At 32.7% G+C, this 144179-nt stretch overlaps 6 protein-coding genes across 14 annotated transcripts; 4 read left to right on the plus strand and 2 right to left on the minus strand.

Annotated features, from left to right (window-relative positions):
• The first annotated feature begins 12309 nt into the window (after positions 1 to 12309).
• On the plus strand, positions 12310 to 66142 carry LOC129906663 (bcl-2-related ovarian killer protein homolog A-like). 9 transcript variants are annotated; one of them, XM_055982522.1, is made up of 6 exons: positions 12310 to 12686; positions 20439 to 20579; positions 57967 to 58224; positions 65269 to 65415; positions 65483 to 65791; positions 65875 to 66142. In XM_055982522.1, the coding sequence occupies exons 1-6, from the start codon at positions 12648 to 12650 to the stop codon at positions 66037 to 66039; spliced, it is 1059 nt and encodes a 352-aa protein (XP_055838497.1). In that variant the 5' UTR covers positions 12310 to 12647; the 3' UTR covers positions 66040 to 66142. The 9 variants fall into 9 exon arrangements, with proteins under 9 accessions (XP_055838497.1, XP_055838498.1, XP_055838502.1 ...); XM_055982527.1 differs by lacking the exons at positions 12310 to 12686; positions 20439 to 20579 and adding exons at positions 45308 to 45679; positions 52145 to 52256; XM_055982529.1 differs by lacking the exons at positions 12310 to 12686; positions 20439 to 20579 and adding exons at positions 45308 to 45588; positions 52145 to 52256.
• Positions 66143 to 69030: 2888 nt separating this feature from the next.
• On the plus strand, positions 69031 to 69955 carry LOC129909733 (bcl-2-related ovarian killer protein homolog A-like; the record flags this gene model as incomplete). The annotated part of the gene is made up of 3 exons (XM_055986807.1): positions 69031 to 69228; positions 69296 to 69604; positions 69688 to 69955. Coding segments are annotated over 3 exons (672 nt in total), but the record flags the coding sequence as incomplete, so codon positions are not given.
• A 5920-nt stretch (positions 69956 to 75875) lies between these two features.
• LOC129906662 (uncharacterized) lies at positions 75876 to 84501 on the minus strand. Its single transcript, XM_055982521.1, has 3 exons — positions 84246 to 84501; positions 77604 to 77705; positions 75876 to 77540 (listed from the first exon to the last, which is right to left on the minus strand). Exons 2-3 carry the CDS (start codon positions 77629 to 77631, stop codon positions 76093 to 76095), a joined length of 1476 nt encoding a protein of 491 aa, XP_055838496.1. The 5' UTR covers positions 77632 to 77705; positions 84246 to 84501; the 3' UTR covers positions 75876 to 76092.
• A 27620-nt stretch (positions 84502 to 112121) lies between these two features.
• LOC129909743 (uncharacterized) lies at positions 112122 to 113342 on the plus strand. The gene has a single exon (XM_055986817.1). It carries the CDS (start codon positions 112122 to 112124, stop codon positions 113340 to 113342), a length of 1221 nt encoding a protein of 406 aa, XP_055842792.1.
• A 5074-nt stretch (positions 113343 to 118416) lies between these two features.
• On the minus strand, positions 118417 to 119208 carry LOC129909752 (uncharacterized). Its single transcript, XM_055986827.1, has one exon. It carries the CDS (start codon positions 119206 to 119208, stop codon positions 118417 to 118419), a length of 792 nt encoding a protein of 263 aa, XP_055842802.1.
• Positions 119209 to 138786: 19578 nt separating this feature from the next.
• On the plus strand, positions 138787 to 140337 carry LOC129906664 (rRNA 2'-O-methyltransferase fibrillarin). The gene is made up of 3 exons (XM_055982531.1): positions 138787 to 138969; positions 139092 to 139432; positions 139677 to 140337. The coding sequence occupies exons 1-3, from the start codon at positions 138957 to 138959 to the stop codon at positions 140262 to 140264; spliced, it is 942 nt and encodes a 313-aa protein (XP_055838506.1). The 5' UTR covers positions 138787 to 138956; the 3' UTR covers positions 140265 to 140337.
• Positions 140338 to 144179: the final 3842 nt, after the last annotated feature.

The following is a 144179-nucleotide window of genomic DNA, read 5'->3' on the forward strand; positions in this document are numbered from 1 at the left end:
TGAGCCGCCGTGGGACCCGTTTTGTAGTCGAGGTCGGACTCCGGCGGAGTGGATTCGTTTGCTTGAAGGGAATGAACTTGATTTTTTTACCCTTCAAGCAAAGGAGTCCGAACTCGGTCCGAATCGGCTCCGAAGTGAGTCCGAGCTGGACCTCGCATTTGGCTCCACGGCGGCTCAAATTAGTATGGAAATTATAATCACCGCTGAGCCGTTTGCATACTGATTGGTGTGGTGAAAATCTCCTTTCCGAGAAAACGGAGCTGAACTCGTGCCCGAGTCGGAGCAGAGAAAGGTACCAGAAAAGGAATCGAAAAAAGGAATGACGTTTGGCACCTGAAGCCATTTGCAACAACAGCTGTGTTCCTTTGGCCTTAAGTATCTACTGCTAAGTACTTCTGGTTGTATTCAACTCCATTTCTTCTATAGAAAAAATGTCTTTGAATGGATTCAGAAGTACTAAAAAGTACTTTGCTGAGCCCAAAGGAACACAGCCAACAAAAAGAACACATTTTATTTTCACAAACAAAAACATATATATTAATAATTTTCTGTTGATATCTCCCAACTAACATTTTTGATTCCGAGTTTCGAGCCCAAAGGGCTATTCCCCTTCAAGCAAACAGGTCCGACCTCGGTGCGAATCCGCTCCGCCTCAGGCGGAGCTGGGTCCGACTTTGGCTCAGAAACGGGTCCGAAGGCGGCTCAAATTAGTATGGAAATTATAATCACCGCGAAGTCGATTGCATATGTATTGGTGAGGTGAAAACCTCCATTCCGAGAAAACGGAGCCGAAGTCGGAATGAATGACGTCCGGCATTGGAGGAATGGTAAAAAAATGGCGCTTGACATTTGGAAGCATTTGCAAACAAAACAAAACACGAATTATTTTCTTTTTCTTAAATTTTTTTATTGTTTTTTTTTTTTAACACAAAATTTTATTTTATTGTAGGTATTCGTTGATACAGCTGCTGGAGAATTTGCATCATTGAAGAATAGCTGTTGTGCGTTGTGGGAAGTTTAGGTTACGGTGAAAATTCTCAGCTAGCGTCTCATTATTGAACTCCTTGAAAAACAACAAAATGATAAATTATTAATTATAAAATCGCAGAAGCACGTTAAGCAATTCATACTTTTATTTGAAATAAAATTTTCCATATTAATAAAACAATGTATTTAGTTTAACGACGCACGACCCGACCACCGACGAGATACTGCAACAAACGACAAATAATAACAAAATGACGCATTATACCTTGTCTTGATGTCTTTGTCTTTCCTACGTTCGTTTTCCTTTTCTCACTTTTTCACCACGATTCTCCTTCGACTTTGTGTTCATACACAAAAAGTTGCAAGTGTGTGAGTGCAACCCCGGTTTTCTCGGTCGGAGGGTGGACTGTCTTTTCTGAACTCCGTTTTCTTGCTTGAAGGGTCGCAACTATAAAGCTTGTATACTACCCACGGTAAAAAATGATCAGTAAACGCTGATATTTATACTCCTAAGAAATTTCTTAGGAGTATCTTATAGTGGGATTATAGGTGCGATGAAAAATTCTCTGTAAGCATTGTATAAAGCTTCGCTGGACTTCTGTTTAGTGTCACACTTTAATGATGTTGGGAATTGCTTATAGTGTCACAATATAATAATGTTAGTTGGAAAGTGTTTGATTTTTATTCACACTTAAAAATTCTCAAGTGCGTTATTGTTATTATTTTTTGTGTTAAATAGTTTAAAATAAAATATAAAAACAGTTAAAATTGGTGTAAAGTTTAAAGTATTTCTCTTTTATACTATAAGTATGCCTAGCTCCACAGATAAACTTGGTTTATAAAAATAAGTTAATACTAGAATTAAAATTAATATAAATGCAACACAATTTAATTTCTTTTTGTTTCTCCTCCTTTTATTTCCCCTCCTTTTATATCCTCCCTCACTTTTTATTTCTCCTCCACCACTTTCGTTTGTTGATGAGAAACTTTACAGTAGTCTTATAGTGTACTTCTTCAAACACTTATAGGATCGAATACCACTTTCGGCTACTGATGAGAAACTTTACAGGAGTATTTCATTGTACTTCTCATAAGTTTAATAGTTGTGAAAAAAGGGGGCCTTTTTGATGATAAACAGGGTTATATGAGTCTTTTAGGTGTGAAATTAGTCATGACGAGAAGCTTCTCATCATCATTATAATATCGAAATTGTTAGTTGGGCTAGGTACTGGCCAGCGGCTGGAGTGGTGTTTGATCTTCCATAAAATTCGACAAATTATTGAATAATTATGCAGCTGTTGAATTTTGGTGGTGGTTTAATGCCGGAGAAGATTACCTACGAAAAAATAAAATGATTAATTATTAATAAGAAAATTGCTAAACTATATTTTAAGCAATGCATACCTTTATTTTTGGTTGAAATATTCCAATTTGTTAACACTATTTATCATTAGGAGTTTTTTATTACTTGATACATATAGATCATTAATCAACACGTATTACCACAAATACATGAGATCTTGCTTTTCGAAATAATTTCTCGATTGAACTGCCAAAATTATTAACAAGCCAAAAGGATGCGAGAAAGTAAGATATGAGATGTTACTTCTGAAAGTAGTAACTTATTTTTGTATCACTTAGGGCCAGTTGTACAAACGTGGTTCGTTCATCCTCGGATGAACATTTGAACTCGGTTCAACTCATTTCAGTGTTGTACAATCGAGGTTCAGGTCTTAAACCCACTGCTGAACCACGATCAGATGTTACCCACCGATATTGGTGGGTTAGCAGTGGTTCAGTCATGGACCAGACAATTTTTAGTGGAAAAAAATGTTGCTTTCTCACTTTAATCTGAACTTTTTGACAGTTCAGCTAATAGGTGGTGGAAATTAATGTGCTTTTTCCAAATTATTGGGGTGTTTTTTTAAATTTGTTTTAAATGTGTTTGTGATAATAAATACTTTTACTTTTTTTATTGATTGACTTTATTATTTTTGTTATAAATGAATGCAATTTTCCACAAAAAAAAATAAAAACAAAACAAAAAATCAAATAAAACAACCACCCTAGAATCCTCCTGATCAGTCTACTTCCCAACTAGCACAACAGCTTCTGTAAATTGAAATCTCGTAGGTTCTACTTTGTAAACAGCTTGTATTGAGCTTGCTTCAGAATTTAACTGCTTATAGAAGTTCGGACTTGTTTAACAACTTCTAATAAGTTGTTTAAATACTGTTAAAGAAACTTAAACGAAGAAAGCTTGTTTTTCTTATAAGCCTGTTTAATGAGTTTATAGAAGCTTTACAGAAATTACCAAGTTTTGTATTTAATTTTTGGTTTTGATATTAAATAATCTAGCTGCGGCACTTTTTGGTTTTGACATTGAATAATTTAGCTCGGACATTTTTTGCTATTTGAACTGATTAAGTTTTTGATTTCATTAATGAATATACAAGGATGGCCGAGTGGGTAGAGTGGTGGACTACCACCAAGCAGATACGAAGTTCGATTCCTGGGTGTGGTAAAAAATTATATACTTTTAAAATTATTATTAATAGATTTACTAAGAACTAATGGAATGTTTTATATAATATCAGATCAAAAGATAAAATTCATGATTTAAAACCAGTTAAAAAAGAATTCTTTTTTTGTTATTGTAGTTGTTATTTTTTTTTTTTAATTTCGATAAGACATGCATTAAAGAGCTATACAAGCTCTTCCGGAGCTATCTGTCAAATCTCAAAGCTTCGGTAGAGCTTCGGTAAAGCTTCGTTTAAGATCCTTATAGTGCGTCAAACTTGTATAACGTTCTCCTTTTTCAATTCCCAACAACCTTACTAAAGTTTAAAAGAAACTGAAATGTAGCTTTTGTAATACCTTAACCGAAGCTCAAAAGTTAGTTGGGTTTCCACTTAATTAATTAATGGTCCAGCTGCCATTATGAGTGGCAAAAACTAGCTTCACCAAAAATGCTTTACTTTTTTGTATTTTATTCCTAATCAAGAATCACAATTAACTTGTATAACGGTCTCCTTTTTCAATTCAAAGTTTAAAAGAAACTGAAATGTAGCTTTTGTAATACCTTAACCGAAGCTAAAATGTTAGTTGAGTTTCCACTTACCTAATTAATTAATGGTCCAGCTGCCATTAGGAGTGGCAAAAACTAGCTTCACCATAAATGGTTTACTTTTTTGTATTTTATTCCTAATCAAGAATCATAATTAATAAATGGATTTTTAGTGAAATCAAAAAGACAATTTATTTACACCAACGTGTGCTTTATAAAATAAGAAAAACTGATAGTGACATATATGTCACTAATATTAGGTATATATATACTAAAATTTTTATGGCAACTCTGCTCTCAAGCGTATAAGTTGTTGTTAATTTGTGCTCTACCTTTGAAACTTTTTTTACTTAATATTTCCTAATTGTTATAAATTCAAGTGTTAATAATAGCCGTTTTTTATTATCACTTGATCCATATAGATCATTAATTAAAATGTATTACAACAACTACATGAGATCTTGCAAGATCACAATTCGTGATCCTGATGAAAAGCAAGATCACGATTCGTGATCCTGATGAAAAGCAAGATCTCATGTAGTTGTTGTAATACATTTTAATTAATGATCTATATGGATCAAGTGATAATAAAAAACGGCTAATATATAAATTAAAGCTGTTAGCTTTCTTTTTCATTAACATTTTTGGAAAGTGCTTTTGATTTTGTGCAATTAATTAGTGTTTTATTTTCACGAAATAATTGGATTATTCTTCTAGTTAATTGATTTGTTTGACATTCTATAACAATAACTCAGTCTCTCATTTTATTATTATTTTGAGTGAATTAAGTAAAATTCTGCATCGCATTTTATTGCATACTTTTAGGTGCACAACATACAAACCCATTAAAAAAATTGAAGTATACTGAAAGGCAAAGGACAATGGTAATTTTGGCCCTGAGACCAATAACGATGAGTCATATGTCATTGAAAAGGTATTTTTGCGTACATCAATTGTTTGTATGACGACAAACTTCAATCCGCTGTGTGAAAAAAGTTATAGACATAAATGTAGAGCTGGGTAAGAATAGGCAATATTCGGAGAAACGGCCGTAGACTTACTAAGCTCACGAGGTTAGGGGTTCAAATTGGTGTCAAATGAATGATAAGTTGATAAAGAAAATGAAAAAAATAGGGTTACCGCTTTTAAAATTGGAACTTCTTTGTGGCAACCCTATTTGAAAAGAAAAAATGGCATATAACATATCTTTGTAATATGATCAAATAAGAAAATTTTTGAAATGTCACACAAAAGCCTAAATAGTGAAAAAAATCATTAAAATAATATTCAGAATGTAGGCCTACAAATTGGCAACCCTATTTAAATTAAAAACAAAACAAAAAAAAAAAAAAAAACAAATTGAAAAATCTTTTTTGACCAAAAGAGTACCTACATACAAACTTTTGTTGACATTCCCTTCTTTTTTGAGATTGTCGGTTGCCACATCAAAAATACGGGAAAGTATTCGGCAACCCTACGCAAATGCTAAGAAGGAGTAAAAATACTTGCGTAAAATGTGTGATATTATATATTGTAACGATGAATTACTGAACTACTTTTAAGATAAAAGTCTGAACACACTACCTACTACTGCAAAGGTAGAAATGTGAACGGACCTTTAGTAATTAAGAAAATATTCCACTGAACACATCTCAAAATATCCCACTGAACACATCTAAAAATATCCCACTGAACACATCTAAAAATATCCCACTAGACTAGAAGTATGAAGTGCCCCTTCCTGGAAAGGAAGTTTCGAGAGGCAGGGACGAGAGCCTTCGAGGACGTTCTCGAGTCTCGAGATTCCGGTATAAAAGGGCAACGTAGACACCGACCGGAGACAGTTTAATCTTGAAAGTGAAAGAGTACAGTACAAAGTGAAATAAAGTGTTGCGAATTGTTAGTAGTAAATAAAGTGATTTAAAAGTGTGTTTGTTTGAGCGAATAATAAAAGTAAATTGAGTTGAAATAAAAAGTGTTCTTATTTGAACGGAAATATAAGTGGAAATTAAATAAGTTTTATTGTGAACCCGGAATAAAACATAACAATATTATCTTTTGGCCTTTACCTCTATCTAATACCATACATTTTTGTTGAAAAATATTTTTCTGTGTTTTTGCGTAGGGCTGTCAAGTACTTGCCCGTATTTTCGAGGTGGCACCCGACATTTTAGGATAGAAGAGGATGTCAACAGAAGTTTGAATTCTTTTGGTCAAAAAAGATTTTTTTATGTATTTTTTTGTTTGTTTTTAATTTAAATAGGGTTGCCAATATGTAGGCCTACATTCCGAATATTATTTTAATGATTTTTTTTCACTATTTAGGCTTCTGTGTGACATTTCAAAAATTTTCTTATTTGATCATATTACAAAGATATATTATATGCCATTTTTTCTTTTCTAATAGGGTTGCCACCTAGAAGTTCCAATTTTAAAAGCGGTAACCCTATTTTTTCATTTTCTCTATCAACTTATCTTTCATTTGACACCAATTAGAACCCCTAACCTCGTGAGCTTAGTAAGTCTACGGCCGTTTTTTTGAATAATGTCTATTCTTACCCAGCTCTACATTTATGTCTATAACTTTTTTCACACAGCGAATTGAAGTTTGTCGCCATACAAACAATTGATGTACGCAAAAATACCTTTTCAATGACATATGACTCATCGTTATTGGTCTCAGGGCCAGCTCCCATACATAAATTACCATTGTCCTTTATTAATTTCAATCAGTGTTGACACTTTGCGTTTTAAATAATTTTTCCACCATGGCTTGTTTAGTGTGTTTAAAAGATTTACTACCTAATGAAAAAACAATTTTGTGCAGAGGTATTTGTAAATCCACTATTCATGTAAGTTGTGGTAAAATTGACTCGAAAGCATTTGAAAAAATTAAAAATGTATCTAATTTTCACTTCTTTTGTGATAAATGTAAAATAGTATTAAACTAACTGAAATTCAAAATTCCTTAATTGATTTAAAAGCATTGGTTGCTGGTTTAATTAAAGAACCCCCCATGACGCGAAGCAACAAAAGAAAAGCTGAACAGTCATCAGAAGCAATAAATAAAAAGCTTCACCTTGCGGAAAAGGCGGCGATTAAAGAAATTTCCCAAAACTCACCTATCACCCATCAACCAACTTCAATGGAAACTGATGCAAACCAAAAAACCATTGATGATAAAAGTAAAACTTCTCCGGAATCTATGGATATGGAAGTAGAAAATGCTTCCCAATCGACTCGTTTAAACGAAATTCTTAATCCTAGTCCTTCTAACCAAACTCTGCAACTTAAAGCTATACCTCCACCTAAAGTGTTATTTTTAACTCGCTTAGAATCTTCAACTATACTGTTGGTGATGTCTTGTCTTACATTCAAAAAACCTCAGGTCATGAACATAGTAGGAATTAACATATTTAAATATGAATTTGAAAGTGTTAGAGAGATCTCCTCCTTTAAATTAACTGTACCAAACTATCTGTTCAACATTTTAATAAACCCGAAGTTTTGGCCTGAATATGTTTTTGTGCGCGAGTTTGAACATCGCCCCCGAAAACCCCTAAGACTTGCGCAACTAAATCATGTTGTGGTCAATAATTCAGTTCATCCAAAAAACGATTAAATTACAATAATACTTTAAATTTATTTTACCATAACACTAGTGGAATGAAATCGAAACTTAATGATTTATATAAAAAATCTTTTTGTACTGACTATGATGTAATTGTTTTATCTGAAACTTGGCTAAATGATTCTGTTTTTGATAGTGAAATACTGTGCTGTGACTTTAATGTTTATCGTTGTGATAGAAATGCATGTTATAGTGGCTCGTCTATTGGAGGTGGAGTCCTAATTGCCATTCGTTCCTCATTTCATTCTAATTGTATTAGCATTGAAAACATTAATTCTATCGAATTTATATGTGTTGAAGCAATAATTATGAAACGCCAATTTAAATTCACATGTTCCCCTTTCCCAAAAATCTGTTTATAAACTACACGCTGATGCTATAGTTCGTGCGAATGCGAGATTTCCTACAGCCAATTGTTTTATTCTTGGGGATTTTAATTTATCAAATGTTAATTGGATGTCCAATCCAGAAGGCGGATCCTTCATCACCTCTTTTTCCTCTGGATTTAAGAGAAGTTGCTTCGGAAACTGAGAGTTACTTTTCTGATGAATGTGCCAGTATTGGGTGTTACCAGATAAATAATGTCGCCAACTCGAAAGGTAAAATCTTGGACTTGATCTTTGCAGATGTACCCGAACTTGTTTCAATTTCTGCAGCCGATAATTTTTTGTTTGAAAATTCTGTTCATCATTCTACTGTTGACATAAAATTCTCTATTGATGAGCCATCAAAACCCAATTTTTGTGTTGAAAGAGTTCCTGATTTTAAAAGAATTGATTGCATCCAATTTAAAACCCTTGTAGAAAATCATAACTGGACAAATCTTTGTGAAGAAACTGATGTTGAACGCTGTTGTGCTGTATTTTATTCAGTTTTAAAAAACTTTTTGCCTTTATGTGTTCCATTTAAAAATTGTCAGTCGGAGACTATGAGTCCAAAATGGTTTACTAGTGAAATTAAAAAACTGAGAAATACTAAAACCAAACTTTATAGAAAATATTTACAATCGAAATCAGCCTTAGACTATTAAAAGTACTCTTCAGTAAGGAGAAAACTTCATGCTAAAACAAGATCGAGCTACCAAGATTACATTAATAACGTGAAAAATTAATTATTAGTTGACCCCAAAAAATGTTGGCAATTTGTCAACGTTAAAATAAAGGCAAACCATTTTCCAGCTGTGATGACTTACAAAGACTGTTCTTCTAATGATCCTGCAACTATATGTAATATGTTTTCAAACTTCTTCCAAAGCGTTTATAAGAAACCTAAAAACTGTGATAATACCTGTGATAATAACTACAATACCTGTGATAATACCTACAATAACAACTGTGATAAAAACTGTGATATAAAAGAAATTTATTTAAAGTCCATATCAACCTTTTCTCAACTCGACGTTGCTAAACCAATAATTAACGAAATCGAACTAATAAACCATGTCTCTGAACTAAAAGATTCATTATCTGTCGGTCCAGATGAAATACCACCTTTTATTGTAAAACGTTTCATATCTGTTTTAGCTCGTCCACTGTGTTATCAGTTTAACTTATCGATTCGCACGGTTATTTTTCCAAGCCTCTGGAAGTCTTCAACTATTTTTCCTCTATTTAAGAGCGGAAACAAATGTAATATCTCAAACTACAGAGGGATTGCCAAGCTGTCATGTATACAAGTTATTTGAAAAGATTATCTTAACTACTATTGAGAAAAAATACAAAAATGTTATCTCGCCACATCAACACGGTTTCATGAAGGGTAAATGCTCAGATGTCATCGTGAAGAATCAAAATGGATATCAAACTGATGTTGCATATTTGGATTTTTCGAAAGCGTTTGATCGTGCCAACCATGATTTACTTTTGAAAAAACTACAGATCATTGGACTTCCTTCTTGGTTTTTAGTTTGGCTGGAGTCGTACCTATGTTCAAGAACACAAAATGTTAATTTTAAAAAACACAAAATGTTAATTAAAAAAAATAAAACATCAAAAAAGATAATTGTACATTCCGGTGTTCCCCAAGGAAGCCATATTGGACCATTTCTTTTTGTATTGTTTATAAACGACTTACATAACACTGTAAAATTTTCGCATCTTCTTTTGTTCGCCGATGATGCTAAGCTTCGACTATCGCACAAAAATAACAATGAATGTGAACTGTTACAGAGAGATTTAATTAATGTTTCCAATTGGTGTAGTGTCAATGATATGGAACTAAATGTATCTAAATGTAAGTGCATGACTTTTACTCGTAAACGGTTACCCTTCTTAAATGTTTATATGTTGTGTAATCAACCACTTGAAAGAGTTGATAGCGTCTGTGATCTTGGCGTTGTAATGGACCAAAAACTAGACTTTAATAAACATATTGATCACATCATAAATAAAGCGAAATGCAGGTTAGGGTTTGTGTGCCGTTTTTCAAAAGAATTTCGAGACCCATACATCTTAAAGACCTTGTACTGTTCTCTTGTGCGGTCAAGTATAGAATACTGCAGCTGTGTTTGGAGCCCATGTTACCAATCTAATATTAACCGACTAGAGTCCGTACAAAAACAATTCTTACTTTATGCCCTTCGACATCTACCATGGAATAACAACACAAATCTACCACCTTATAATCAACGCCTAGCCTTAATTAATTTGCCATCACTAGCTGACAGAAGAACTATTACAAAAATTTTGTTTGTTTATTTATTGGAACGATCGACTCACAGTATCTTTTGTCACAACTGAACATAAATATTTATCCAAGATCATTAAGATCAATTGATTTCCTAAATCAAAGATTTAACAGAACAAATTATGGAATTCATGAACCTTTGTTTGCTGCTTGTACAGCTTTTAATAATTATTTTGTAATTAATTTTAATATTTCAAAGAATTGTGTAAAACAAGAACTATATAAAATTTTGCAACATCAAAGCTAATAAATTTGTAAATTTGTAGCTAAAGCCTGGTACGCTGTTCGCGCTAAATTTTAGCTGAGATAAAATTCCCATACAAGTTATCGATAATTTGTATCTTGTATGGAATCCATTTTAGCTCAGATAAAATTTTTCTATAATTTGTATGGGAGCTAAAATTTAGCGCGAGCAGCGTTCCAGGCTTAAATAAATAAATAAATAAATATATAAACCTGAATTGCGGTTCAGCTTACTCTCACCTGATCCACAACAACTGTACAACACACTCAAAGTTGAACCTGGTACAAGAGTTAACTGGAGTTCAGCTGATCTGTGGGTTAACCCTTAATTTGTACAACTAGTTTTCACAGTAATTTATTTTTGTATCACTTTAGGGCCAGTTGTACAAATATTTAATCCGTGGTTCAGCAACTTTTATCTTCTGAATTCGGTGGTAAAATTGATTTTTAGCACTGGTTCTAGGTCCATATAGGTTGAAATAGCTAAATTCATCCTTGAACCAAAGCTGATCCACTGCTAATCCGCCGAAATCAGCGAGTTAAATTCCTGATCCGAGGCTGAATCACGTTTGTACAACTGGCCCTTAAAATTTTAAAATAAAAAAAAGGATATTAAAGAAAAAAAAAAGAAAAAGTTACATGCCCTAACTGTGACTTGAACTCGGTACCCTCCACTCGCTGACCGACTGCTCTACCTTCGGAGTTCGGACTACCGAGCCTTGGAGTATTTTATTGTAAAACTATGTGTATTACCCCGTTTGTATGGCGATTTGAATCCGAATTGAATCAGGATTTAGGTCTATACATATATACCTGGATCGAATTGAATCCGGATTTTTCGATCCGATCCGACTCGGGGAGCTGAATCGAATCGAAAATATGCATATATACCTAACGAATTGAATGCTCGAGATATAATTTATGGTGGAAATCGTGTGTGATTGTCTTCTTATTTGCAAATTCACTGTATGTATGTATTATGATATCTTGTTTTACTTGCACGTTGTTTTTGGTTAGATTTTTCTATTTTACTGTAAATATATTTAAAAGAAAAATTGTGTTTTCGATTCTATTTCAATTCGATTCCTCGATCTGGTATAATCATATATATACCTGGATCGAAATTTCAATTCAGATTCAATACGATCTTTAAATCGGTCATACAAACGGGGTAAGAGAAACGTATGGAATTTTTGTTTCAAAATTTTTTCTATGCGAGAAGTTCTCGACTAAGTTACAGAACTTAGGCACATATTCGGAATTTCGCTCATCTGTCAGTACCAAAAGAACAAAAGAAAATAGAAAAAAATATCTCCTTAACTGGGTGAAGATCAAAACAAACCAAATTTTTTCAAGGACGCGCGCAATTTTAAAGAACTGTTGTTTGTAAAAAAAAACTCATACAAATCGATTTCAAGGGTGTTTTTTTGGTAGTAACGTTCTACTAATAACTTAATTTAGTGTCTAAAAATCGAAAAAATTACGGAATTTAAAATATATTTCTATGCTGTATTTTTTGCTTTTTTGTTTTGTTGGTTTGTTTTTGCTGGTTTGTTTTGATTTTCGCCGAGTTTAAAACGTCAAAATTGTAACTGTAAATAGAAAGAGAAGACAAGGACAAATGTTCGAACTTCCCTATACCCTAAGATCGGTACGTGAACGCACCCATTTCTTGTCTTATTTTTTATCTGACAAATGCTTGTGTCCTGTGTAAACGCAGCTCTTTGTTCCCGTTGCAGTATGCAGTTGCATCATGCATGTTGCATTTGAAAGTTGCATGTCTAGTTCTCGATCTCGTTTTCTTTTCGGTGATCAGAGTGTGTTGTGTACATTTCGCGTTTGCTTTTTTTTCAGGTCTTAAGGTTTTGTTTTTAATATTCAACATATTTAAGGGTACATAAACAATAATAAGATTAAATGTTGAGCTGTGCATGATCTTAAAAAAAAAAAACAACGAATGTCGCCATTAAAGATCAGACCGATCTGAACAATAGAAATAAGTTCGAGGAATGGAAATCAATAATCCAAAACAGCATGAATTATTACCAATACAAAATGGAGATAATCAACCAAGTAATTATAAATTAAGATATAATAGTAAATAAATAGGTTAAAAAAAACATGCATTCATAAATATACAAATTCTAAGACAATATATTAAAACATTGATTATAATGCGGTACAAACAAAAATATAAAAAATTCGTTTCGTTAACAAAACTGCTAATGGTCTTATAAGGAAATGAAGGGATGGAAAAATGTTATTTAATGGGTGGATATAACGTAACTGACATTCAACAGCAAAATACGATTACAAAATTCTAAATGATTAGAATTGTTTTTGAATTTTTAATAACATCAAATGTTCTCCACGGCTTTGCCTACAGAAGTACAGATACGCAATTGTCACTGAAATTGTCTGAATTTCTATGATGCAGAGTTGAATTTCCTCTCTTAATGCACGGGTGGCTGTGGGCATGTTGACATAACCTAACCTCTTATGTTATATAACCTCATTGAAACAAATCTAATAGTAGCTGCGTCCTTTGGGAACATTTATCTACTGCTAAGTACTTAAAACTACTTTGAATTACTTTTGCTGTATTGAAAAAGTAGTTCAAAGCAGGTTTAAGTACTTAGCAGTAGATAAATATTTCCAAAGGAACGCGGCTAGTGTTAAATCTTAAATCACACGATCTAGGGGGCAAATTCTTACACGACCTGGAAATGTCGCATGCAGTTTTTAAACTGTTTGCCCCGTCAAAATCATCCAATTTCGGCAAAAATAACTGTCGCGATATCGAGACCGAAATTCATAATTAAAAATTTCAGCAAACGAGTTCGTATTTGTATGCAAAACCCTGGAGGCCATTTATTGCCCTATGTGTTATTCCATAAATCTTATCTTTATTGACTTATCTCAGAGATATCTACATCGGATATCCGCATCTTCTCCGATAGCCGAGCCAACCTCAAGTCGTTTGCTTCTGTTTCCACAAACTCCGTAACTGCCTTTGACAGTCGATCATCTTTCATGAAGTTGTCGGATCGGGGCAAGCTGGGTATTTGCTCAAGGCGGCAAATATTAGGGGCGGCTAAATCAGGGGCAAGAAGTACATTTAAATAACTATTTAACAAGCTGTTCAAGTCCTAAAGATTAAAAAGTGGAGTGCCTTAAGATTTATACTTCGGAATCCAGGGAAAGTCAATTAATCTATAAAACGAGTATTGGACTGCATTATTAAAAGGTCAAAGAAGAAAGTTAAAAAAAAAATTTCACCGCTCTTGATTTCAACAATTTTTAAGAATCGTTTACTGAAAAATTTGTCAGTCCGTATGAAATCGTTCAATCGGAATTGCTGCCTCATTTTAGATTCTGCTCAAACTTTGTCAGGATGTACTGTAAGGAAGCAAATCCATGATGATTTAATTTTAAGTTGTTTGGTTTCCCCGCTACCCGCATTCGAACTTTTGGAAAACTCCATTTTTATGTTAGGATAGTTTTGATTCTAAACACTTTTCTATTAAGAGGCATTTTTAGAAAAGAAATTTTCCGTTTTATAAAGAACGAATTTTATATAAATCATAAAAAACGCTACATACCAACACCTCTATTACGGTTGGCGTTTGGTATCCGAGAATTTCTGGTATACCTCAGGTATACTGATATACATTTGGCCTTTTTTATTTTGATTATTTTTCGGGCGATTATTCAGCTCGAAAAAATGTAATTTGCTCAAAAGAAACAGTTTCCTCTTCTCAATATTTACATATTTTTTTAGTAGCTGCTTGGCCAAGCTATCTGGATACCTCTTCGTTCGAAAAGATATTCCAGATACGGGTATCCCAGATAGCTTATTGCCTACCCGATAGGTGTTTGAACGTGCCCAATTACAAAAAAAGATTTCATCTGCTTTTTGCCAGGAAAAATCTGGGAGTCTTACACAAAAACCTCGAAAGCAAATAAAAATGAAATGGAAATGAATCGCGATTCAATTCTTTTACATCTGCACTCGCGGCTTATGGCTACCTAAAAGTTTAACCCTTTTAGACCCAGCGTTACTCTCATGTAACATATGTGCCCATCATTATGAAAGTGAAAGTCACTTTTTGCATTGTTTAAAGAAAAACTTAAATAATAATTTTCTTATAACGATTTAATTATATTTCTTTTATGAAATTACTAGAGGAGCAATAAAGAAGTTTATTTACTGCAATTTCGGTTTTAAATAAACTTTACCCCTTAAATAATAATTATTTTTAGGCTAGATTTGATGGCCCTAGGGCCATTTGCTGAAACGAGTCTTAAATATTTATGTGAAACATAAACCGTTAAGTTATAAGCGGTTTGCACGAACTTCAAATTGTGTCATAAATTCTTCTAAGTTTAACATAACTAAGGGGGAAGAAATAGTAGAACTTAAGGATTTTATGATCAACTTAAAGTATTTAATTGACCAAAAAAAAAAGAACGCGGCTTAAAAAATTAATGTATGTAGTAGAAAAGAAAATAAATTGTCAATTTAATATAAATTTACTCAAATTTATTAGCATTAACCATCTTCATATGGTAAAATTTACAACACAAATTTTTAAAACACTGTTCACTTTTTGTTTTTTATATATCTCATATTATTTTTTGACAAACAAAAATATTTGCAAAACAAATTCTGTCAAATGAATAATTTTTTTTATTAAATTATACACGCTTTTATTGCCACTTTCACTATTAACACTTTTTTCTGCAATAAAAATTGCCAAAATAATAAATTTGTTGAATTATTCCCGGTTAATTTCTCAAAACCAATTCAAATACACTGACGTTTGTGTCGTTTGACATTTTAATTTGAAGCTCTCAGCGATTTCTCGCATGAAAGTGCATCGTTGCTAGGTTTAAGATAAATATTTTTTAGAAACTTAGAATAAACTAAGTAAAACATTCGACCTACATATGTATGTTCGACCTATGTTCCACCAAGATTAGAATTTATGACTAGTATGAGCAAATGGGCCTAAGGGCACATATATTTAAAAATTCGTAAAGAATATTCAATTAAATAATTTTTTTAGGTTTCAATGGCTTAATTGAAAGATAATAATGCCTAGTTACTGGATTAGTACAAAAAGTTATTCAAATATCATACTTTTATTTTTTTTTATCGAAAAAGTGACAGAAATTCACATTTTTGTTTTTGTAAAATAATCCAAAAAGTTTTTTGTTTTTTGGTTTAGAAGAAGTAGCATACATTCTATAAAAAATTATTTTCCCAGTTGTCCGTCTTTTTTTTGGCCGTCATAGGCAGTGCATGTTACTTACATGTAACAGAGAGTAACTCATTAGTTTTGCCTTTTTTTATTTTGAAAAATAAATTTTTGCCATTCATATTTCTTAGTTGTGATGTTTTTGACACCATAATACTGAAAAAACATTTTTTAATATTAGGTCTGTTTAATGAATCTGATCCGCACAGAAAAGATTCGTAAAGTACAAGTTTTTGTGTTTTATGAAAAAAGTCTCGCCCCAACTTGTTCTACAATCTGTCATTTTATGTTTCATGAAGTTCTTCGGCACAGAAAAGTTCAAGTTTTTTTGCTCCTACTTTTGGGGTAGAGCAAGTGTGTAAAAAAAAGTGTCAATTGTCATTTGTTTGTTTGATTGTGAGAAAAATTAGAGAAAATAAGATTTTAAAAAGTGATTTTTTAAAGAATTTTTGCTTAGTTTGTTAAACAGTTGGGTTGACAGATTTGTTATAAAACTAGGTGTTAAGAAAAAGGCAATTCCATTACCGCGGTTGCAACCATGGTATAAAAAGAGAAGGTATGATTATTAGAAAAAACTCAGTATCGAGAATTGTCAAAACTTAAAAATGGCTACTTAAGGTTTTGACAGCTGCTCATTGAAATTGTTGTTGTAAACAAATTTGTCTTGGAAATTGTTGTTGCTTTTGACTGTGCCAAATGCCAAACGTAAAAACCTTATTACCCCATTTTGTAAGATGGCGGCTCTAATGATCATACCTTGTCTTTTTATACCATGGCACAGTGGGTCCCGCCATAGGTCAAAAATAAAAAAAGTAAATGTCAATTTTTTAAAATCCAATGATTCAAAAACGTTCTACAATCTCCCATCGAACCAAAACCAAAAAAAATTGACGGTTACCCTTTTTTTAATTTCTTAAAAGCCATTCAAAGTCGGTATATAAAAAAAGGTACAGTTTTTTAATCGCTGCAGTTATAAGGTGTGAACTTGCGATAGTGATAGCGGGTGTTAAAAATTGTGAACAGTATTAAATTGTTATGGATATTAAACGGGAAGGTTAATATTTTCTAAAAACATAAATTATATTGCTAAATAACAATAAAGGCTTGGCCACACCGGAGGGTACGCGGTAGAGGTACAGGTAACGGTACGGGTATTTGTATGGAAAAAATTCCAAACTGACACATCAACGTTCGGGTGTGGAATTTTTTTAATACAAATATCGTTGCCGCTACCCGTACCGCTACCGCGTACCCTCCGGTGTGGCCAAGCCTTAAGGCTAATTGTAATGGGGCTCGTTAGCGAAGCAATTTTAACCATTTTTATTTAGCTCAATTTTCATTAAATTAGAGATGTAGTTGGTTTGCCTTCGAGTGCCCTCTACAATTTAAGTTCTCAAATGAAGAATACCGTCCTACCTTTCGAAATAATAGCGCCGTTTTTTCCCCTTTTTTCCCCTTTTCGAGTAATACGAGTTTAAATGACGATACACGGAGAAAAAAAAAATTACAACGTAAAACTAAAAAAATTCATTTTTGGCACTATTATTTTTATAAAAGACTGAACTAGAGGGTAAGGGTAAAGTGCTGGACTGACAGGCAGGTCCATTTCCGGCATTAACCATTTTTTTTATATTTTCAAAAAAAAAATTTTTTTTAGGTACTTTTTTTTATTTTTCTTGAAAATAACCAAAATTTAAAAAAAACTGACTTGATGCATTTTTTTGCAATAATAAATCATATAAAATGATAATACAGGTGTTTCATTAAAAAAAAAAATGGTCATTATATTTTTGACCGCACTTTGTATGGGAGGTGACCCACTGTGCATGGGTTGCAACGTTTATACTCATTCGGAGTTTATTTACAAAGAGTTCGCACCTACTCTTTTTATTATAGACTTTCCCAGCGCAAAACAATATTTTTTTTTGGAAAATTAAAACGAACAAGTTTGTAATTAAGAATTTGATGCCGTAGATCGTCTATAGCGGAATGACCCAAAAATTTCTTGAAAACTCTCGTCTAAATCGGGCAGAGTTCTAATAAACGTATCATTCCGCAGTTAAGAAATATGTGGTCGAATGAGGCTGCAAGTATCTGAAATAAATTTTCGTTCTAACAAATTATTGAAAACTTACGTGGTGTTTAATATCTGTATTTTTTGTAATCTTTATCAAAACAATAACAACTGTTCAGAAAAAAAACAGAGCTTAGTTCTCCTGTCTTGAAATTAGCCTGGCACAAAAAGCACTGAGATAAGTGCACCAAGCTGTAAGGATTGAAATTTGTTTGGGCAGACTGCGGATAACACTTCCCCTCCCTGGGGAGAAAATCTCAAGTTATAAAAATTTTCCCTTTACTAACTACCAGTTCTACCCTTATACCAGTTTCAATGATCAAAAGTGTTCTATAATTTTTGATAATAATTCAGATAATGTTTGGATACCACACTTCTGGCGAGGAAATCTTAGATTTTCAAATTTTTCTCCTGTACTAAGTTTCAAGATTCTACGGTTATCAGTGCTGTATACTGCCCATAATCTCGTAAAGGCCCTTACTACAAAATTTTCGATTTTGATTTTTTTGCATATTTGGAGTTAGGGCATTGTTTCTGTTTTATTCTAATTTTTTTTTTTAGCCTAGCCACAGGTCTTCAAATAAGTCAGAAAATTCAAAATGTACTTTTGATTTTTTTCATTTTTATATGCAAATTGCGATACCTATAAGATTAAGTGTTTCCCTCTATAACTCAGAAAGTCAGAAGTAAGAAAAATGTAGTTAGGGCCTTTACGAAATTATGGGCAGTATAGTATTTGATAATAATTCAGTAGAAATGGCCGAATACCACGCCCTTGCCCTGGGGAAAAAATCTTAAATGTTTTCCCTGTACTAACTAGCAGCTCTACCTTTCTATCTAGTTTCAAGATTTCGCAATAATCAGAAGTGCTTTGTTGTATTTGATGACAATACAGAGAAAATGGGCCGATGCCACTCCCCCGAATGGAAAATCAATTTTAGAATTTTTACTTTGTATGTTCTACAAGACCACAGATCACTTGCATTTTTAAGGATACAATAATAAAAAAATTGTTACTCAAAAGTAAAAAAACTGAGAAAAAAACCAGCTTTGCGAAAGTCTTCAAATTTTGCAATATTGAAAAAAAAAATGGATGTAATAAAAAATAAAATTTTTTAACTAGGTTTTTAGATTTTTACCAAAACTCTTAAAATGTTCATAAATAATGTTTCTTTGATAAAAAAAAAACTGACTACATGTATATGCCAATTCCCGATTTTAAAACATCTGTCGGTTTTTGATGCTTCTAATATTCCCTTACCTATTTTTGGATGTTAAGCATACGCGAATAAAAAGCTGGTCCACTGTGCGGCTACTAGAAGAAATCGAATTTCAATCAATTTATTGAGCCTCCATTAAATTTTGGAATTGATCGTTTTAGTTAACAGCGTTGTTAAACTATTGACGCCTTTAAGTATACATCATTAACAATTTATTTAAATCACTGCTTTAGTTAAAGTCTTTACTTTTAATGGAAACTTAAAATTTAAAACTCCATTAAAAATATCCTAGGGATTTTTTATTTTTCTGAAAAATAAAACTGTCAAAAGCTACGATTTTGTCAAATCAAATATATTTAAATTTGAAGATTTGAAGGATAAACAATATAATAACATAAAAACTATGGCCCGTAAGTATTTTTCAGCCAAATCGCCAGGCGAAAACCCAAACCCACAGACGATGTTACGATATGCCAGTGGAAACCAAAGACTGAAAATATTGCAATTTTTTTAGATGAATAGGATTACGCAGCATCTTAGCCCTGATATTCTCTAGTAGATCTAGTATATGTGCTCTTCTACGCTCTGCGAAATGGATAAGAAATGCATTCATTTCTTTGAATTTTATGTCTATTAAAATTCTTAAATGAAGTGTTGTCTCTACCCATAGATATATGCATAACTTTTTTATGGAATAAATATGTACGTACATATTCCTATGTATGTACCTACAAAAAAATTCTCGTCTGGACTCTTATTTATAATTGTGTTGTTGTTTTAATAGTTCTATATCTCATTTGAAATTTTTCAAATAAAATACTAGTTAAACAATAAAGAAATGACATTTGACACTAATGAAGAATGAATAAATAGAAATTCTGTTTAAACCATCCTCTTAAAAGGTCGATTTTGGCTTTTTATCTAAGAGGACTTTTAAATATAATGCTCAATTAGTTAATGATATCAATCTTTAAAAAATTGCTTAAAAGAGACTGAATAAATGAATTTTGTTTTTAAATTTAAAATTCCCTTTTTAAATGACGCTTTTTAATTTAAGAGTCAATAAATTGGGCCTTAGTTTGGAGTTAAAACAACTTTTATTTTTGTTATTTGAAAAACAATTTTTAACATTGTATCAAAATGTTTGTTTTATGAATGCTGTAAAAACTTAAATATTCAAAGAAACTTTTACTATAAAAGCAGTCGTGCATTTTTTTTTTATTTTTGTACTGTGATTAAGTACATATTATACTATGTTTTTCTTTAACAGGGAAAGTGTTTATGTGGCCAATACATAAGAGCAAGATTACGACGAGCGGGCGTCCTGAACAGGAAAGCAACACAACGATTGCGATCTATACTTGAACCATCATCAACAGTGGTCTATGAAGTGTTTCCAGCATTAAATTGTGTAAGAAAATTTTAGTCTCATATTTGGATAAAAAATTAACGAGCGCGGGTCAATAAGTCCCTGAAAATTCACATAAATTATCTTTTCAAATCCAAAAATGAGGTTGTCATAGACGATGTTTCAAATAAGTACACTAAAATTTTCAGATAGATCAGTCAAATAGTTTTATCGGTACAGCGATTCAACTAAAACGGATTAAAAAATTTCTCAAAATTAAAAAATCAGAATTTCGTGTGTTGATTCAACATTATTTTTTGCACCATCACAAATGATGCCGAACGCCCGTTTAATATCAGCACACCAGAAATGGTGGATAAAATCTATGGGCTTATCGCATGGATCCTCAATTTCGATTTTACATAAGTATTAGGATGTAAAAAAGCTATCCGCAAAGTGGCTGCCGCGTTTGCTCATGATTGAAGAAAAACGAAGTCGCACAAGTGCGCAGTGCCAATCGCAAAATTACACGAATTGAGATATGAATTGCCCCTCACCCTGCGTACTTTTCTGATTAAGTCCCCTGCGATTACCTCTTATTTCCAAATATGAAAAAATTGCTTTACACAAAGAGATTTGGGTCCAATAATGACGTCATCCAAGAAACAAGTGAAAATTTTGAGAGCTTCGATCAAATACATTTTTTGGAAGGAATAAAAATAGTGGAAACACGCTGGTTAAATACATAGAGCTGAAAGAAGAGTATGTTGAGAAATTAAAAGTTTTTTTCCGAATTTACCGTTTATTTTTCAGGGACTTATTGACCCAATCTCGTATTCTGTTGAGATTTTTGGTTGTTTAGAATATAATTTTCACACTTTTATATCCATGTTAACTAGGAGGTTGAATATTGCCTGTACACCAACGCTCTCAAAGCAATCATTCGTAACTCAAAAACTAACGCCGGTAGCATATTTAAAAAATAGGTATGGCTGTTAATGAAACGCATAATTCTATTTTGGAGTGCACAAGCATATTCGACAAGAATAGGATTCGAATCCATGTGTGCAGCGCGCATAGTTAGGTTTGTATGGCTTGGCAGTTGTTAATGTCACAATTTACAAGTCAGTTTTCAGGCGTTATCAATGAAAAAAGTATTCATGATCAAGAAAATACTGTGTCACTTTATTTTATCCTCATAAAACTCTTAAAAAATAAAGAAAAAAAGGTTCATGTTTCATAAATAAATTTACCAACGTCAAGCCATGTTATTATTAAGTGGTTTCTTCGAAAAAAAAAAATATTTTTTTTTTTTCTCAAAAACGACAAAACGTTTTTGCGTCCAGTTTTCTGTTTTTATTTCAAAATAAATAAGAGCATTGAGTTTAGAAATCTAAATTGTCACTTAATTATGTACAAGTACATACAAATTTTAATAAAAATTATCTAATTTTTGTTCCTTCATTTTCCAAAAAATTTCATTATTTTACGTTCTGACATTATTAGGGTTTTTCGGATTATCCGCGTTATATATATGTAAATATAAAGTGAGTTCACTACTGTACTCACCCCGAACGTTTCGCTTCAAATTACAATGAGCGTGGTCACCGGGAAACTGCCAGCGAGATGTTATTAGCGATTTTGGCTACGCAAGTTGTAGCGGGGCGTAGGAGGTTCCGTGTTTTGTTGCAGGCTTGCAAGTTGGGAGCAAACCGTACTCACTGTATCCTTGTTGGTGTGAAGCGGCAATTGTATGGAACCACCATCCAGCAAATTTGAGATCCGTCGTTTCCACACTTTTTCAACGTGCTCAAAGAATTTGTGACAGCGATCATCGCAGCACAGAACTTTTGTTGTTGGACGAAGTCCTAGAAGCGAATGGCTATAGTAAAAAGCAAAGATCGTGGAAGCCATCTTCTTCACAGGAAAAGAAAGAGTGCCAACTCGACAAAAAAGCTTTCCTGCCTTATGTAAATGGTGTAACCGACAGAGTGGGAAAAATCTTAAAGAGATATGGTGTAAAATCCATATTTTTACCACCCAAAAAGGTGATAAGCTACCTAAAATCACCAAAAGATCAATTTCCCCTCGAAACACCCGGAGTATATGCAGTACCTTGCAGTACCATGCAGTTGCGGTTCTTCATATGTAGGACAAACTCAGAGGAGTATTGCTACACGCCTGAAAGAGCACATTAGCGCTGTTAGCAAAAAAAAAAGGGAAAAGTCTGCCATATGTGAGCATATACTCGATCATCCAGATGAACACCACTGGATCCATTTCGATCAAGCTAAGGTTCTAGCAAAAGAGCCTCACTATATACAGCGCCTGGTTCGTGAAGCGATTGAAATAAAACGACATCAAAATTTCAATCGGGACGACAGTTTTAAGCTTTCTCGTACGTGGGACCCCTTAATAAACTCGTCACGTTCCATACAATTGCCGCTTCACACCAACAAGGATACAGTGAGTACGGTTTGCTCCCAACTTGCAAGCTTTATATTTACATATATATAACGCGGATAATCCGAAAAACCCTAATAATGTCATGTCTTAACAACCGCGAAAACCTTTAAACTCATATCTTACGTTCTTATTTAAAAAAAGTTATACATTATCAAAACGATATTTTTACAGCATTTTTACAGAGAAATATACGTACACCCACCGCCACCGCAAAAAGTTTGGAACACATTAAAACAAAAAAATTGATGAAAATCGATTTATCTAATTTATTTCTTAATTAAGTTATTGATTGTATCTATAAGAGTATATAGGAAAACAATCTGAACTACTTTAATTAAATATTTAATTCGATCAGAAAATAAAGAAAATTTCCATTTTACAACTTGGTTCCAAATTTGTACGCCTTTAATGTCAATAAAAAATAACACAATTATATTTAAAACGAGTATTATGTGTTTTTTTATCAAAGGAAATTTCTTGAAAAATACTGGGGGGTCATTCCGTATCTCGATTATCGTCAGACGTTAACGTTTGGACGATAGAGTTGCTTCACGTAAAATAGAAAACGTCTATCGTTTGAACGATCACGTTTTCGCTATAAATTTTTTGCTTCACGGAAGACGAAAATCGTCTAAACGTACACGCCAAAACGTTCACGTTTGAACGATAGCTAAATAGCTCACGTTTTCCATACGTTTATACCCTTTTTTTATTTTTTCAAGGTTTTGATCAAAGGCAATATTAGATTCGAGTTTGTTTACTATAGGCTATTGATTATGTCGAAAAAAACAGGGTAATAAGGAACTAAGACGTTCACGGGTTTTTATTGCAGGAATCGTTCAATGGGTTATAAGAGAAGATAAAACCGCGGAGTGCTATTAAATGAGAGGGTGGAAACTGAAGATAGGGGTGCAAAAGCCCCTTTTTTGGTTTTTTCAATATACCTCGTAAACCAAGCAAAATTTTGATATATTGCACATAAAACTTTTTGTAGAGAATTAAATTTCCTATTGGAATAATGTTTTTTAAAAATTGAAAAAAAAAATTTCCATACCAAAATAGTCGAAACAGTCATAAAAAATATATCAAAAAAATCAATTTTTTGAGTTTTTTTGCTTGTTTACTTGTACATTTTTTTGGGTTGAGATAGACATAAACGTTGCTCCAAACAAAAAAAGAAGATTAAATTTCCTTCAAAATGCTGTACTCACTATATTTTTTCATTGAAAATTAACCGAAGTATGGCTATTTTAATCTATCTTTTTTTCGCATTTTTAGTTTTACTCAAGTAATATTAAGTTTATAGTTCTAGCTTTTGAAAAAAGTATCAATCAAAACTGTAAGTGTTGCCGTTGTTTTTTAATAATTTTTTTTTTATTTTAAGTTTTTTTTTTAGAAAATTGCCCCTCCCGCCAAAACGGGGGGACATTGACCCCCCCTCCCATAGTAAACAATAATTGTATTTAACCCCTCTACAAAATCTTATTATCAGTTCTTGGTGCTTAAGTTATCGTACTTTCCCCTCAAATGTTTCTATTTTACTTGAGTAAAACTAAAAATGCGAAAAAAAGATAGATTAAAATAGCCATACTTCGGTTAATTTTCAATGAAAAAATATAGTGAGTACAGCATTTTGAAGGAAATTTAATCTTCTTTTTTTGTTTGGAGCAACGTTTATGTCTATCTCAACCCAAAAAAATGTACAAGTAAACAAGCAAAAAAACTCAAAAAATTGATTTTTTTGATATATTTTTTATGACTGTTTCGACTATTTTGGTATGGAAATTTTTTTTTTTTCAATTTTTAAAAAACATTATTCCAATAGGAAATTTAATTCTCTACAAAAAGTTTTATGTGCAATATATCAAAATTTTGCTTGGTTTACGAGGTATATTGAAAAAACCAAAAAAAGGGCTTTTGCACCCCTATCTTCAGTTTCCACCCTCTCATTTAATAGCACTCCGCGGTTTTATCTTCTCTTATAACCCATTGAACAATTCCTGCAATAAAAACCCGTGAACGTCTTAGTTCCTTTCTAAACTACATAATCAATAGCCTACTATTAAATACAAAAATATCAAATGATAGTTATTTTTTGGGGTTACTAAAAAAAAATTAAATGACAAGTTTGTCCTAACAAACGTAATGTATGTATGAATTATTTTAACATGTGCATATAAAAATATAAAATAGTTGTTTTTGCAAGAAAAATGCAAGTAAGAAACAAACAAAAATTAAAGCAAATATTTATTTTACATTTTTCTTCAATTCATACTACAACTCACCAAAAAAAAATGACAGGACACAAAAAAAAAAAAAAAAACAAAACAACAATGCAACTTCTTCCTCTTATTCTTAATGACAGACAGAGTCAGTATGACATTTAAAGCAGTTTGAGAATTTCTGAAACCAGACTTTCTGCTTATGATATTACCTTCTTTTCTTACACCATGACGACGCAATAATTCAAGAAAATTGTGTCAAGATGGATTGGAGCAAAATTGACGAAGTTTGATGCTTTTTCCCAAAACTCATGTTTTAAAGTCGTTGTCCCAAATAATTTTTAATAATTTTTATTACAGAAAAAAACCGCGCTTTTTCCTTAAAAGTGTTACAAAATAGTGAAAAATTTAAATTAAAAAAAAACCTGTCACCTTTACTCTGGAAAAGCAGTTTTTTAAGGAATGAATTTTGATTTTTCGGTTTCATATGATCCTCCTACCAACAAGTTATGTGAAATAATTGCTGCCGTCGCTGTATTTTGTTTTTAATATTTCTTCAAGAACATTTAGCATACAATTTCTCGAGTGTCATTATTTTAATGTAGCATGGGTTTTAATAAATAGATTTTAACGTTGTTGTCACAAAAAATTCATGAAAACATGCTCTCGTTGGAAATGTAATTAATGATATTACATTATTTGTATTGCGTTCATAAGTTTAATAGAATGCACCTTTCTAAAATAATTTTATACCAATATATTTTGGAGAAATAATTCTTCGTCATCAACAAACATCGCGCTGCCAGATAACAGCATACAGCATGGTCATACAGTTCACAGTTTGTTTTTACCTTGCCAGTGCTGAAGAATAAGGTCTTCAAGTTTCCCCTTGGAACAAGTCTTCCAATTTATGAAGTTTAGTTGAACCGCCTAGCTTTTTACTAGCTCACACACCGAATGAACAACAAAAGCGTAGAAAGCCAATCCCAAGTCCCAATACCATGGGTTCAAGTAAACTTGATAATTGAAAAACCTGTTCAAGGTTAGAATACAATTTGGTGGTAACACACACAGGTTGTTGTTTATTCAATACCATTACAAGATTTTTTACATTATAAGATTTTTTCATTGCAGATGGGGGAAGAGCTCGAGCGAATGCATCCAAGAGTGTACACAAATGTATCAAGACAACTATCCCGAACACCATTTGGGGAGCTTGAAGACAGTGATACTGCACCTATGCTCTTAAATTTAGTAGCCAAAGAACTATTTCGTACCAGCATTACTTGGGGTAAAATAATTTCAATATTTGCGGTCTGTGGTGGATTTGCTATTGATTGTGTTCGACAAGGGCATTATGACTATCTCCAGTGTTTGGTCAACGGCATGTCAGAAATCATTGAGGACGATATATCTTTTTGGCTATCTGATAATGGTGGATGGCTTGGGCTTCAACAACACATTAGACCCGATGTTGGACACTTTTCCTTCCTTGGCTGGCTGACTGTTTTTGTTGCAGTTTCCACTGCTCTTTATTTAATTTCAAATATATTAAAAAATATCGGTTACCATTTGTACTCATTGTTATACTAAAAAATTATCTGTATTTTATAATGTTTTTTTTTTTACGTTTTTGATAAAGAAATCAATAAAGGCATAAAATAAATATTTGTTTCAATTTTTGATTTCCATCATTCAGTACTGTATTCAATAATTTTGTTCCTAAAGTTAAAACAAGCTATAATATAGATTTATAGATTGGATTTAAAGTTTTAGTACCTGGGTGACCGAGCTTTACTCGGTATATTTAAATTTTATAACTTTAAGGCCCTATTTACTCACACTCAATAAATTTAAGGTCGCCATTTAATAATGGAAATTTTAAAATTTGTATGCAATTTGACAGATTACTAATTTTTAATGGGGACTTTAATTGTAATGCAGAGTAAAAAAAATTGCACCTAAGTGAAAAAAGTATAAAGATCCAATGCAAATAGGTATATTTAGACTAAATTTGAGTTTGTAATTTTATAATGTCGTTTTCCAAAATTCAAAAAGTGTCATTCCTAGCCATTTAATCACTTCCAAAAGGAGTGATTTCAAAATCCAAAATTCAAAAAGGAGTGAATTCTTCACTCCCAAAAAACGACATAAGTATGATTACTGTTTCCAGATTCCAATGTTTGACAAGTTTTTTTCGCGGCATTCAAAGTTAACGTGGGTTACAAAAAGCGACATTTTAAATTTACTATTCAATTTTTTTTACGTTTTGAATACAAAATAATTCTCTGTTAATTTTCCTAAGTCTGAAAACATCAACGCTGACAATCCGATTAGTAAAACTCAAGATATTAGCCACCATCATTAACAATTGATTTACGAAGAAGAACAAATAAAGGAATAAATCCCTTTGGAATTTGTTATGATTATTATTATTATTTTTTTTAATCGTTTACCTATCTGAAGAAACAATTTTCAATTTTAAACTTTCATATTCGCGGTTTATACACATTATAATTAAGTATTTTTCGGACTTACCGCGGCAATTAAACTTTTAATCATATAAAATATGACACGGCTCGACCGACGTTTCGATAAGGTTGCACTTATCGTGGTCACGAGATGACTGATGGTTTGTGGGTGGATGTTGTTGTTGTTTGTTTTTTTTTTTTTTTTTTTTTAAGCTTTTTTATTTTCTTTTCTTGCACGCAGATTGTACCGGTTGGTATTTTGTGTTGATGTTGTTGGTGCTTGCAGTTCAGATGATGGTTCTTGTTGGGACTGCATTAATTGTTGTTGTTGTGAGTAAGCTTCTGTGCAAGCAAAGCTAATCACATCAGATGGTACATTGTTTTGATTTTTGCTTTTCTGTTGTTGTTTTTTCTTTTTTAGTTCGTTGATAAGTGGATCCCATGCTCCGGATAAATTAAAACTTTGGTCTCTGTTGAAATTGTTGCACTTTTTAATTTAAATTGCCTCACGAACCAATCTAGGCACATAAAACCTTTCCGTTGAAATGGATTTTGCTTGATCAAATCTTATGAAGTGATCAGTATTGTACGCTAATGTCGTTTTCTTTCACTCTATTAAGGAGTACTCTAAATTTTTACTCCTTTTTCTGGAGTGAAAGAACATAATGAGAGTAATTTTGTTTTATGTAATTGTGTGTGTGACAAGGCAAAAATGGATAATTTTCTTGAAAAAAATAGTGATAATCGGCCTAGGGAAAAATTTGTAAAAACTAAAAAAAAATTCGCAGTAGTTAATATTTTTTCTACTTCCAAGGGGGCTATTACTTCATGCAAATGCTTTATGGTATATTTTGGTTTCGAATATTAGGGTTTTTCATGAAACTCCTCCCATACTCGCCCATACAAAACTATCTGAAAAGTAAAGTATTTTTTAGAAGACGCCAATTTGACAGCTATTTTCTTTAGTTTTATTTTGTTCTTGTTTTCGTATGTATCTTTATTAAAAAAAAAAAAAGCACCAAAATATACAAAGAAACAACTCCAGTGGGGTCTTGCGCAACGAAAACATTTGAATAAATTAAAAAAGTTACTATACACGCAAATAATACACAACCGACGAAGCAGACTCTGCGACCGACGAAATCAAATAAAGCAAAACAGCAAAAAAAAAAAAAAAGATCAAAGAGAAACGTCAAAAAGAGTCACAAATTTTTTTACCGGAGACTCACGATAGAAATTCTTCCTTCCCTTTTTTTGGAATTTTCTTTCTCCCTTGCTCTTATATGCGTCTCGCGCTTTGCGTCTTCGTGTAGAAGCGAACTTAGTTTTACTTTTGGTATATTTTTCATTATGCTTCTGATCGGTTTTTTTCAGCCTAATTGACACACACCCTTAGTTTGATTTTATAATTGTAAAATAAAAATATCCCATCAACGCAGAAATAAAATGGGATTTTTTTTGTTATATGGCACAGGATTTTTTTTTTATTGATGAAGAACACTGGCTGAAATTTTTTTTTTTATTCGGTTTTCAATTTCATTTTGGAAAAAGTGAAGAATTAACGAAAAAATGGAAGAAATATATATGGCGGAATATAATAAAATAGAAAATATATTCATAATGGTTGTTTCTGTTAATAACAAAAGAGTTTGAAAGAAAAATTTTTCGCATTTTTCATTTTTCAAACAAAATTTTAAAATGTCAAACTTCAAATTCATAAGTGTGTGTGCAAATCGGTGTAAATCTGACTAAAAATGTGGAGTAAATCCGGGGTACTCCGTAGTACTAAAATTACTCCGGAGTAATTTTTTTTTTACACTTTTGTGGCGTCAAAGAACACAAAACCTTCAAAAGTGCAAAAATAAGTACTAAAAGGGTACTCTCATTGGAGTGAAAGAAAACGACATAAATGTTCACAAATGGCAGATTTTGTTACTTCATTCTTCTGAATTGCTTTTATATGTTCATTTAAGCGTGTGGATATGGAACGTTTGGTCTCTCCAATATATTCCGAGCCGCAGCTACAAGGAACAGAGTATACTCCTGGGTTTTGTAGGGGTATTTTATCTTTTGGTGACCTTAAGATTTGTCGTATTTTCGCTGGTGGTTTGAAAATCGACTTTATCCCATAATTAGACAAGATCCTTCCAATCCCTTCAGATACGCCTTTTCTATATGGAAGAAAGGCCCGTTTTACATTTTCGTTTTGGATATCTTGAGTGGGTTTTGTTTTTGGTTTCCACGAGCGTTGCTTAAAACTGTAACCATTTTTAATTAAAGCTGCATCTACCCTTTCTAACTCATCTTGGAGATGGTTTTGGTCACAAATAGCATGTGCCCTGTTAATAAGAGCAGAAACAACAGAATTGAAGTTGGCTGGATGATGATGAGATACTGCAGTATGAAAACAAATCAATCGCTTTTTTATACGCGCCTTGCAATGTATGTAACTCAAAAACTAATAAAGCTATCGAATCGAAATATTTAGTGGAAACTACTCGTCAACTCGTTGGTCACTGCATGAACTTAACAGTTTAATATAATTTTTACAATAAATATTGTTTTTAACAAATTGTTTGTAAAAATTGTGTTTTTTCGTTTTTTGTTCTCTAATTGATATTTTTGTTTTTTTTTTTTTTTTTGTTGCTAAATTTAGGTTCATATAAAGCGTGTAGGCTTAAAGTAAATTTTATTTAATTCTTATCTTTTATTTTTTGACACAACGTTTCAGGGATGGTTATCCCCTTCATCAGGCCTTTAAATAAAAATTTTTAACTAATAAATAAAATATTTATAAATAACAAACTTGGAAAACTTACAAAATATAAACAATATTTGATGAAAACAAAATAATTTATGATTTTTACAAAATAAGCAAAATATTTAAAATGAAAACAAACTCAAAAAAATATTTATTTTAAATCCTGAAAATTTCATCGAAATATTTAAAATAGTTACCTAAAAAACTTATTTATGCGAAAAGTAGGCGTGGTGGTGGACTTCAAAAATAAATTTTTAATTCGTACCCATTTTTGACTAAAGCAAAAAAACACATTTTTTAGAGATTTTACCTGGTGCTGGTTTTCCTAAATATCATAAAATCTATCAGTTTTCTGGCAAACTTGTGGACAACATTTTTGTTCATTATTGATTTCTTCATAAGAATAAATTTATAAAACACTATGTTTTTAAAACACATTTATCGAAGAAAATCGGCCCAAAGTTAATATCTGAGCAACTACAAAAGATTTTAACATTTTTTAAAACATATCACAGAATAGCATTTCTTCTAAAAATCAAGACATTAATGAAGTTTTTATCATAAGTATTAACGGAGTTATTAACATTAACATGAGTAAATAGCCCAGGGAAATTAGTAAATTAAATCGCATTTTTCGCGGGACAAAATTTTTTTCATGGAATGTGTTGGGGTGTATGTCCTCATCATAAAAGTCAATTTGTTGGGATGATTGGAGGTTGGGAACAGCCGCCATCTTGGAAAAGAGATTGGTATCGTTTTTATTGAATAGCTCCATTGTTATTCGTTTTAACAAAAAATGACAAAGGTAAGTCTTATTAACAATAAAATTATCTAAAAAATGATATACAAAACAATTCCGTGAGTTGATTAAATAAAATTTTATAGTTGGTCAAAGTGCGGGTTTGTATCGCAACGTTGGGACAAAATGACATTTTTTCATATATCTGGCGAACTTTTGATTTTTGTGGGTAATTCTTCAAGAATGAATTATAGTACTTCTAATTATCTATAAAATGAGCCCACAATTGTTATTGCAACCATCATATTGTAGAAGTAAATTAACTTCGAAATTCTCTATGTACTAGTCAAAAGTGAGAAAAAAGCCAGTTTTTTGCTATTAGGCCGAGCAAATTTTGGGAGTAGAGGTATTACCAAAATATAAGTACGCAGTTTTGCAGCCCCACGCGTCTTAATATCGAATTCAAAGGTCCGACAACTCTGATTCTGTGCTTTATACGGTTTTCGGGGGGTTTAATAACGTAAGTTTTCCAGTTAGTGTGAATGAGCTAAATTTACACTATTTCAAATTATTAATATAAAAACTGGTGCTCTGTCATTTTTCCTAAATCTGGACACCTCAATATTGGCGATGCGATTAATAGAACTCAAGATTTAAGCCGTTTAATCGATAATGTTTTAGAGGATTTTGTGTTTAAATTTTTGTTTGTTTGTTTGAATTGAAAACCCCAATATGGTAACTAAAAAAGCTTGTATCTTGAGTTCTATTAATCGCATCGCCAAGATTGAGGTGTCCAGATTTAGGAAAAATGACAGAGCACCAGTTTTTATATTAACCCTTAACCACCTACCCTCTATATGGGCTACTGACTGTGCTTATATATTGAGCTCTGTTACAGTAGGAGCCTAAAATTTCGCATTCTTCGTATTCATTCTTATAAACTAGCATATCAAAGAATTAAATAAAAATAAAAAATGTAATATAAAAAAACAAAACAACAAAATTACAAGGCACCAAAATTCACAATTTTTCCGTTGCGGTCTTTGAGACCGCAGGTAGGTGGTTAAGGGTTAATAATTTGAAATAGTGTAAATTTAGCTCATTCACACTAACTGGAAAACTTACGTCATTAAACCCCCCGAAAACCGTATAAAGCACAGAATGAGAGTTGTCAGACCTTTGAATTCGATATTAAGACGCGTAGGGCTGCAAAACTGCGTACTTATATTTTGGTAATACCTCTACTCCCAAAATTTGCTCGGCCTAATAGCAAAAAACTGGCTTTTTTCTCACTTTTGACTAGTACATAGAGAATTTCGAAGTTAATTTACTTCTACAATATGATGGTTGCAATAACAATTGTGGGCTCATTTTATAGATAATTAGAAGTACTATAATTCATTCTTGAAGAATTACCCACAAAAATCAAAAGTTCGCCAGATATATGAAAAAATGTCATTTTGCCCCAACCTTGCGACACAAACCCGCACTTTAACCAACCATAAAATTTTATTTAATCAACTCACGGAATTGTTTTGTATATCATTTTTTAGATAATTTTATTGTTAATAAGTCTTACCTTTGTCATTTTTTGTTAAAACGAATAACAATGGAGCTATTCAATAAAAACGATACCAATCTCTTTTCCAAGATGGTGGCTGTTCCCAACCTCCAATCATCCCAACAAATTGACTTTTATGATGAGGACATACACCCCAACACATTCCAAGAACAAAATTTTGTCCCGCGAAAAATGCGATTCCATGCCCATATTTTGACTAATTTCCCTGAGCTAAAAGGCATGCCAAAGTAAGCGTTTTCTTAAATCATCGCTAAAGGGTATCAACTTTGCAGATAGAGAGTTACTGTAGAACAATTTTTTTCTTAGAATATACCCAAGAATCATCCCTAAAAGTCTTCTTATCTCATCCCGGGACACCCTGTATACATATGTATGTATATAAACAATTTTAGCTCGTTTAAAGTTATAAGATATATTTACAAATACAACTTACCAAAAAACTAACACTGAACATAAGAAAATATAAATTATATATTGATTAAATACTTAAAACTAAAATTTATCTGCTAGCCTAGTACCTAAATACTTGCAAGCAAGTCGTGAATTCATACAAATTTGTATTTTGAGTTCACTCGTGAATGTTTCTGTGAACGTACATAGGTGGAAAAAATGTGGAGGGTTTTGCTTCACGAACGATGAAGAAGTTCACACGTGCAAAATTTACGGGAATCCCTTTCACACAGAGGAATTAATTAAAATTTGGAATTTTAATTAATTTAAAAGAACAAAGGAATAATGAATAAATTAATTAACTTATGAATTAATGAATGAATGATTTAAAACTATCGAATGAATGAATATTTTACAACTTTCGATAGTTTTATAGTTTTTATTCGATAGTTCCCATCACTACGTTTTAGAAAAACCTTTGCACCACCTACCTCAAGGCAGCCATTTGCATCCAATTTATAATTTTGGTCGTTGTTTTAGTACGATCTATTTGTTTTGTGTTTGTTTCTTACTTCGAATTTAAAAAATTGTATTTTTTTAAAATTCTATTTTGGATGGACATTGAATCAAACTAAGGAGTAAAGTTATTTTGAAAAACTAAAACTTTGTTTTTTTATAGAAAAAATTAATCCGAACTTTGCTATTTTCCTTGATCAGACTTCTGCATACATCAATATGATTCATCAAAATAAATGGTAATAAGAAGCTCAACTCAAATATTTCAAGAAAAAAATATTAATCAATATATCAAACAAAAAAAATTTAAAAAAGGGTTGGTTTCTTATTTTTAATTTTACGGAAATACATAGGTAGTAATTTAGTTATTTTTTTTTTCTAAAGTAAAATTTTACTCTTCATTTTACTTTTTTTTTTCAAAAGTTCTCACAAACTAATATTTTTTCTCGAAAAAAATCAAAGTACTAATATTTCGATAACACTGTGCAAGTTTTTTGAAAAAAAATTTTGAGACAGGCGCGCGATTAACTGTTTCGCCCTATTTCGGACCCGAGAAATCCATTGGCATCATTAGTTTTTCGATTTATCGGTACGACTTCGAACAAAATTTTTTTTGAAAGTTTTTTTCAATTATTTTGAGATTTTTCCACTGTTTTTAGTCATTTTTCAATCAAAAACAATGTTTATATTGCTAATAATTCTGCTCAAACGTTATTTGCTACATTCTTAACAATTTTGAACAATTTATTTGAAAGTTTATTGATTTTTTTTGAAATTAAAAAAAAAAAAATCGGAATTTTTTACATTGTTATCGTTTTTTCGCTGTTTTCGTTCTCTTTTGCACAAATACATAGCATGTTTTCCATTAAAAATTAATTTAACTGTTAATTTAGTGTTGGTTAAACTTTGACATACTATCGATAGCATCGATAACAAAAAAATATCGAGTATATCGATACTTCACAAAACTATCGATAGTTTCAATACTTCCAATTTATTTTACCACAAGGCTATCGATATTATCGATAGCTTTGAAATTAATTAAACACAATTTGAACTACAAGCTAAGTTTTCGTTTGACATTGGATGTAAACAACGAATTAGCATAGTGTTTGGTAGATATCGATAGTTTCCATTGTCGATTGTATCGATAATTTTAAGAAAAAACTATCGATAATATCGCTAGCCTTGTGGTATAATAATTTGGAAGTATTGAAACTATCGATAGTTTTGTAAAGTATCGATATACTCGATATTTTTTTGTTATCGATGCTATCGATAGTATGTCAAAGTTTAACCAAATTAAGTTAAATTAATTTTTAATGGAAAACATGCTATTTATTTTAGCAAAAGAGAACAAAAACAGTGAAAAAACGATAACAATATAAAAAAATTGGTTTTTTTTTTAATTTTTTCAAAAATAATCACTAAACTTTCAAATAAATTGTTCAAAACTGCTTACAATGTCTTTCTACTGGTAGCAAATAACGTTTGAGCAGAATTATTAGCAATATAAACAATGTTTTTGATTGAAAAATGACTAAAAACAGTGGAAAATTCTCAAAATAATTGAAAAAACTTTCAAAAAAAATTTTGTTCGAAGTCGTACCGATAAATCAAAAAACTAATGATGCCAATGGATTTCTCGGGTCCGAAATATGGCGAAACAGTTATTCGCGCGAATTTTGTTTTTGATCCTCCGGGATCAATTTTAAAAAAAAATAATGAATCAAAATAAAACACAATTTTATTTTTAATATTTTATTCACAAGCTTCAGATCCCTTACCACTGGTGGGGGGAAATCATCCGCTATATTAGAATGTTCGAACTATAATCTCTTCGTGACTTGTTATGCAAGCCCCTTTTATACTTTATTTAACTGTGCAGCAATGCTACATGAATACATTGCCACAGTAAAGATACATAATATAATGTTTTGTTTAGAATTTGAATCATTGACAATTTCTTAGAGTGATTCATTTTTATGATTGAGAAATGCGATCGTTAAAAATCTTTGTTTATATTAATTTATGATTGAGAAATGCGATCGTTAAAAAATCTTTGTTTATATTAATTTAATGGAGATACTTATTCTTATAATTTATTGTACTCAAGCAAATATGCTTGGTATGTTTTTATTATTGTTTATATTGGGAAGTAATTCTATAACTCCTCCCCCCTTTGACTTTTGTTTCTCCTGAAACAATTTTTTATATAAAATTATAAGTATAGCAAAAATTATGAGAATTACAAATCCATTTACACCAAAATGAATATGTGATTGATCTGAAACTTTTTCTACTATTTTTTTAATATTTTCAATTCTTGTCAAATTATAATCTTCAGTTTTTAAATCAAATTCAGTAAAATTGAACGTATCTTCCATATATATATTTATTGGTTGCTTTACAATTGGATTTTTGTTTACATATTCTGTGTCACCCATTTTAATATTACAGTTTTCAAAATTAATTAACACATTTCTTTTTATTTGAATTATTTTTCTTTCATCGCAATAGTTTTTAATTTTAAGATCGCTATTTTTAACAATTAATGAACCTTTTTTAAGTTCCTTTACAATATTTATTTTTTTATTTTTTCTTTTCAAACAATTGTTTTTATTAATACAATTAACATAAGGTTTTAAATGTTTTAATTCTGTATTTTCACAATATTTATAAAAGGTTTCATTTATTTTAACAATGGTTTCATCTTCTATATTTAATTCCATATTTTCCTCATTGGGTATGGAAGTTATAAAATATTTATCAAAATTATAAATCTTATCAGGTATTTGGATTACGAATATTAAAAGATCGTTATCGTATTCGCTTATTGATAATTTAATATTTTTAAGTTTGAATAAATCAATATCATAATAATCTATTTCTTTTGCCGTTAATATGCTTTCCGTCATTATTTGCAATCTACTTGCCAGTATAATATTTTGTATTTTCTCTATAATTGCCTTTAACTTATCAACTGTTCTTATATATTCTAGAATTATAATTCTTTTTTCCAATATTTTAAACTCTTTTACAAAACCAGAATTATTTTTTATTTTTGTATCAATCAATTTTTTAACTATTTCTATTTCTTGTTGGAGTTGGTTATTAATATCTACCTGTTTATTTGTGTTCATTATTAGTTTAAGATGATCTGAAGTTAATGTTTTCAATCTGTTTTCTATTTCTATTTTATCCTCGTCATCCATAGTCCCGAATAAAAAGTTTAGGACTCTTCCTCCTATGTTTATAAGACTTCTTGTCTTTCGTGTATGGGGTTTATGACCTTTAATGCTTTTTAATTCTTCTTGAATTAAATCTAGTTCATTGTCTATATATATTGTCTTAACAATGTCTTCTGGTGACTTCACTATAAAATTCTTTTGTTCCAACCATTGTTTAGTTGTTTTGATCAATAACACATTTATTTCCGTTAAATTTATTATATGTAAAACTGAATTATATTTGTTGACGATATTCACTTCGTCATATTTAACTATCGCGTAACCGTTATTGTTTGTTATTTCTTCGGCAATTAATGATTTAGTGCTTACTATATTAAAGATAGCCACGAAAATTATTAAACTTTTCATCATGTTATATTACGTCCTCTTCTTTCTGGATCTGTGCTTTAACTAAAACTCTTCTCTGGGTTTTTCTATTCGTTTGGCTCGCTTTGATTAAATTGTCTTGATTTATTTGCTTACTCTTTCTTTCCTTTTGGATATTCTTCGTGTGTTGATCTTCAAGTTTATTGTATTTGTATCTTGGTGCTGTTTTATGACGATCTGTTCTAGAATTTTTAACAAATCCTTCCGTTCTATTTTCACTATATTCCTCTCTATTGGTATTTAATTTATCGATTATTTTTTCTTTGTTTTTGATCATTAGATCATAAAGTTTATTTTTATCTACATTGCCTTTTTGTATTTCATATGGTTTTTGCTTTGTAGTTGAATGTATCGAAGTGTTATAAAAGAGATTAGCTTTGTGAACAGCTACTCGAATTTCATGTATACTAGGGTTAATTTTTCCATTAAGGAGTGCTCTAATTTTTTCTGCTAATGTTCTATGAAAGACTTCAATGTCTGAATTCCCTGTATGACTGTTCGGTTTAGTAAAATGTACTTCTATGTCAAGGTCTTCTAATAATTTTATAATTCTTGGAAAATTAAATTCATTATCCATTACGAATCTTTTTGGTTTACCATTTGTAGCTAAATATTGCAGAATTGTTTCTTCTAGAGTTTCATGAGAAACATTTGGAACGTATGTAGCTGTAGTTAGCTTACTAAATTTGTCAATGGAAGTTAAGTATTTTGTTTTGTTAATACAATAAATGTCTAAATGAACTATCTGATTAATGTCTTTTGGAGTTTCTGTTAAATGAAATTTTTCTTTAATTGGTCGTCTATCATATTTAGATTGTTTACAAATATTGCAACTGTTGATTACGTCATTTATTAATTCTTTTAATTTCTTAAAATAGATTTTTGTTCTAAGTCCTCTATAGTTCTCTTCAATTCCTGAATGACCTGTTTCTTTTTCATGATACAATTTTATTTGTTTAATAACTTCCTCTTCTGTTTCTATGTCTTTAGCAAAGTATACACATTTATAAAATTTAATTCTTGTTCCAAATAACTCTATTAATTTTTGTTGAAGTATGTTATATTCGTTGTCTGTTAATTCAGTATAAATTCCTGTATTAATTTTTTCTATTAATGGTATGATAAGATCATTAAAATTATCTTTATTTATTTCATTTATTCCTATATGTATTCTTTTAAAGTTTGAATTTTTCTTAAGTCCGTTTCCTGCTTGTAGTATTATTTGTTGTTTAAATATGTTCACTGCACTATCTTTAATTGGGAAGTGATCATTTAGATCTTCATTCTGCGAATGTATTGTAGCTTTAACTGATTCTTGTTCTAACATGTTTATTTCTTCTTCATTTTTAATTTCTCTACTCAAGAAATCTGCTACAGTGTTGCTTGTACCCTTTAAATATTCGATTTGCATGTCATATTCTCCTAACTGAAGTATCCATCTTTGTAATCTGGGTGAAATATCTCTACCTAAATTCTTTGTTTGTAGCCATTTTAATGGTTGGTGATCTGTTTTAAGATCAAATCGTCTACCATATAAATACGGTCGTAAATATTTTACTGACCAAACTATGGCGAGTAATTCCTTTTCTGTTGTACTGTAATTTCTTTCATGTTCATTGAGAGTTCTACTTATAAATGTTATTGGATGCCCTTTCTGTGTTAGCACTGCTCCAATGGCATAATTGGATGCATCTGTTGTTAATAAAAATTTTTCATTAAAATCTGGATATGCAAGTACCGGTTCTGTTTGAAGTGCATTTTTTAATTCTTGATGTGCTTTAATATAATTTATATCATTTTTATCAATTTTCTTATCTTTCTTTAAAAACTTGGTAATGGGTTGTGCAATTTTTGCATAATCTTTGATAAATTTCCTGTAGTACCCTGTTATTCCTAGAAAGGATTTAATTTCTTTAGTTGTACTAGGAAGTTGTATTTTTTCTATGGCTTCTATTTTATCTATATTTGGTTTCACACCTTTGTCTGTAATTGTATGCCCTAAAAACTTTGTTTCTCTTTTAAGAAAATTACATTTATCTATCTGCACTTTAAGGTTATATTTTTTTAGACGTTGAAAAACTAATCGAAGGTTAACTAAATGTTCCTGTAATGAAGTACTAAAAATTAATATATCATCAAGATATACCACACAAATTTTATTTATTAAACCTTCCAAAACCTCATTCATCATTCTTTGAAAAGTGGCTGGTGCATTTTTCAGACCAAATGGCATTCTTAACCATTCGTAATGTCCATATGGAGTTGAAAAAGCTGTTTTTTCAGAATCAGCAGGATTCATTTTTGTTTGATGAAAACCTTTAGCAAGGTCAAGGGTTGAAAAATACTGAGCTCTTCCTAATTTATCTAATATCTCGTCGATATTAGGTATAGGATGCTTAAATTCGATGGTTTTTTCATTTAATTTTCTGTAATCAACTACCATTCGCCATTTTTGTTCACCTGAATTATCTATTTTCTTTGGGACTACCCAAATAGGTGCATTATAAGGGGAAACACTTTTTTTTATTATACCTTGTTGTAATAAATCTCGAACTTGGCGTTCAATTTCTTTTTCGTGAATTTTAGGGTATCTATATATTTTGCTGAATATAGGATTATCATGTTCTGTCCTAATGCTATGCATAGTTTGTGTTGTTGAAGTAAGTTTATCACCTTCTTTATAAAAAACGTATTTATTTTCATCAATAAATTTTCTTAATTCTTTTTTTTCTTCAAAATTCAAGTTCTCATCTATTAATTGACTCATTTGCGTTGAGTTGCAATACTCTAGAGTGTGAATTTCTTCATATTCATATATACGTTTATTTTCTTTCTTTTCACTATCATAATTCTCAAAATACGTTTTCCTGTTATTTATATCAATATATCCTTCTTTTAAGTATAATGTCGCTCCAATAGGTTTTAATAAATTTTGACCTATAATTCCTACAAATTTATTATTTTGTATTTTCATCAACTTCCATGCCATAGTAGATTCATTTTCATTGAATTCTACTGGTACTTCAGTTATGATCTCAAATTTTATTGTATTTTCGTGATTAAGTGTTTTAATTTTGCTTGGAACTTTCATTAAAGTTCTAGGAATTTCTAATAGTTGTGACTCATCAAGTATACTTATTGTTGAGCCAGTATCTATTAGAATATTAAATTTTTTATTATTTATTGTGACTTTTATTATGGGAAGTGATTCTTTTTCCCGGCTAAGGTAAAATTTACCTCTTCATGTTTTATTTCAGTATTATTTACATCCATAGGTTCTGGTCTTGGATTCCGATTGTTATAATTATTATAGTTATTATTCCTATATTGTCCTGAAGGGAATGACCTTTGATTGTTTTTATTAAAGTCATTATAATTTCTAAATTGTCCTGAATTCTGATGTTTTTGATAACTATTTCTAAAATTATTTTGGAATGGTGGTCTAGCAATATAATTATTCGGTCTCTGATTATAATTCATTCCTCTGCTATTATTGTGGTAATTGTTATTATTTTGTTTAAAATTGTTCGAATTTCCCTGTTTATATTCTTTATTTAAATTTCTATGACGCATTAGCAAAGTATAAGCCTCTCTTATATTTTTTATATTTTGTGCAATAATGACAGATGCTTGATTGGCATTTAAATTATTTAAAAATTTATTCATAACAATACTCTCATTATTTTCTGGGTTATAAATAGTACTCTGTTCTAACTTACTTTTTTTATTAAGTTTTAAAAGGATTCCTTCAGTCTGGTCAAATAGTTGTTGAAGATCACTCGTGTTGATTGTATGAAGATCTTGTAGAATTTGTTCATATGTCTCCCTAACTCCGAAATCCTGGATTAATGCATCTTTTATTGTTGGCCATGTTGGCATTAAAATTCTTCGTAAGGTGTTGATCGCTGCTCCTTGTATTTTATTTCTTATTATAAGTGTCGCTATTGGTTGATTTTCCACACTTACATAACTGTACACAAAATCTATGTATTCGATGAAGGCTATGACATCCTCATCTGGACGTCCCGAGAATGTTGGAATTTTTTCCAATCGTACTAGTGGTATATTTTGGTCTGCTGCTGGATTTGCCATTTTTGTAAAATTATTTTTTTTTTTTTTTTTTAAATTTTGTTTCTAAAAGAGTTTCTGTTTTTTTTTTTCTCTTTTTTTTTTTTGTTAATTTTAATTTAACACTGTGAGTTCACTTCTTTTTTTTTTTTTTTATTTTGTTTGTTAATTTCAGTTTAACATTTATTATTTTTTTTTTTTCACTGCTTTTATTTTTCTTAAGCACTGTCTTTTTCGTAGACACTTTAATTTTCTAATCTCTCTACGAGAATTCGTGTATTTTTTATTTAACACTTTAGAAAAAAATTATTAATTGCTTCGGCAATTGTTTTATTAAATAACTTTTAATTGTTCGTTAAAACACTTCGGTGTTATTAGCTTTCACAATAAAAGTATTTTTTTTTGTTCGAATCACTGGATCTCATATGTCACTATTAAATTCGTTAATAGATCTCATTGAAATCCTACCGACTGCGCCAATTTTGTTTTTGATCCTCCGGGATCAATTTTAAAAAAAAATAATGAATCAAAATAAAACACAATTTTATTTTTAATATTTTATTCACAAGCTTCAGATCCCTTACCACTGGTGGGGGGAAATCATCCGCTATATTAGAATGTTCGAACTATAATCTCTTCGTGACTTGTTATGCAAGCCCCTTTTATACTTTATTTAACTGTGCAGCAATGCTACATGAATACATTGCCACAGTAAAGATACATAATATAATGTTTTGTTTAGAATTTGAATCATTGACAATTTCTTAGAGTGATTCATTTTTATGATTGAGAAATGCGATCGTTAAAAATCTTTGTTTATATTAATTTATGATTGAGAAATGCGATCGTTAAAAAATCTTTGTTTATATTAATTTAATGGAGATACTTATTCTTATAATTTATTGTACTCAAGCAAATATGCTTGGTATGTTTTTATTATTGTTTATATTGGGAAGTAATTCTATAACTCGCGCCTGTCAAGAATTTCGACTTGCAGAGTGTAATTATATTGATAACTGCACATGTTACACCTGTTCAAAAATTGCAAGAATAAGAAAATTAGCATTAGTTTCGAATAATTTTTTTCTATAAAAAAACAAATTTTTTTTTCAAATTAACGATAAAAAAATTAAACATTAATTATAATCGACTTACACGTAAATTGATTCCGAACGCTTCGGTGGCGCTCATCATCAGCACTAACTCAATTGACAAAAACAATTATTAGTTTTGGTAAATCCAGAGCGAAGAAGAAACAGTTAGATTTTTTGTAAGTAAAAACTCACAACAGAGAACAAAAGTGATTGAATGTCGCTCCCCCATCCACATTCAAATTTTTTTTTTCTTTTTCGATGAAATAATTTTCATAGGCATTCAGCCTATTAAAGTTGTTTACATTTTGTATTAATGTTATGATGTGCTCTTTCTCATCAGAATCATGACCTTCCGCAATTACATGATCGGCAAAAGCCGATTGTTTTAGTTTTTTCTTTTTGATGCAATTGCAATGTTCTTTAAATCGTACATTCAAGTTTCTTTTTGTTTGTCCAATGTAACGTCGTTTGCAAACTCCACATTCAATAGCGTAAATTCCCGATTTTTGTTCTTGGTCAACTTTATCTTTTGTAGAAAAATGATTTAAATGATTTTTAAATTTGTTCATTATTTCTGGGACATAATTAAAATCTTCTCTTTTCATTTCATTCGTGAAATCCAAACAATTTTGCTTAAACAAAGTTGATTTTTCATTTTGGTTCACTTTCATTGAATGCTTTTTTATAATGGAATCCACAAGAGACTTGGAATAACCATTTAAACTAGCTACATCAAGTATGAACTCATATTCTTTTTTAAAATTTACTATAGATAGTGGAAGATTGACAATACGATGTGCCATGGAATGAAACGATGCGTGTTTATGTTGAATAGGGCAATAAGAATCACTAGTTATTATTCTTTTTGTACTAGTTGGCTTATGGTATATTGCCACATCAATTTTGTCCAACTTTCTTGTCAGTTCCAAGTCTAAAAAGGCCAGTTTTTGATCCACTTCTTTTCCACTTGTGAATTTTATTGATTCGCATTGATTACACTGGTCAACAAAATTTAACTTTTTTTTCCACAAAAACCAAAAGATACTTTTCTAGTAGTTTTTGGGGTGCTGAATCCGAATCTGAAGTCAGAAAAATTTTATTGGCCTCCGTTTTTGAAATATTACCGTTATAAAATGCTAAAAAACGTCATTTTGGCTGTTTTCGAGGTTCTGTTTTTATGTGGGGTAACTCATTATAAACAAATTGGTAACGGTTATCATAAGAACAAATATTCTTCTTTCAAAAACTTTTAAAATTTTCCTGATATCTTTTTTATTGCTCGAGATATCTTAAGTTTCATTGAATAAGCCAAGGAGAAACTAAACTTAATCTAAAGTTTAAGTCACTGTTCACAGAATTTTTGCCACAAGACCCAAAATATACTTTTCTGAAGGTTTTCGAGTTGCTGAACTCAAATCCGCAATCGGAAAAATTACCGTTATAAAAAACCTTTTTTTGCATTTTATAACGGTAATATTTCAAGAACGACGGCTAATAGAATTTTTCTGATTGTGGATTCGAGTTCAGCAGACCAAAAACCTTCAGAAAAGTATATTTTGATTCTTTGTGGCAAAAAAAGTTTAATTTGGTTGGCTAGTCCTGACTAATAAATTTGCTTCTATAAAGCTTTACAGGTGGTAATGTAGCTCCTGTAAAGCTTTATAGAAGGGATAATGTTTGTTGGGGTGTTGTTTATGATTCAAAGACCGCTACTTTAATTTTAAATATCGCGGGCAATAAAAGAGATATCGGAAAGATTTAAACATTTTTCGAATAAGAATAAAACTAGCTCTTATAGGCACCGTTACAAATTTGTTCATAATGAATTACTCCACATAAAAACATAACCTCGAAAACAGCCAAAATTACGCTTTTTGACATTTTCTAACGGTAATATTTCAAAAACGAAGGCCAATCAAATTTTTCTGATTTCAGATTCGGATTCAGCATCCCAAAAGCTATTTTGATTCTTGTGACAAAAACCTTGTTGACCAGTGTTATTTAAAAGGTTTAAAAAATTATCACTTTCTGACTCTTAAAATTGTAAAAATGTCATCCACATACCGATAAAAAACTTCTGGTAAACTACCTCCAGCTTTCAATTTCATTTCAAGCTTTGCCATATAAATTTCAGCAATGAAAGGGCTTAGTGGGTTACCAATACTTGTACCTTTTGTTGACTTAAAATATTCACTGCGAAACTGGAAAAAAACTATGGTTCATACACATGTTGGCAGCTTTTGTATATATTATATACATTGAATGGGCTTTTATAGTCACTTGGAGTTGTCATATAAACTTGGTTTCAATTTTATTAGATTCAGCATACAAACAAGCTTGTTTTTATTTTTAAATGACCTCACGGGAACAATTAGTTTAAAAGATACAACCGAAAACTGCATTATTAATAAGTAAGGGTATTGCTGCCAACAATTTTCACCACTAAAAATTCTGCTTATAAATATGTCCGGGTTAAAACCTAAATACCCTAGTGTACAGGTATGTTTGTCGTATAAACTAGTGTAATCAAGGTATATACAATAGTATTTAATTTGTATCACCTACAACCTAATAAAAATGAAGTTTACAGGGCAACCAACAACAATTTAAATAGGGTGTATGTGCAACGCATTTTTACTCATTTGGTGCACACACCTCAGCTTCGGCTGAGCTATTAAAATTTTTGTCGGTGTCGAATTTATTCCCATTTCCACATAGGCATTTGAAAATAGTTCTCCTAAATATTTTTGCTATCGCTTATTAAATATATATTATAAACTTAACATAATGTATTATATTGATTATGCATATAACAATAGAGAAAGTTTCTCTGTGAGCCTACTACTCATCATTGTCAAGCAGTTCATTACAACCAGCTGGTTCTGCTATGACTATCAAGCCACCAAGCAAGCCTTTTGCTAACGGCTAACTTACTTACGTTTGTACATATCTAGTCTAGATAAACAACTGCAAAACATTTCACATTTCAGTGTAGTGCCAACAATCAAGCAATTAAGCTAAAACATTGTGAAGTATTTATATCTTAATTATTTTTTTTACTCTTAATGTTAAAGAATTCAAGGAAACAAGGGGATCCTTTAATTAAATTAATTCAAACATTAAATTATTTGATAACATAATAATAGGTGGGTTGTTTTTCGTAAAACGGAGTCAAATGCTTTTGTTATAAAAGAGTGCAGTTACAACCTATGTATGTAGATACGTGATCTTAATAAAGTAGGTACTGATAATTATATTTCTTTATGCAAAACATGTGCGATGTGGCGTCATAACTCATAGGTTTAAAACACCGCGCGAATAGATTTAATTCGAGGGTGATATTTATAATGGGTTTTTCCGATTTTCCTACGTGAACTTAAGCTTGTTAAATTATTTTTGACTGAGTTTTTATTTGATGTTAATATAGATAACTATATTATTGATTTAATCGAATGGAAGGTAATAGAAAATGTTCAGTCTGTATCGCACCAAAAGATAATAGTCAATCGATTCAGTATCGGAAAGAATTATAAGAAAGAATTATACAAAAAGCCTCTATTCAATAATCCTAATGCAAATATGGCCCTTAAATCATGATTCAACAATTCCATTCTAGTATTCATGATTTAAGCTGATCTGATTCAAAAACTTTAAGTCATCAAAACGTTTTTACAGTGATAGCACAAGAATACAAATTTTGATGGTAAGGAACCTTATCGTTTTTGTTTTAAAATGTTTGGTGATCTGATATTAAACCGAGTCTTAGGAGGACAGAGTTCAAAATTCATCACTCAAGTTCAGATTTTTTTCAATTCCATTAACTTGAGAAATATCTTAGGCATTGTCCGAATTGCATTAAAATGTTGGTTTAATCATGCCTTTAGGTAAATTTTGACACTAGCGTGCTTAATAAAATAGGTTAAAAATTACACAGCTCCAGATCAGGTTGACAGAAGTAGTTAAATTTTGACGTTTATGAAGAAAGAGAGAGATTGCATTTGAAATTAATTTTATTTTTCCTGGTTATTGCAGTCCCTGTTATAATAAGCGTATATTTATTTATTTCTCAACTGCAGACTATTGTCTAAGTTGTTTTTTTTTTTTAAATATGTTTACAATAATTTTACAAATATTTTATAATATAACAAAAATAAGATGAAATTAAAAATTAATTTTAAAAACAACTACGAACAGGGGTCGAACTACGGCATACGTTCGTTAAAGTATTGACTATTGCTCTCTCTATTTAATCAGAAGAAAATGATAGAAACATAAAGCGTCAATACGTTAACGTACGTATGCCGTGGTTCGACCCCAGGTAAAAGCAGAAAAAAAAAAACAAAAAAAAAAAAAATAATAATGAGATAACAGTTTTTTCTTAAGAATATTTTTGGATAAATAAAAATCAATTATTTTATAATATTTGTTGAAGTCCGAACACATGACATTTTGGGCTTCGTTTAAGCTATAATTAACTCGGTTGGAAGGTAGTTAAAAAAAAAGCAGGGTAGCATGTTAATCTCGGGCGAGTGTTGATATTTAATTTCGATTTTCATATGAGAGAAGATGTTGATTTGGATCCCATGGAAGATAATGAAGAACGAACAGCAAAAATTGTTTTTGGACACTTTCTATTTTATTTATGGAGGATTCATAACAGGGACATCATACACAGCTGCAGTATTCCAAAAACAAGGGCACAGTATAAGGTTTTTGTAATATAGAGATCATTAAATTCTTGGAAAACCTCATAATTAATCCCATATAGCTTCTTGTCTTACTAGTAATTGTATCAATTTGAAGGTTGAAATAAAATAAGTAGATACTAATTATGCTCTTCTTCTTGAATAAGTCATCAGTTTAGATTTCTTTTCAGTATATTTATAGTCCAGTAATTTTAGGATTTATCTGCGGAAAAATTCCTAGTGGGCTGAATTTTGGTATACACCTTTACGGCGTTGTAATGAAGATGTGAAAAATTGACATTGATATCGTGCCGGATAAAAAAAAATATCGCGCGACCTATTGCTTGGAGGTCATCAATGGTCATTATTAAAACTGTTTGCGTGAAATTATTTACAAGATATGTCTGTATGTAACACTTTTCTGTAAAATCAACCGTTTGGTTGATTTCCCTTTTTCTGCAATAAGCGCCTTCGTTCCTCAGGACACACTTTTTAAATACGATTAAACTGTAGTTTTGAGCTTTTTATGAAGTAAAATTCAGCAGCTAATTGTGGGCTTATTTAAGGGCCATTCCGCTACAGACGATCTTCGTCATAACTTCTAAACTTCAACAAGTAATAATTGTTACTTTAATTAATAACAAGTAAAATAACTGTTTTTAATAAAAAACAAGCAAAAATGAGGCCAAAGGAGACTGGGCACTTTTGTATGGGACGTGGCCCATTTTTGTAACACATTGAGATATACATCAAACGAAAGGTCTCGATGAGTGTGTTATTTTTGTATATGGGCAAAAGTCTGTGGCGCAGGGACATAAGTCCCCGGGACACAAGTCCCGAATTTTTTTTCGGGACTAATGTCCCGCTTTACTGGGTCACAAGTCCCGAATCCAATTCGGGAATTATGTCCCACCCTACTGAGACAGAAGTCCTGAATTTTTTAGTCGAAAATGGGACATAAGTCCCGAATAAAGTGAAAACTATTTTATATACATAAATTTTTACTATAAATGTTCATATAGGTACTAATTAATCCATAACATTATTTTTTGGTGCCATGAAATACGCCCAAGTGAAATAAGGAAGTATTTCGCGAATTGGCATAATTTTAATTTTCAAAAGAGAAATAAAGCCATTTTTCAACATTTGGCTTTCTCTTTCGCGTCAATTTAAAAAAAATAAAAAAAAGGTGCCTCGTTTCGGTTTATTAAAGCGAAATAATACCATTATGATTTTTAAATCATTCTTACTTATCAAAGAATAAGTTTTATATAAAATTTGTCTTACTCCAGTTTGCTCCAAGGAAACAAAATATAACTCAAACTTCAAAGAGAATATTTTGCCAGTTTAATGTTTGTTCCAAAGATATGCTTGTGTTCTAACTCGATAAACGCGAAGCGGAAAAAAATTTCTCAGATTTGAATCTCTTTAATTTGCACAACCCAAACGCGGAGCGAATTTTTATTTGCACACCTCAAAATGGATTCTCCCGTGGGCAAAATTTTTTCCGCTCCGCGTTTGGGTTGTGCAAATTAAATAGATTCGAATCTGAGAAATTTTTTTTCCGCTTCACCCTGGTAAGTACTCATATCGGTTATCACAAATATCAATTTGCAAGCTGTGCTTTTGTTTTCCAACAGCTTGTAACCGTACCTTACATCGGAGTTGGTACTACGAAAAAAAATCGTGAGAACAATATCGGTTCTATTATTTCGTCAGCTGTAGTCTTTAATAGTCTCTATAGATATATTTATACAAAAAAAAAAACGAGGGAAAATTTTTTTCGGGACTAATGTCTCAGTAAGGTGGGACATAATTCCCGAATTGGATTTGGGACTTGTGACCCAGTAAAGTGAGACATTAGTCCCGAAAAAAATATTCGGGACTTATGTCCCGGGGACTTATGTCCCTGCGCCAAAGTCTGTATCTTGTGCAGGAAAAGTGCAGTGATGCATTTTATGTTCACAAATGTATGTAATAAAATTCATAAAAGTGTACATTTTGACTTTATGCTCGATTAACTTGATTCAAAAACATTATAATAATGGTGTTGGAAGCCCAATTTGGTTATTACATCACCAGTTTTCAACCATGACGCAATGCATTTTTCGGTTATTAGAACACTTTTGTATGGGACGTGGCCAATTGGTGTAACACATTGATACATACATCAGATGAAGATCTCAATGAGCGTATTATTTCTTTGTATCGACAAAAGACTCTATCTCGTGCATAGAGGAAGGAATACCTAGAGAGCCGACTCGTACCCCCCTTACCTAAAACACCCGCAAATTTAATTTCAGATAATCTCTCTTATTTTTCTCATTTTTTCGTATCTGTGAATACGTGTGAAAGGTACAATTCGTTTAATACCTTCCTTTCACCAGTAGATGTCCTCACAAATTTTGAATTTAAACATGATTTTGGTTGGACATGAACTTGAATAGCTCAAATAGCTCACTCCAGACACATAAATATGTACAGAAATAAAAAAAAAGGTTCGTGTTTTGAATTTATTATATTATTTTTTTTATGAATTTATTTCCTACTGAGCACTTAAATTGTTTTTAAGTGTTTTGAGCTCAACTCCACAGTTGAATGTGTTGGTGCCATTTAAAATGCACGGGAAAACTACCACATATAAGCACTGTGGAGTTTTTCCTCTCATTGCAGCTTGTAGGGTGGAAGAGAAAAACCAACCGAAGTCGCGTCTCTAGGTATTCCTTCCTCTATGATCTCGTGCAGGGAAAGTGCAGTAGTGCACTTTATGCTCAAAAATAAATGTAACAAATTAATACATACAACAAATGAGTACTGATTAGCGCATTATTTCTTTGAATGGACACAAAATTCTAGTAGTACACTCATCGAGACCTTTCATTTGATGTATGTCTCAATGTGTTACACCAATGGGCCAAAATGGCCAGTCTCCTTTAACAGAAACATTTTTTATTTTTTTGCGCTTGAGAAGTCTTTAATGCCAAAGAGTCGGTATGAACTCCTAGTATCATGGCTGGTAATACAGGCTCAAAATGTCCATTACCGACAGCTTGAGGTTAAACTGACTTGTTAGGCATATGGTCACACATGTTAGGTAGTTGTTTGTATAATGAATAAAACATTTTGTTGGTGTTATGTGTTATCCTTACCGTTGCTTATTTTCGGTAGCCATTGTAAACGTGTTGCACCCGCGATGTTGCACCCGCAATAGCTTCGAATTCAAATTCCTCTTTGTATTTTTTTCATTGTATTCTTTTTCTTATTTATTTTGTATGTTTTAAGATTATTGATTTAACGTCATTCGATATAATGTAATGTCGTTTTCGATTGGTTTCACTCAAGGATTCACTCAAGGATTCACTCATTCTGAAATCCAATAAAACAGTTTGAATCGCTCCCACTCAATCCTGAAATTTTATATCTGTATTGGTGTATAGTCAAATAAAATTATTTGTTTTTCTACTAGGAAATTTGGTTTGACATTTAATTATTTCAATATTAGTGATTTTAAGTGAATTCTGTTTTGAAATCAAGAAGAGAATTTTTATTCTGAAAAGCGTTCTGTCTGTCATATTTGTGCGAATAAAACACTTTCAGAAGGTTTCTGAATGATTCTGGACTCTTCCGGAGAGCCAATCGAAAACGACATAAGAAAGTCAAAAGTGTTTGAAAATTACTCAAGGATTCACTCATTTTGAAATCCAATAAAACAGTTTGAATCGCTTCCACTCAATTCTGAAATTTTGTATCGGTGTTAGTGAATAATCAAATAAAAATTATTTATTTTTGCCCGAGAAAATTTTGTTTGACATTCAGTCCCTATGTATGTATTAATGATTTTGAGTCGATTCTGATTTGAAATCGAGAAGAGAATTTTACTTCTGAGAATCGTTTTAGCTGTCATATTTTCGGACGCTTCCGGACGGCGAATCGAAAACGACATAAGAGACTTTTATGTTTTTATTCTTAGATCTAAAATTGTAGGTCCGATTTTGTTGCACCAGTGATCGCACTTTGAAACGTTCTTAGTGAGGATTAACTTATTTAATTTAAATTTTATGGCTAAATCAAAAATAGACAGGTTTAAATAAACCCTTTCAAGTTATAGTTTGTATTTATTTGTATTATTTGTATTTGAATAATATTTACATGATACTGTAATGTTTTATTCCGGGTTCACAATAAAACTTATTTAATTTCCACTTATATTTCCACTTATATTTCCGTTCAAATAAGAACACTTTTTATTTCAACTCAATTTACTTTTATTATTTGCTCAAACAAACACACTTTTAAATCACTTTATTTACTACTAACAATTCGCAACACTTTATTTCACTTTGTACTGTACTCTTTCACTTTCAAGATTAAACTGTATCCGGTCGGTGTCTACGTTGCCCTTTTTACCGGAATCTCGAGACTCGAGAACGTCCCACAGTGGAACGTCTAGTACAAAATTACGGACATTGGGTGAAATTTTTTTTTTCATTCTTGTACATATTTTTTGTTTGTTAATCATAGAAAATTGTCCCTTCTTTCATAATCCACAAGTTATTTTAATCAAAATGTTTTGGTTTCCAAGATACAGAGTCTCAAGTGGGGACTATTTCACAAGAAAAAAAAAGATGTTTTTCTTAGAAATTTTCATACTCTTATATCTGGCTCATTTTTTAAGATATCTTCTTGAAATAAATTTTGTTGATAAGATACTGATATCTAAAATATATATTTAAGAAAAAATCTTAAAATTTTATTTCATAATAATTCTAAAACACGTTTTTCTATAACCCTTTTTGAAAATTTCTCTTCAACTTTGAAAAGGCTTTTAAAAAAATGCTCACATATGCCCACTCTCTTAGTAGTCTAGAATGAAAGCTTAATAGTTCGTGTATAATATTTTAAAAAATTTGGATCCGACCGAATCCGACCCCGTTTTTTAGAGCACCATCTTTATAAATTTAACCCTTTAGGTAGTATTTTTTTATTTATTTTTTTTTATTTTTTCCTATCTGTAAAGGGGAGGGTTGGTGTTATTTGGCTAGCTTAGAGTGACATGGGGTAGTTAAAACCAAGAATGTAACTACTGAATACATAACGTAAGGCAGATTGACCAAAAAAATAAAGAAAGAGTGAGTAAAAACAATTAATTTTTAAGGTTTTTTTAAGAGTAAAGCACTGTCAGAGTGATCAACGAATGAACGAACTGTAATTTTTTATGCTTATGTATTTTCTAACAAAATCTGGATAATAAAGTAGCAATCTAACTAAAATTTAAATTAAAAAAAAAAAAATATATATATATATTTCAATTTCTAAAGCCCAGTATCCTGCTGAAGCGAAACGGAAATTTGTATAAAAAAACAGCACAACGAAAAATTTTGTTATGCTTTTCGTTTCACAGCACACGAGATTGACAAACGATATTATTAGGTACCTGTACTTAAATACTTGGAAAGTTTTCAATAATGTTTTTTCAGGTAAAATAATTCCTTGGTCCAAAAGAATTTTGCACTTTGTGAATTTTAATTTCTTCAAAATTATTTTCAAGTTTTAATTTATTGACATTATTTAATTTTGACTTTCGTTGCTGACTTTGGAGGCTTTTCGCTTCAGCAGCGTACTAGGTTAGCTTAAAATAATGTTATGGCTTCGAAATAAAATTTGTCTTACAAAACAATTTGTTCTCGGAATTGTTTCTTATTTAAGAAAATAAAATGTGTTTTTTTTTTTTTTTTTTGGTTTTTTGAAAAATTTAAACTCCAGTTTTTTGTTAAGAAATTTGTTCTAAAAATATGTACAATTTCATTTGTTCGTTCATTTGATCATTCGTTTTAGCTACTTGTCTTTCATATTTAGCTGTACATAGCTTAATGATTTTTTGATAAATAATTTTAGTGTATAAGTAGGTATGTATATCGTATTTTGTTTGCTTTTTTGTTGTTTTTTTTTAATGAATCCATCATTATCTTTTAAATTAATTTCATTATTAAGTTGACAATATCTATATTTTATCATATTTTTTATGTTTATGTTGGTATTTTCATAATAATACCAATTCATTTTTAAATAACACATATTTACATAAGATAATCCTTTTTAAGCTATTTTTTATTCATAATAATTTTTTTGCAAATAATCGGTATTTTAAAAGACTGTTAACAAAATATGTAAACGCTTTTTTTTACTTAATAAATAAGACAATAACGTAAAATATTAATTTTATGTGTAGTAAAATAAGGATTTAGTAGTTTTTGTATGTTAACAGCTATTTTAAGTAAAAAAAAATTAAAGAACTAAACATTTTTTGTGATTTTTTATTGGATTCAATTCTGCGATTTTCAAGAAGCAATATAGCGAAAACCGTTTTAGGATCCGTTCATTAGATCAGAAGTTACAGTCCCATGACCACTTTTTCATAGTTTCGATCCACTGTGCGCCGCCGCACTATTTCATTTTGTATGAAAAAAATTCTATTCTCGTACTTATACAAATGTTTAAGTCTTCAATGTTATTTTGCCTTAAGTAACAAATTGCCAGTTCATGCAAACATGACTTGGTGGTCGAGTGGTTAAAGCGTTGGACATCTAATTGAAAGTGCTCGGGTTCGAATCTCCTTCTCGTCGGTAGTTTTTTTTTTTATTTTTAAAAATTCCAAAATTATGTATCATGGTGCGGCGAATTTTTCATACAAAATGAAATAGAGCTGCAGTCGTGGTGCGGCGGTCGTGCACTGAATTTTTCATTCAAAATGAAATAGTGCGGACGTGCTGCAGTCGTGGTGCGGCGGTGGGTGCGGCGAAAATTCCTGCAAACGGCGGTGGTGCTGCGGCGCTCATGATTTGTTTTCTTTAAAAATTAAATTTCTGTTTTTACTCGGGGAGCTTGTAGAAATGCGCCGTGAAAATAATCGTTTCTACAAAAGATCACAAATTTCTGTGAACGATGTCGATTCAAATACAAATTAGCATGCATATATGGACGAGGAGAAAAAAATTATCCAAATCAAGAAGTACGAATTCAAAGAGCAACATATGCGACGATTTGACCCAGATCTGCTTGGTCGTTTGGCATGTTATAAAGTGACCCCGTGACCCCCACCTTGTATACGCCGTTGTCCATTTCTGTAATAAATTGAAGTCGACAATATATGAACAATTCATTTCAATCTGCCATTCTTGATAGTTATTTCGTGTAGTTTATTTCAATTTATAAATGTGTGTTTGATTTAAGTACAATATCGAAATATTCAGCACTTTATTGAAATTATGTCAGGTCCATGCTAGATTTCAAAGATAAAGTTTTGATGAACTGGGTTTCCTTTTAATGAAAACATAAAAACAAAATTTGTTTTTATATTTAATATGTGGATATATATTGCAAGGTGTGCAACAACAATTATTATTTACCTACATGCTACATCATATCTGTGTCTGCAGGTGGCTGCAGCGGCAGCTACAGGTAAAAATAAAAATGTAGGTATTAAATAACACTGGTCAACAAGGTTTTTGCCACAAGAACCAAAATATACTTTTCTATAGGTTTTTGTGCTGAACTCGAATCTGAAGTTAGAAAATTTTTATTGGCCTCCGTTTTTGAAATATTACCGTTAGAAAATGACAAAAAACTTCATTTTGGCTGTTTTCGAGGTTATGTTTTAATGTGGGGTAATTCATTATAAATAAATTTGTAACGGTTTCATAAGAACTGGTTTTATTCTGTAAAAAAAATGTTTAAATCTTTCCGACATCTCTTTTACTGCCCGAGTTATTTAAAATTTAAGTAGCGGTCTTTGACTCAGAAACAGCATTGGCCAACCAAATTAAACTTTTTTTACCACAAGAACCAAAATATACTTTTCTAGAGGTTTTTGTGTTCCTCAACTCGAATACGCAATCATCTGTTATAAAATGCAAACAAATCTTATAACGGTTATATTTCAAGAACGGAGGCTAATAAAATTTTTCTGATTGCGGATTTGAGTTTAGCAACCTAAAAACCCCTATACTCTGTCGAACAAAAATTGTCAGTACAGGCCTTGTGGGACCAAACGATTTCACAAAAGTACACACTTAAAAATATGCCAATGAAATACATAAGAAAACAACAGACTTGCCATGGCATTGTTGTTGTAATTTCTTTATTAAGCGACGTACATCCTCCTATACCTATGACATACATATCTGAAATACGATCGGTGGCAGAGCTAGAGCTGTGTCAATCGCGATTGATTCGTTCTTTTTGAATCGTTAACCAAAAAGATTGATTGATTGCAATTACCAGATTATTAGAGATACAATCATTTTTGAATCTCGTTCAAAGGCAAGAAAAATAAAAATCAGAGTGAACGAAAGGGAACGTAATGTTTCAACAAAAATAAACAAAGAAATACAAAAATTATTTTATTTGAAACCAAAAAGAAAAACATCCAAAATGATTGAAAAAATGAACGATTGAAAAGAACGAATCATTGAACTGAGTTTTTAGTTAATTTAAATTCAAACCTCTAAATCGATTTAAAGACTTGCAAAACTTCATAAGACTCATGTCCCACTTTGAAATAAAAAAATAAAATAAAAAAATGAGTTTATTTGAAACCAAAAAGAAGACAATGCAAAATGATTGAAAAAAATGAAAGATTGAAAAGAACGAATCATTGAACTGAGTTTTAAGTTAATTTAAGTTCTACATCTAAATCGATTTAAAGGCTTGCAAAACTTCATAAGAGTCATGTCCTACTTTGAAATAGATAAATAAAAGAAAAAATAATAATTTATTTGAAACCAAAAGAAAAGACACCCAAAGGATTGAAAAAATGAACGATTGAAAAGAACGAATCATTGAACTGAACGACATATGAACGATTGAATCTTTTAAAATGAACGATTGACAAAGCTCTATGACAAACTGAAACTCAATCAACATCAACAAGGGTGTGTATGAAAAATATTCACAGTACATAAGTGTTACCATTGGTAAACTTCCTTCAGAAAACACTCGCTTTTTCTATTGTTTTTGTAAAAGAGCTTTCAGGATTAATGCTTTTTTTAAGCTTTTAATACGAAAAAAAAGACATAAGTGTGGTTGTTTTTCGTTTGTTTGGAAAACAATTAATGCTAACATTTAAACATCCGCCGCAATGGACTTTCAGGGAAAATCATTTGGCAGGCGTGTCGCGTCGGGATGTTTCTTCAATAAGTAAATTGCAAAAAGTTACTTTATAACATCTTGAAGGTGTGAAAAAAGATAAATCTATTTTTCTTTCTTTTAAAAATTTGTTATTGCGCAATTCTACCAACAAAGGGGTAACGCTGGAACTATTTCGATCAAACTTGAAACATTTGTATGCTAAGTGCGGAATCGCTGTGTGAGCTTTTTGTTGTGATAGACTTATGCGTTAAACATGATGCAGAATGAGATGTAAACGTCCTATCTTATCTGTACAGTAAACAATTTTTGAAAGAAAAATATCTGTTTTTATAATCACCGTTACAAATTTGCTTATAATGAATTACCCCAATTAAAAACAGAACCTCGAAAACAGCCAAAATGACGTTTTATAACGGTAATATTTCAAAAACGTAGGCCAATCAAATTTTTTCTGACTTCAGATTCGAGTTCACCACATCAAAAACCTCTAAAAAAACAAACTATATCTTGGTTCTTGTGGCAAAAAAACGTTCAATTTTGTTGACCAGTGTAATCTATAAAATAATTTAAAGGTAACGTAGAGAGAAATAATTTAAACTATAAAATCATATAACATCATATAACATTTTAATTTAATCCGAAGACAAATATACGGATTAGAAATAGTAACACTTTTGTCAAATATAATGATTGAATGACAACAGTTTGCCTCTGCTGACTACTATATTAAAAATTAAAGCAGTCATCTATTCCACCAGATCCATTGCAAAGTGACATTGCTGGCATTTTAAACAATGGGGCGTATTCATAGTCGTTTTTAGACCCCAATTTATCTTAGAATATGCGGTTTATCCAATGTTATTTGAAAAGGATAAATTCCAGTCTTTCTTATTAGAAGTAGCTTAGAAGTGTCTATGACAATGAATATGGCCCAATGGGCATTTTATTTTGGGTTTCCATTACAAATTATTTACAAATTGTAAACTTAAGTTCTCAACGAATAATTTAATTTTTTGGGCTTATTGCAGAATTAACTGTCTCCGAGAAAAAAACATTTTACTATTTTATGAAACTTTTTTTCTGAGCTGTAGAAGAAACTGGGCTATAATTATTTATGTGTACCTACTCATTTATTTAAATATTTACTTTATTATTTTTTATATTTGATATTGTCACATAATAATGTAACATAAAGCGTGACAACCATCCATTCAATAGATACCTACCTATCCACTTTTCGTGCAATTAAAATTATGAAACTCAATCGCTCTACTCAGCAATATCTCTCTCTGCGAAGATAAAGTTGGGTCGAGTGATATCGTAAATTAAGAACGTATGTCTGTATTCTGTTCATTTAGTTAGTACGTAAGATTGTTCCAGTTATTAAGTTAATCGACGCTTATTATTTGAATTGTTAACAACATTATTTCGTTTATTTGTTTCCTGTTAAAAGACGTTAAAAAAAAAAAATAATTTACTTAACTTAAATAAAGAATGTGGTTTTATTTAAATGGACTTAATAAACCAACATTATGTATACCTAAACATGTGTTTTTGAAATATGTGTGCAAAATTTCATTAAATTCTGTTACCTACCTACACAGTTCCTATTGTACGGATTTTTCTTCCAAATAGAATATGTTAATGAGTTAATATTTCAATAATCTAATGCAATCATTATTTTCATATCAGGTAAATATAAACGCATTTTCAATGTCCATCCATGAGCTTAATGGACCCATCCAAAGAGAAAGATTGGCACTAATACAAAAACAAAGTCGTAGAAAGTTCAGCTTTCCTGCAACATTACATTCAGCATCTTTGCTAGAAATAAGCCCTACAAGCACTCGAAGACGTTTGAGTAACGTAAGCGATGTCGTTACCCGTAAACTTTCATATACGATAGGATGGAAAGCTGCCCAAATCTCATCTCAAGAAATTATAACACAGGTAGGTAAATAATTACACAGCCACACAAAAAAATATAAAAGTTCTGGTCTGGGGTTGCGACCTGGATGTGCGAATATGTTATTCATATAGTTTTTGGATCGCTGAATCCAGATTCGAAGACAATTTTGCCCTATCACGTCAGGTTTCTGAGATATCCTCAAAAAAATGTCAAAACCAAAAAAACAAAATTTCTTATCTGGAGTTGCGACTAGATTTTTCATATAGTTTTTGGGTTGCTTAAACCGAATCCGAAGTCTATTTTGCCGTATCAAAAAAATGTCTAAACTCAAAAAAAAAGTTCTTATCTGACATTTTTTGAGGATATCTCAAAAACCTGACGTGATATGGCATGAGTATGAGTATTTTATCTACTTCTTCTTCAAACCTCTCCGCTGAAAACGCCGTGTATAACGTTCTTAATATCGATAGCATGAGCGCCTCATTTGGTATAGGTACAATCCATTCCCAATATTTTTTATTCTTCAAATTTTCTCATCACATCTTTTAATTCTTCTAAACTATTCTCAGTCTCGTCTTCCGCTCTTGTTGAACTCTCTGTTCCCATTATTATTCTTTACTAAACTGTTTCTAAGGCCGTGTGCCAATTGCGTTAAAATGTTGGTTAAATTTTCTACCACGATTAAATTTTGACGTTTGGTTAAAAAAGTGATCAAATTTATTTTTTTGCTGTCCGAATTGGGTTAAAATGTGTTTCTTGGCACTACTTTGATTAAAATTCCCTCAAGATAAAACAAAATTATTCTTATATTCAATTGATTATTTTTTTTTTACAAAACCCAGCTGAAAATATATAAAGTTAAATATTCTAGAATCAAAATGTAAGAAATTTTTATGGCGTTTTCGATTGGCTCTCCGGGAGCGTCCGGAATCATTCAGAAGCCTTCCGAAAACTGACAGACAGAACGCTTCTCAGAAGAGAAATTCTCTTCTCGATTTAAATGTCGTTTTCGATTGGAATCACTCAAGGATTCACTCATTCTGAAATCCAATAAAACAGTTTGAATTACTTCCACTCAATTCTATTTTTTTTTTTGTGTTTGTGTTTGTTTTTCTGTGAAATTTAAAATGTCAAATATGGCATAAGACTTGAAAAATAATTAATATGTGAAGAAAATAGTACCTAATATTCAACAAATTAATCGGGAATTCGTTTTGCAAAATATTTTAAAAGCTTAATTTATTAGTTTAAAAATAAATAAACAAATTAATTTCAGAAAACGAAAAAAATTTGAATGAAAAATAATAATAAACAATGATTGAGTGTATCTTTGACATGTGAGTATTCATGTATTAGTGCTTCTTGATTTGATTCTGATTTGAAATCAAGAAGAGAATTTCTCTTCTGAGAAGCGTTCTGGCTGTCATTTTCATGCCAATAAAACGGTTTCAGAAGTCTTCTGAATGATTCCGGACGCTTCCGGAGAGCCAATCGAAAACGACAAAAATCAGAAGCACTAATACATGAACACTAAAATGTCAACAAAAAAATACTCAATCATTCTTTTTTTGTTGTCATTCAAAAATTCAAATTAAATTAAAATTAATAAAAAGATTAAAATGGGTACCTTAATGCAGTGGAATGATCTTTTTTAAACATTTTCTTCTTCCTTCGTCTTCAGATTTATAATTTTTATATTTTTTTCGTTTGAAAAAAAAAAATAATATCAATATTTGACATTTGAAATTTCACAAACACAAAATAAAGAAACAGAATTGAGTGGAAGCGACTTGACCTGTTCCATTCGATTTCAGAATGAGTGAATTCTTGAGTGAAACCAATCGAATACGACATTAATTTCACATACTTTATTTTATTTTTATCGATAAATTCCCACTTCATTACGATCAAAAACAAATTTTTTAATTCAGTCTTCGAACACTTATTCATAGTTCACCAGCTGCTAACAAAATAGAAATATAAAAAATAAAAATCAAACTACCAATTCGTACATTTTCAATTTCTCAAGATGAAATAATTTGAGGAAGTACTTTGTATTTGTATTAATACTTTTACATTTCTTAAAATATCAACGCATTATAACAAAAATAATTACAAATCTATCTTGAGCTTTCTATCTTGAGAAACGTCAAATTTTAACCACTAGTGTCAAATTTTACCTTGCTCCGCAGCTGGGTAAATTTTAATTCATTTTATTCACCACGCTAGTGTAAAATTTAACCGAACGTCACATTTTAACCAAAATTTTAACGCAATTCCATTTTCCACATCTTAGTAATAATGTACACTAGAAAGATACATCAATGACAAGAAAATACAAACACGAAGAACGAGAATTCCAATGCACTTGACAAGTTTTCTTTTAATTAACGATTTTTAAGGTTATTTGAAAAATTTTCAAGTAAAATTTAATTGATACAAATTTAAAACCAAACTTGGTACACTTTAACCTCTCAGTACTTTTTGTACCAGCATATTTTCAACATAGAAGAACTTGGCTCCTTTTTTAAACAGTTATGTTTTGGTTGTGATTTCACTACTTTTTGCAAATTATTGCTGTAAAATTTAAAATCTGTAGACATTATTTGGTTATTCTAGAAAATTTCAAGCTTTCGATATTTCCTAATTCTGTTAATTTTGGTTGTATGAGGTCCCACTCTTTTACATATTTCGAATATCTAAGGGTGGGGACCACGCCGCGCCGTCTGATTAGAGAGAATGTATTTTTAATAAAGTTACCTATTTTTTGTATAAGATTCTACCAAGCTATATAAGATTTTATCAAAAGTGCTCTAAAATATTTGAAGAAAATTCCGTGGAAATGGGCGGTTACCATGCCCCCTGGCTAAAATTTTTAAATATAATAAATTTATTAAATCTAAAATTTTGTCATTTGTATAAACTACCAGCTCTAACATTCTACTAATTTTCAAGTTTCTAGGATAGTCAAAAGATATTTGGTGAAAATTCAACGAAAATATGGGCGATTACCACAAATAGGATGTGTGTTAACTGTTAGATTTTAGCAGGACTGTACGTATACAGTGCTGTTCACATGGTTAGACGCACCGATTTTTGTTTATATAAATTTCATTTTTTTTGTGTTTGTGCAAGAATAACCAAAAAAATTGTATTTATTAGAATGGTTATTTATGTAGTTCTACATAGAAAAAACAAAACTAAATGGTGGGTGAGTGGAAGTTAACGGTTCTTTTTACTCCTTCTTGTCTCTGATGTAAGAAAAAGCGCAGTTTTTTTTGGTTCACATGATTAGGCGCACACCTTAATTTAGTAAGTTTGGCGAGATCTATTGCGCTGATTTGATTCAATTTGGAAGATTAAGCATCAAGAAGTTATTTTTTAGTGGTTTTTATTCAAAATCTGTTAAAAAAAGTTCTGAGTGCGAAAGAACAAGGGAAAAATAACGCATTGGACTAGAAAGGTTTTTCCATAAGCACCATTGCCAAAAGAATAGGATAAAGTGACCATTTCGAGAGGAATTATTTTAAAAATTGTGCCTCCTATGAAAAACACTTCAAGGGAGGAACAATAGAAGCTTTAAAATCTCAGGAAAAAAGAAAATTTATGAAAAAAGTGTCGAAAACAGCTCTATCCCCGAGCAAAATTAAAGAAAAACCTGAGATAACGTCAAGAACATCAACTTTTCGGTGAACTTTTTGAATGCTGAACATCCTAGATTAAAATAAAACTTAAAAATAGTTTTTAAAAAACACAATTTGAAAGAAACAGCTGATGGAGATTGCACGTCTTCACATAACGTGGGAAACAAGTTTTTGAAGCTTTTTAAATTGGCGAAATGTGTTTTTTTCTAATGAAAAAGAGTTTAATTTGAATTGTTCTCATGGATGGATCTCACGATTGTCACAAGGAGGAAAAGTTTTTGACACTTCACCATTCAAGAAAAGCAGGAGTAATGGTTTTAGAGCCATTTAATATTACATTCGATTTGGTTTTCGTTTCAAACCGCTCTTTTTTTCAAACAGCGTTTTTAAAGACTATTTTTAAGTTTTATTTTAATCTAGGATGTTCAGCATTCAAAAAAGTTCACCGAAAAGTTGATGTTCTTGCCGTGATCCCAGCTTTTTCTTTAATTTTGCTCGGGTATAGAGCTGTTTCCGACGCTTTTTTTTCATAAATTTTCATTTTTCCTGAGGTGTTAAAGCTTCTATTGTTCCTCCCTTGAAGTGTTTTTCATAGGAGGCACTGTTTTCAAAATAATTTCTCTCGAAATGATCACTTTATCCTATTCTTTTGGCAATAGTGCTTATGAAAAAACCTTTCTAGTCCAACGCGTTATTTTTCCCTTATTCTTTCGCACTCAGAACTTTTTTTTAACAGATTTTGAATAAAAACCACTAAAAAATAACTTCTTGATGCTTAATCTTCCAAATTGAATCAAATCAGCGCAATAGATCTCGCCAAACTAACTAATTTAAGGTGTGCGCCTAATCATGTGAACCAAAAAAAACTGTCATTTTTCTTGGGTTGGGGTCAAAATTCTGCCAGGGTCAAAATTCTTTTGTCAAAATTCTGCTTTCAAAATTCTGCTTTACAAAATTCTGCTTTCCATATTCTGCTTTTCAAAATACTGTTTTTCAAAATTCTGTTTTTCAAAATTCTGCTTTTCATAATTCTGCTTTTCAAAATTCTGCAAAAAATTAAAAAAGGGTTTGGAAAATGTTAAAAAGCGCGCGCTTTTTAACATTTTCCAAACCCTTTTTTAATTTTTTGCAGAATTCTGTAAAATCATCTTTTTGAAAAATTATCTGCTTATTTGATTACTTACCTACATAATTTGTCATTTTTTAAATGCGAATTAATTTTTGTTTTATAAATGAATAAATTTGAAAATATTAAGAAAAGGTTTTTAATATTAAACATTTCCGAAAATAACTAAAAATTTATTAATTTATCAAATAAAGATGAATATTCAAATTTTGAATAAGAAAAGGAATGTACAACATCGGTTCCAATTAGTATACATATTTTATTTGAAAGAAAGTCAGTATATGCATTTAAAAAAATATTTGCGACACTTAAATAAAAAAATTTAGGAAAGTACCAATGTTGAATTACATTAATGAGGTGTATTTTTCTTTAGCCAGCGCATATGCTATAAAAAAAAAAAACAGAATTAGCAGAATTTTTTTGTTCAAATATAATGCTGGCAGAATTTTGAAAAGCAGAATTTTAAAAAGCAGAATTTTGAAAAACAGAATAAAAAAAAAGCAGAATTTTGAAAAACAGAATTTTCGCTGAAAAAGCAGAATTTTGAAAAGCAGAATTTTGAAGCCAGAATTTTGACCCGATCCCATTTTTCTTACATCAGAGACAAGAAGGAGTAAAAAGAACCGTTAACTTCCACTCACCCAATATTTCTTTTTTGTTTTTCTATTAAGAACTAAATAACCATTCTAATAAATAAAAAAATGAAATTTATGTAAACGAAAAAAACAAAGCTATGTTTTTAACATTTCTTTTACGGCCGATTTCTTCACAGAGTCCTAACGCTAATACCGGTCCTAGTCCTAAAGTTAGTACTCAAATCAGTACCAACTCATTTCTTCACCCAAGTACTAGGTCCTAAAACTGTCAATTTAGGACCGAGTACTAGTTAGGACCTGGTCCTAGCTAGCTCCTCAAAATCGACTAATACCTGGTTATTATACCAATCGTTAGTACTCAGATCGGTACCAAGTGAGTTCTTCACAAAAGTCCTAAGCCTTAGTACTGTCAAATTGGTACCAAGTATTAGTTAGGACTCGGTATTTATTAGGACCTCAAAATCGGTAGTCTAGCGGTTAGTACTTCAATGAAAGCAATGGATTTAATTATTTTTAAGAGATATCTGGCAGATTTCTTAATTTCTTGGGTGTTGTTGCGCTTGACAAATGCGTTTCTATTGATTTTAATGATTTGGATGATTTTGTTTTTATTTTCAAAAACATAATAACCGATTTTTTGCATTAAATATAATTCATGAATAATAACGACAAAGCAACTTTTGAATAAATTATTATGAAAAAAAAAATCGTTGCCACTCCATTTCTGATAGGAAAACCATTGTTAAGTATAAATATAAATGGAGTCACCTACATACAATATTCACTCAAAATATCACCTTTCGGTACCATTTTACGGGAAGAGGACAGGTTTTAGAATTCGTGATGGCCGTGTGAAAACCATCTTCCAATTTCCAAAAAATGTATTTGCAAAAGGATTCTATTTACAAATAGTATTGAAGATCAAACTTGTCTTCATTCTGTTCGTCCTATGACTGCTATAAAAAAAAACTGCACAAAAACAATAAAGCCGCAGTTTTTCAAAAACGGTATTTTTATTTAGATATGAATGTACATTATGAACAAACATCCGCATTTTGGACATAATGTCGTTTTCCAAAATTCAAGGAGTGACACTCCTAGCTATATAATCACTCCAAAAGGAGTGATTTTAAATTCCAAAATTGAAAATGGAGTGAATTTTTGGAGTAAATTCTTCACTCGCAATATTTTGAAGGAGTGACGGAGTGATTACCAATACTTCTACATTTGACTTCATGGACTGCTTGTCAAATTGTTGGGTGGTTGTTTTAACTTTTTTTTGTGAAGGAAATTATATTTATTTACAAAAAAAAATCAATAAAGTATTGTAAAAAATCACATAAAGTGAATTTAAAAGATTGTGTTATTATTTTATTCATTATTTCGTATTACAAACACATGCAAAGCAAACGTCAAATCACTCCACTTGTCAAATTCTTCGTGAACAAATTCCAAAATTGCACGAAAAAGGAGTGATTCACTCCCATAATTTTGGAAAACGACATAAGACTGCGTTGTGAATTTATGTTCGGGTCCTAACTTTTCCTTAGGACCGAGTACTAGTGCTAGTACCTGGTCTAGCTAGACCGGGTACTAAGCTGACTTAGGACTTATGTGAAGAAATTGGCCGTTAAAGTTTCTTTTCTTTTTAAAATTATTCTTTCATGATTTTATACATTGAAAGCCTTAACATTTTACGCGTCTTTTAAACTTCTTAAGGGCAAATGTCTCTGTGGTCAATACATTAAGCGACGCCTAAGACGTTCTGGATTATTCAATAAAAAACTTGGTTTACAAAGGATAAGAAGTATATTGGGCACATCTTCAATATCGGTTGTTCGCGAAGTGTTCCCTGCTCTAATGATAGTAAGTTATAAATGCTTGTATTTAAGTTTATTTGAACTTTCATTTGTTTTTTTTTTTTTAATTAAAGCTGGGAGATAATATAGAAAGAATGCACCCCCGCGTTTACACAGGAATTGCAAGGCAAATTTGTCGTTCACCTAGTGGCGATTTCTCCTCATCAGAAACAGTAGGTATACTATTAACTGCTGTAGCACGTGAACTTTTCCGAATAGAAATTACTTGGGGTAAAATAATATCGTTGTTTGCTGTTGCTGGAGGTCTTGCTGTAGATTGCGTCCGACAGGGACATCTAGATTATTTACCAAAACTTGTAGATGCTGTTTCAGATGTAATCGAAGATGATTTGGTGTCTTGGATTAATGAAAATGGTGGATGGGTAAGAAAATATCTATGTTATTGGACTTTTTATGATTTATATTATTTAATACAATATATTATTTTATTTATTATATTTTGCAGAGTGGTCTTAACTTACATGTGCATTCAACAAGCTCCGAGTTTTACCTTCTAGAACGTACTACTTACCTGGTAGGCTGCGTCTTTTCATTATTTGTTGTAATCATAATTATTCGTTTTTTTGGATGTTATCTACTCCCAATGAAATATTCTGGAACAGGACGATGAATATAATTCTTGTCAGGATTTTTTTTAATAAAGAACCTGTACAGATTCTAAAAATATAATTTTGATTAATAAATATGTTTGTAAACTAATTTTTAAAAGTATAGGTAGATTTTTTTTGTTATTTTTTGTTTCCTATATTTTTTATTTAAAACTTTTGATTTTGATCTTTAATCCTTATTCTGGGGTGGGATAGGCTAACGAGATAGTTGATAGTCAAAAATCGTTAATTTTGCTCCAAAAACAGTCGATTTTGATTTATCAATTACACTGTTTTACAAAAACGATATATGTATATCGCAAGTGTGGATGTTTTATTTACAAGACAAACTAAAACTTTTTTTTATGATGCCAGATAATTCATTTTGAATAATAAAAAATGTTTTATGTTATAAAAATAAAAATAAAATTATTCTTAAAAAAATTGTTGGTAGTTTGATAGTTTACAATAGGTCGTTTCCACACCCAGTTTAAGACTTCCGAATTTGGTTATATTTGGTTATTTTTGGCCTGAGTTTGGTCTCAATCTCAAAATATGTGTTATTTTACGAAGAAAAGAGAGCACTTTAGAGAGAACACAAAATTTCCCCATCTTGACAAATTTTGTCTTAGGTTGTATTGCATAACTCTTCTTGTAGGTACACTGTATTGTAGCTTATAGGTATTCACAGGGTAAAGATTGTGTTTTATTTTATATACAAACACCATTCCCATCATATATAGTCTTTGGTTGATAAAAGGTGTGTTTTTTATTACCACCGGGCTTAACTGGACAAAAAAAAAACGCCTCGGGGCTTAGAGAGAAAAATTGGCCGCACTGCATATTAAATGTTCCGAAATCAGCTGACACAAACAAAATATAATGTTGTTATATTTTTCGCTTTTGGGTGTTCTTGTGTGTTTTTGAAAAAAAAAAAGTTTAACTAACTATTAAATAAATATTTAAAATAATAATTGTCATTCCAAACATTAGTTTTGATGTTTTTAAACAAATTCTAAACAATTTACGAACAATTTGATTTGGTAGCACAGATTTAAATCTGTTGAAAAAGTTAAGCCCAGAGAATTCTCTAGCCTAAACAACTAAGCCCAAGGGGCTAAAGTGTTGTTGTATTTAACATGTAAATTGCTTAGCCCCGACTGTGTTTTTTTTGTCCAGTTAAGACCGGTGGTAATAAAAAACACACCTAAAGTAAGTAATTAAGTAAGGCCGTGTGTGAATTGCGTTAAATAGTTAACACCGTGTAAAATTTTATTGAGGTGAATAAAAAAATTTCAGCTGTTAAAAATTTATTGGACTCTGGGACCTGGTTAAATTTGAGTTAAATTTTGTTTGCAGATGGTTTTGCTTTGTTTTTTTTTTTTTTTTATTAAAAAGGAGTATCATGGCAGAAAAAATTTTAAACAAAAATTTAACACGGATTTAACTATTTAACGCAATTCACACACAGCCTAAGCCTAAGTAATTCATTTTTATTCTACTTTTCTTAGCATAGTTAACAAAAACCACAATACACATAATAAGGTAATATATTCCGAAAATTGTCAAAATTTGTTTGTCAAAAAATGGGCACCAATCTGTCAGGCCGGCCTTTAATTTTTATATTTCAATCGCAGTAAACAGGAAATTTGTTTTTGTTTTAATTTATAAAGTCATTTGAAAAAATTATAAATTGAAAAATAACAAATTTTCTGCATGTTTCGTCTGGGAAAATGTTAAATAAATGTTAAAAAATTAGTTGTGTGCGTATTATTAGTTAGGACTCGGTATTTATTAGGACCTCAAAATCGGTAGTCTAGCGGTTAGTACTTCAATGAAAGCAATGGATTTAATTATTTTTAAGAGATATCTGGCAGATTTCTTAATTTCTTGGGTGTTGTTGCGCTTGACAAATGCGTTTCTATTGATTTTAATGATTTGGATGATTTTGTTTTTATTTTCAAAAACATAATAACCGATTTTTTGCATTAAATATAATTCATGAATAATAACGACAAAGCAACTTTTGAATAAATTATTATGAAAAAAAAAATCGTTGCCACTCCATTTCTGATAGGAAAACCATTGTTAAGTATAAATATAAATGGAGTCACCTACATACAATATTCACTCAAAATATCACCTTTCGGTACCATTTTACGGGAAGAGGACAGGTTTTAGAATTCGTGATGGCCGTGTGAAAACCATCTTCCAATTTCCAAAAAATGTATTTGCAAAAGGATTCTATTTACAAATAGTATTGAAGATCAAACTTGTCTTCATTCTGTTCGTCCTATGACTGCTATAAAAAAAAACTGCACAAAAACAATAAAGCCGCAGTTTTTCAAAAACGGTATTTTTATTTAGATATGAATGTACATTATGAACAAACATCCGCATTTTGGACATAATGTCGTTTTCCAAAATTCAAGGAGTGACACTCCTAGCTATATAATCACTCCAAAAGGAGTGATTTTAAATTCCAAAATTGAAAATGGAGTGAATTTTTGGAGTAAATTCTTCACTCGCAATATTTTGAAGGAGTGACGGAGTGATTACCAATACTTCTACATTTGACTTCATGGACTGCTTGTCAAATTGTTGGGTGGTTGTTTTAACTTTTTTTTGTGAAGGAAATTATATTTATTTACAAAAAAAAATCAATAAAGTATTGTAAAAAATCACATAAAGTGAATTTAAAAGATTGTGTTATTATTTTATTCATTATTTCGTATTACAAACACATGCAAAGCAAACGTCAAATCACTCCACTTGTCAAATTCTTCGTGAACAAATTCCAAAATTGCACGAAAAAGGAGTGATTCACTCCCATAATTTTGGAAAACGACATAAGACTGCGTTGTGAATTTATGTTCGGGTCCTAACTTTTCCTTAGGACCGAGTACTAGTGCTAGTACCTGGTCTAGCTAGACCGGGTACTAAGCTGACTTAGGACTTATGTGAAGAAATTGGCCGTTAAAGTTTCTTTTCTTTTTAAAATTATTCTTTCATGATTTTATACATTGAAAGCCTTAACATTTTACGCGTCTTTTAAACTTCTTAAGGGCAAATGTCTCTGTGGTCAATACATTAAGCGACGCCTAAGACGTTCTGGATTATTCAATAAAAAACTTGGTTTACAAAGGATAAGAAGTATATTGGGCACATCTTCAATATCGGTTGTTCGCGAAGTGTTCCCTGCTCTAATGATAGTAAGTTATAAATGCTTGTATTTAAGTTTATTTGAACTTTCATTTGTTTTTTTTTTTTTAATTAAAGCTGGGAGATAATATAGAAAGAATGCACCCCCGCGTTTACACAGGAATTGCAAGGCAAATTTGTCGTTCACCTAGTGGCGATTTCTCCTCATCAGAAACAGTAGGTATACTATTAACTGCTGTAGCACGTGAACTTTTCCGAATAGAAATTACTTGGGGTAAAATAATATCGTTGTTTGCTGTTGCTGGAGGTCTTGCTGTAGATTGCGTCCGACAGGGACATCTAGATTATTTACCAAAACTTGTAGATGCTGTTTCAGATGTAATCGAAGATGATTTGGTGTCTTGGATTAATGAAAATGGTGGATGGGTAAGAAAATATCTATGTTATTGGACTTTTTATGATTTATATTATTTAATACAATATATTATTTTATTTATTATATTTTGCAGAGTGGTCTTAACTTACATGTGCATTCAACAAGCTCCGAGTTTTACCTTCTAGAACGTACTACTTACCTGGTAGGCTGCGTCTTTTCATTATTTGTTGTAATCATAATTATTCGTTTTTTTGGATGTTATCTACTCCCAATGAAATATTCTGGAACAGGACGATGAATATAATTCTTGTCAGGATTTTTTTTAATAAAGAACCTGTACAGATTCTAAAAATATAATTTTGATTAATAAATATGTTTGTAAACTAATTTTTAAAAGTATAGGTAGATTTTTTTTGTTATTTTTTGTTTCCTATATTTTTTATTTAAAACTTTTGATTTTGATCTTTAATCCTTATTCTGGGGTGGGATAGGCTAACGAGATAGTTGATAGTCAAAAATCGTTAATTTTGCTCCAAAAACAGTCGATTTTGATTTATCAATTACACTGTTTTACAAAAACGATATATGTATATCGCAAGTGTGGATGTTTTATTTACAAGACAAACTAAAACTTTTTTTTATGATGCCAGATAATTCATTTTGAATAATAAAAAATGTTTTATGTTATAAAAATAAAAATAAAATTATTCTTAAAAAAATTGTTGGTAGTTTGATAGTTTACAATAGGTCGTTTCCACACCCAGTTTAAGACTTCCGAATTTGGTTATATTTGGTTATTTTTGGCCTGAGTTTGGTCTCAATCTCAAAATATGTGTTATTTTACGAAGAAAAGAGAGCACTTTAGAGAGAACACAAAATTTCCCCATCTTGACAAATTTTGTCTTAGGTTGTATTGCATAACTCTTCTTGTAGGTACACTGTATTGTAGCTTATAGGTATTCACAGGGTAAAGATTGTGTTTTATTTTATATACAAACACCATTCCCATCATATATAGTCTTTGGTTGATAAAAGGTGTGTTTTTTATTACCACCGGGCTTAACTGGACAAAAAAAAAACGCCTCGGGGCTTAGAGAGAAAAATTGGCCGCACTGCATATTAAATGTTCCGAAATCAGCTGACACAAACAAAATATAATGTTGTTATATTTTTCGCTTTTGGGTGTTCTTGTGTGTTTTTGAAAAAAAAAAAGTTTAACTAACTATTAAATAAATATTTAAAATAATAATTGTCATTCCAAACATTAGTTTTGATGTTTTTAAACAAATTCTAAACAATTTACGAACAATTTGATTTGGTAGCACAGATTTAAATCTGTTGAAAAAGTTAAGCCCAGAGAATTCTCTAGCCTAAACAACTAAGCCCAAGGGGCTAAAGTGTTGTTGTATTTAACATGTAAATTGCTTAGCCCCGACTGTGTTTTTTTTGTCCAGTTAAGACCGGTGGTAATAAAAAACACACCTAAAGTAAGTAATTAAGTAAGGCCGTGTGTGAATTGCGTTAAATAGTTAACACCGTGTAAAATTTTATTGAGGTGAATAAAAAAATTTCAGCTGTTAAAAATTTATTGGACTCTGGGACCTGGTTAAATTTGAGTTAAATTTTGTTTGCAGATGGTTTTGCTTTGTTTTTTTTTTTTTTTTTATTAAAAAGGAGTATCATGGCAGAAAAAATTTTAAACAAAAATTTAACACGGATTTAACTATTTAACGCAATTCACACACAGCCTAAGCCTAAGTAATTCATTTTTATTCTACTTTTCTTAGCATAGTTAACAAAAACCACAATACACATAATAAGGTAATATATTCCGAAAATTGTCAAAATTTGTTTGTCAAAAAATGGGCACCAATCTGTCAGGCCGGCCTTTAATTTTTATATTTCAATCGCAGTAAACAGGAAATTTGTTTTTGTTTTAATTTATAAAGTCATTTGAAAAAATTATAAATTGAAAAATAACAAATTTTCTGCATGTTTCGTCTGGGAAAATGTTAAATAAATGTTAAAAAATTAGTTGTGTGCGTGGTTTTTCGGGTTTTGTGCGTTTTTCGTCGGTAATTTAAACAATTAAGAATTCGGTAGTTGACATTGGTCGCCAAATTGTCATGTTTTTGACAATTTGGCGACCAATGTCAGTTCGGAATATATATATGTATACCTTTTTATGTGTACTGTGAACAAAAACAATAAATATAAAAGCTATGGCTTTAGCTCAGTTATGGTCAAAACAGACGTGCAGTTTTTTCCCTGCAGCAAAATAAAATAACACGGGCTCTAATGGGAGAAAAATCTGCAAGCAGCGCAGAGCTGCATCATGTCTCTATTTCTAAATTCCATGCCAAGTTTCAACAAAAATACAAAATACTTGCTATTTGGCATTACTGATATTGGCAGTTGACACAATCTATCATTCAAAAATTCAAATAACGTCCGTTTTGATTTTCTTCAATGGAAGAACTAATTGAATTCATAAAAAAAAACATAGCCATCTTGTTTTGTTAATTTAATTATTTCTTCCATTTTCACCGCATATAATCGTTTTTTTACAAAAAAAAATAAAAAATATTTTTCTAGGTTATCAATTTTTTTTGACAGAAATCGACATCACGGCCGTGTTATTTTATATTGCTGCAGGGAAAAAACTGAACGTCTGTTTTGATCATTAGCCATTAGGTTGTTATATTTAACCAATTTAATGATTCAAACATTGAAGTTATTGAGCTATAACGATCACACTTTTCACATGACTTTGTTTTGCAATTTTTGTAGTCTAGCTTTTTAGGTAATGTTACACAAATTCAGAAAACTTGTACAATATTCAAAATGGGGTTTGACTGTTAAGGTATAACTACAACGGCCACTTTTTGCAAAAAGTCAAAAAGTGAACATTTTCAAACTCATTTTGTGACAGTTTTTCCGACCACAAAATTAAAAATAATGATACAGAAAGCTTATTTTTTTGGTCTAAAAACAATTTTTCTAGTTTTTTGCTAAAACAAATAGCACTAGAAAGAAATAAAACATGTTTACTTTTTCAAATTTCCTAGTTTTTCACTTTTTAGGTCATTGTAGTGAAGGCTTTCTATTAAACACTTCTATTGCTGAGTGCCAAACGAACAGTTTCAAAATCGTTCGGAAGAATTCCGGACAGTCCACGACAACCAAACGAAAACGCTATTACTTCATCTGTGTGAAAGAGATTCCCTCGTTCTGTGAAAAAATAAAAACAAACCCCAAAAACTTTCGAAGTGAATATGAAAAAGTGAAAACCAAATCTAATGTATGAACCAAATTCATTAAACTCTAAACAAATACACGAACCAAAGATTACCGACAGTATGAACTTTGTAATTGAAACTGTTATACGGTTTGAGGCGATACTAAATTATTTGAATGTTTTTATTCACAAAACGAGAATCGCAAAATTGAAAGCAAATGCTTGCGAGCGAATGTGAAAACAATTTATTCGATTATGGTGTACCTTAGAACGATGAATCCAAGTTCTGTCGAATGGGATCGGGCGGTAAAACACATTTGTGGCGTCCACAAAACAAGGAAGATGATATAAAGTACACCATTAAAGAAGTTAGGCCTCAGTTATAGCTATGAGTAAAATCCATCAGTAAAAATTGAAACATCAGGAATCTGAAATATTTTACTGATGAGCGTTTATAGCAATCAGTAAATTTACGTCATTAAATTAAATATTTATTTGACATTCTCGCCTCAAGCAATTTTTTTACTGTTGATTTCATCAGTAATTTTTTTAATGATGGTACCGGAACATTAAAAAAGTGGAACGCCATCAGTAAAACGAAATGGAATTTTTTTTGGCATTTGGCAGTCAGTAAAATGAAATTTCATCAGTAAAATTTATAAAATGAATTTGTGAATAAAATTTAATACAAAATGCATTGATTCTTTTTGAAAAAATTAGTGGAAATATGTCTTCAATTTATTTCATCAAAATTTTCCTCAAAATAAAAGATTAAAGTATTCAAAACAGCAAAACAAAATTTTTACTGATGGATTTTACTGTTCAGTAAAATGAAATTTCATCAGTAAAATTTATAAAATGAATTTGTGAATAAAATTTAATACAAAATGCATTGATTCTTTTTGAAAAAATTAGTGGAAATATGTCTTCAATTTATTTCATCAAAATTTTCCTCAAAATAAAAGATTAAAGTATTCAAAACAGCAAAACAAAATTTTTACTGATGGATTTTACTGGTAGCTATAACTAAGCCCTTAAGCAAGGTGGTGGAAACGCGATGGTGTGGGCTGCCTTTTCTTGGCACGGTGCTGGTCCAATAGTGAAGATAAACCCCAAAATGGATCAGAACTTGTACAAAGATATTATCCTGAACCTTCACACGAGAGCGTTACATATGCCGGAGAAAATTCGCGGCTTTAATGGCGCTTCCTACACGAAAATGACCCTAAGCACACTTCAAAATTAGCGAAAAGTGCCTTAGAGGTCAATATAGTAAATGTTTTAAAGTGGCCTGCTCAATCACCCAGTCTAAATCCGATAGAAAATTTATGGGATGACGCTGAGGAACGCATTGAAAAACAAAAACCGAAAATTTTAACAGATTTGTGGCAAGAGATATAGAATGCTTGTTATTCAATACCTAAGGGCTCAGTTATAGCTATCAGTAAAATCCATCAGTAAAAATTTTGTTTTGCTATTTTGAATACTTTAATCTTATATTTTGTGGAAAATTTTGATGAAATAAATTGAAAACATATTTCCACTAATTTTTTCCAAAAGAATCATTGCATTTTGTGTTAAATTTTATTCACAAATCCATTTTATAAATTTTACTGACGAAATTTCATTTTACTGAACAGCTGACTGCCAAATGCCAAAAAAAATTCCATTTCGTTTTACTGATGGCGTTTCATATTTTTACTGTTCCGGTGAATCATTAAAAAAATTACTGAGGCAATGATCAGTAAAAATGATTAGTAAAAAAATTGTTTGGGGAGCGAATGTCAAATAAGCATTTAATTTAATGACGTAAATTTACTAGTTGCTATAAACGCTCATCAGTAAAACATTTCAGATTCCTGATGTTTCAATTTTTACTGATGGATTTTACTGAAAGCTATAACTGAGGCCTAAGCAACGGAGCGAGGCCTAAGTCGAGAGCTTGCCAAGAAGACTGAACTCAGTTTTAAAGAATAACGGATTTCCAAAAAATTATATTAAAAAAATATAGTTTTAGTAACGCTAAGTATCATAAATAAGCAATTTTATTGAAATGTGCTAATTGCGTGTCCACACAAAAATGGATATTTTTAGTATTTTTTTAATTTTTTTCTTTGAGATATTAAAATTATAAGATTGTTTTTTGGGAAAATATTCTTATATGTGTCAGTAATGTTTTTAACAGAAAAATTTACATATGGAAATAGAAACAAGTTTTCTAAATACAATTTAATTTTTTCTCCTATGAATGTGCTAATTCTTTGTCCAACACTGTATACTGCCTTTTAAGGGGTTCTCAGGGTCTCTCCTTCGAACAAGGAAATACCAACTGAGTAGGTCGTGTTCAATTTTTTTGGGAGATGGTATTTTTAACATCAAGGCTTCCTCGGATCTTCGTACTTTTAGAATGTATAAGTATATGTTAATATGTCCTGGTACTCGAAATTTTAGAGCTCTGGCTTTAAGAAAATTTCAACAAATCAGATTAATTTTTGTGACCTAGAAAGTTTTAAAAGACAGGCCTATATACTTTTTGGTTTTTAGGATTAACTCAAAATTAATAATTTTACAAAGCGGTTTTTTAAATTTTTTTATTTAATAATTTTGTATATACATATATATTTTCTTTAAATAGATAACGTCGTCGATCGGGAAAAAATTAATAATCTAAAATCTAATGTTTATGCAAAATGAGTATACAATTATATATTTCCTTTTTCGCATTTTCTAGAAAATACATATAACTGATTTCTGATTTCCCAAAAAAATAAAATTTCGATTTTCAAATCGACGACAGAATTAATGCATTTTTCTAACATTATTTGCTCTGAACTGTTTGCCTTCAGTGTCGAAAAACGTAATATTTAAGTGCGCTGTTAGGTTTATTACATACAAAGTAAAAAAAAAAAAAAAAAAATAATTAATATTTAAACAATCAGATAAACTTTTTTTGTGGATCCATCTGAAGTTTTTATTGTGGAGAATACACTCTTTTTATGGTTACATACAAATATTTGTCATTAAGGAGTTTTGATTTAATTGATGACGTAAGCGTTGTAACATACTTAAAACAATATATAATATGCTATTATAAATTTAATTATATTTCACTCATTCTGAAAGTGTTTAAATTCAATTTTCTGAAAATTGTAAACTTCTAAATCCTTAAGAAATCATTGATAAGATAAAATTTAAAAAATTAAACGAAATATTTATCAACAATTATTCGTTCCCGAAAACAATTTTTTTTTTTTATAAAAATTGTTGGAAAAAATGAATTGAATAGATAAATAAAAAATATTACCTCTGTAAATTTGTTAAAGCCGATACTACTACCAGAACTTCATTAATATACTGATACAACAAAGGCTCTAAGATGGCATAAGGTTGTAAAACTCTGAATTCTCTTAAACAATACAACATGTGGCGTATTTGTAGACGACAAACTGACTCCCTCACTCTTACAGTTGGTATTCTGAAATCCTTTACTTTGCGTGATATTAGTTCGCTATTTACAATTTTTAATGTCTGATGTGAATTTGATGAAGAATGTTGGTTATTTCTTGACAAGCACCCGGCGCCGCCATTGATACCACCACTAACAGTACCATTTAAAGCGTTCTGATCATCGCCATCGTCGCTTTCATCTGCTGAATCGGTTGTGCTGTCTGAATCTTGAATATTGATTGTGAGCGCATTTATGGTTGTACTTCTACCTTTTTGCATGTCCTTGCTCGCTTCTTCAGATAAAGAAGTTTCACAAACGCCTCCTTTAACTTTTTTGCTTCTTCGACGAATTGCTTTCCCTGGATCCGCTACCAAGGAGAGATATTTCGGTATTACGTTTTGAAAATCACACGCATTAAATATCGTAAGATCGTCGTTATGACCTACGTATGCGTCGGATACGTAACTTATGACTCCTGTGGGTGTTATTGTTAAAATAAATTTGTAATTAGAACAGTCTAGCTGTTCAACACTTGGGTACATTGTTGGAGCCTGTATTTCGGTATCGACGCATTCAATTAGTGATTGAACGTAAGACAATTTTGATCGAAATGCAATTGGGAGATTTTTATGGCGGTCATAGTACTTTTTACTTTCTGGCCATCTGATAAGAAATTTCAAGTATCGTGCCAGTTTTACAATTGTCCTGGTAAATATGTGTTGCACTTCACTTTCAGAAAATTCAAAGTATTCAGCAAGAAGAGAGAAATCTTCATTTTGTCGCACTTTCTTAAGAGTTAGGTAAAGATCGATGACTGGTACATTTGCAGTGGTGCAGACGACATTTTTCAAAATTCCGAGCCTTTCTGCGGACACACCTAAGTGAACGTGAGGATTTTTTTCAATGAGCTCCGTTGTAACAGTTCGTATAGTTTTTTTGGGGGCTTCTCGCTTTATGTAGATGGTAGGTCTTCTCACGGTCACACCGGAGGAACATGAGTTCAAAACACCATTAGACTGAATGAACGGGAGGGCGAATTGTTTATTTTCAGAAGATGATGCAAATTTGAATGAATTATTTGCATTTCCAGTGGTGATAATACTGTTGCCGTCTGCTGTGCGAATAATTTGATGTTTTTTATTGTTTACTGTTACTGAACTACCACCACCCACAGTATTACTTGAGTTTTGATGAATGCTATACAACTTTCCATCAAATGTTGTAACAGGGGTCCCGGAACTAGTAATCGTTTGCAATGAGATATGTTTGCCACCAATTTTCGCTGTTTTATAAGCGGGCTCTGTGTTAGAAAAATGACAATGAATATTTTTAGATATTGTAATTAAGACAAATAAAAACTTGCCAACAGTCGTGAAGCTGCTTCTCTTCATTGGCTTTGATATAAGTGAAACTAGTTTTATTTGAAATTGTAAGCACCACACTGCTGGAATTAAAGTCTCTATGTCTGAAAAAGCAAAATAAAAAATCATTTATTAAAAAATTTTACCTACAAATATGAAATTTATTTAAAACAACTTTTAACTGTAGAAATGAGCTTGAACGTTGTTAATTGACTTCTACAGTCCCCACAAAAATCTGCGTACAGTGATGAAGTATTGAAATAAAGTAACTTTTTCAAGATCTGTTTAAAGATGTTTTATTCTGAATATATATATATATATATATATATATATATTTCGACAAAACAACTTATAAGCATCTAATTTTGAACAAAAATTACAAAAAAAATATTGTTAATTTATAAAAAGCAATTATGAACAAAAAAAGCCCAGAAAAACGTCCACAAAAGTTTGCATCATTTTATTTTTGTATTTCTCATTGTTTAAGTTACTTTAATGTTTGTTAAATCAGATTTGTTTGTGGCTTACACGTATAGGATTGTTGTTGTTGTTTATTCAATACGTTAAATACTAACGTTAAAAATTACAAACAAAAATACTTACAACTAAATTTAAATACAACAAAATTTTAACTACTCAGAGCAAAAAATTTACATTTAAAGCTTACAGATTTAAAGTTATCATTTGTAGAACCAATGTGAATAAAGAATTTATTAAAAATTTTAATTAACTGATTAAGAGGACTATTCGCGCCGTAGTTTGATCTGCTGAAAATAGTTCGAAGTGGTAAATTCCTTCTTAAGTTAGTCTGACTCACATTGAAACATATTCGATCGAGAATTGATGGACATGAAATAGAATAGGAATAAAAACAATAACCTCAAGTTATTTTTAAATTTGCACTTACTTTAAGAACACATTAAATAAGAAATGAACTACAGCACAAAACCTGTAGCAGGTTTTAAAGAACTGTAGATAACTTTATACAGGGTGTCCCAAAAGTTAACGTCGAAACGAAAACGGTAGATAGGGTAGGTGGTGACAGTTATCGCAGCCATATACAGTAGCGAGCAAAAAAAATGCAAACGAAAAAGGTTAAAAGAGTTTTACATGATAACTAAGCCATTTTACATCGTTATGCTACCAAATTTGGCACACAATATTGAAAATGTTTTATTTTCACGAAACAGAGTCGATTTGTGGAATATCTTACTTCAAGACAATTATTTGGTCAAAAGTCTGCCTAAATATGCGTTTTTAGCCGAGCAAAAAAAATGCAAATGTGTAAAAAACAATAAAGTATAATGATTTATTCATATTTTTTGTTTATGTTTTTGGTTTTTTAGGTTCATATTTTATTAATATTTTGTTGGGAACTCTTTATTTAAAACAAAGGCGCGGATTTTTTGGCATTGAGTCTATTAAAGACTATCATAAATTTTATGGTATTTGTACACATTCTGATCAAATTTGCTCCATCAGAACTTTGCATTTTGAATGCTTTCGCTTTCTTATCACCCGATCTACAAGATCCTACAAATTTTCTGTGGTATTGGGGTCTGAAGATCGCGTTAGACACTTCAGAACAGCGAAATTGGTCATTTTCAAAAAGCTTTTTTCTAACCGGCTGGTGTTTTTGGGGTTGTTATCTTGTGATCGGGTGATTAGAAAGCGAAAGCATTCAAAATGCAAAGTTCTGATGGAGCAAATTTGATCAGAATGTGAACAAATACCATAAAATTTATGATAGTCTTTAATAGACTCAATATCAAAAAAATCCGCGCCTTTGTTTTAAATAAAGAGTTCCCAACAAAATATTAGTAAAATATGAACCTAAAAAAACCAAAAACATAAACAAAAAATATGAATAAATCATTATACTTTATTGTTTTTTACACATTTGCATTTTTTTTGCTCGGCTAAAAACGCATATTTAGGCAGACTTTTGACCAAATAATTGTCTTGGAGTAAGATATTCCACAAATCGACTCTGTTTCGTGAAAATAAAACATTTTCAATATTGTGTGCCAAATTTGGTAGCATAACGATGTAAAATGACTTAGTTATCATGTAAAACTCTTTTAACCTTTTTTGTTTGCATTTTTTTTGCTCGCTACTGTAAATGGTCACCCTGTGACGGTTTTTCATGTGCCGTGACTACAAATCTTAATTTTTATCATTTTTTTCTTTTGTCACGGAACCGTGAATAACTTTGCTACCAAATGCATTCAAAAATTTTAACTCAGCTGCATCAGTTTTAAAGCAAATATTACTTTTTTGCCCAACTAAGTACTAAAAAATTTTACATGACTCTCATTCAATGAACGGTAGTGTAAAAAAATGCATAACGATGTTTCGGCAAGTTACCTAAAAAGTTGGTGTGTTCAATTCTCTTTTCAAAATGGTATAACATTGTTGAGAATATTCCATAAATAACCGAGATACAATTTTTTTTTCTTAAGAAATTCATCTTATTTATTAGGAAATTTTTCCATATTATTTAAGTTTTTGTATTCTGAAAGGTTCTGAAAGGGCATGGGCTTATGTCAAAATGGTATTGTCAACCTCAACATACACAATTCTTATGGGATAGCCATAATGCTCATATGCGCGATTTGTCAACTTACGTTAAGCATATGTCGTGCGCTCTGAACCACACGGCATAAGTAAATTTCTCAGATACAGGCGTTTCATTAAACAAAAATGAGCATTATATTTTTGATCGCACATTTTATGGGCGAGTACCCACTTTGCAGTGATGAGATCGAACTTATATAGAAAGCTCTCTTTAAGACGGAACTCATTTTCATATGCAAAATGATGAGAAAATGCTGGTTGGTGACGTTTTCCCTAAGATAAAATCCCCAAACTAAAATCCATGGCAAAAATCTCCAAGCCAAAATCCCAAAAAAAATATGTTCAATCATGCGATTAAATCGCGCGATTAAATCGCATGATTCACCACATGAACATATTTGTTTTTAACATAATAATTTTCTTTTTTATGTTTTGAATGGAAATGATAGTCTTATTCATTTATAATAAGCTTTTTTTCGTCCTTTATTTGATCTTCATACAGTAATCACATCCGCAATAACTATTGTTATGAAACACGACAGACACTTCCATTTATTAATACTTTTGACAAACTTCAAGTGCATTCGTAATTTCTTCAAAATCAAGATCGTTATCATGTAATAACGGTAAAAATATTGTCGTGTATATTCCGCAAGAGCAAGAGTGTTAGTAGACGAAACTTAAAGATTTCGTGGAGGTTTTGGCAAAAAAAAATTGTTTCTTTGGAGATTTTATCCATGGAGTTTTTAGGCCCAACTATAACACGCATAAGCAAACATAAGCGAATGTCAAAAATCTAACGAAAATTTGCTTATGTTTGCTAAAATAGCGCGCATAGCCATAATTGACTGAACCAGAGAATATTTTGCTCTCAATCTACACAAACACGCTCATTTATTTTGAAATAATACACAAGCACATTGTCTCTGTTTGTTTTTCATGTGTATTTGAACATACACTTCAGATTCACTTATGCGCCGAGCGACTGAGATCGCTCTTGCTTATGTTTGCTTAAGTCAACGAAACTGAGAAAAAATTAACGAAACGGAGCTAGACTCGATTATGGCTATTCAATAGAGCGTGTTTGTATTTGCACGTTTGCTTATGCGCGCATAAGCTAGCTTATGTCAATTATAGCTGGGCCTTTTCTCTTGGAGATATTGGCAAGTTGGATTATATTTTTTTGGAGATTTTGTCTCATGGAGAAATTTATTTTGAGGATTTTGTACGACTCCGGAAAATGCTTATTTACATGAAATCGATCTCAAAAATTGTAAAGAACGGTAGGAATACCTCTCACTTCATATAAAAGGATCAAATATTATGTATAATTAATTTTTGTTATGTTCCACATTAATCATTGCATGCAGAATACGTCAATTTAAAAATAATTTTCGTCAATTTTATCAATTAAGGTATGGTATGCGATTGTTGGAGATAACGCCGACATCGGAAAACCGAAAAAAAGTATTTTGGTAGTTCTTTTGCGATAATCTTTTTAATTCTTAATATCACGGTTTAATTTTGTTTATTTTGTTTTTAATCGTTATAAATGTTTTAACTCCATAGTTATTGATAATCTTGGAACTCACCAAGTTTTTACTTTAATGAATCTCTAGCGATGACAGTTAAAATTGAGTTTTTCGCAGTTTTGTAGCCATTTTTTTTTTAATTAGACGGAAGAATACTTTAAAAGCGTAAAAGTAAATAATTTAGGTAAGTAGGATCCAATACTGAGCTAGAAAGAGTTATGCAGAAAAAAGATTTAGACAATTCCATGGTAACTCACGTTACATTCACAAAAATTTCCAATACATAAATACATTTGTTTAGCAATAATACGTTTACACTACAAACGTTATTTAATTCCTTTGTAAGATCTATGCTTGATTATTGTGTTACGAAATAGTGCAGACAAGAGATGCAAAAGGTATTTTTAGATCAATAATTTTAATTTCCCAAATTTAATGTTATTTATTATTACCTATTTTTCTTAACCCTAGAAAGATAACCTTATTAAAATTAAGTAAAATATAACCTACGTCAATAAATTGAATTGAAATTATTTCTGTCAACAATTTGTCGTTTATAACTCAATTTGTTACGTGGTAATAGTCCAATTAAAAAAAAGGAGTTTTTTTTTAATTTTTATTGCATAATTCAAAAGAAACACAAAAACTGCATACGTGGATTCGACGTACTTTATCTTTCTAGGGTTGATAGAACAAAATTATTATTTTAGGCGCAGTATGGAACTGAATATTTTTTTTCTGATCGTCGTTTATAGCGACCAGGAAAATTTATTTCAGTTGACACATACAAAATCTACCTTCTCTTTTTTCCTGATTGATACACACGAAACAATTTTTGTTTGCAGTAGAACAGGAAAAAATTTTAATACTTCAGAGGAACGATTTGTTTCATTTTGTTTGAAGTTTTAATCATTTGTCACGGAAAATGAATTTGCATCAGAAAAACAAATAAATAAAATTTTGGCAAAAAATAATAAATCCATATAAATCGATAAATCAAAACATAACAAAATATCTATTTGAAGTTTTTTCCTGATTCATTTTCTAAATCGCTACATTGCTTAGTCTTTCAAAGTAACGGAGAAGACATATTGACCTTGTTTCCAGTTTATCTCGTTGAAGAAGCAATATTTTTTCTTGAAACTTGGTAGGTCTTAAGGGCTCATGATAAATTTGATGTTCTAGAAGTTTCACTTTCTCAATTAATTTGTTCAAGTTATAGGTTCAAGTGTTTTAATTATTCAAGTTATAGAATCAGCAATAAAAAAGTTCAAGTTAGAGTCTTAAAAATCGAAAGTTATTAGACTGTTTAAGTTATATCAGCCAGAGTCCAATTTGTATTTAACTCTAGTTTTTAGTTTTTATGTGTTTGTTTCTTTTTTTCTTTACAATTTTTAAAAATAGAGTATAGTATTACTATTTACAACCCATCTATAACAATGTTTGTTAATATATAGTGTGTTGCAAATGTAAGTAAGAAATAGAGTGTTGAACCTTCGAGCTGTTACCTTATTTGTACCTTATTTGACGAACAAAATAAAGTGTGTTGATTCCTAATTAAAAACCAATGTTTTAGTGAAAGATTTGTAAAAAAAACAAGAAGGTAGGTATAAATAGAGGGAGCAAAAAATTTTTTTAAACTAGGGATTTATTCGAAATTTGCATTTAATCGAAAACCGTAAGGATTTGAGATCAACAAGTTAACAAATTCTGAGAGCCCTTAAGTTCGTCTATCCACATATATCTTTTAAACCATTACTTTTGGGACGCACTTATACAGTTATAAAGAACTATACATCAAACAGTTATTTTTTCAGTTCTGATCAAACTTTTGAGATGTCCTTTTCTCTAGCCATCAAATATAAGTGGGACCAAAAGAAAAGAGAAAGAATTTATGTTGCAATATCGTTTGTTGAACTGATTTCTGCAAAACTTTGTATTTTTGGCTTACCTACATGCTCATATAAAAATTAAGTTGTAGAAATTCAAAAAATGTTTGGTTTAGAAGGGTCAAAGAGGTCTGCAATTAACTCATAGAGGTTTATTGAGACTTATTTAATAGGCATAATATTTTGTATATTCGAATAATCTGAATTCAAAATGAGATTAAAAAGAAAAGATGAGAGAAACTTGTACAGAATGAGAAAAATTAAAAATGATATTAAATAGATATGTGCATTAAATGACCTGCTTATATTAACAAAAATATCTTCTTATGTAGGTAGTGTAGAACCAATTTCCTCTCCTGCAAAGTTTATTTTCTGTGCATTTGTAAATGAAGAAAAAAGCATTATGAAGATACATATACTAACATTGATCTTAATGCACAGAAAAAAAAGAGTTAATAAATACTAGAAGGAAATTCCCGGACCACTTAAAAATAGTAAAAGAGTTCAGTAGAAAGAACCCAAATTTAAATGATTGCAATATCAATCCATTTTATAAGCCAAATAGAATTTTAATGTGTAAAACGAGTACGAAATAAATTTGAAATTTTCTTACTTCAGATTACAAAATTATTATCATCTAAATTACCTAGAGCAGCTTCTTCTATCCGCTTTAAATAAAAAGCATTTCCAAAAACTGCAACCTTGTTCGTAGCAAATATGTTTAAGTTAAAAGTTATATACAAATATAATTCGATAAGCACTTAAATTCATAAAATAAATCAAGTATGTACAAATTTAAAATACTTATTTTGCTCTAGAACAAGCCATTAGATTAAATTTAACGCGTTGACATTTTCGAAGGCTGCCATTTTATGATTTACAAATTTTATCTACTACCAGACTACCACAAAGCACGTAATCTACTACAGCTGTGGTGAAAAGGCAATTTTGATGGCACTGCCAGAAATATAGTATTTATTTGTTCGGTTATAATTACATGGAAACTAACCACACGTATGCTTAGGTTAGTGCAAAAGAGTAAGACAATTTGATTAGATGAAAAGGAAGATTTTCTACCATGTGAGTCTACTTCTACACGAAGACGCAAGACGTAGAAATTGGGTGCGTTCACGTACCGATCTAAGCATAAACAAAAAATACCAAGACTGGAAACTCGGCGGTCAACTGACGTTTGCCTACAAGCTGCGAGGTGTGGTGAATGTCGTTCATGGTATAAAAAGACAAGGTATGATCATTAGAGCCGCCATCTTACAAAATGGGGTAATAAGGTTTTGACGTTTGCATTTGGCAAAGTCAAAAGCAACAACAATTTCCAAGACAAATTTGTTTACAACAACAATTTCAATGGGCTGGGCTGTCAAAACCTTAAGAAGCCATAAGTTTTGACAGTTCTCGATACTGAGTTTTTTCTAATGATCATACCTTCTATTTTTATACCATGAATGTCGTGAACCTATCGTTGTGTTCGTGTTTGATGTGTGGTGAATGTCGTGAATCTATAAATGTGTGCGTGTTAACGTCATTTACCAACGTGGTGGCTTTCACATATATTCACAGACAACACTGTACACAAAAGGGTTTTGGGGGGAAAGACGTACGAAAGTTTCCAGTCTTGGTATTTTCTGTTTATGGATCTAAGGGTATCCGAATACCTTTGTTTTGTTGTAATCCCATATAAAATCACAGCTGACCGTAAACATGTGTTGACAAGCAAAAAAATCCAAAGGTATTGTAACGATGAATTACTGAACTACTTTTAAGATAAAAGTCTGAACACACTACCTACTACTGCAAAGGTAGAAATGTGAACGGACCTTTAGTAATTAAGAAAATATCTCACTGAACACATCTAAAAATATCCCACTGAACATATCTCACTGAACACATCTCAAAATATCCCACACTGAACACATCTCAAAATATCCCACTAGACTGGAAGCCTTCCTGGAAAGGAAGTTTCGAGAGACAGGGACGAGAGCCTTCGAGGACGTTCTCGAGTCTCGAGATTCCGGTATAAAAGGCAGCGTAGACACCGACCGGACACAGTTTAATCTTGAAAGTGAAAGAGTACAGTACAAAGTGAAATAAAGTGTTGCGAATTGTTAGTAGTAAATAAAGTGATTTAAAAGTGTGTTTGTTTGAGCGAATAATAAAAGTAAATTGAGTTGAAATAAAGTGTGTTCTTATTTGAACGGAAATATAAGTGGAAATTAAATAAGTTTTATTGTGAACCCGGAATAAAACATTACATTGGTGTCAGAAAAGTGGAATAAAACTTATTTATTTGTGCGAATCAGATAATTTCGCGAATAAAGTAAAAAGTGCGCGTGTGTTTTAAAACTAAACAAAGTTTAAAACATTTTGAAATAAGTAAAAGTGCTCGCGTTTTAAAAAAGTTAAAATGGGTAAGACATTAAATCAGTTAAGTTTGACTGAGCTGAAGGCGGAATTAACTAAGCGAGGTCTTCCTACTGCTGGATCGAAAAATGACCTCATTATTCGTCTGCAGGATCACTTAACCCAGATAAACGAAAATTTGGACACATTTCAATTCGAAATTGAAATGCCAGAAGAACAAGTAAGTACTGGTTCCGCTTCCGATATGTCGTCCGTGATGTCTGTTCTCCTTGCTAAGTTCGAGAAAAATCTTCTTGAACAAATTGAAGCACAACGTAATGAACAGAAGGATGAACAGAAAAATCTTCTTGAACAAATTGAGACACAACGCAAGGAACAGAGAGAACAATTAGAAAAACAACAGAGTAGTGTTCTCGAAAAAATTGAGGCACAACGTACCGAGCAAAAGAGTGAACAACAGAATCTTCTCGAAAAATTGGAAACCCAGAAGAACCTCCTAGATGAACAGAAAAACCTCATCGAAGGTAAGCTTGATGCTATCGAGAACAAGTTCGTTGCTCTTGATGCTTCCATCAAAGGTGTTGAAAAACAATCTCAAGAAAAGTTCGAGAAAGTTGAAGAAAAACTCGAAAAAGTAGAAATAAAATTCGATGACAAATTGAAAGGAATGGAAGTGAAAATGCAAAGTTTTACCGAAGAACTTGACAAGGTTCGAAAAATTAAGGTGCGAGAAAGTTCTGGTGAGTATTTAAAGAAGAAGGAAATGCATCCACCAACCTTTGATGGACAAAGTTCTTGGTCGATCTACAAGAAACAGTTTGAGGCAGCTGCCACAACAAATGGCTGGGATGACGAAGACAAATGTATAGCGCTGACTCTTGCTCTTAGAGGTCCTGCTGCTGAGTTGTTACAAACGTTACCACCAGAAAAGAATGGTAACTTTAACGCTCTTGTCCAGGTCATTGAAAAACGCTTTGGAGATGGCCATATGCAGGAAGTCTTCCGCGTCCAACTCAATACAAGAGTCCAGAAAAGAGGAGAAACTCTGCAACAACTTCAAGCAGATATTGAAAGGTTGGCTCATCTGGCATATCCGACAGCAGGAGATGACATTATCAATCAGTTTGCGACAGAAGCCTTTGTACGTGCTGTATCTGATATAAATCTTCAGCGAGCAATTCGAACAGCTGGAAAACGTTCCCTTCCTGAAGCATTAGCGTTTGCACTGACTATGGAAGCAGCAGAACAGGCTTCTCAAGGCGTTCATCGGGTAAGAGAAGTTGCAGTGGAGGCCATTTAGGCATCAACAAGACGCTGGAAAAGCTACGACAGCAATTCTACTGGTTACGTATGAGAGAAGACGTTGAAAAGTGGTGCCGAAAATGTGATACTTGTGCCGCTAGCAAAGGACCAGCTAGAAAAATCCAAAGCAAGATGCAGCAGTACAATGTGGGTGCACCTTTTGAGAGAATTGCAATAGACGTAGCAGGTCCTTTTCCCGAAACCAACAACGGAAATCGATACATCCTTGTAGTGATGGACTACTTCAGCAAATGGCCTGAGGCATTTGCCATTCCAAACCAGGAAACCAAAACAGTTGTGGATAAGATTGTCTTTCATTGGGTGAGCAGGTTCGGAGTACCCATGGAACTTCATTCCGACCAAGGAAGGAACTTCGAATCTAAGATTTTTCAAGAGGTTTGCTCACTCCTTGGCATCAAGAAGACGCGAACAACACCGCTTCATCCACAATCTGATGGGATGGTTGAGCGATTTAACAGGACGCTTAAGGAACACCTGTCAAAAGTAGTCAATGATAATCAACGAGACTGGGACCGACATATTCCATTATTCTTGATGGCCTATAGAAGTGCAACACATAGTTCTACTGGACATACACCATCGGAAGTCCTATTTGGCTCAACAAGACGCCTGCCAAGTGAGATAAAATTTGGAAGTGTTCCAAACGAGCCACATGAAATGGATGAGTACGTAGATAACCTGAAAGGAACACTGGCTGACATTCACCAACGGACAAGGACAAATATAAAAGCGTCTAGTGACAGGATGAAAACAAGATATGACGCACGAGCGACAGCAACAGGGTTTCAAGAAGGAGAACTTGTGTGGTTTTACAATCCCCACCGACAAAAGGGACTATCACCGAAGCTACAACAAAACTGGGAAGGCCCTTACACAGTAATAACCAGAATTAACGACGTGGTTTACCGTATACAAAGAGGGGTAAGAGGCAAACTAAAGGTAGTTCATTGTGACCGTTTACATCGTTATAATGGTGATAGAAGCAATGGAGTTGTTCGGGACGAACAATCCTAAGAGGGGGGCAATGTAACGATGAATTACTGAACTACTTTTAAGATAAAAGTCTGAACACACTACCTACTACTGCAAAGGTAGAAATGTGAACGGACCTTTAGTAATTAAGAAAATATCTCACTGAACACATCTAAAAATATCCCACTGAACATATCTCACTGAACACATCTCAAAATATCCCACACTGAACACATCTCAAAATATCCCACTAGACTGGAAGCCTTCCTGGAAAGGAAGTTTCGAGAGACAGGGACGAGAGCCTTCGAGGACGTTCTCGAGTCTCGAGATTCCGGTATAAAAGGCAGCGTAGACACCGACCGGACACAGTTTAATCTTGAAAGTGAAAGAGTACAGTACAAAGTGAAATAAAGTGTTGCGAATTGTTAGTAGTAAATAAAGTGATTTAAAAGTGTGTTTGTTTGAGCGAATAATAAAAGTAAATTGAGTTGAAATAAAGTGTGTTCTTATTTGAACGGAAATATAAGTGGAAATTAAATAAGTTTTATTGTGAACCCGGAATAAAACATTACAGTATACTAAAAATTTCTGGATTCTCGTATATTTTCTGGGAGATTTGCAGAACAGCTGATTCGTGTTCACAAACGTATCAGATACTTACGGCCATATTATTGACTAGTTTAAAAAATACATCTGGATGTAAACAATGTCAAATAATGTCAAAAATAAATCCAATTCCATAATATTCACTACTTAAATCCAATTTTTTAAATCCGATCTCGTTAAATCCAAACAAACTGCTCTCTGGAGGTCTGTTTAACTTTATAAATCCAGATGTAAAATTAATTTTCACAGTGTTCAGTTGTTTTTTCACGTATTTTGTGAAGGAAAAATAAAGATAAAGCAATTTATACAAAATTTATTGAATAAACAATATATAATTTTTTGAGTGAATAATATGACCAAAAAATTAAATCCTTGGATTTATGAAATTCAGATTTAATGGATTGGATTTAAAATTAACTTAAATCCAAACTAAATCCAGAGTGAATAATATGGCCGTTCGGTATCTTGTACTACGTTTCCACCTAACCTAAATCCGAGATTTAGCTAAATAGATTTAGCACAAATCTCGAGTTTTATTCTAAATCTCGGATTGAAAGTCGGTAAAAATCTTAGATTTAGGGTAGCTGAACCCAAATCTGAGATTTAGCGAAGTAGATTTAAAATAAATCTCGAGATTTATTCTAAATCTACTTAGCTAAATCTCGGATTTAGCGTAGGTGGAAACATAGTATTGGATAGGTTATCTGTGCGTACGTGAACGCACCCATTATCTTCTAATTTCTCTTTGATTTGATATTTGTTTTCGTGCATCACGCGCTTTACACGTCGTATTTTTTAGGCCGTGTTCGAATTGCGTTAAGATGTTAAATTTTCTAACACGATTTAATTTTGACGTTTGGTTAAAAAAGGGATCAAATTTATTTTTTTGCTGTGCGAATTGGGTTAAAATATGTTAAATGGGAATTTTTTGGCACTATTTTGATTAAAATTCCCTCAACACAAAACAAAATTACCCCCAAAAACGGTTTTTGTTATTTTCAATTAATTATTTTTTTTTACAAAACCCAGCCGAAAATACACTCCTGCTCAAATTTAACGCACATCATATTTATTTTAGAAAAAAGTCCTACTTTAATTTATCTCACAGTATCGTGGTTATTTTCTCAAATAAGACAGGAGCTAACTTAAATTGAAGGTATGGAATAAAAAGTTTGTGGGGAAGATTTGGAGAGGTATGCTGAAGTCTATCTGTCAACCCGGGAACATTTTAGAGATGAGTCATAAATTTTCATGGAGTAAACTCAGCTTTACAACACCTACGGAGTTAGTGAGGTCTCCTAGACCTACTTTAAGTACCCAAAGATACTTGACTGATATCCTCACACAGCATGCGGTTCCAATCACCCCTAGATTTGGTCCACAGTTCAGTCTGATGCACGATAATGCATGCTAGAGTGGTTTGAGAATATCTTCAAGATTAAAATATGCCACCTTTGAATTGGCCACACAGATATCCGGGTTTAAATTCAACAGAACATGTCTAGGAGATGTTGAAAAAAATGCATTTGCGGCCGAAATCCACCTCCAAGCATTCTTGATCAACAAAAAACTGCAGTGAAAGAAAAGTTACAACAAAACCTTCAAAATTTAATTCGTGGAATGAATAGACGACTCCAAATTATCATATGCGCTAGAGGAGACAATACCAAGTATTGAATAAAATTATTGGAAAGAACTGTCACGCGCTTCCATTTTTAAAATTTTTTTTTCTTAAAAAACAAAAATTATTTTAATATCAGTTTTCAGACCTTGAATTGCTAAATTTGGTTCATCTTTTTTTTGGTTGATAATACTGTTGCAGTTTAGCATTTTTCTGACTTGGTAAACAATTAGCAAACACAAAAAAATACAACAAATAATTTTAAAGCCATTGTAAATAAGATGCAGGGGTATAACTAAGGATGAAAAAAGTGTGCGTTAATTTTGAGCAGGAGTTTATATAAAGTTAAATATTTTAGTATGAAAATGAAAAAAATTCTCAATTTCACAAACTTTTTTTCTTTTTATCATAAATTCCCACTTCATTACGATCAAGAAGAAATTTTTAATTCAGTCTTCGAACACTAATTCATAGTTCACCAGCTGCCAACAAAATAGAAATATAAAAAATAAAATATGAACAACCAATTCGTACATTATTAATTTTTCAAGATGAATAATATAATTTGTGGAAGTACAGGTGAATTAAAAAAATTTCAGCTGCTAAAAATTTAATGGGCTCTGGGAACCGGTTAAATTTAGGTTAAATTTCTTTTGCAGATAGGTACCTAGTTTTGTTTTATTTTTCATTAAAAAGGGAGTATCAAGGCATTAAAGAGTTAAGGCCCAACTATAATAGCCGAAAGAGTGCGTACGTTGACGTACGAAAATTCCCAAATACATGCAAATCAGATGTCACAGTGTTGTTTTCGGACATAAACTCGCTTTCCTTTCTCAATTTACGAAATTTTTCTTTCAAGATTTCGTTAACGAAATTTTATATGGAAAATTTCGTTTCCCATCAGCAGCGTACTAGGCTTGATGCATCAAGTAGAATACGCAGAGGGAGCATTATAATCGGTGACCAGAGAATCGTCTTGACTCCTGTGTACTAAATGGAGTGTGAATTCTTCTTAAGTTTACCCTCGAAAATTTATTTGATTAGTAAAGCGTGGTAGGTACGCTGCTGAATAGAGTTGGGCACTTTAGTTCATTTGAGTGATCGATCACTTTAGTTCAAATCACGCTACTAAACTAGTTCTGAACTAGTTCATTTTAGTTCAATTTATTTTAATCACTCCGGTTTTGTTAGAATCAAAAAACAAAATCAGTTTGTACAAACCAGTTTGTATAAACTGTATCCAAATTTATGTAAAATTGACGCATTCTACATAATAAAACAAATACAATCTAAAAATAACAGATACATATTTAATTTAAAAAAAAATTCTTAATTTCGTTCATATACTTGTCGAGCTTTCTGGTTCCTGACGAAAGTCTAGAAGAAGTTCGTTTTGCTTTCATTAGGTAAATCAAAATCATAGTAATGCAAGGACCAAGATGCTACTTGTTTTTTGTTCTTGCTCAGAAATAAGAATAAGTGGTGCTTGAAGAAGAAACGCAAATACTGGCACAAGCGACCTTGTGCCTTTTGTTTTACATCTAAATCTTGAGGTAGAGGAGAAGAACTGATTTCGCTCCACAAAGAATTGGATACAATTTCATATGTACTTTGGTTTCTGAACCCCTATTCTTTAAACGTTTGTCGGGTTGAAAGGGCGCTGTCGGCGTATAAGACAAAAGGAGGCAAGGACCAAATTTGAAAATTCCCTATACAGATGGGACTTCCTTTCACCCAAAATATATATAAAAAAATGATAACATAAGGTGAGCGCAAGCTGTTTTGTAATGTCATATTACGACTGCTCTAGGTCACAGTACACATAAAAAGGTAATATATTCCGAACTGACATTGGTCGCCAGATTGTCAAAACATGACACTTTGGCGACCAATTTCAGCTACCGAATTCTTAATTGTTTAAAATACCGACGAAAAACGCACAAAAACCGATAAACCCCTCACACCACTAATTTTTAAACAATTATTTACCATTTTCCGCGATGAAACACGAAGAAAATTTGTTATTTTTCAATTTATAATATTTTTAAATGACATTTTATAAATTAAAACAAAAACAAATTTCCTGTTTACTGCGATTGAAATATAAAATTAAAGGCCGACCTGACAGATTGGTGCCCATTTTTGACAAACAAATTTTGACAACGTTCGGAATATATTACCTTATTATGTGTACTGTGGCTCTAGGTTGCTGTTTAGTTTGTTGAAAAAAATCTTTTTCGCTATTCGCGAACTAAATTGAACTAAGTTCACTAGTTCACCAAGATGAACTACACCAGCCTACTGCTGAAGCGAAAATAAATTTTCTATACAAAATTTCGTTAACGAAATCCTGAACGGAAAATTTCGTTTTGCTTTTCGTTTTTCAGTACGCAGCTCTAGCGAAAAATTGGAGAGTTTTCACTCATTTGTCACTTACTTTTTACTGTCCTGTGCCTACGTTCTGTTAATCTCGCATCGAGAAATTTCTCGCATGAAACACGCAAATCGGAACAAAAATAATGTGAATCGACACAAAAATCATTTTCTCACATTCGTTTGTTTCTATAAACAAAATTTTCTCGCCTTGAAACATTTCTGAATGAAAATGCTTGACAGACTGGAAAAATGTGAATAAAACTGTGTCTGTAAGTGCCTGGCTACACGGTGATTTTTCAATCGCCTAAGCAGTGAGTTTGTAGGCAAGAGGGATGAGGAGTGAAGGGAGAAGATGCTCACGAAGCGAATTGAATTTTCTGAGGGTAGTAAGTACAGTTCCATTGCTAAATTGTTCCTCTTTTTAGTTTGTTCCTAGAAAATGTAAAAGTGGAACGTGATTGGGCACAACAGTAGGTGTGTTTTTTATTACAACCGGTCTTAACTAGACAAAAAAAACGCAGTCTGGGCTAAGCAATTTACATGTTAAATACAACAAAACTTTAGCCCCTTGGGCTTAGTTGTTTAGCCCAGAGATTTCTCTGGGCTTAACTTTTTGAAGAGTTTTAAATATGTGCTACCAAACAAATTTTTCATAAATTGTTTAGAATTTGTTTAAAAACGTGAAAACTCACGTTTGGAAGGACAAAATGTATTAAAATAGTTTTGCTAGCATACATTTTTGTATCTCTTTGTAAAACATACATGGAAAATACAAGAAAATGACGAAAGCGAAAAATATGACTACTCTAAATTTTTGTTGTGTCTGCTGTTTTCGGAACATTCAATATACAGTGCTGCCAAGATTTCAGGTTAAGCCCCGAGGCGTTTTTTTTTGTCCAGTTAAGACCGGTGGTAATAAAAAACACACCTAGTGTGTAGCTACCGCATGTGATTTCTCAATCGATTGAAAATCACTGTGTAGCCGGGCACTAAGAAAATTATCGAGATAATTTCTCGATTGAACTGCCAAAATTCCTCACAAGCAAAAAGGAGAAAGTAAGATAGTTGAAAAAAAAATTTGATAATCTTGCATTAAATGTGAGATTTTACTTCTGAAAAGGTGTTCACGGTTATTTATTTTTGTATCACTTAAATTTTTAAAACAAAAAAAGAATATTAAAGAAAAAAACAGAAAAAATGTCAACCGTGACTTGAACTCGGTACCCTCCAGTCGCTGACCGACTGCTCTACCTTCGGACTACCGAGTCTTGGGATATTTAATGTAAAACTATATCTATATCACCCTCTCTCATAGACCTTAACATTAGAATCCCACAATGTGAAATAAGGCGAAATATCGTCAACAAGATTTCACAAAAAACAAACGATAGATGGAACCTCCTAGAAACCTGCGGTCACACCAGGAAACTATGGCTGAACTTCGACGAGAAAAAATCAAATAAGATCTTACTACTTAGTAAGCCTTCTTTAAGATCCCTAATAGGCGTCTTAACGGGTCATAACATACTAGGATACCACAAAAAGAAAATGGGGCTTTGTACGGATGATCTATGCAGAGGCTGCGGTAATGAGGACGAACAGGAAAACACTGTTCACTTCCTCTGTCACTGCCCAGCACTCTGTCGCACTAGGAAAAAATTCTTAGGAAACTACTTCTTTAATGAATTAGAAGAACTATCGGAACTCTCAGGCAATAGCCTACTGAACTTTGTCAAGTCCTCCAAATGGCTCGAACAACCATAGCATTCATAGGTTAACACTTTTTTCATGAAGTTACAATACTTCAGGGTATCACAAGGGATCTACATTGATCTAAGTGTGACGGTAACAATATCAACTGTCAGCCCACATAACCTAACCTAACCTCTATATGACCTTTGATGGCCAAAGATAAAAATATTTTCCCTTTTTTTGACAGTTTCCAATATATTCCAATGGAATAAAAAATTTACAGGGTTGCTTCTCACGTCAAGATAGAGACACATTTTATTTTTCCAAATAGAGAAACGTTTGGAATTTTTGTTTCACAATTTTTCGATGCGATAAGTTCTCGACTAAGGCCGTGTGCGAATTGCGTTAAAATGTTGGTTAAAATTTGACGTTTGCTTAAATTTTGACACTAGTGGAGCAGGGTAAAATTTGACACTAGTGGGTAAAATTTGACGTTTCTCAATATAGAAAGATCAAGATAGATTTGATGATTATAATGAGTTAATATTTTAAAATATGTAAATGTATTAAAACAAAGTACTTCATAAAATTATTATTTATCTTGAAAAATTGAAAATATACGAATTGTATGTTTGTTTTTTATTCATTATAGGTATCTTTTTTATTACAAACGCAGTCTGGGCTAAGCAATTTACATTTAAAATACAACAACACCTTAGCCCCTTGGGCTTAGTTATTTAGCCCGGAGATTTCTCTGGGCTTAACTTTTTGATGAGTTTTAAAGCTGTGCTACCAAACTAATTTTTTCATAAATTGTTTAGAATTTGTTTAAAAACGTGAGAACTGACGTTTGGAAGGACAAAATGTATTAAAATAGTTTTGCTAGCATACATTTTTGTATCTCTTTGTAAAACATACATTAAAAATACAAGAAAAGGACGAAAGCGAAAAATATGACAACTCTAAATTTTTATTAGGTGTGTTTTTTATTACCACCGGGCTTAACTGGACAAAAAAAACGCCTCGGGGCTTAGCGAGAAAAATTGGCAGCACTGCATATTAAATGTTCTGAAATCAGCTGACACAAACAAAATATAAAGTTGTTATATTTTTCGCTTTTGGGTGTTCTTGTGTATTTTGAAAAAAAAAAGTTTAACTAACTATTAAATAAATATTTAAAATAATAATTGTCATTCCAAACATTAGTTTTGATGTTTTTAAACAAATTCTAAACAATTTACGAACAATTTGATTTGGTAGCACAGATTTAAATCTGTTGAAAAAGTTAAGCCCAGAGAATTCTCTGGGCTAAACAACTAAGCCCAAGGGGCTAAAGTTTTGTTGTATTTAAATTGCTTAGCCCCGACTGTGTTTTTTTTTGTCCAGTTAAGACCGGTGGTAATAAAAAACACACCTATTGTGTCTGCTGTTTTCGGAACATTCAATATACAGTGCTGCCAAGATTTCAGGTTAAGCCCCGAGACGTTTTTTTTTGTCCAGTTAAGACCGGTGGTAATAAAAACACACCTTATGTTTCTATTTTGTTAGCAGCTGGTGAACTATGAATTAGTGTTCGAAGACTGAATTAATAATTTTTTTTTTGATCGTAATGAAGTGGAAATTTATCGATACTAATAAAAAAAAGTGTGTGAAATTGAGAATTTTTTTCATTTTCATACTAGAATATTTAACTTTATATATTTTCAGCTGGGTTTTGTACAAAAAATAAATGAATATAAGAAAAATCATATTTTGAGGTAATTTTGTTTTATCTTGAGGGAATTTCAATCGAAGAAGTGCCAAAAAGAAGTGCACAGAAAAAAAATAAATTTTATCCCTTTTTTAACTAATCGTCAATCGTGGTAGAAAATTTAACCAAAATTTTAACGCAATTCGCACACGGCCTTAGTTACAGAACGTAGGCACTATGCATTTTTCTTGACTCCAGGAGCAGTGTTGACGGTTTTTTCACTTTTAATTCTATTTTCTGTTGATTTTCTTGATTTTAAATTAATTTTGAATTTTTTTATTTTGACTTTGACAGAATACTCGATGATATTTTTTCGTTAGCAGTTTCGCTGTCGACTTTGGAGACTTGAAAATTTTTCGATATTTGTATTAAAAAAAATCCTCATCTGAACGTTGGTGTCAGTTTGGAATTTTTTCCATACAACTACCCGTACCGTTAACGCATACCCTTTCGGCGTGGACAAGGACAAATGTATCTATGTACCATTTTTTATTTGTAAAATTGAATCATACAAAATATTTTCACATTGAAGAAAATAGAAGCAAGGGATATCCCAGTTGGGAATCACACCATAATGGCTACTTTTGCAGATGATACCGCAATTTTGATACCTGACAAATGTGTCTCTAGGGGAGCAGTAAAGCTGCAATATGCCGTCGACACAGTCAGAGATTGGACCGAAAAATGGCGTATCAAACTCAATGAAACAAAATCTTCACATATAAACTTTACAAATAAAAAGATAAGCAATATTCCAATATTCATTAATAATCAAGCTGTACCTTACGCCAATACGGCCAAATACCTTGGAATGACTTTGGATGCAAAGCTAAAGTGAAAAGAGCACATCAAAAAGAAAAGAGAAGAACTAAACTTGAAAAATAGAAAAATGTACTGGTTACTTGGTAACAACTCTGATTTATCAACCCAAAACAAAATAATGCTGTATAATCAAGTACTAAAGCCTGTTTGGACCTATGGTATCCAATTATGGGGCTGTACAAAGAAAACAAATACCGAAATCATCCAAAAATTCCAAAACAAAGTCCTTCGTAGAATAGTTAATGCACCTTGGTACATAAGAAATAGCGATCTACATCGTGACTTACAAATAGAAACGGTTACAGAAGTTGTTAAAAAATACGCTGTATCCCATAATCAGAGACTGCAATGTCATACCAATTCTGAAATGGTGTCCGTCTTGAATACCAGAAACCATGTTCGGAGATTAAGAAGAACCAAGCCTCATGAGCTTATGGTCTAAAAAAACATGGGAAAGTATTAAAAGTTTAAACTTCCCCCAAAGTGATTTTACAAAGTTAAGAAAGAAAAATCTGATGTCGATCTCTCAAGATTGGTCCTGATATAAAGAGGTGGTTTTAGTGGTTAAGAGTCCCACACTACTTGGTGTCGAATACTGCCAAGTGTCTTTTGAAGATTTCCTCCCGTCAAAAAAAAAAAAACATTGATTTCATTTTACCCGATTTGTTTTGACAAATCAGCTGGCTGTCACAATTTGAAACTCACCTCTACAGTAGTGAATTTGTTTCTTTATGAGTATTGTTTGCAGGAATTTCGCACAGCTGTCCGTACCAAACGAACAAAAAATAAATTAAAAAAATTATCTTGTAAACCCGGTGAAAACCAAAATCAAACCAAATTTTCAAGAACGCGCGCAATTTCAAAGAACTGTTTTTCAGTAAAAAAAAAAACGTCATACAAATCGATTTCAAGTGTTTTTATGGTTACTACGTTCTACTAAAACTTACAGCCCCATTCTGCTGTTCACGTGAATCTCAGATCCGATTCACACATTCGATTCACTTTAACTCTACATTGCCATTCTGCTATCCATCGGGTAAACTGTATTATCATCCCTCTATTGGACGTCCACGTGAACGTCAACTTAAAAAAAAATGGCGACGAAGTAAATTGAAAGGAAAAAAAAATTTCTGTTTGTGTTTATTTGCATAGAAAAAATAAAAACAACCGATTACCGGGATTACCGATTTAAACCGATTAAATATTTATGAAAAGTGGCATTTTGCTTAATTTTTACGATAGTGCATTGATTTTTAAAATCAAAAGTGACAGATACGCAACATTTTTTATGCAAATGTATGGAGCAAGTTCATTCACGTGAAAAGTGGAATACTGAACAACATTACCGATATTACCGACGTGAGTTTGGATTCCCCCCGATGAAAAGCAGAATGGCAATTGGTGAATATGTAGAGATTATTCCCTCTGATAACCTAGAGTCTAAAGGTATAACTACAACGGCCACTTTTTGCAAAAAGTCAAATAGTGAAAATTTTTAAACTCATTTTGTGACCAACCACAAAATTAAAAATAATGTGCAGAAAGCTAATTTTTTGGGTTGAACACAATTTTTGAAAAAAAATAGCAAGAAATACAAAATTTTTACTCATGTAAATTTTCCACTTTTAAAGCCATGTAGTTAAAGCTGATGCGAAACGAAAAATTATTAAGTCTAAAAAGTCGACAACGGAAATGCTAACGAAAAAATGTCATCGAGTATTTTGTCAAAGCCAAAATATAAAAATTCAAATTAATGTAAAATCAAGAAATATCAACAGAAAATAATTTTTAAAGCAAGAAATAAATGAATTAAAAGTGAAAAAACCGTCAACGCTGCTCTTGAAGTCAAGAAAAACGCACAGGACAGTAAAAAATAAGTAAGTAAGTAAGTAAGAAAAATAAACAAATTACAGTCAACTCCATCTAAGTCGAATCGCCACAGGACACGAAAATTGGGTCGAGTTGGAGGGAAATTCGACTAAGACGAATCTATTTAATCTTTTTGCTGCAGTCGGTTTCATTAAAAACGGTAAAAAAATTTGAGTTAGAGGAAAATTTGACCTAAAGGAAGTACGACTTATAGTGAATCGACTGTATTTGAAATTTCAATTGTTTGTCAAAAAAGCTTTTTTTCGCAAAATGACAGGAAGTATGTGATCGAAGAGCCACCTTACGGAAAGGATATAAAATATTGTTTGAGTGTATTTGTTTTTAAAAATTTGTGAAAATTGAAAGCTTGGTCTTGTTCAAGCTTTTTGAATCGAATACTTTGTTAAAATGAAAGGGAGATATACAAACAAGCTACTAGGGGGAAGAAGAAAAAACATCGTGTTTACTTTTTTGTACTTTTTTGACTTTGTGTTTTGATGTAGCTCAGGCTTAACTCAAATTTTTTAAGCGTTTTTAATGAATTCGCCTGCAACAAAAAGATTAAATAGATTCCTCTTAGTCGAATTTCCCTCTAACTCCAACCAATTTTCGTGTCCTGTGACAATTCGACTTAGATGGAGTTGACTGTAATTTGTTTATTTTTCAATTTTTTTTGTATTTGAAATTTCAAAACTTCAAAAACAAAAGAGCTTTTTTAGTTAATTTTTTTCCAATAGATGTTAGGTAAATATACATGTGATTTTTATATTTTGAGCTTTGTTGACTTTTTCGTACTTTTTTGACTTTGTGTTTTGATGTAGTTCAGGCTTTACTATTCAAGGTGAATTAAAATTATTAAAGTTTTAAGATAGCACGGATCTTCTCCATCCGTCGCCGAGTACGGACGTGTTTTTATTTTGCTCCAAATTTACCTTTTTCTTTTATAATTGCTAAAATTCTATTTCTACTTTGCCCACCAATTCCAATCAGTGTCAAATAAGTGTATCACAACATAATTTGCACTTCTCTATTGTTAGCCCAGTAACACACAAAAAAAAAAAAATATAAAAAAATCGAAACAAACTCAACCTCACCCATATCTGTGTCATTAAGTGCAAACGAATTCTCTTAACCCAATTTATTAAAGAAAAAAAGTCATAATAAAATATAAAAATCAATAAAACAATCACCATGTCAAAGTGCAGTGCTTGCAATTCGGAAATCTTTGTCGATCGTGTGTCGTGTGGAGGTCTGTGCAGTAAATTGTATCACCCCAAATGCATCTTAGTCAGCAAAAGGGTGGCGCTTAATATCGTTGAAATTACTTCCAAGTTTGTGTTTTATTGTGATGACTGCAAGAATATTTCGTTGTCCCACATTCTTCTTGCGATTAAATGTGCCAATGATTCAGTGAATGAGTCAATTGCTGATTTAAATCATAAATGCACACAAATTGCCAACGAAAATTTCAAAATTGATGGGCTGGTAAAACAATACGACGAACTAGATACCTCAATATCCAGCCTATCAACTTTGATAAAAAAAAGTCACGATAATTTGACTAAACAATTATCCGCAATTGACAATTCCTTGAACGATCTAAAACAATCCAAAAATGAATCTAGGGAAGTGATCAAACATTCAATGATTAACGCCAATCCCTTGAAACCCTTTGACTCTCTCCGTGAAGATTTGCTAAACTCGGTCAAAAATATTTCGTCGGGAATAAATTCTATACGGACCGACCTCGACATACACCTCCAAGGCCCCTCGCGAAAAAATAACGACCTTAATCTTATTCTTAGCGATATGAGCAATGATATTGCCGTTACGCGAATTTCTTTGGGGGAAATATCCCATGAACTGAAAACCACCTCCTCCAAAATTGATGACATTCCGGCCCAAATCTATCCCCCGACATCTATTTTTAATACATCTATTGTTAATATTCCACAACCTATAATGAGAACGAATGAAGGTCTTTCCATTTTTGAGGAACTCGCGACAGCAGAAGAAACCTCAAACAACCAAAATCTCAACCCAACCCCAAATATGCTACCGAACCGTGCAAGAACAAAAGGGATCAACAAATTTGGCGTTATGTGGACAAAAAAAGATTGGAACGCTCGAATACAAAAGATGGAAGCTGCAAACAACACTTGGTTCCTACTCAAAAATGCTCCCAAATCAGCAAAAGTCAGTTGGGTGCGATCTTTCTTCATGAAAAAATACGCTATCGACATTACAAAATGTATACCGATGTCCTCACGTCGATTTAAAATCCTTATACCATCTAAATACATTTGGCTATTTCAACGATCCGGAGGTCTTCAACTTGGCCGCATGCAGCTCTCAACATTCACAGAATCTAATTTAATCCAACCTGAAAAACCTCATATATCCAACAATAATCCTGATTCCAAAACGCCTAAATCTACTAAATCTCAAACACCCAAAAATAATACAGATCCCAACTGGTCATTCAAAACAGGAATTTTCCCTAATTTTTCAAGACCTATTATGAACTCTTTAATCAAACGCCTTATTGCTCTTAAACGGAAGTCCCCTCCGTCCCCATTAAAACCCCCTTCAAAAAGAGTTTCTTTTAATCTTTCTCCTTCTGGCCCTGACGTCAGACCTACTGTGATTACCTCTACCTCCAATCCAGCTTCCTCTTCTGAATATCTACCTCACTTCGTCCACTCTCACACATTGAATCCCTCTTCTCCCACCTCTGTTCCAAGTAAACAAACTTCTGACATCACATCCCATCCCAATACTCTAAACTGCAAGATCCCCCAATCGAATGGTTTTCTCAATCCCCTCATTCCACCGGTAGTGAAACTAACAAAACACTTATCGGATACTAGTATAGAAGGACGCTATGTTATGTCTCGTCTTAGGGATCAAAGGATATATAATAATGTGCGTCTCTTTCTAGCCTATCTCCATGATAAACCGGATTCTGTTGTCTTTGAAGGCAAAACCAACACCAACTTAAAAGTCTTGATTTCCCAAGAAGGTCTCCCCATAGAACGAAATGAATTAATGCACATTTACGTTCAATTCCACGAAGGTCTTTCAATTTCACCGTCTCAAGTGGCAAATGATTTATCGTCATTTGCGTCATTTATTGCCTCGAAAAGAGTTTCTCACTTACAAAAATCGCGGTCTGATTTTAAGAACTATTATCGTTCCTAACCCCGTTTCGTGTAACTCGGTGCCTATCTCTCTTAGTCTATATTACCAAAACGTAAGGGGACTAAGATCCAAAACCACAACCGTGTTTCAAAACTCTCAAAACTTGCCTTACGATATCTTCGCCCTGACTGAAACTAATCTCACTTCTGACGTTCTCAACTCTGAACTCTTTACAGCTGAGTTCACAGTGTTTAGAAAAGATGTTAACCCAGGAACACCAGGCCGTGGTGTTCTTATTGCTGTTCGTAATACCCTTGAAACTACTCGCGTAGAAATACCAAATTTAACTGATTTTGAATTTGTCTCAATTAAGATCAACCTATCCAAGAAAAATGTTTTCATCCTCTGCTGTTATATTCGCCCCGCTCAAAAATATCCTCCTACGAACTTGCAGTTAGTGCCATTGATTTTCTTTTTGAATCTGCCCTTCCTAATGATTTAATATTAGTTTTGGGTGATTTTAATCTTCCAAACCTAACCTGGACTTCATCGGAAGATGAGTTATACTTCGTGCCTCAAAATGTATCCTCAGACATTGAAGAACTGTTATCGGACTGCATGCTTGACTGTGGTCTTTTCCAAATAAATGGAGTTCCTAATTACATGGGAAGATTTCTTGATCTTATTTATTCTTCTGATCCCAATAATTGTGTTGTTTCTGAAAGCTCCCACCTTCTCTCAACCTTAGATCGTTTTCATCCTCCAATAACTGTTTGTTTTTCTTATGAAAATATTAACACCTATGAAGAAGCAATAGGGTCCTATTACAACTTCCGTAAAGCAAATTTTGTCAAACTAAACGATCTATTAAGCCAAATTGATTTTGATTTCATTTCGATGGGACTTAAAATCGATTTAGCCACAAAAATGTTTTATTCCCTTGTTTCTTGGTGTATTGCTGAATCCGTTCCCCTGTCTCGCAAGAAAAACTTTACTTCGTCTCCACCTTGGTATAATAAAGAATTGTGCCAAATACGTAATAAACGTAATAAACTTTGGAAAATCTACTTAAGTGACAAATCAGTTACAAATCACTCCAATTACATTGTTGCGTATGATCGTTTCTCGCAATTAAATGAACTCCTTTATAATCGCTACCTCATCAACGTAGAAAATAATCTGGTGTCTGACCCTAAATGCTTCTTTAATTTCATAAACACAAAAAGAAAATCTGATGGACTCCCTTTGAGCTTTGTTTTCTGCGATTCCTCTTCTTCCGACCCCACAACAATATCAAACTATTTAGCTTCATTTTTCTCACAATCATATAGCAAAAACCCGTCTGAACTTAACAACACCTATTTTAGCTATTTAAAAGATTGTCCGCAAACATCGTTTGTATCTGTCAAAATAACTAGAGATTTAGTTATTGATAAAATAAATAAGCTAACTGATAATTATAGTCCCGGTCCCGATGGTGTACCTTCCATTCTCCTAAAAAAATGTGTGCGTATTATATCAAAACCACTTACAGACCTTTTCCATTTATCCCTCGCGCAGTGTGTTTTTCCTGATGTTTGGAAAGACTCCTTTATTTTCCCAATTCATAAAAAAGGTCCCAAAAACGCGGTCATAAACTACAGACCAATAGCTAAACTATCGTGTATTCCCAAGCTCTTTGAAAGCTTAGTGTATGACTCAGTCTATTTCCACTGTAAGTCTGTATTCTCACCCGTCCAACACGGTTTTCTTAAAGGAAGATCAACAACAACAAACCTCGTTGAATTTGTCTCCAAAACACTAAATGTTCTTGAAAATGGAAACGAAGTTGACACAGTCTACACGGACTTTGCGAAAGCCTTTGATAAAGTGTCACATAAAATCATTTGTCTTAAACTTGAAGCATTAGGATTTCCACCAAACTTTATTTCTTGGGTAACCTCATACTTGGAGAACCGCGTATATAGAGTTTTGTTTCGTTGCACAATATCTAAACCAATTTTCGCCACATCTGGAGTTCCTCAAGGTAGTCACCTTGGACCTCTTCTTTTTGTTCTTACAGTGAATGATGTGACCGCTATCTTAAAAGACTCTTCCCTTTTAATGTTTGCAGATGATATGAAAATTTTCAAGGAAATTTCAACTCCATGTGACTCTAATCTTCTCCAAAACGACCTTAATCGCTTTTTCAATTGGTGCAAACATAATTTTTTAGATTTGAACATCTCTAAATGCCTTAAAGTTACATACTCCCGAAGACGCACATTAAATTCCTCAAGAATTTACTACTTTTTAAATGAACCCATCCAAATAGCAGAATCCATGTGTGATCTGGGCGTCTTATGTGATAGAATGTTAAATTTTAACTCTCACATTGATCAGATAATTAACAAAGCCAACCGGTCCCTTGGTTTTATTAAACGTTGGTCTAAGGAGTTCAATAATCCTTTTTTTTTTTTTTTTTTTTTGTTTTGTATTTTATTTCTCTCTCTTCAATAATTAAATTTTATTTAAATTACATACTACTAATTTCTTAAAATCCCTTTGTAGTTCTAAATTTGCACCCCTTACAATTGCCATCGTAGCTCAGAGTGTCTGTGAGCGATTTGTTACACCGAGTGTCTCAAGTTCAATTCCCAGACCGACCCAATTTTTTTTTTTTTTTATTATTTATTTTTTTTAAATTTATTTTATTATTTTTTTTTATTTATTATTATTTATTTATTTTATTTTAATATTTTTTCTTAAATTAATTAATATTTTCTGTAATAATAATGGATTGCGCAAATAAAAATTGTTCTGGTAATTCTAGTACAACTCCTGTTTATCCTTGTTATGGCCCTTGTGGTAAAATGTTCCACGCCAAATGTGTTGGTGCTACTAATGCATTCATAGATAAAATTAATGCGTCTGAGATAGGTTTCTGGTATTGTGCCGATTGCAGGAAAATCTCCTTGTCAAATTTTAGTTTTAAAATGTCTGCCTTAAAAGTTGAAATCATAAAAATTTCCAAGAGTTTTGAGGAATTAAGCCTTAATTTCACAAACCTAGTCAACTCTGTGAATAATTTGCCAGCTCCAAATATTTTATGTGAAAAATCCACCTCGACAGATGATTTGGAAGTACCGGAACTTCCTCTTTTAGACCCCAAAAATTCTGAGATAGTTAACCCGCTCTCTGTTAATTCGAAACCAAGTAAAAAACGTGGACGGGAAGGTGCAGCATCATCGAACAACATAGGCCCCGCACCCAAAAAATCAAATGTAAAAAATTTTAGAAATAATAATGGAAATAATATAAACCCTTCACCCGATTCCATAACAGTAAATAGTCCTCCTTTAATAAATGCGACTGATAACATTGAAGTCTCAATTGTTACACCTCAAAGTTCAATGGGTACAACACCTTTAGAACCCATTCGTGACTCATTAAACACTAACGTTAAAAGTTTAGAAACTGTACCCAAACCTAAAACAGCATTTATATCCCGTCTGCTACCTGTAACTACACCTCAAGACATAGTTGAACACTTAATTGCTGCTAAAGTCATTCCGGACGCCTCATGCATCAAATGTTTGAAAATCAGTAAACCCTCTAGCTTTGTATCATCCTTTAAAATAATTGTTCCAAGCCCAATTTTTGAGAACATATTATGTTTTAGTAACTGGCCACCTAATACATTGGTAAAAGAATTTACTACCCCGTCTAGACAAAAAAATAAACGAAAGTCAAATATTAAAAACATTTCAAAAAACTTAGTAGGTTCTCCCTCTACTACCAAAACGTAAGAGGGCTTCGTAGCAAAACTACTCAAATCTTTAAAAACTCTCAAGCTTTACCATACGATGCTATCGCATTTACTGAAACCTGGCTTAATTCCACAATTTTGGACACTGAACTTTTCGACCAAGAGTTCTTAGTTTTCAGGAAAGATCGTCACGTAGGCGTTAAGAATCCTGTAGGCGGTGGAGTTCTTATCGCAGTTCGAAATCATTTTTGCACATCTTTTGTTACATTCCCTTTTGATCTTACCATAGAATTAATATGTGTAAAAATAACTACGGAATCAAAAAATCTATTAGTATTAACAGCTTACATCCCCCCAAAAAGTCCGACTTCAACCTTTTCAGAGCTTTCCTTAGCACTTGATTTTGTTATTGGCATTGCAGATCTCAATAGTACAATAATTCTGATTGGCGATTTTAACCTTCCTAACATTGACTGGGTGCCATCGGAAGACGAGTCCTACTTCGAAGCTTCTTTAACTTCATCTCAACTGGAGCTCCAGAATTTGGATAATATTATCTCTACAGACTTACAGCAAGTCAGCTGTATTCAAAATTTTAAAAATCGATTACTCGATTTAGTCTTCTCATCTGACGCAGTTAATACAGTAGTGGTAGAATCTTCCTCTGCTATATCTAACATAGACCCTTACCATCCCCCACTTGACATATTTCTTGACTTAGGAGGTCATTTACTTGTAAATAGTAATTCTCAAGACAATTCATATGAATTTGACTTTAGGAGAGCTAATTTTCATCAGTTATCTGATAAACTTAGTGCATCTGGTATTGTAAATATTCCAGTTTCGTGTGACGTTGAAAACGCGGTGTCATATTTTTATAACGTTTTAAATAGTTGTATAGCGGAGATAGTTCCCTTGAAAAGATCCAAATACACAAGCATATGCCATCCATGGTATACCAAAGAACTTAAAATTCTCCGAAACAAAAGAAATAAAGCATGGAAAAATTATTTGAAAAATATGTCCCCGGAAAATCATGATTTATACATCTCTCTTTTTGATGAGTTTAAGACTCTCTCTAATAATGTTTATGCAGAATATCTTGAGTCGATGGAGATTTCTATCAAACAAGACCCTAAAAGTTTTTGGAAATTCGTCAATTCAAAAAAGAAGTCTGACGGCTATCCAGTCAACTTTAATTATTACAATAATATCTTAAAAAGTACTATTGAGATCTCTGACGCGTTTGCAAATAACTTTAGTCAATCTTTTATTGATACCCCCATCGATATAGATATAGATTACTTCCATTATTTACGTGATTACCCCCAAGTTACATTTAACAGTATTCCAGTTGAGCTCGATAAGATCTCACACTGTCTTTCACTTCTTCATGATGATTGCTCTCTGGGACCTGATGGAATCCCTCCGATAGTTTTGAAAAACTGTAGATCCGTTTTAGCTCTCCCTCTTCAACACATTTTCGTATTATCTCTTAAATCGGGTATATTTCCAAACATATGGAAAAGCGCATATATTACTCCTGTTTTTAAAAAGGGAGATAAAGCCCATATAACTAACTATAGGCCAATATCAAAACTTTCATGTATTCCAAAGCTTTTTGAGCAAGTTATTTGTGATAGTTTAACGTTCTACTGTAGAAATATTATTTGTAATCAACAACATGGTTTCATGCAAAAAAGATCAACGGTTACGAATCTACTTTCATTTTTGCAAAATTGCTCCTTCGCTTTAGAAAGTGGACAGGAACTCGACTGCATTTATACAGACTATTCTAAGGCTTTTGATCAACTTTCTCATGACATCATAAAGTTTAAATTAAAAACGTTTGGTTTTCCTATAAGTTTTATCACTTGGATTTCTTCTTACCTTAAAAATAGGTCATATCAGGTGAAATTCAGAGGGACCTTCTCAAAATCCTTCATTGCCAAATCGGGCGTCCCGCAAGGTAGTCACCTGGGACCTCTTCTTTTTATTTTAGCTATTAATGACGTACCGTTATGTTTACGTAAGAGTGAAATTCTTATTTTCGCAGATGATATGAAAATTTATAAAAGCATAAGCTCTGTGAACGACCGCATATCCTTGCAAGATGATCTTGATAGATTTGCTATTTGGTGTACAAAGAACGGTTTAAATCTCAACCCTACTAAGTGTCAGACGATGACCTTTTCAAAGAAAAAAACTCCTAGTCTATATGATTATAAGATATCTCATCACACTTTACTCCGTGTGCATAGCTTTAAAGACCTTGGTGTTAACTTTAACTCCAACCTCGATTTCACAGAGCACATAAACCTGATTGTAAACAAGGCCAATTCAATGTTAGGCTTTGTCAAGCGTTGGTCGAAAGAGTTTAGGGACCCTTACGTTACATTAGCTCTTTACAACTGCTTAGTTCGCCCCCACTTAGAATACGCATCTCAAGTTTGGACACCTTTTTACAGCATCCATATAGAAAGAATAGAATCAGTCCAACGTAATTTTATTCGTTTTGCCTTAAAAGGCTTACCATGGACGGACCCTTTTAACCTTCCTTCCTATGAGCATCGAATCAACCTACTGCAGATCCAAACCTTGTCTCAAAGGAGAGTAAATAACGACCTTGTATTTATTCATCAACTTATAACGGGTGTAATTGATGGCCCTGATCTGCTTAATTCTATTAATTTTAACTACCGTAGAGGAGGTTATAACTTTCGTAGCTTAGATTTAATAAAATTACCCCAACACCGTACTAATTATGGTATGCATGTGCCCTTAACTCGCATGTGTAAGCTTGTAAATTTGAATACTAATCTGTTTGATTTTAATATTAATAAAACTAGTCTGAAAAAAATACTAAAAACCAGTGTACCACGCTCATAAACTTTTTTTTTGTATTTATGTTTAATGTTTACTGATTCTTTTCTCATTTAATATCTACCTAATTTTATGTACATATGTATATTGAATTATTTTTTCTCAACACTCTTGACTATTAAAACATTTTTGTTTTAAAATTTTGACTTTCTGAAAATTAAACATGAAATATTAAATTTATTTTTTTTGTTCATTTTAAATTTTTTTTTATTTTGCATAGATATAATAAATGCTTGTACTAAGCAGTCCCAATCTTTGACCTTCCTTTGATATTCGTATCACCATTCTCTATACTTATTTAGTTCTTTTTAATTTGTTTTTACCTTCAAAAAACACTAAAAAGTGCCGATACGATAATCATCCGCAAATGACTTCGTATTCGGTGAAAATGGACCCCAGCGCGTGCGGTATCTGGGGGGGAAAGAGGCGTGGGAATATTATTTAAATCCGTATGTTACAAAATCCCTTTACATGACATTCGTAAGACCCACTCTTGAATATGCTTCCCAAGTTTGGTCACCTTTTTACGAATATCATTCAAATAGAATTGAAAACGTTCAAAGAAGATTTATTCGTTTCGCTTTACGTGCCCTTCCATGGGAAGATAGATTCAACTTACCCCCATACCATGACCGTCTGAATCTAATTGATTTGCAACCCTTAGTCCAGCGTCGCCAAATAGCCGACATACTCTTTGTCCATCAATTGCTTACAGGAAACATTGACTCATCTTCTCTTCTATGTGAAATCAACCTAAACACAAATCCCCGAAGTCTCCGCTCTCCACCCTTATTTTACCTTTCCCGTCATCGAACCAATTATGGCCACTTTGAACCTATGTCCAGAATGTTAAGGCACTCGAACGAAGCAATGCCCTCCTTTGACTTCCATTTAAGTAAATCGTCACTTAGAAAAAATCTCCGGAATATCCTGCTGCACTAACCATTCCCATCTTATGCCCCCGATATGAACACCTCCGTCCAAATCCCCTTATTTTTTAAGCCTGGTGTTTTATGTTTAAGTCTTTAGTTTTTGTTTCGTTTTTGTTGTTTCCCATAAAACAACATTAAGGTGGGCCTTAGGGCCCGGTCTTAATACAATAAAAACAACACAAAACAAGAACCAAAAAAAAAAAAAAAAAAAAATGTTAAATTAGTCTAAGGTAGTTTAAGTTAGTTTTTAATTAGTTTTAAGTCATAGCTTGTACTAAGCTTAAATAAATAAATAAATAAAAGCTTCATACAAATTTCGTAGGGCCAAGTTTTCATTGTCACTGGATTCGAAACATTGGGGGAACCTAAAGGATTGGCATTAAAGAATTCATCTTCCAATATTTCGTTACGTATGCTAAATTAATAAAATCATAAAACCACTATTTTATGCATTTTGTATGCATAAAATAGAGCATAAAGCTCCTTGGATAAGCTTGGCGGAGGTCGACTCGTCCGACCTGCTCGACATATTGATTGCAACTGAAATTACACTCGTCAGTGTATTTCCTTATGGGACAAACGACAAACGTTTACTGAAATTTCAGTAAAATATTGTTGTATGTGTTGCAAAAACAGCACATACGACAATTATTAACCAAACGAAGAAAAACACAGATTTGTATGAAAAAATTGTAGTATGTGATAATTTTTGTCGTCTACCGCGCGGCAGTCACCTTGACGTTGGTGCGGTGGCTTGAGTTTCAAAGATTCATCTGATCTACCGTGTTTGGGGAAACCTAAATCGGCAGTAATTTTGAGGAGTTACGACCAAGAACTGCCACCCCTAATCCAGGGTGATGTAACCGTGCCTATTGGAGTGGTATGCAGCCAGGGGTATCCGGCTGTATTTTAACGGTGCCTCTTTGAAACCGGGTCGAATCAAAGAGTATCAAGACCTTATCTTATCATGCGGAGCTCTGATATGATGGACTTTTTTTTATTCTCTAGCTTAACGTGGGAACTAACCAGAAATACATTAAAATGTCGAAAAAATCGAACAACAACAAAAATTTTAAAAAAATCGCTGTCCAGCGGGATGTCACCGCCAGCGATTTAGCGAGTCAGATGAAGAGAGATCTCCATGGTGCCGACTCGAAATCGGGGTGCAACAAAAAAAGTGCAAAGCCAAAGCAGCATTAAAAGAACCGGTTAGCTCAAGGTGCGGTATCATCAGAAGCTATCATCGGGAGTATCCCTCCAAAGGTAGTGGAAGATGGTACTAGGGCCGAAGTAGATGCTAAAGATGGAAACAAACCATCAGAAGCAGAATCGATTCCATCGACAATAACCATAAAAGCACGTACTAATCCAAATCCAGGTTCAGGTGGTCAAAACGACTCACTATACCGTGATTCGCTTAGTGGAGCGGGCAAGAAATGGTACAGCAGATTCCTGAGGCAAGGCTTGTCTCAGGAAGAAGCCAAGAAAAAGATGGAGGAGAGAAAGCTAGCAAATTCATAATTGAGGAGTTGTCCTTGGGATGGACACACAAACATAAGTTCAATGGACTGCATTATAGAACAGGCTTCCTTTTAGTTGACTGCGTGGGGCAACCTACAGCAGATTGGCTAAAACTAAAAGCCTCAGAATTGCAAAATTCGAAGGGTACCGAATTGATGGCATGCTTGGGAGACGATATCCCCAAAATGCAGCACATCACTGTATTCCTTCCAAAAAGCAGTGGGCAAGAGGACAGGAAGTCATTGCTCTTATCCAAGCCCAAAATGAAGGACTGGCAATCCAGGCCTGGAGGGTGCTCAAAAGCACGGCAGAAGGCAAGGGGCAACTGATGGTGATCAGCATTGATGCCAAGTCGGCCGAGGCTATAGTGAAGGCTCAACATGAACTTCACTATAAGTTCGGCAAAATTGGTGTATCAGACCTAAAGAAACCATCAGTGCCTACTACCTTGCATAAGCCTGAAAACGTAGCACCCGAAGGGACCCAAGAGGTAGAAATGTCAGATGCCCCAATTCCTAAAAGCATCATACGTCCTACCCGTTTTCCTAATACAGATTCCAATCAACCCAATGAAACCCCACCCATAAACTCCCTACTACCTCCCCAAAACGTCCAACAATCCCTCCCATCCGGCAGCCAAGCAGATTCACTGGACCTCATGCGTATGGAAAAGGTTCGTCTCGACGATGAGTTAGAGGGCATGGACCTCACCTTGAGTCAAGCCGGGTCAGACGTGCTTCCTACTGAGGAGGAAGAAAACCATCTGTTAGCAGATGAGGGGGCAATGGTCCCCATCTGTTAAACTCAAAATGAACAGACGCGGGATCACTAAGCTAGCCCAAATTAAGCTCCACCACGCAAAAGCGGCATCAGCCGTCCTGGTAAGAATGTTTGCAAAGGAGAATTTAGGGCTAGCACTGATCCAAGAACCCTGGACCTACAAAGGTCAGGTAAGAGGTCTAATTAGTAGTAACTCTGATTTAATATGGGACACGAGGCACGACTCGCCCAGAGCTTGCATACAAATAAGAAATAATATAAAATTTATATGTCTTTCAGAATTTATGACGAGGGATCTGGTACCGATCCAGACCCAAATTGAGTGTGATGGTATACCTCAAACGATTGTTGTTGCGGCGGTTTACTTCCCAGGTGACGAAGACAACATTCCACCGATGGAGGTACAACGGTTGGTCGATTACTGCAAAAGTAACAAACTGCCATTGCTTGTGGGTTGCGACGCAAATGCGCATCACACAGCATGGGGTAGTACCGACATAAACAGAAGGGGTGAGTACCTTTTAGATTTTATTTTGGAAAAATGTCTAGATGTTTATAATGTGGGCAACACTCCCACTTTCGTAACTAGAATTAGAGAAGAAGTCCTAGACATAACGTTTGGAACTTCTAACTTAGGTCGGCTGGTAGAAGGTTGGAGAGTATCCAATGAACCTTCCCTGTCTGATCATAGAATAATTACATTCTCAATAACACGCCTTCTCACAGAGAACACCTCTGGAAGGAACCCTAAGAAAACCGACTGGAATCTTTATAAGAGTGTGGTACAAATCAATCTTGAAAGAATCGGTCCGGCTAGAACGACTAAAAGTCACCTTGAACTTAGTGGAGCAATCAATGAGGCATTTGAACTCAGTTGTCCCATTAAACCAATCAAAAGTCAGAAAGATGCTCCTTGGTGGAGCAAAAATATGTCGAAACAAAGATCAAAGGTACGTAAACTGTTCAATGAGGCAAAAAGAACTGGGGAGTTGGAAGGTTATACGGCAGAGTTGACAATTTACAGCAAAGAAATCAAAAAAGCAAAAAGAAATAGTTTTGTGAGTTTTTGTGAAAATACTACCGCTACTCCAGCTGCAGCGAGACTACGCAAGGTTCTAGCGAAAGACAAAACTATAAAGTCGCTAGCGCTTAGATACAATGATGGTAGCTTTACTGAAAATGAAGAACAAAGGTCGACTCTGCTACTTAACACTCACTTCCCAGGATCGCTTCCAATGACAGGAAATGTTATAGAAAGTACAACTTTCAAACCTAACAAAACAGACTGGAAGACAGACTACAGCTATCTGTTCAGGCAAAAGAATTGACTGGGCGATAAACACCTTTCAACCTTTTAAGTCACCAGGTGTCGATGGTATCTTCCCTGCTCTACTTCAAAAAGGGGCGGAAGACCTAATGCCGTACATTATTAGCATACTTCGTAGTAGCATGGCACTTGGGCATGTACCAAGCCTGTGGAGAAGAGCTAAAGTAATTTTTATTCCCAAAACTGGGAAAAAAGATACCACCCATCCAAAGTCATTCAGGCCAATTAGCCTGACATCATTTCTACTTAAGACTTTGGAGAAAGTAATAGATAACTTCATTAGATCAGAAGTTTTAATAAATATGCCACTTAACCATCGCCAGCATGCTTACAGGGCAGAAAAATCTACGGAAACTGACCTTTTCGAGCTAACAAATTCCATACAAAGAGCTTTGAATGCAAAAGAAACAGCCTTATGTGCTTTTCTAGACATAGAGGAAGCATTTGATAATACCTCTCATGTCGCTGTAAACAAAACTCTTGAAAGGAAAAAAGTTCCTATCACTGTAGTGAAAGGGATCAATGAAATGCTGAGGTAAGGGCAGGTCTTAATGTACAAACTATCATCACAACAAGAGGCTGTCCTCAGGGGGGGTCCTTTCACCCTCACTTTGGAGTATTGTTGTTGATGAACTACTAGAAAATCTAACTTCCCTAGGTATACGATGTCTCGGTTTTGCCGATGATATAGTTATAATAGCCAGTGGGAAGTTTGAAGAAACTCTTTGCGATATTATTCAAGGAGGATTGAAAAACATTCGGAAATGGTGTCTATCGGCAGGACTTAACATCAATCCAACCAAGACAACAATTATACCATTTACCAAAAAAAGACTTCTTCCCCGTATGAAACCTATACGGTTAGCTGGAGAAGTAATAGAAACACAGAAGGAGGTTAAGTATCTAGGTATCACACTAGACAGTAAACTCCTCTGGAACAAACACGTAGAAATAACCACTGGTTTATTTATTTTTTATTTCGTTAAATACTAACGGTACAGATTATACAGATTTAAGATTTAAGATTAACATTTAACATTGGATAAAAAATTAATTTTTAACGATATTGATTGAAAAACATATTCCTTATACTCTGTGATTTAACAATATCATTACAGGAATTAATAAGAACATAGTTTTTATTAAATACATTAATTAACAGATTGAGAGGACTATAAGCGCCATAGTTTGATCTACTAAAGATGTTACAAAGTGACATTTGTCTTCTTACACTATAACGACTTACTGTAAAATTCAATCGGGAAAGGACCGATGGTGTTGAAATCGAACCATTATTCCTATGATAAAACAGAACTGTAAATACTCTCTATGAGCAAAAAGAGATGGCAGATTTATAAGTTGTAATCTATGAGAGTAAGGTGGTATTACAATTCTATCTGACCAGGGAAGGAAACGTAGACAAAATCTCATAAACCTTCTTTGAACGGATTCTAATCTGTTGATATGAGTCGCGTAATAAGGTGCCCATACAACACACGCATATTCAAGAATTGATCTCACAAACGAAACATAGAGGGTTTTAAGGACATAAGGGTCATGAAATTCACGAGTAAAACGTTTAATAAAGCCAAGTGCCTTATTAGCCCTTTTTATTATATAATTAAAATGATCGATAAATGAAAGCTTTGAGTCTAATACTACTCCAAGATCGGTAAAGCTAGACAAAATACATAAATCAGAGGAATTAAAGTTATATTTATGGACAAACCAGTTATTCTTACGCGTAAAACACATTGACTTGCACTTCTCAACATTTAAAAAAAGACGATTATTATTGCACCATTCCCAAAATCTTTTCAAGTCATCTTGTAAAAGTTCACAGTCTAATATTGAGCTAATTTTTCGAAAAATTTTCACGTCATCAGCATAAATAAGAGACATAGAGTTTTTTAAGACAGACGGAAGATCATTAATAAATAAAACAAACAGTAAAGGACCAAGATGGTTACCTTGTGGTACACCAGAGTTGACAATAAAACATTTAGAACGTTCACCTTTAAAAATAACACTATTTAATCTATTTTTGAGATATGAATCCAACCACTTAAGAAATTGATCGTTAAGACCAATTCTTTTTAATTTATTGAGAAGTATTTGATGATTAAGCTTATCAAAGGCTTTGCTAAAGTCTGTAAAAATGCAGTCAACTTGTTGATTCTTCTCAAATGCATCAATGCAGAACGTCGTAAATTCTAATAAATTCGTTGTTGTAGACTTTTTCTTAACAAAACCATGTTGATTATCGCATAGAACAGAAGTACAATGAAAAGACAAAACATCACAAACAATTGATTCAAACAACTTAGGAATGACAGATAGTTTAGCTATAGGTCTATAGTTAGTTACTAAATTTTTGTTACCTTTCTTGTGAACTGGGATTAGAAATGAGTTTTTCCAAAGAGCTGGAAATATTGCACTATTTAATGATTGATTAAAGAGTAGAGACAAAGGATACGACAAATATATTGCACATTGTTTTAACATAAATGAAGGCAAGCCATCAGGACCAGGACTAAAACACTCATCTAACTTTGATATGTACTGAAGGATAGTTCTCTCAGAAATTGAAAAATCAATAGAGTTAAGGTGTGAAAACTCATCAATAGTGGAAATATTATTTGTATCACAAGAAGAATTATTTTCAAAAGCGCATTTAAAGTATTCACTAAACATATTGGATATTTCCTCAGGGTATTGACTTGTAGAGTCAAGATAGCTCATATTACTTGGGTAACCGTCGGATTTCCTCTTACAATTTACGTATTTCCAAAAACTACGCGGGTTAGATTTTAATTCATTTTCAGTTTTTGATATAAAATTCGTGTAAAGAAGATTTGAGTAGTTTATGAATTCATTTTTTAGTTCATTATAGTTCTTTAAAGCTTCATCAGTCCTAAATCGATTAAACTTCACCCAAGCCTTATTTCTTTTATTTTTAAGAGTTTTAATATGAAGATCAAACCATGGTGGGCTAGTACTAGAGATGCGCAAAACAGTTCCAAAGCCGGAACGAACACGGAACGGTTCTTTTTTCGGTCGGAACTAGTTCCTGGAACTAGTTCCTCGGAACTAGTTCCTGGAACTAGTTCCTCGGAACTATCAAGAATTTCAGTTTTTTTTCAAGAAAATGCATCAAAAAAAGAAATACTATGATTTTAAATCTAGTTCCTGGAACTAGTTCCTCGGAACTATCAAGAATTTCAGTTTTTTTTTCAAGAAAATGCATCAAAAAAAGAAATACTATGATTTTAAATCTAGTTCCTGGAACTAGTTCCTCGGAACTATCAAGAATTTCAGTTTTTTTTTTCAAGAAAATGCATCAAAAAAAGAAATACTATGATTTTAAATCTAGTTCCTGGAACTAGTTACTCGGAACTATCAAGAATTTTAGTTTTTTTTTTCAAGAAAATGCATCAAAAAAAGAAATACTATGATTTTAAATCTAGTTCCTGGAACTAGTTCCGCGGAACTATCAAGAATTTGAGTTTTTTTTTAGGAAAATGCACCAAAAAATAAATAGTATGATATTGAATATTTTTTCGTTCTTGTTCCTGGAACTCGTTCCGCGGAACTATCAAGAATTTGAGTTTTTTTCAAGAAAATGCATCAAAAAAAGAAATACTATGATTTTAAATCTAGTTCCTGGAACTAGTTCCGCGGAACTATCAAGAATTTGAGTTTTTTTTCAGGAAAATGAATCAAAAAAAGAAATAGTATGATATTGAATATTTTTTCTTCTAGTTCCTGGAACTAGTTCCGCGGAACTATCAAGAATTTTTTCCTGATGGAAAACATGAAACTGGAACTATTAATGTAGTTCCATGTCCATGAGCATGATTCATAAGAGTGTAGTTGTGGTTTTGGTTTGTGAATTTTTTACGCTCAACTCGTTCGCATCCATGTGTGTTGGCTTTGGATGAGAATTCTATGACATGCGTGTGTGTATTGTGTATTTCAAATAGAGACAGAGACATGTTCGCTTTCGTTTTGTTTCTTGTTCCTCTTCTTCTTTCTTTCTTTTGTGTGTGGCTGTGTCGGAACGATGGAACTGTTTAAATTAATTTTGTGGAACGAGTGGAACTAGTTCCGAGTGAGGAACTAGTTCCAGGAACTATTTGGCTCCGGAACTACCCATCTCTAGCTAGTACTAGAAAGATTTGTTTTGCGTAAAGGAATAGTTTCTATAAAGCAATCAAATAATGTATTATAAAATCGTAAAATCATTTCATCAATATTGACATTGGAAAATAAAGCAAATCAGTTAATGTTATTTAGTAAATTAAAAAGTTGAGAAAAATTACATTTTTTAAAATTGAATTCATGCTGATTCTTACAATGAGAAGATAAGGAACTGATATTTAAATTCAACGAAATAGATAAAGCTGGATGGTGGCGATCTTCCTCTACTAGTTTTGTTTCGCTTATTAGGACAGCTCCGTCAGAGTTGATGTCGTCAGAAAAGAAAATTAAGTCCAAAGATTTGCCAAATTGATTTTTGATCCCACTTAATTGATTTAGTCCGAAAGATGCCATCCCATCGATTAGTTGAAATTCATTGCTATTCTTCGCATTTATAGGGACAAAGTAATCAAATTCATCTAACTTGACCCATTCAAGGTTAGACAGATTAAAGTCTCCGATGACGATAATTTCATCATTATGATCAATTTTGCTATGAATAGTTTCAAGACAGTCATAGAGTTCACAGTTTGAAGAGGGTGGAATATAGCAAGCAACGATATATAAATCACCAGATGAAATAGTAATTTTCACGCACATTATTTCCAATGTTGATTCCAAAAAATCGTCGACAAGATTGCAAAAGAGGCAGTTACGTACTGCTATCAATAAACCACCGCCAACAGTTGTAGTGTAGGAGTCATTATGGCGATCTCGACGGTAAATTTGAAAGTTGGAATCAAACATCTCTGTATCCACAAAAGAAGAATTTAGCCATGTTTCCGTGAGGATAAGTACATCATGAGGCACGTTATTTATGTTCTTATAAACCTTGTTGGTTTTTGTCCTTAGGCCGTTTACATTTTGATAATAGATCAATAGTTGGTGTAGCTGCTTTGATTCAGGAAGGGCATTGTCATATGTTGTGGAAAAGGGTGAGAATGTTTTATTTGTTTCCTATTTTGAAACTCATGAACAATGATTCCGTTTGGCCAAAAAGATTTTGAGTTGAGAAGATGGAACATAGAATCTGGTACTTTAATCTTAAATGAAGAGTACTTTGAGTAGTTACGATGGAGCATTTTATCCACCGTAGTTGATCGCAAGGTACCGGTTTTAGACATTATAAAATTTTTTACATCAAGAGCATTCGTTGAGGGTTCAAGTTTTGAGATGAATATAGTTCTTTGACCATCAACAATTCTCAGTCCAGATTCTAAAGGCGATGTAAAGTTTCTGTCATTTAAGGACGCTGCAAGATGGGATGTGACAGTGTCAGGAGCTGGAGGAGCAGGCAAACTATTAGTCTGATAGTCCATTAGCGTAGATGTAATAGTCTGTGTTGATGCTGTCGTAGAAGTGTGTGTATTTAAATACGAAAATGTAGAGAGACTGGACTGATGTTCAGAAAATGCAGCTGGAAGCTGAGACGATTCAGTCGGAGATGAAGCAGAAGTTGATTTTGGAGGATTATCAGTGACGTTGTTTGGAGCGTGTTCAGATAAAGCAGCTGGGAGCTGAGACGATGCAGTTGGAGATTGAGATAATGAAGCAGAAGATGAGGTTGGGGGATTATCAGTGACGTTGTTTGGAGCGTGTTGAAAGGAATTCTCAGAAATAGGGTTTAGATTAATTCTTTTCGAAGAAGTTGGTGGAATTAATGTCATGTCTAGATCATCACTTTTTCGTTTTTGGGATTGAATATCGAGAAGGGCATTTAGAGACTTTTCATTATTAGTTACACTTCTAGTTTTTTTACGATTTAAGATTGGATTATTTGAAATATTGTCGATTTTTTCATTCAAGAAGGACAGATGTTTTTCTAGTTTATCGATCATCTTAGTATTTGAAAGGACATTACGAACAATGTTATATTGATCAAAAGGATTGCATTCATCACAAAAGTAATAAAGGGATTTACATTTGTTAAGAAGTTTAATTGCACTATAGGTCGCACCTATGCAGTTAACATGAAATGTTTTATGGCAGTTTCCATGACACATGATTGAATCAATCATATAGTCACAGACTTGAAGGCATTTTCCACATTCAGACATTTTATTGTTTTTGTTATTTAAATTTGATATTGAAATTTAATAAAATGTTTTTTTTTTTATTTGCTGTTTTTAGTTAAGGGTTCTTTTTGAACGACCAGAAGGTAAGGGCAAAAAGCAATGATATTGATGTTGGAATGTATAATTTAGTTGGTAGATGTTGGAATGTACAATTTAGTTGGTAGAGTAAGTCCGAGATGAGGAGATGCGGGCAGTCCAACGAAACTCGAGCAGTCGGCGAAGATGGTATTTCAGCATGAAAGTACAGGACACAAAAATACTTATGTATGTAGCATCAAACAATGCCTCGAGAGCAGAACATATACGTTAAAAAGTTTCACTCACCGGGACGGTAGATGAGTCAGGTAGAGATGATAAAAATGGAGAAGAGCCACTTATTATGTTGTTGTAGATGATAGCTGAAGAGTGCAGCGGGCGTTAGAAATGCAAAATTAATAGCGAGAGCTCCAAGTCAAAAGAGGTTGCACATATGAATTTGTAAACAAAGATCAATTAAAATTTGTGTAGTGCCTATGTAATGCTTGGCAGAACATAAACCAAAGCAAAAATATTTCACTCACTTGGACAGACGAGACAGATAGATTATTATTAAAGGCTCCGGAGAGAGTTCCAGTTAAGTATCAATAAAAAAGAAAACACTCAAAAATAAAATATTTTTTTTGTGTACTTTCACTATTAAAAAATTGATTTAATTATTTCTAATTACTGAAAATGCGAGGGACTTTTAAAGCAAAACACTCGCGAGAGAAAAAGAGTTTGGTTAAACTAAAAATGATTAATTGTTTATAGAAATAAATAATAGAAATTAGGTAAAAATCACGGAGCTAGTTTTAAGCACGAGCCAAAGGGATTGCTACCAGTGTTGCCAGTAAAGCTACGAAAGCCTTAATGATTTGCAGTCTAAGTATCAGTCTAAGTAGGAACAATCTCAGGTTAATCACTGGGCTCCTCACGGGCCACTGTAAGTTAAGAAGGCACCTACATATTTTGGGCTTAGTAAATAGTGCAACATGTAGATTCTGTAGCGAAAGAGAAGAAACACCAGACCACATCCTGGGTAGTTGCAATGCACTAATACACCAAAGATTTAAACACATGGGTCGCTACCAAGTCGAAGAGGATAAACTGCACTCTTTGAAAATACCCCAAATAATCAATTTCATGAAAGGAATTAGGTTAGAGGAGGAGCTATAAAATGAGGTACTAACTCATTTAGCTTAAAAGGAAGGTACAATAGATCTTACAGTCGCAGTACATCTTACACCCCAAATATCAATCAATCAATCAATCTATTTTTGTCGTATGTGCACGTTTTCTGTGCACTTACGACAAAAAGCTACTGAAAATGTTTGTAAACCTACACATATGACAAAATGCATAGCGATTATCTCGGAAACGGATACAGATATCGAAAAAGGGATTTCACAGAATGAAGGAGAAAAAATCAATTAGCAAAACTGCATTCAAATCTCAAAACCTCAATTTTGCACATACGACATTATTTTATTGAGGCGACAATATTTGAAATCAAAATAATTTACGTGTTAAATACAACAAAAACTTTATCTGCATAGATTTTTGAAAAATCCCGATAGTTATCTAGATTTTACTTTCTCTCGATAAAAACAGTGGTGCCAATGTACTTTATTTGTTGTGTTATAGGTATTTTACACAGAAATATATAAAAATATTAACAAAAATAAAAGCGGAGAAAATGGGGTTTGAAAAAAGCTCTCATAGAAAAAAATAATCAAAAATTTGTTTGACATGGTTGCATTGAAATGTTAATATTTCAAGATATAAGTCATAACTTCAATGACCTAAAAAGTGAAAAAGTGGGAAATTTACAAAAGCAAAAATTTTTTATTTCATTCTAGCGCTATTTATATTTGGAAAAAACTACAAAAATTGTTTTTTAACCCAAAAAATAAGCTTTCTGCATCATTATTTTTAATTTTGTGGTTGAAAAAAATCCATTATGGATGGTAACAAAAGCTACTTTTTTGACAGACACTGGGCCTTACTAATAATCAAATTTAAAGTTCAGTTAAATATTTAACTGAGCTTTAAATATTTCTCCATACCAACCAATTTAACATTCTGTCAGCACCCGGGTGCGAATTTGGCACTACAAAAATAAAAAAATAACAATTTTTTAAAAAAGTAGATGCAAAAAAGTCTCTTTATAATGGTGAAAATATATTTTTTTGGAATTGTGAATACAATATTCGAATTTCTCAGAAAATTCTACATAAATTTCATATTCGTATTTATATAAAATATGAAACATAAAAAAGTTCTAGCGACATGAAAAAGTAGAAGCCAAATTCGCACCCGTGTGTCTATCACGTCACAAAAAAGAGGTGTGCCTACAGAGGGTTAAGGGTTAACGCCACGTTTATTTTATAGTTGGGAAACTGAACTATAAACGAAAGGTTAAATTTAAAAAAATGAATAATATTGGCGGCAAATTATTAAATAAGTAAATGGAAAAATTTATTTGTTTATAAATATTTATCTTTTTTATTAATAAATATTCATTACTTTCAGAAAAGGTTGAAAAAGAAAACTTAAATAGAAATAGATCTGCAAATTTTCATCGTCGTACTTCACGATAGATGAACTTTTTTTATGCACTTTTGGCGGCCTTGCTTGGGCTCCTTTTTTTTTTTTAACTTTTACAACCAAAAGCTGAAATTTTCAGCTGTTAAAAATTTATTGGGCTCTGTAACCTGGTTAAATTTGAGTTAAATTTTTTTTGCAGATGGTTTTGTTTTTTTTTTTTATTAAAAAGAAGTATCATGGCAGGAAAAAGTCAGAAAAAAATTTAAACAATAATCCATACAGCGGAAATTTTTTTTATTAACCTCAATAGTGTCAAAAATTTAACACGGATTTAACTATTTAACGCAATTCACACACGGCCTTAGTATACACCCAATTTAACGCGACGGTAAAATTTAACCAGACGATACTTAACCGTGTGTTTAGCGATTCATTATTGGTAAGGCCCACTGAGTGCCACCTCAAAATAGTGGTGACTTGAACTAATAGCCCTGTTCCATTGGGAGGTTTCAAAGTACTACTAGTAGTTTACTAGCGATTTTCAAACACGAAGAAAATTTGTAATTTTTCAATTTATAATATTTTTAAATGACATTTTATAAATTAAAACATAAAATAATTTCCTGTTTACTGCGATTGATATATAAAAATTAAAGGACGGCCTGACAGATTGGTGCCCATTTTTTGACAAAAAAAAATTGACAACGTTCGGAATATATTGTAACGATGAATTACTGAACTACTTTTGAGATAAAAGTCTGAACACACTACCTACTACTGCAAAGGTAGAAATGTGAACGGACCTTTAGTAATTTAGAAAATATCCCATTGAACACATCTCAAAATATCCCACTGAACACATCTCAAAATATCCCACTAGACTGGAAGTATGAAGTGCCCCTCCTGGAAAGGAAGTTTCGAGAGGCAGGGACGAGAGCCTTCGAGGACGTTCTCGAGTCTCGAGATTCCGGTATAAAAGGGCAGCGTAGACACCGACCGGATACAGTTTAATCTTGAAAGTGAAAGAGTACAGTAAAAAGTGAAATAAAGTGTTCCGAATTGTTCGTAGTAAATAAAGTGATTTAAAAGTGTGTTTGTTTGAGCGAATAATAAAAGTAAATTGAGTTCAAATAAAGTGTGTTCTTATTTGAACGGAAATATAAGTGGAAATTAAATAAGTTTTATTGTGAACCCGGAATAAAACATTACATTGGTGTCAGAAAAGTGGAATAAAACTTATTTATTTGTGCGAATCAGATAATTTCACGAATAAAAAAAAAAGTGCGCGTGTGTTTTAACAATAAACAAAGTTTAAAACATTTTGAAATAAGTAAAAGTGCTCGCGTTAAAAAAAAAAAAAGTTAAAATGGGTAAGACATTAAATCAGTTAAGTTTGACTGAGCTGAAGGCGGAATTAACTAAACGAGGTCTTCCTACTGTTGGATCGAAAAATGACCTCATTATTCGCCTGCAGGATTATTTAACCCAGAAAAGCAGAAACAAGGCAATGAGCAAAAGAACATTCTTGAAGAACAGAAAAATCTCTTAGAGGGAAAACTTGCTGATTTCGAGAAAAAGTTCACTGCTCTTGACGAACGTGTCGAAGAAAAGCTGTAGATAAATTCCAACACATGGCTAAAGAGTTGGACAAGGTTCGAAAAAATAAGGCCCGAGAAAGTTCTGGTGAGTATTCAAAGAAGAAGGAAATGCATCCACCAACCTTTGATGGACAAAGTTCTTGGTCGATCTACAAGAAACAGTTTGAGGCAGCTGCCACAACAAATGGCTGGGATGACGAAGACAAATGTATAGCGCTGACTCTTGCTCTTAGAGGTCCTGCTGCTGAGTTGTTACAAACTTTACCACCAGAAAAGAATGGTAACTTTAACGCTCTTGTCCAGGTCATTGAAAAACGCTTTGGAGATGGCCATATGCAGGAGGTCTTCCGCGTCCAACTCAATACAAGAATCCAGAAAAGAGGAGAAACTCTGCAACAACTCCGAGCTGATATTGAAAGGTTAGCTCATCTGGCATATCCGACAGCAGGAGACGACATTATCAATCAGTTTGCGACAGAAGCCTTTGTCCGTGCTGTTTCTGACATAAATCTTCAGCGAGCGATACGAACAGCTGGAAAACGTTCCCTTCCTGAAGCATTAGCGTTCGCACTTACTATGGAAGCAGCAGAACAGGCTTCTCAAGGCGTTCATCGGGTAAGAGAAGTTGCAGTGGAAGAATGCTCTTGTCAAAAACTCGCATTCCAAAGAAACCAGAGGGACGGAGCTGCTCGATGCTGGAACTGTAACAAGACCGGACATCTCCAGCGGCAGTGTAGATTGCCACCAAGAAGAACTGCTTGCCAACACTGTGGAAACAGGAATATTGCCCAACAACAGGTAAGCGATACAACCAACGCTCATCCTCAACTTGATTCCCATTCGGGAAACGAGTAAGAACCAACTTCGAGGGGCAGAAGCTGGTTTCTGGTATCGATGGCCCCAGAACCACAATTCAAGTCTTACAGACTAAACGAGACAACAAAAGTCTGACAGTGGAGGCGACCATAAACAACAAACAACACGTGGCTACAATTGACACCGGTGCCACCGCCTCCATTGTACGAAGAGACTTGGTGAAGATGACATGGCTACATAACACCAACAGCTACCGTCTGAAGACCGCCACAGGAGAAGCAGCAAGGATGTACGGTGAAGTTCGTCTTACGATCCGTATGGCAGAACTAGAGTTTTCGCATGTGTTTTTGGTGGCAGATATATGTGACGAGTGCATCATTGGAATCGACTTCATGAAGGAGCATGGAATCATTTTGGATATCGGTAATCAAGTCCTGAAATACAGAAATGTAGAGATTCCAATGGTCTATGGCACTGAAAACTCGACAACAATTAGAACTGTCATCAAAGAAGACATGTGCCTGCCTCATCCTTCTTCAGAAGTTTTTGTGTGGACCAAGTTAAAGGGGAACTTTGGAAGCCATCGATACCTCATGGTTGAACCAGAAGTTGACCAAAGTTCCGAAAACATCATCATCGGGAAGACTCTTGTGGCACCAAAGAACAACATGGTACCTGTACGGATACTTAACATCAAACCGTACCCAATCAAGCTTAAGAAAGGAGAAGTTGTTGGGCAATGTGAATCTGTGGCCGCAATAACTAAGATCAACGAGGTGGATACACAGATGATTATGAACTCGGAGAAACTAAAGAAACAAATTTTCAATTCAGACAACTTGAGTCAACATCAGCTTAATGTTGCGGGAAGGCTTCTTCACGAATATGCTGATATCTTTTCTTCCCCCAGCGGGCAGTACGGCCGAACACAACTGGTGCAGCATCGAATCGATACAGGAGATGCTAGGCCGATTCGTCAACCAGCAAGACGTCTTCCCTTGGCCAAACAAGGTGAAGTTGAAGAAATGATATCGACAATGAAGAAAGATGAGCTGATCGAAAATTCCAAAAGCCCTTGGGCATCACCGGTAGTTCTCGTCAAAAAGAAAGATGGAAGCACTCGATTTTGTGTCGACTACCGCAGGCTGAATGATGTGACGAAGAAAGACAGCTACCCACTGCCAAGAATCAGCGATACTCTAGATGCAATGGAAGGAGCACAATGGTTTTCGACTTTGGACTTGAAGAGTGGCTACTGGCAGGTAGAAATCCATCCAGAAGATCGGGAAAAGACGGCTTTCTCCACAGGAAATGGTCTGTGGCAGTTTAATGTCATGCCGTTTGGGCTATGTAATGCCCCAGCTACTTTTGAGTGCTTGATGGAGTGCGTTTTGAATGGATTAACCTGGAAATTTTGCCTAGTCTATTTGGATGATGTCATCGTTTACGGAAAAACATTTGATGACCATTGTGAAAACCTAAAGGCTGTATTCCAGAGGCTACGAGAAGCACATCTTAAATTGAATCCAAAGAAATGTGCACTTTTCAAGACCGAGGTTAAAGACTTGGCCACACCGGAGGGTATGCGGTATAGCGGTAACGATATTTGTACTAAAAAAATTCCACACCTGAACGTTGATGTGTCAGTTTGGAATTTTTTTCATACAAGTACCCTCACCGCTACCCGTACCGCTACCGCATACCCTCCAGTGTGGCCAAGCCTTAAATATTTGGGGCATATCATCTCATCCCAAGGAGTGAAGACTGATCCTGAAAAAGTTGACACTGTGAAGAACTGGCCAACCCCTCAGGACAAGCATCAACTTCGGAGTTTCCTCGGTCTGGCAACGTATTATCGACGATTTGTGAAGGATTTTGCGAGAATCACCAAAAGCTTGCACCAACTTACGGAGAAGGAGAAACCCTTTAAATGGTCAGGTGAGTGTGAGAAAAGCTTTCAGGAACTAAAGCTGCGGTTATGTGAAGCTCCTGTGCTGGCCTATCCGACTCCAGGCAAACAATTCATTGTTGACGCAGATGCAAGTAATGTTGGAGTTGGTGCTGTTTTATCGCAAGTTCATGACGGAGAAGAAAAGGTCGTTGCCTATTTCAGCAAGGTACTCTCGAAACAAGAAAGAAACTATTGCGTGACCAGAAGGGAACTTCTAGCTCTAGTATTGGCAACAAAGCACTTCCATAAGTACATCTATGGACAGAAGTTCCTTCTTCGCACAGATCATGGTGCGCTAAATTGGCTTTTGAACTTCAAAAATCCAGAGGGTCAAGTAGCAAGATGGATCGAGATACTTCAGACGTATCAATGTCAGATTCAACATCGAAGAGGAAAGCTGCATTCAAATGCAGACGCATTATCTCGGCGCCCGTGCAAGCAAGACTGTTAGAAGAACGAGAGCTGATCCCATTTGCGGCTGGAGTAATGAAGAACTCAGAATGGCCCAACAAGAAGATTCGGACATCGAACCCATCCTTGCATGGAAGGAACATCAAGAGAAACCAGAATGGGCCGACATCTCCGACCGAAGCCCCACTCTAAAAGCATATTGGGCACAATGGGACTCACTTCATGTGCAAGAAGGGCTACTCAGGCGTAAGTGGGAATCCGCAGATTGTAAATCCTATGTAATGCAGCTAGTCGTACCTCAGTCAAAGGTAAATGATGTTCTCCGAGAGATGCACGGTGGAATTTCTGGAGGCCATTTAGGCATCAACAAGACGCTGGAAAAGCTACGACAGCAATTCTACTGGTTACGTATGAGAGAAGACGTTGAAAAGTGGTGCCGGAAATGTGATACTTGTGCCGCTAGCAAAGGACCAGCTAGAAAAATACAAAGCAAGATGCAGCAGTACAATGTGGGTGCACCTTTTGAGAGAATTGCAATAGACGTAGCAGGTCCTTTTCCCGAAACCAACAACGGAAATCGATACATCCTTGTAGTGATGGACTACTTCAGCAAATGGCCTGAGGCATTTGCCATTCCCAACCAGGAAACCAAAACAGTTGTGGATAAGATTGTCTTTCATTGGGTGAGCAGGTTCGGAGTACCCATGGAACTTCATTCCGAACAAGGAAGGAACTTCGAATCTAAGATCTTTCAAGAGGTTTGCTCACTCCTTGGTATCAAGAAGACGCGAACAACACCGCTTCATCCACAATCTGATGGGATGGTTGAGCTATTTAACAGGACACTTAAGGAACACCTGTCAAAAGTAGTCAATGATAATCAACGAGACTGGGACCGACATATTCCATTATTCTTGATGGCCTATAGAAGTGCAACACATAGTTCTACTGTACATACACCATCGGAAGTCCTATTTGGCTCAACAATACGCCTGCCAAGTGAGATAAAATTTGGAAGTGTTCCAAACGAGCCACATGAAATGGATGAGTACGTAGATAACCTGAAAGGAACACTGGCTGACATTCACCAACGGACAAGGACAAATATAAAAGCGTCTAGTGACAGGATGAAGACAAGATATGACGCACGAGCGACAGCAACAGGGTTTCAAGAAGGAGAACTTGTGTGGTTTTACAATCCCCACCGACAAAAGGGACTATCACCGAAGCTACAACAAAACTGGGAAGGCCATTACACAGTAATAACCAGAATTAACGACGTGGTTTACCGTATACAAAGAGGCAAACTAAAGGTAGTTCATTGTGACCGTTTACATCGTTATAATGGTGAAAGAAGCAATGGAGTTGTTCGGGACGAACAATTCTAAGAGGGGGGCAATGTAACGATGAATTATTGAACTACTTTTAAGATAAAAGTCTGAACACACTACCTACTACTGCAAAGGTAGAAATGTGAACGGACCTTTAGTAATTTAGAAAATATCCCACTGAACACATCTCAAAATATCCCACTGAACACATCTCAAAATATCCCACTAGACTAGAAGTATGAAGTGCCCCTCCTGGAAAGGAAGTTTCGAGAGGCAGCGACGAGAGCCTTCGAGGACGTTCTCGAGTCTCGAGATTCCGGTATAAAAGGGCAGCGTAGACACCGACCGGATACAGTTTAATCTTGAAAGTGAAAGAGTACAGTAAAAAGTGAAATAAAGTTTTCCGAATTGTTCGTAGTAAATAAAGTGATTTAAAAGTGTGTTTGTTTGAGCGAATAATAAAAGTAAATTGAGTTGAAATAAAGTGTGTTCTTATTTGAACGGAAATATAAGTGTAAGTTAAATAAGTTTTATTGTGAACCCGGAATAAAACATTACAATATATTACCTTATTATGTTTACTGTGAATGGTGAGCATCACAACTCCTAACTAACTAACAATTTTACTTCCACGAGGTTAGGATCTTTAATTTCTTGCAGCTATTATCTCTACAGGGCTTGTATTTAGTTTGTGAATCGAAAATTCAAACTTTAGAGGCTTAACTTTCGTTAACCGCTTCCTAGAAACCTAGTGCAAGTGCACGGAGAAAACATAACGCCAGGGATAACTTTACTTCTAGTATATTTAATCAGAATAAAGTTGATTATACCCACAGTACACATAATAAGGTAATATATTCCGAACGTTGTCAAAATTTGTTTGTCAAAAATGGGCACCAATCTGTCAGGTCGGCCTTTAATTTTTATATTTCAATCGCAGTAAACAGGAAATTTGTTTTTGTTTTAATTTATAGAATGTCATTTAAAAATATTATAAATTGAAAAATAACAAATTTTCTTCGTGTTTCATCGTGGAAAATGGTAAATAATTAATTAAAAATTAGTGGTGTGCGTGGTTTATCGGTTTTTGTGCGTTTTTCGTCGGTATTTTAAACAATTAAGAATTCGGTAGCTGACATTGGTCGCCAAAGTGTCATGTTTTGACAATCTGGCGACCAATGTCAGTTCGGAATATATTACCTTTTTATGTGTACTGTGGATTATACCAGAAATAAAGTTAAATATACCAGAAGCATAGTCATCCCTGCCTTATTTTTTCTCTGTGTGGAATCTAAAAATTTCTACAAGCATTAATGTAAACATTTCGTTTAAATTTCAATATGGCCACATGAAAGTCCATTGTAGAAGCACAAGAAATAAAAGCCAATAACTGACATCTTTTAAATGGCTTTGCAAAAGAAATTGTATTAGAACTGCTTATAAAATCTTTATGAATGCTTTGTATTTTTTTTTATCCAATTCGAAAATTTTTAGACTCAAAAATGACTTGGGTAGGTATTTAAGTATGGTAGAAGTACCTACAACTTATACAATTGCCTTAAATGCATTTAATATTATAATTGTATATTACGGAAATTATGTCAATAGTATATGAGTCGTGATATTCATTAAAAAAAAAAAACATTACGTTGAATTTCAAATAAACCGCATTAAACGGTTTTGCCTTTTTAAACAAATATTCCACAAAATAGATGTGTTATAGTTACTGCATTCTAATATTTGAATTAAAATATTGTTGAATCATTGTTTTTGATTGAAAATATTACAAAGTTAGTTTTATATTTCTTTCAAATATAACGACTTACATAAATGTATGTTTTGTATCTCTGTATGAGAAAAAAGAAGTTCAATTTCAGGCGCATGCGCGAAAAGCTTTTAGTTTTATATGTTTGCCTTAGCGAAGTTAGGGGATATTTATTTATATTTGTAGAGGTCCTTTTAGTACAAGCAAAACATTGTAAAAAGCATTTAATTTTATAAGTTTGCCTAAGCGAACTAATTTGATTTCTAGAAGCCCTGTGAAAGTGAGTACAAGCTAAATTTTTTAAACTGTCAGGCAAACTCATGAGAATAAGAAATATTTGGATAAGTGCCATTATGGTGACCATTTTTGGTTTTTTTTATTCATTGTTATAAAGAAATAAATGAAAAAGTGAATCTTTTCATATCGGCAATTGGTTTAAAATAGTGATATTAAAAATGGTTTACTGACCAATTTGGAGTTCATATTCAAGTAAGTAGAGAAGAAAGGAAAACAAGATTTTAATCTTCTCCACTTATTTAAATATAAAATAGTGATGGACATTTTAGATTTTTATCTAAGTTCAAAACAAAGTTAAAGATTTTTTTTCTGCTTCGGAAAAATGCGGGTTGACGGCATCCGGGTGCAACCTCTAAAGTCTAAAAAAACCGAATGCTCCAGAAAAATTGTTCTTGAGTAAAAAGTTATTCTCTTTCATCTTCTCAATAATGATATGGTTTGACAATCAGAATATAATATTATTAAGTCTTTATTAAATAATTTATTACAAGATAAAAAAAAAAACAGAAAATAACCAAAAATAATAACTTTGAAAAACAAAACACAAATGGTCACCATATTCTTTAAGATAGTGCAACTCATCGGAAAGTTAAGTCGAAGCCCTTAGGAAGCTCTGGTTTCAACTAGTAAAAATTTTAAACTCTTTTATTATATACCTGAGTAGCTCGATGGGTAAGGTACCGGACTATCAATTAGGATGTACGAGGTTCAAATCCAGCAAAATGCGTCAAGTAAGTTAGAAGTTTTTTTCTCAAAATATAATTGTGTTTGGAAATTTAATTTCAGAAGCAAAACTTGTCTGGATGGAAAACAAAGAAGAAAATGAAAGAATAAAATGTAATTAGGTACAAAAAAAAAAATGAAAAAAAAAAAATATTTTTTTTTCTTTATTCTATTTGGGATATACCTCGTTTAGACTTTCACAATCCTTCGACAAGTCTGCTCAGAACTTCTAAATAAAAATAAAAGCCTGCAACAATAATACACATTTTCAAATTTCAAATGTTGGTTGTTTCTATAAGGCATTAAAGACATGTTATGAGTCTCTCCAATCAACTTGCATATGACTCTTCTAAAGCCAATCAAGCTTCTCGGGTGGGCCAAAAGGGCTTCTCTATGGTCGTATACAAGCAATATTTCTAAAATCGAAACAGCTTCGTTAGACCCTTGTGGAAGTAAAATTGTTAGTTGGGTAGCCCTGTAAGTCTGCTTTTACACGATACGATAAGCTCAAGAAGCACAAAAGAGCAAGGGAGAAAGAAATTTCGAACAGATGAAAAGGAAGATTATCTACCCGTTAGAGGGTATAATATATGGAGTGCTTGTGCTGTTAGTTCCGTGAAGCTTTTATAGAGGGCTTAAGTTTCTTTCAGTTTTTCGATGAGTGCATGCCTCCATTTTATTTTCATTTGATGGCTGTCATCAACAAGCGTGTTTATTTACAGCTGCGGAACCGGACTCGCACTGAAAAACGCAGGCAGCGACCCCTATCCATGCATATGGCGTTACAATGTATTAGGTATAGGAACAAGCACTCCATATATAAGGTGTGTTTTTTATTACAATCGGTCTTAACTGGACAAAAAAAACGCAGTCTGGGCTAAGCAATTTACATGTTAAATACAACAACACCTCAGCCCCTTGGGCTTAGTTGTTTAGCCCGGAGATTTTTCTGGGCTTAACTTTTTGAAGAGTTTTAAATCTGTGCTACCAAACTAATTTTTTCATAAATTGTTTAGAATTTGTTTAAAAACGTGAAAACTCACGTTTGGAAGGACAAAATGTATTAAAATAGTTTTGCTAGCATACATTTTTGTATATCTTTGTAAAACATACATGAAAAATACAAGAAAATGATGAAAGCGAAAAATATGACAACTCTAAATTTTTGTTGTGTCTTCTGTTTTCGGAACATTCAATATACAGTGCTGCCAAGATTTCAGGTTAAGCCCCGAGGCGTTTTTTTGTCCAGTTAAGACCGGTGGTAATAAAAATCACACCTTATATAGATTTTGTGCAAAAATAAATCTGGATAATTTTCTGGATTTTTCAAAAATCTATACAGATAAAGTTTTTGTTGTTTTTAACACGTAAATTTTGTTGTTTTTAACACGATTTAAAAAATCTCGGTGTCGTTTTTTTGCACAAAATCTATATAGATAAACAAAAAAACACACCTAATATATATTTTTGTTTCGTTGAATTTTTTTTTATTTTGACAAACAAACTTTTATTTTAATCAGAATAAATACAATATAAAACTTAAAATACAATAAGTCTTTTAATTCATTTGTTGTTGCTGCTGGTTGTTGCCCAGCAAACGTAGAAGTACAGAAAAAACCGGTGAAATATGTACGTAAAAGAAGTACTTCTTTTCCACTGAAAAAAGATAGGAGCTCGGGAAAAAACTCAGTTATATACTTTCTGTATATAAGAATACGTGAAGCATCTATCTCTTTCTTGCATGCAAGATGAAATGAATTTTCCCTCCATTTAAATTACAGACAAATGTACTTCTAAAGTACATCAGCGAAGCACATCTGGAAGTGCTTCTGATGTACATTTTCCAGTACTTTTTTAGATACAGAAAAACCACTGAAAAAGTACTTATCTAGAAGTGGTGAAAATTGTACGTAAAAGAAATAGTTTGTTCCTAGTGAAACTAAACCTTTTGAAATCACACATGAAACATGATAAATTCAATTTTATAAATAGTTTTAATTCACTAGCTTTTAGTGAAAAATTATTTATAAACTTCAATTTAACATATAAATTTGTTTCAAATGTAATTTCAAAAAAATTTGTCTCATTAAGAATAAAACTGTAATTTCACTTGAAATAAAAAAAATCTTCAAAAAAAAAACAAACAATAATTCTTTTAATCAACCATTATATTTATTTAATATTTATTGGAAACACACAAAATAGATTTTTTTTTGAAAACTAAATAAATAAAAACAGATCCCTGGCCTGGCCAGTTGAAAACAGTAAGAAAAAAAAAATTACTCTGCACTTTGGTGGTGGTTTTTGTACCTTTTTTTTCTTAATGCACAAAGGCTGAAGCTGTGAAGCGGTGTCAAACTTCCCGATGATGGTGTAATTTTTGTACCGAAGAATTTGTGTCGTAGATTGTTATTGATTTCACTAATAACTGAGAAGATTATTTATTTTTTAAACTAAATTGTTTTATTTTAATTCTCCAAAGGACAGATTTTTTTTTTTGTCTGCACAGAGAAAATGTCGAACTCAGATTCAAAGATAATTTGCTCAGCAAAGCTTTCAAGGTTTCACTAGAAAATATAAAATGCAGCAAAAGTAAAAACAAACGCGAACAAAAGAGACAAAACTTTGTACATTGCATACATTGCGCTCTTTTCCTCTTATTTTACAAAGAAGGAGAAACAAAACAATTTTTTTTTTTAAGGGGAGAGATTTTGGTAAATAAGGAAACACATACATCTACAAACTAGACTTTGTTGGTGGTTGTATTTTCCCCTAAACTACTGAGGTTTGGTTTGCAGGGTGGTGTTGTACAGAATTCTTTCATTTCGCTAATGATGTCGTCTCACGCCAAAATATTTTTTTTTTCATTTTTCGAACTTCCACTTCCCGGTTGCACATTGAAAATCGCGACTTGCAAACACAACATTTTTCATATTTAATTTTTCATAGTAAATTTTACATATTTTTGTATTATTATTAAATATATTTTAAAAACAATTAACTAAACAAGACACGACACGAGACACTTCACAAATGGAATAACAAAATGACGCTGTTTTATTTTTGCCCTTGTCTTTCCAACGTTCTTTTTTCCTTTTCACTCTTTTTCACCACGCTTCTCCTTCGACTTTGTGTTCATACACAAAAAGTTGCAAGTGTGTGAGTGCAAACCGGTTTTTCTCGGTCGGAGGTCGGAGTGGCTTTTCTGAACTCCGTTTTCTTGCTTGAAGGGTTTATTTGTTAAAATGATTTCGTTGCACATAGAGCCCTCTGCCCTTCAAGCAAACGAATCCGACCTCGGTCTGAATCGGCTCCGAAGTGAGTCAGAAATACACAACGAAAACAGTCCCACGGCGGCTCAAATTAGTATGGAAAATATAATCACAGCGGAACCGATTGCATATGTATTGGTATTTTCACCACGATTTCTCCTTCGATTTTGTGTTCATACACAAAAAGTTGTAAATGTGTGAGTAAAATGGCGTATCCAAATGGAGAACTGGAGTTGTTTTTTGTATATTTTGGAATAAAAATACATACAAAAACTTGTTCTTATATTCGTCTCTCACTTTGCGTCGTGGAGTAAAAGAACACGCAAAGCGTAGAAATTATCTTCGAACTTCATTTTTATTTTCGTTTCGGTGCCTGGCGCACTTCTACACGTAGTAGTTCACAGTACAGATAAAAAGGATATATATTCCGAACCGACCTTGGTCGCCAGATTGTCAAAACATGACACTTTTGCGACCAATGTCAGCTACCGAATTCTTAATTGTTTAAAATACCGATGAAAAACGCACAAAAACCGATAAACCACGCACACCACTAATTTTTAAACAATTATTTACCATTTTCCGCGATGAAACACGAAGAAAATTTGTTATTTTTCAATTTATAATATTTTTAAATGACATTTTATAAATTAAAACAAAAACAAATTTCCTGTTTACTGCGATTGAAATATAAAAAATTAAAGGCCGACCTGTCAGATTGGTCCCCATTTTTGACAATTAAATTTTGACAACGTTCGGAATATATTACCTTATTATGTGTACTGTGGTAGTAGTTTTTATAAGACGCAAATTTGACAGCTATTTTTTTATTTTCACGATTTCGAATGTATTCTTATTCCAAAATAATCACCAAAATATAAAAAAAAACAACTCGTCGGCCCAGAATTACAGGGTTCTATGTGCACCGACCTCTATTTTGAGTTATTCAACTTTTAAGTTTTTGATGCTTGGATTTTGTATTAAATGACTATTAATTTAAATTTGAATGATGTCAAACAATAGATAATTGATAAAATATAATTAAACAATAATTAATTTGTTTATTTATGAAGTGGTTTCTTTTAATTGCAATTTTAATTTTTTCACAAAGTAATATGTACAACAAAGCAGCAGAACTGGGTTTTTAAATGAATATCAAATAAAAACTTGATTTAAACATAGTTTTTAGTAAAAAAAAAACATATTGTAGTATTTGCGTAATATGTATGCATAACATATGATAACAATTAGAAGGTTCTATGTACAACAATAAGAAACAGAAAGTTCTATGTCAATATGATTATGGGTAATTTTTTTACTGACTTAAAAGAGAATAACAAAGTTCTATCAGATAATTTTGCTACATAAAACCTTGTAATTGTTAAAATATCTACATTTTGGTTGTTAAAACCTTGTTTTTTTTTGTGTTTTACACTTTAAAGGGTAAATTATGGTACATGTCCATATGCTTAAGCCTTAACTACATTGGCTCAAAAAGTGAAAAAGTACAAAAGTGAAAATTTTCAAACGCATTTTTGTATGGTTTTTTGGGCTAGAAAATTAAAATAAATGATGCAGAATGCTTATTTTTCCGTCCAAAAATCAATTTGTAAACTCTTTTTTACAAAAAAATCCCGCTAGCGAGAAAAAAAATATTTTCACTTTTGTACTTTTTCAAAAAGTGGTGAATGTAGTTAAGCCTTTATTCGATAGCGCTTGAAAATACGAATCCAACGATACCCATAACTGTTTTTTTTTTTAAATGGCGCTTAGAACCTTGTAATTCTGGGCAGATGAACTCCAGCGGGCTCTATGTGCAACGAAAACATTTTAATAAATTAAAAAAAAGCTACTAGGGGTATTCACGATCCGATGCAACTGGTTTAGTATCATTGCAAAAGTGCAAAGGTGTAAAATCTTACAACACTAGAACAACAAAATATATGGATTGAAATTTTACAATGGTCTTGCACTTTTGCTATACCCTAACCCTATTGCAAAATAAAAATACAATGGTGTAAAATTTTTTTGACAGATGGCAGCTCGCCGTCGCGTGTCGCCCATGATTTTTCAAACTCATTTTGTGACAGTTTTTCCGACCAAAAAATTAAAAATGATGATGCAGAAAGCTTATTTTTTAGTTTAATTCTGTGTTTCCACCTACGCTAAATTCGAGATTTAGCTAAGTAGATTTAGAATAAATCTCGAGAATTATTTTAAATCTACTTCGCTAAATCTCAGATTTGGGTTCAGCTACCAAGATTTTCACCTACTTTCAATCCGAGATTTAGAATAAAACTCGAGATTTGTGCTAAACCTACTTAGCTAAATCTCGGATTAAGGGTAGGTGGAAACGTAGTATAAGCTAAGAATACAGTTTTTCCGAACAAAAATATTTTTTAATTCACCACAGCTGTAAACCAAAATTGAAAAAAAAAAAAAATTCACCTCAATTTTTTTTTCTCGCAAAACAATGTGCAGCCCTTTGTTCTGAAAAAATTTACAACTTCATCTGTTTACGACAGATATTTTTTTTTCAAGAAAAAAAATGTTTTCTTCACCACTTATTTTTTTTTATCAAAAAGAACTTTAGTTTACTTTTTGCAAAAAATCAAAAAGTGAACATTTTCAAACTCATTTTGTAACAGTTTTTCCGACCACAAAACTAAGAATAATGATGCAAAAGCTTAGTTTTTGGTTTCAAAAACAATTTTTGTAGTTTTTTTTAGGGCCAGTTGTTTTAGTCGGCGGATTAGCTGCGGGTCAACTTCGGTTCAAGCATGGATGTGGATATTTTTACATATGTGGACCTTGCACCAATGCTAAACCGGAACCTTACCATCGATTTTAGAAGATAAAAGTTGCTGATCCGCGGATCAAATATGTACAACTGGCCCTTAAAAAACAAACAACGCTAGAAAGAAATAAAAAATTTTACTTTTGTAAATTTTCCATTGTTTAATTCATTGTAGTTATGGCTTTAAGGTCGTGTGCGAATTGCGTTAAAATGTTGGTTAAAACTTCACGTTTGGTTAAATTTTGACACAAGCGTGGTGAACAAAATTTGACAGTAGTGGTTAAAATTTGAGTTTCTCAAGATAGAAAGATCAAGATAGATTTGAAATTACTTATTTGATATAATGCGTTAATATTTAAAAAAATGTAAATGTATTAATACAAAGTACTGCCTAAAATTATTATTTATCTTGAAAGAATTGAAAATGTACGAATTGTTTGTTGTTTTTTTATTTATTATGTTTCTATTTTGTTGGCAGCTGGTGAACTATGAATTATTGTTCGAAGACTGAATTCATAATTTCTTTTTGATAGTAATGAAGTGAAAATTTATCGATACAAATAAAAAAAGTGTGTGAAATTGAGAATTTCTTTCATTTTCATACTAGAATATTTAACTTTATATATTTTCAGCTGGGTTTTGTTAAAAAACTAATTAAATTGTAAGCTGAAATTCAAGTTCGTTGGGGAAAAGAAACACAATTTTTATATATTTAACTCGATCTTTATTACACGTCTGACTTGTTTGATTCTTAATATTCAACTGACTCAAAGTCTACGTTTTTATTCTTATAAAATGAATATAGGAAACGCCTTATTTTTGGGTATTTTTTTTTATCTTGAGGGAATTTTAATCAAATAAAGTTCTATTTAACACATTTTAACCCAATTCGCACAGCAAAAAAATAAATTTGATCCCTCCCTTCAAGCAAGAAAACGGAGTTCAGAAAAGACACTCCGACCGTGTGTGAACACAAAGTCGAAGGTGAATCGTGGTGAAAAAGTGAGAAAATTAAAAAACAACGTAGAGAAGACAAGGGCAAAAAAAAACAGCGTCGCGTCATTTTGTTATTCCATTTGTGAAGTGTCTCGTGTCGTGCCTTGTTTAGTTGATTGTTTTTAAAATATATTTAATAATAATACAAAAATATGTAAAATTTACTATGAAAAATTAAATATGAAAAATGTTGTGTTTGCAAGTCGCGATTTTCAATGTGCATTTGCAAATGCTTCCAAATGTCAAGCGCCTTTTTTTTTTCCATTCCAATGCCGGACGTCATTCATTCCGACTTCGGCTCCGTTTTCTCGGAATGGAGATTTTCACACCAATCCATATGCAATCGACTTCGCGGTGATTATAATTTCCATACTAATTTGAGCCGTCTTCGGACCCGTTTCTGAGCCGAAGTCGGACTTGTTTGCTTGAAGGGCTTTTTTAACCAAACGTCAAATTTAATCGTGGTAGAAAATTTAACCAAAATTTTAACGCAATTCGCATAGAAAATCTTCCCTTTCATCTTTTCGAACTTTCTTTCTCTTATGCTCTTATGTGGGCCTTGAACTTAGTGTCTTCGTGTAGAAGCAGACTTCGAAAACCAACTCGATCTCTCGATTCTCCATGAAAATATAGTAAGTCATGAGGAAACTTAAGTTTATGTACGCTGGTCGCTGTAGGCATGTCATTTTTCCACGTGTTTTCAAGAGCATTTTTTCATAGCTAAATTTCAATTTGGTTAAATTTTATATTAAAAATATTTTTCGCGGCACTCAAGTTGTCGTTTTTAAATAATTATTTTTTTTTGGAAATAATAAGCAATGGGTAGGCCAGGTAAATTGGAAAATTTAATTTAATTTGTATCATGCTACAATTTTTAATAGTGTTGTGCTACTGTGTCTTCAAAATTGGTATTAAATTGAATTATTTGATGCTCCAACATTTTATTTTTCCAGGGTTTTCCCCACGTGGTGGTGATCGCGGTGGAAGAGGTGGTGGCGGTGGAAGAGGGAGAGGAGGTGGTGGCGGAGGCGCACGCGGTGGGTTCGGTGGTAGAGGAGGCGGTGGTGGTGGCGGCGCGCGTGGTCGCGGAGGCCCACGTGGTGGTGGTGGTGCTAGAGGTCGTGGGGGGCCCCGCGGAGGTGGTGGAGGTGGTTTCCGCGGTGGGAAAACTGTAATCATAGAGCCACATCGTCACGAAGGTGTCTTTATTGCTCGTGGTAAAGAAGATGCGCTTGTTACACGCAATTTTGTACCTGGCTCCGAAGTTTACGGGGAAAAAAGAATATCTTCCGAGGTAGGTTATACGAACTTTGTTTACTAACAATTTAACAATATTGTAGTGATGAAAAAGTGTAGGGGTACAGAACCTGGTATCATGTGGCCAGGGAAGTCCTTTTCCTTAACTTTCTAGTTTGGCCCGAGGCTATTTTACTGATTGTGGGAAAAAGGCTTCAAAAAGCGCTATCTGAAAGCAATAAACAATCTAAACCTTTGTTTATTTCTATTACATACCAATTATATTATATTTTCTTTTACAGGTGGACGGAGAGAAAGTTGAGTACAGAGTATGGAATCCATTCAGATCAAAACTAGCTGCTGCAATTTTAGGAGGAGTTGACAAAATACATATGCCTCCTGGATCGAAAGTGCTTTATTTGGGTGCGGCGTCTGGCACAACAGTTTCCCACGTGTCTGATGTCGTCGGACCTGAGGGTCTTGTATATGCTGTGGAATTCTCACATCGTTCTGGTCGTGACCTTATTAATGTGGCTAAAAAGCGAACAAACATCATTCCCATAATCGAAGATGCTCGCCACCCGCACAAATATCGTATGCTTGTGGGTATGGTTGACACAATATTTGCCGATGTTGCCCAACCAGATCAAGGAAGAATTGTCGCCCTTAACGCTCAACATTTCCTCAAAAACAACGGGCACTTTGTGATATCCATTAAGGCGTCATGTATTGATTCGACAGCGCAGCCTGAAGCTGTTTTTGCAGCCGAAGTTAAAAAAATGCAAGCAGACAAGCTCAAACCACAAGAACAGATAACTTTGGAGCCATATGAAAGAGATCACGCTGTAGTTGTTGGTGTTTATCGGCCGCTTCCAAAAGGTGGAAGTTAGAATTGACTAGCTTTTATATAGGCATTAGTTTTAAGTTTTTTTTCAATAAAGTAGACGATGAAGTAAAAAAACATTGCTATTGCAGGCTTTGAAATGAAGATACATAATTATATGTTAAAAGCAATTCGTAAACCATTAGTGCCAGATATACCGCAATAATTAAATAATCAGCAGTATTGTGATTTTCACGTGAACAAGATCAAGATTCCATCACATGTTATCTGGAGAGTGAATTTTTTAATGACCTCGATAAAATCTCAGAACCAAAGATCAAGGACAAAGCAACGAAGTTGATTTAGAACAGCCTAAACACCTGGTTTGTTTAAGAATCATTAATTTTATAAATCCATAAAAATAAAAACTCGGATTAGCTTTTAAAATTCCGGATGGAAAAATTTCCATGTGAAACTCAAAATAGGGCTGAATAATAAACTAATTCACGTAAAGTTACTAACTATTTGCTTGCCATCTTTTGCAAGGTTTGCGTCAAGGAATTCACGCCACAGGGTTGTAAAAGAATGCAATTTTTTGTGAATGCAGTCTTTGAAATTCAGTTACACTATTCCAAACAAAGATTGCAATCATTGACTTACATTTGGGACTTAGACTTCAAATTTTGCAATCACCAATCATTTTTCGTGAAATGATTGCTATCTTTTTTTTTACCAATCAATTGACTGCATTCAAATGATTGCAGTCTTTTGCGAATGCGTGCAGTCTTTGCATTCTTTTTGCAGTTTTTCCTTTCCTTGGCAGTCTTTGCATTTTTTTGCATTCCTTGGCAGTATTTTCCTCTTTTGCATTCTTTTACATTCTTTTGCCACACCCATGACAAACGTAAGGATTTCACAAAATTTTTAACATTTTTTTAGTTCAATAATGAATTTGATAGTTGTTTTAAGAATTAGTATAATTGTCTGTGCAGAGTAAGGAGTGTAAATAATGTCGTTTTCTTTTACTCTATTAAGGAGTACCTACTCTAAATTTTTACTCCTTTTTCTGGAGTGATAGAACATAATGAGAGTAATTTTTTTTTGTAATTGTGTGTGTGACAAGGCAAAAATGGATGATTTCCTTGTGATAACAGGCCTAGGAAAAATTGTATGAATTGAAAAAAAAATTAATATTAATAACATATGAAGCATAATAAGCGTTCGTTGAAGACGCAAGGCGCAGAAATTATGTTCGAATTTCCTTTTGATTTTCGTTTCGGTGCGTCGCGCGCTTTTTGAAGACGCAAATTTGACAGCTATTTTATTTTGTTCTTGTTCATGACCCACCGGTGGGTCATGTTTCAAAAACACTGAAAAACGGCACAATTTTACAAAATAACTATAAGACACTTATAAACATATACTAAAACACACTTTACCACAAAAAAACACACTTGGCACTTTGGTAATATTTTTTGATTTGCATGTGTTAAAACAACTATCAAATTCTTTATTGAACTAAAAAAAACTATGAAAATTTTGTGAAATCCTTACGTTTGTCATGGATGTGGCAAAAGAATGCAAAAGAATTCAAAAGAATGCAAAAGTCTGCCAAGGAATGCAAATGAATGCAAAAGAATGCAAAAAGACTGCAAAGGAAGGGAAAGACTGCAAAAAGCATGCGAAAACTGCACGCATTCCCAAAAGACTGCAATCATTTGAAAAATGCAGTCAATTGATTGGTAAAAACAAGATTTCACGAAAAATGATTGGTGATTGCAAAATTTGAAGTCTAACTCTCAAATGTAAGTCAAAGATTGCAGTCTTTTGATTGAAGTCATTAAAGATTGCATTCAAAAATGATTGCAATCTTTTACAACTCTGTCACGCCATCACTTATGAAATGGGTGAATTATTAGTAAGTAAAGAATAATTTTATTCCTATCTTCGTGACTTTTGTTGAAACTTAATTTGTTCTTCGCAGGCTACATGTCTGTTTTGATTAATTACCTACTTGCTACTTGTTTTTTGTCGAAATTTCGCGTGTGGTTATGTTGAATATTATGCTTTAATTTGATATAAATACTTGTTCTGTTTTGTTTTGTTAAAAACTGCTGCGAATTGATTTTGTTTGAAACTTATCGAAGTAACGATTTCAATAATTGTTAGTTCAAAATATTTGTTCATGTTGAATAAACAGTTTTTCTTATAAGTCTCGAATATTTATTTCGGTAGAAGTAGGTACTTTCAGGTCGTTTAAGAATAAACGAAGAATTTCAACAGGTTATGGGCCCAGTTGTACGCCGAAAGTAAGAAGAAATAAATTTGCAACATATTTGGTGAAAGTTTTTTTTTTCGAACGATTACGTAATTACGTCCGGGTTAATCTTATGGCCTTGGAATTGTATGACGTTGTAAATGGAACGTCACAAAAGCCCACTAATGCTATACTTTTTGCAGCATGGTTAAGAACGGATGCTAAGTTATTGTGAATTCTTGTGGGTCCAAAGTTCTTATTCATTTGTGTAACTATTCCACATCGAAAGAAATGTGGGACAAGCTTCATTCAATTTATGAGCAAACCAATGATTCAGCTAAGCATCTTTTTAGAAGAACAATATTACTTGAATCAGAAAAACCCAACTCATGATATTGCCACTCACATTTCAACTTTAGAAAATTTGGTGCAAAAATTGAAGGTAGCAGGTGTCACTATTGACAATAGTAGGTTTGTTCGTTGTGAGCTCTAGGGCACTCTGACCTTTTTCAACTAGGGGCCCTATTTTGTAAAACGATAATCGTTGAAACTACTTCGTTCTTGTTCAAATGCGATAATCGTTTGATTTCAACGATACTCGTTAATGCTTACGACTGTCATTTGCTTATCGTTTGACCTTCGTTCTCGTTTGTCTTGTTTAGAAAAAAAATTTGTCAAACTTCGAATCCAATTTTATTTCCACTGATTGCAATGAACATAAAAAAATATAAACATACTCGAATATTAAAACGAAGAAGCAAATATCTTATTACTATTAAAACAACACAACAAAACGATAAGAAAAACAATTTAACAATTGATCCCAATTTTCATGGCCAATTGGCAATGGCAGAGATAAAGTTCTCCAAAAGATGATTTTCTTCTTTAAACTCATAAAATAAATAGTCGAAATCACAAATTATGTCCTTAAGTTCAATTTTATTATGTTTTTGAGTAGAAAATACTATTGAATAGCACAAGAAAAGTAAAAGAAATTTTTTTTTGCCACTGAAGATTTTGTTTATTTACTTATTTTTTGACAGCTTTGGTACGGTAAGGTTGGTACGCTTGAAAAAAAAACATGGATTCATTATCGTTGTACTAAATCGCTCTATGTCGTGACTATCGTTGTCGTGGGTATCGTTGGTTTGCCTTTCGTTTCGTAATACGAAATAGGGCCCCAGAGTTATTTCTTCTGTGTTCGATGTTCGCTCTGAACGCACCCTGAACAACTTTGGGTATTTTGTCAGAGCGCAGAATTCAGAGTTATCAAAATCAAATCAGCTGTTGTCATTTAAGAAAAAAAAATTGTTTAGAGTGCGAAAAGTGATTTGACGTTTTTGGATACAAAAGTTGTGTTATAAATATGAGTTTTTCACGAAATTCATGAAATAAGAAACTAAATAAAGTAATAAATGTCAAAACAGAAATCAGCTGATGAAACTAGAGATCTGAGGTGTTCGATGTAAAATAAAACCCGAGAAACTCTGATTTTTTTGACAGTTGATTGACTTGACTCTGGAGCGGGAAAACAACGAACAGACCTAGTATGTTGATAAAAAAATACTAATGACATTGCCATCGGACTACCGACATTTTTCTACGGCATGGGATTCAACAGCCAAGGAACATTAAACGATTATCAACTTGAAAAATCGGTTCTTAAAAGAGGAAAGTCGCCTTGGTGTTGAAAATGTTAATTTGGAAGAAGTTGGAACGAGTAAA

Source organism: Episyrphus balteatus, chromosome 1 (assembly GCF_945859705.1).
Source record: "Episyrphus balteatus chromosome 1, idEpiBalt1.1, whole genome shotgun sequence".
Lineage (NCBI taxonomy): Eukaryota > Metazoa > Arthropoda > Insecta > Diptera > Syrphidae > Episyrphus > Episyrphus balteatus.

Coding starts and splice junctions, on each gene's coding strand:
- LOC129906664 (XM_055982531.1), top strand. Junction 139,433..139,676: donor AAAAAAGAATATCTTCCGAG/GTAGGTTATACG, acceptor TTTCTTTTACAG/GTGGACGGAGAGAAAGTTGA.
- LOC129909752 (XM_055986827.1), bottom strand. CDS start 119,208: ATGACATTAATTCCACCAACTTCTTCGAAAAGAATTAATCTAAACCCT.
- LOC129909743 (XM_055986817.1), top strand. CDS start 112,122: ATGTTTGCAAAGGAGAATTTAGGGCTAGCACTGATCCAAGAACCCTGG.
- LOC129906662 (XM_055982521.1), bottom strand. CDS start 77,631: ATGAAGAGAAGCAGCTTCACGACTGTTG. Junction 77,541..77,603: donor AAGCAGCTTCACGACTGTTG/GCAAGTTTTTAT, acceptor TTTCTAACACAG/AGCCCGCTTATAAAACAGCG.
- LOC129906663 (XM_055982522.1), top strand. CDS start 12,648: ATGAATTATTACCAATACAAAATGGAGATAATCAACCAA. Junction 58,225..65,268: donor CTCAAGAAATTATAACACAG/GTAGGTAAATAA, acceptor AAACTTCTTAAG/GGCAAATGTCTCTGTGGTCA. Junction 65,792..65,874: donor TTAATGAAAATGGTGGATGG/GTAAGAAAATAT, acceptor TATATTTTGCAG/AGTGGTCTTAACTTACATGT.